We start from the raw sequence: 121,896 nt of genomic DNA on the forward strand, positions 1-121,896 counted from the left end.
CAAATTTAAAAAAAAAAAAAAAAGGAGCTGTGGCTGCTGTTACCGCTGTTTAAATTGGATTACATCCTAATTTACAGACCCCTGTCGTAACGCAAGAGGCTGGCGGAGGCGTAGAAGGACCAATCACCAAGTAATGATGATGAATGAGAGATTAATGCGCATACAAGCAAGACAATTTGAGCCTTCATCTGTTTAAATAGGCTTCCAATATCATTTGGAAAACGGAGGTCACGTTAAATCAATCGGGGGACGCGTGAAAGTCATTTTCGGAGGCGTCTTTATCAACATTATTTACGGTGCACCGGAGACAGCTATGTGCAGCAAGAAAATGTGACGGCTGTTGCGTGTTTATGTGACAAAGAAGAGCAAGCAAGACAGAGCATGACGCATCCAGGCTATCAAAAGATGCACTTAAATCTTTATCGTTAGCTGTTCAAATTAAGTGGCGGCTACACCGTTTCTCAGGGCGTCTGCGCAAACCCAAGATAGAATCTGTCCCCTGAGCAATCCAGATAAACTGGGTTGGTTTTGTAGAGTGGTTCTTTGAAGCAATACAGAGCTCAATGTCATAATTTGGAAAGAATTGTGGCTCAGAGCACAACTCAACACAAGTTTACAGCCTTAACGACTCAAGAGATAACAAAAACTCTTATTATCCCTTGTAAATGTCTACTTCCTTAAATATATGATAACTGAAAGTCTTTCGTTTGGGCCCAAAACATCGCGAGTACTAAGCAGATCTTGGAAACCGGTTCAATTAATTCAAACAACAAGGAAAATCTTTTGCAGGCTTCTTATTGTGTTGCAAGCCGGATCAACTTTGTAACTGAAAAGTACCAACCAGCAGACCCATCTACCACAGGGGAGACAAAATATAACGGCAATTATAGTTGCTAAATGTTATCAGAGGCTTCTACACAACAGGTTTAGGCTATATTCAGTGCAAAAGGAATAAAAAAATATACATAGGCTGCATCTGAAAATGACCTACTGTTACACGTCATCCAAACAGAAAAGGGATTATATTCGGATTCAGCACAGAACAAACAGTGTTTTAAATTACTGACACCAAACTTTGCAGCACATATCAAACATTATTTGTTAACCTTCCAGGGTTTCATCTATATGGCGAAATTTAAACAAAGGCATGTTGTGTTAAATACTCAAGAGTTACCAAAACTTACACTTAGGTCCATTGTGGTCGATAAAGATGCAATTTGTTTCAGCAGTGGATTTAAAATCACACAACCAAAATGTGATTGAAGCGCAAACTTCCAGTCTTAAGTCAAGACTCAAAGGTTTTGTTTTTTTAACAAAACAGAAAATCTGGCATAACCGTTTAGAAATTACAGCAATTTTTATGCACAGCCTCGCATTTTCAGAGGTTTAAAAACAATTGGACAATTGATTGACAAGCAGTTTTATGGTCACGTGACCTCTCTTCTACTTTTTCGTTCAGACATACTATATGAAGTTGAGTCAAAGCGTTTACTTTATATTTACTTATAGCTTTTCACTGTCATTTTAAATATGCTGTCCAAAGAGGTGTCAGCCTAAGTGTGTAATGTTAGTGAAACGAGGATGTTATAGTTGTATGCACTGGGAAAACCCACCGAAAAGCCCAACTCTTCAAGAAAAGCACGGATCCTGCTAGCCTGTAATCTTCTGTGTGCAATGACAAGAAACATAATGATATAACAATGCTGACCCATGCAGCATGTTAAAGATGGTGACAACAAACGTGTGTCTTCTAACCAATTCTGTACATAAAATATGCCCTCTTGCAAAACACACACACAAACAAATGCTAAATTTAAGGACTAAAACAAAATAACTGAGCCATCATCTTTTTCTCCATCTGATCTACAGCTCTGAGTGTCTAAGGGATAGTCACTGATTATGACATTACATTGCACATGATTGGATGAATAGTGTCCACGAGGTACTGAACAGGCATATGGTGAAAATAAGAAGCAAAACTACAGTAAGAAGTCTACTGTAAGTTTTGAGTGCAGCAATCTATCCCTGAGGCAGAAGTACTGGGAAGACAAGCCTGATGACAACGATTGGTGAGGTAAATTGTAAATATGTTGCTGAAAGGTTTCATTATCCACTGCATAGAGTATAAAAAAGGTTTAGAGTGGGTACAGGTTTGTCATCTTCTATTAAACAGCTGTTGTGGTGAACTCAGTCTCTTAGAGGTAACAATATTGGGATCCATGTTTCATTTTTATCATCATTAGAGCTTCTGGTTCTGGAAGGGTTTCAGACTGGGATGGAAGATACAAGGATGCCTTTGACTGTCCATTTAAAAAACGTCACTACAGCTGATTTACAACTGTATATACCCTTGAATCGTGGAAATCACTGTTCCATAAGAAGGCTCAATGAGTGCATTTTGGTCATAAAAAGTTGACTTCCTGCAGTTTCTTACAGTTAAATGAGTCCAAACCAGAGGTCATGTTGTTTGGCCTTCCACTAAAGGTTAAAGGATAACATGGACTTTTTAACTCCTTTAATTAAAACACAAGTTAAGAACAGTGGGATAATCTTTGACACAAATTTGAAATTTCATAGACAAATAGATTAAGTGGTTAACAGCAGTGACTTCCAGCTCAGAACAATCTCCAGATGAAAAACAATAAATAAATAAAAATTAAGGTTCTGGAAAGGGTTATGCATGCCTCTGATATATCTAAATACTTTTGGAACGTGCTGTATACCACAGTTGGCTAGTCATCTCCTGCCTATTTCAAATTAGTCCAAAATGCTGCAGCCAGATTACTGACCAGGACAAAAAAAGAAAGCCCACATTACTCTAGCGTTAGCAGTTTTTCACTGCCTCCCTGTGGATTTGGATTAGAGGATCTGGTTAAAGTGACACTGCTTGTGTTTAGTCTTAAAGGGGTTTTGCATCTGCATATGTGGTAGATATGCTCCATCCATACCCTCTGAAGATCATTAAGGTCTGCTTCTCAATCACTCCGCTTATTTCAAAAAAAGTTTGCGCCTTTGCTGTTGTTGCACTAAAGCTCTGGAATAACCTCCCAAATGACCTCAGACAAGGATCAAGTGTGACTGTTTCCAAACCTAAGCTGAGGACTTACCTCTCCAGTCAAACTGTTGGAAACTGTTGTTTTCGAGAACTGTGATTGGAGGGCTGGCTACAGTTGGGTTATTTCAAATTAAAACTGTGAATGTGTGTAGCGTCATTATTTCTTTAAAGAACCTGTTCCATTTTACTTTTGTGTAAAGGACTTTGGTTTTAAATGTGCTATAGGACTAGATTTTACTTACTTAAAATGCAGATTGTCAAAAGGTTTGAATTTTGGCTTGTTGCCGTTCACATAAGCTGCACCCATTCAGTAGTTTTGCATTTAATCTCAATGAAAAGAAAAATTATCTGCAGGATTCAGGCTATTACATTTTTCAAGATGTGGAGAAGCTAGAGTTGATTACATGTGGCAGAACTGTTTGGACAAAAAACATGAAGTATTGCAGTCTATATAAGAAAACTGTTTTGTATATATACAATGTACAAGGTACAGTAACAAAGAGTATGCAGGTGTTGTACGATACGCTCAGTGGTTTGGTTGTGTTAGCTAAGTGAATTGTTTTTCCACCCTTTATGTTTGTTTCTTCAGAACACAACCTGGCGATATTTATAATTCACTCCACAGGCAGTCCAGTCCGATCCAGGCACAAAAATGAATTGTGCTTTCTCTTTCTTTACTCTGCATCAATTGAGACAAAGCAGCAGAGACTGATGTTACTGCTGCAATAAATTTCACAAGGAAAACAGATTTACCCTTGATTGTAGACATGAGTGGACATGGTTAGTGTTTTGATAGAGGAACAGAAAAGTCTTTATAAGAGAAAAGTGGGAAAAAGAAGATGTCTGAATTTCAATGCTGACCAGAGCACAAACAGTAAATATGAGGACAGAGAGAGCATGCACGAGAGCAGGAAATTTAAATAAATAAAGCCCACAAAAAATACTGTTTTACATTCAGTAGCTGTAATGAAGGCAGCAGCAGCACAACATCATCCAAAATCATCCAAATATCCAATTTTATTTGGTTTTACTTTCTATCTGCGGTGATTGATTCATTTTAGAATTCAGCCCCGTAGGGAAATCTGAACTACTGACGTAACCAGTAGATCATCTGCTCTTATTCCTGTCTTGTAGTGATTTGGATACTTAATGGAAAAGACTGAATCTGCTCTCTTTACAGAATTGCTGGCAGCCATATAAACTGAGGCATTTGTGTACTTTATACTAACGTAATATGAGAGATTTTTATCAAATCAAAAGTCTTTGCCTTTGGAGGGCACAATAAATGTTTGATAGAGTTGTGCAATGATAAAAAAGGAAGGAAAAGCCAGGAAAAGCACTCTGCCTTGAAATAATTCTGTTACAAAGGTGCCGTCCCATCTTGATAAGTGTACTCAGCACGGTTTGTTTTCCCAGGCTGCACCCAGTTTACATCCTGTCATGTGTAGTCTAGTGTCCTCCTGCACTGATCCATAAGAAAATCCTTTTTTTTGCTGACAGAAATCATGACTCCTTACTTTTTTAATAACACTTCCTATGCACTGGTGGTGGAAAAAAATTGCTGTATTTGTCTACGTGTTTATGGGCCACCTGTGCAGAGAAAGGTGTATTTTCTTCAGACATAAAAATCGAATATACGACCTGTTCATAAACAGGTAATAATAATAATAAACTTGTTGTACACACACTCATGACCTGGAGTGTTTTTGTGTGTTTGTGTGTTTGTCTTTCTTTACACCACAGGCCTAGTTAGAAATGCAGAAAATACTGAAGACCTACTCCACAACTCCTCTGATGCAGATTACAATTCTCTCTTCAAGTCCAAGTAATAGCCACATAATGGCCAAGTGTCATTTTATTGATGGTGCTGGTAGAAGCACTAGGGTCTCCCAGGAGCCCCACTGTGACGATGATTATCAGCTTATTAAATTTCTTTTGATTGTTCGGCTTCTTTCCCCATGAGATCTTTGTGTTTTGTGGAGCCGCTCACAGAGTGCACCGCATTGTGCGATATTGTTTAAAATGATTTAATAAGCACTTTGTTTTACGATGGAGTGTTATTATTTTACGAGCCTCTCGGCAGCCAATAGCTTTGCACATCAGTCCAACTCTCTCCGCACCTCGCATTATTTTACTGCACGCTGGCTGCTTTACTGCTCGGCAGTGGCGGTGACTAAAGGCGACAGGAAAAGTTGTTCCCCCTCTTTCCCAGAGAAACGAACCAACTCCAGTGACAGGGATAAGGGGAAAGAGTGTTCCCACAGTCGCACTGGGCTTGGATCACTCAAAATGGTTAACTTAGTCTCTTACAGTGGGAATGTTGTGCAGCTGAGGATCATTTGATGTTTTGTGCATAATAAGAACAATATATATCAGTGTGATGTTGGCCTCCATGGATGCTGTTGCGCAGTAGGTACACAGTGTGCCTGCTTGTGAGTGCCTGTCACTTGGTGTGTGTGCCTGTGATAGAGTATCTCATTGCTGCAGTGATGTATCCTCATTATGCCCCTGTCCCATGACCGTCACACCCAGTCTACTGGGTCTCTCATGGGTGGGGGGGGGGGGGGGTGATTGGGAAATCTGGGCTTCCCCTTCTGTCCACGTCGCCATCTCCCAATCCTCTGACCTTCTGACTCAACACACGAAAACCCCAAACCTACACTGACTGTGAAGTGCTGAGTCGTGCTGTCCTCTCACTGCTGCTGCTGACCTGTGGTTTGCTGATGTCAACTCAACTTAAAAAGGTTCGCTTCTGAAAGTGCTGCAGGCTATAGACTCAAGTGTAATGACATCAAAATAATGATAAAATTACTGGGCAGACTTCACTCTTTTAACATACAGCCATCAAATGGATATTTAGGAGACATTATTATAAGATTTCTTTTTTATATTTGTTGTAAAATGAGACAGCGCAAAATCAAAACTTAATCTGAAGACAGACCAACCAACCAGCTTTTTACACTAACATTAGGTTTGCTATTTAGCTACACCGTATGGACAAAAATACTTTGTGACTCCTCTTAATCAATGAATTCAGGTGTTTTCGGTCTGTTTGCCTCATGTGTATAAAATCAAGCACCTAGCCATGCAGGATGCCACAACTGCAACAACCCAGTTTGTGAAATTTCTTCCCTTCATAATCACCTGTAAGTGACATTATTGCAAAGTGGAAGCATTTAAGAACCACAGCAACTCAGAGTGGGGTTGCTGAGTGCTGAGACTCCAACACTGCTGAGTTATAAACCTCCTCAAGCATTAACATCAGCATAAAAACTGTGAGTCTGTAGCTTCATTGGATAGGCTTCTATGGCTGAGTTTCTCCTGTAGGTGGTCCATGCTTTTTGTCCATAGAGTGTAGCTGTCCACAAAATTGCCACTGACTGTGAAAACCTATATTAGATAGATAGATAGATAGATAGATAAAACTAGTCATAGCCTACTAAAGAAGTTGGAGAAGCAGGCTGTATGCAAGTGTGTGTCCATTAGAGCAAGATCAGTTTGGGAGGTAAGGTTACACCATGGGAAAGAGAGCAGGGGAGATGGTGGTACCAGATAGTGAGGGTATCAGAAGAGGAGCTAAGAGCCTGTGCTTAGTGCCTTAATGGAGCATTTCAAAGAACACTCACACTGTTTGGCTGGGAGCAGGCCTCCCTAAAACTATTAAACTTTGGTGACTGACAATGTAGAGGTGGGGTTAGCTGTTTGAGCATTCGGTGTTTTAAATTGTTGGGCATTGGGATTAAAACAGGCCCGTGCAATGGCTTTAACACTGCATGTTTGCAAAATTGGGCAAATATCATCTTGATTGGTTCCACATATTATTATATTTAAAGTTAAAAAAAAAAAATCATGGAAAAAATGTTTCCCAAAATACTCTAACATTTATGTGTAGATTCAATGCAATTGAATCTACACATAAATCTACAATCTACAATCTATCATGCAATTACAAAAACAAAGACTTATTGTTAGAATTACTTCACTTAAACTGATGCGCTGTTGCTAGAGTGATCATCTTACAGTCATTACTCTTTCCATATATAGTGATAAAACACAGTGGATTCCTGATGAATCAGCTCCTCTCCTTTTCAGTTAAATCTTTACAATGGCTACACTGTTCAGAAAAGGAAGTCTGACCAGGGGAACCTGAGCATACAGAGGTCTATGTTTGGGTTGGTTAGAATTAAAAATGTGTTCTTTATTTAGCACTGGAAACACCAAAAAGGCAGCGCCATCTTTACAGTAATCCCTTTGGAAGATCTCAACTCATTAGCGAAGATGGCAACACAGATCACAACTTAATTTATCAAAATGTGTTCTGTGTTCAGATTTTTCTAATAACTAAACAGCGTGCACGGTTGATCTCCCGTCTGGCATATTTGGATGTGAGCGCCTCTTTGAAGCGGTCAGATCAAAATGAAAACTGTTAGTGAATGAATGGCAAAGTGGTTTAATAAGACAGACAGACTGACGCTGACAGATAGACCTGTGGCGTCCTCAGGTTGTGACTCACAGACCAGGAACCCAGATTAAGCAGGGAACGGACTTAACAAGGGAATCTTGTTTTGGTCATCTGTGTGGGAGGAAGGGAGATGGAAATAGACTGGGATTCCTCATTGTAAAGATTTCGTCTTTTTTTGTTTTTGTCTGTTATTCACTGTGAAGGCGAAAGGACAGATGGGTAAAATATTTGTAAAAAGAGGAACAAATATGTGGGAAAGGAGGGGAAGAAAGGAGGGGAATGAGACAAAGTGTGAGTACAGGCTCTGAAGATCAAGAAAAAGATGGAGGTAAGGAAGGAAGGTTTATGGTGATGCTCTGTTTGTGACGGCTGTCTGCTGAATGAAAACAGGGCCTCTTTAACTCCTCACGGGTTAATGGAACTTTTATGAGTTTGTTCTGCAATCATGTAACCCCTGGCGTCTCCATTCTTCTGTTTCTCTCTCTGCATCCTTGTCTCTCATTCTCTCTCTTTTTTTTCCCCACCCCCTATTGCAGGGCAGATCAGAGGTGAGCCGCTCCTTTGTTTCTGTAAACACTACTCTCGCTCTCTCACTGCACTTCGTTTATGAGGACACAACTGGTTTGGAGGAGGTCTCCAGTGGATGGCTCACAGCTCTGGCTTAGCTTACATTAGGTAAAGACTTGTTTAGGTAGTGGTTAGCATCGTCAGCTGGACAGTATGGACAGCAGCAGTCTAATGGCTTAACAGCTGAGAAGTATGTAAAGGTCCAGGGGTTTCTCTTGTCCAGCCATTATTTCTGTAGCGCAGGAAATAATTGGTCTCGCTTTCCAGAGGTTGGCAATGGGACTTTAATTGTACATAAAAAAGTAGACCTAGTAGCTCATTTGTTTTATTATAGCAAAACCACATTTGGAAACCCAGACACCAATCCCTGTGACATCTCTCGCAAAACCCCACAGCTAAAGCTCTCCCACTGGGACGAAAAAGAGTCGATGCCTGGCAACGCAAGGTGCATTAAATATGAAGAAAGAGGGGTTTCTGCAGAGGTGCTGCGGATTGATGGAGATTGGCGCAGAAAGGCGACGGGAACCCAACCAGGTCTCCTATCATAAAGCAAAGCTGAGGAATGGACGGCTGCAGGCCAGACGCAACTTTTAATGGCCGCCCATGACTCACGCTGACTGTCAGTAATGAGTTTTATTCACTTCCATCATTTGAGTGTCGATTGTAATCATGGGGCTATCTGAGAGGTATGATTGACGGGATGAAGCCAAAGATGTGAGGTGGGAGTGTGGGATAAAAGAGGGCAGAAAGGAGATGGACTCTTGATCCCGATGCTTGTATGTACCTGTCTTTAGTGGCAAATGTGTGGCAGCCAGCTAATGACCAGTTCAGATCTATGTGGAGAGAAAATATACATGTGATTAGAGCCTGATTTTGCATTCAAAAAGTCTAACCTTGCATCACATCCTCCACATCTTACTATCTTCCTTCTATTCTTTCATTTCCTTTCATATCCTGTATTTCCCACTTCTCCTTTAGGTCACAAATATTAAAAAAATAAAAAAATAAAAAGTCACTCTGGACATTTTCTCTTCTTGTTTGTTTCCTCAAACATTCACAAACTCTTTTGGCTAAACTGGAGCAGCTCTACATGGAAGCACATGATCAAAAACAGGCAGTTTATGGATGATAATCAATATTGATCCCAGTAACAGACTGAGTATGGAGTGATGCGAAAGGGAGAGGAGTCCTTACTCCGTCTTGACGCTGGTGGGATCAATGAGCTTTGGAGGATCCAGAATGGATGGATCTTTGTTTGCACGCTCTGTTAGCAGTGACAGGGCCAGGCAATTGTACACAGTCTCCACCTTACTGTCATCACCTTTCTATTTCTACTTTTTCTACCTCTATCAATAAATTCTAACAGCAAAATGAACCTGAATGTGCAAATGCATAGAGTGTATGTTTGTGTGTTCATGTAGAGGTGACATGAAATCAGCCTTATTTTTCGCCTTTGAGGTTATTGATTTGGAGGTAATGTGGTAATCTGCTGGGCCGTTACATTAGAGAGACATGTCACACATGCTTTTTTTTAATGAACAGAGATTGCAGTCAATCATAGAGGATGCACGGGAGACAGAATTTAAAACACCCAAACGGAATTATATAATGATAAAGTTCTTCTTTCAGGTGCAGTAAAGAAAAGGCGAAACCCAGATGTAGAAATTATTTTAGAACAGATGAGGTTGGCTGTTGATGGTGGACATTGAGGTAAAGATACGTTCCAATTGGCCGTGTTCCCCCTGACAGTAAGAGAGCCTTTTCTATTCTAATAAAGCTTGTCCTCGCTATATTTACCTGCTTAGCACAGTCCAGTGCTCTGGGGCCACTGTGACCTGCCTGCACGAGTGTGTCCGCGCCTTGGAGGGAGACATAATGGTGACTTAGCACCTGGATGTGTCAACGCTATGTAGATTCAGCGATGTTGATGCAGCATCTGAATTGGCAGTGAATGCAAATTTATTTGTGGCCCTACCTTGCGTGGAGATGGAGAACGAGGGTTCAGCGAACATTTGAGCAAGCGCACAACATGAGCAAGCGAAAGAACGAGGGAGAAGATTCAGCTGTGTGGGTGAGAGTGGTGGATTAGAGATGACAGGCAAGACTGAGGAATCCCATCATTCCACATCCAGGAAGCACTCCATTCAGTCACTGACATGGCCCTCTGGGGTGGGAATAGGAGGGTGCTAGTTACACTCTGTCAGGGGGTCTTATGACCTGATGGATGTGGTGCTACGGGACTCAGAGAACACCCTGAATATTGCCTCTCTCACACACACACTGTTATCAAGAACTCATAAGCTCACATACCGCAGCGCGGCAGAATGCACACATGCACTTGCTTTTTGCATCTAATTTCTTGTTGTCCCCTCACTTTTCTGCAGTTTTCTTTTGCTTTCTCATTTTAGAGCTGCACAAGATGAGATGATGAGCATAGATGAGCACCGATACTCCCAGGATCCCGTATGACAGCGCTGAACAGCCTACCACAACTATCATTGAACTGAAAAGCCCCTAAGTTGCATCTTCTTTTATTAGAATGACATAATAACTATCCATCAACTCAGCCAGCCAACCGTATCTCTCCCTCCTGACGGGCACAGCCAATCGGCTACCTCAATATTTGAGAGCTAATTTGTCACAGTCAGCAGCGTCCCTCCCATTTCTTCGTCTCCCTGAAGTGAGTGTTATTGTCATCCCAAATCTCTAAGGATGGTTTTATCATTCCTACTTTGCGCAGCACTGGGACTTATGAGACACGCAGAAATATTTTCAGGCATCTTTTAACCATACAAACCACACGGCAAGTTTTTTTTTTTTTCATAAGCATTTAATTTTGCTCCTCCTTTCTCTCTGTATTCCTCACACACATACAGACAGTAGATGGCTGTGCTCGTGTGTATGTGTGGACTGTTTCCCTCCACTCTGCTCTAAACGAACCAATTATGGGTGTTTATGTAGCTTTAATGCGTGTAAGTGTCAGGAGAGAAACATTGCACCGCTCACCACCTAATCAATGAGGCCTTGCATGCTACACCACTACTTGTTTTCTCTCCTCTTCCTCGTCCCTTATCACATCAGTCCTTCCTCTATCCCCCCCCCCCTTCTCTGCCTCTCTCTCTCTCTCTCATTCTTTCTCCATTCAATTAGCAAGAGATGAGAATGAGGTTTCTGGCCAATTGGCCATGAAGAGAGCTTTAAACGGAGCAAGATGAGGCCATCAGAAAGTTGCTATGCTCAGGACAATAAGTGTAAATCTTACAAGACTGGTTATGGTATATTTAGAGTATGTTCCAAACACTTTTGGCCAGCATTTCAGGTCCTGCAGCTGTTGCCAATTTATGCCTGAGTCCCAGTGCAAATGTTTTGTTGTGTTGCATTTTGTGTTTCATTGATTTGGGAGTACACTGCATAAATACAAGCTCCACACAGATTTTAACTAAAGACATTGTCATGGTGGGATCACACCAACCAGTGAGTTCCCAGTGTACATCCACCTTCAAAAATATAGCTACTTCATAAGTTAAAAACAACAACAACAAAAAGTGTTACAGTGGATATAAAGTGGGGTTCCATCATACCTAGGTTCATACTCAGCAGTCATTTTGACCTCAGCTACACACATGTAAAGTTTATTGCCTATTTTGCATCGCTGCACTGCAGTGACATTGACAAAATCAGATTAGCATACTGCTATAAACTGTGATTGTCTGTAGTGCCACACATGACCAGAACTAGAAATTATTGAGGGCCAGAATTTTTTTCTCTTATTATTATTTAAGGTGTTGCACCTGGACCCCAGTGACCAGTAAAAAAGGCTGGACCCTATCCCAGCTACCATAGGGTATGAGGCAGTGTAAACCCTGGACAGGTTGCCAATCTGTTACAGGGTGAGCACAGAGAGAAAGACAACCATTCACACTCTCACTCACATCTATTGGCAATTTGGAATCGGCATTTAACCTAACCCTGCTGGTTACCAATGTTGCTTTTCTGTGTGGCCTTTGCATGTTCTTCCCGTGTTTGGGTGGGTTCTCTCCGGGTACTCTGGCATTGTCCCGCAGTCTAACCACATGCAGTCAGTGGGGTTAGTGGGAAATAAAACAAAAGAAAAAAATTACAGATCTATTCCTTCAAATTTAAATAGCACAAAGAAAAACGTTACTTACTCATGGCTCCTAAACAGTTATTATTTTTTATGAATTATGCATCAAACTAACCCCTAAAACACAACCCAGTCAGGGGCACTTCAGGCCATAACTTCATATAATTCCTGTAGTCTTTTCAAAATAAAGGCCATCTAGGGTTACACACACTGATCCTGCCGATTTCTACAGACGGAGAAGCATGATTCATCACTCCAGAGAACACGTCTCTACTGTTCTAGAGCCCTGTGGAGCCATGCTTTACATCACTGTATCTGATGCGTTGCAGTGCGCTTGGTGATGTAAGGATTGGATGCAGCTGCTCAGCCATGGAAACCCATTCCATGAAGTTCTCTGTGCACTGCTCTTGAGCTAATCTGAAGGCCACATGAAGTCTGGAGGTCTGTAGTGATTGACTCTGCAAAAAGTTGAAAACCTCTGAGAGCTATGCACCTCAGCATCTGCTCAGGGATTTTATGTGGATTACTACTTCATTGCTGAGTTGTTGTTATTCCCAATTCCTTCCACTTTGTTATAATACGACTAACAGTTGCCTGAGGAATATTTAGTGGCTCACAGTTTTATTCCAAAGGTTGAGGCCAGGACTTTGTGCAGGCCAGTCAAGTTCTTCCACACCAAACTCACTCATCCGTGTCTTTATGAACCTTGCACTAACAGCTGACTGTGGAATACTTAGTATTGATGAAACTGAAAATGGAAATCAGAAAGTTTTTATTGCACAGCTTGATGAACTACACTGTGCATGTCTGGTGTGAATGTGCTGTCTGTTTAACGGTCCATGGTTCATTTTTTAAAGTTAATAAATTTGGTGGGATTCCATATTTTCTTAGTCTTTCAGACCCTTATTACCCTTATTTTCTCTCTCTGATTGCTAAGTCTGGATAAGAGTGCCTTTACACCACTCTCAGCAACTCTTATCCAATAACGAGTCTGAAGCAGCACTTCTGGATCAGGTGTTGTTGGTACTTTCTCCCCTAGTTGGTGGCAGAGATGAATGGAGCTCGGTGGGAGCTGCACCCCCCCTGGGTTTTGGGGGCCCACCGTGGTGGGTCCGACGGGACTGGCAGGGCCAGAGCCCTTTTACCGACACTAGTGATTATTTACCGGGCCCGGGCCTCTGTGGGAACCGGCGTGATGGATTCTGACGGGGTTGATGATCACTCTTCCAATGAGAGTAATTAATATAATGAAGAGCTACTGAGCATGTGCAGTAGGATGTGATGAATAGCGCGTGTATGTTGTCGTTATTCACAGGTGACAGAGGGTGTGTGGGAGGTAATGTGAGAAAGGAAGTATACAGTGTAAGAGGAGGAAAAGGTAGAAAAAGAAAGCCAGGTATGTTTGGCTTTATGAATCTATATGAGTATGAATCTATCATGCTAAAGAAAGCCAGGGGTGTTGTTAAAAAATTTGGGGAAACTGATTAGATTAATTAGAAGATATGAACTGCAATGGCAGAAGCAGTGGGAGGGAACAGTAGAGAACAAGTTCACAAGGTAAGCAGGGCCATATTTTAAATGGCCTGCTTGCCTTTAGGTATTTACTCACGTTGCTGCGATCCAACCTTTTAACCAGGTAGTGGGTCCATGTTTCACTCCAAGCCATTACACCCCCATAAATATTCTAATGAGGACTTCACAGTTATAATTAGTTGTTGTTATGCGCCTTGCTGTCGACAAGACATGTAATGTGCTGACCCGCTGTCTGAAATGGAATTATCTTCACTAATGAACCTAAACGGAGTCAGTGACTCAAAATGGGGGAATGATGTCTACAAAACAGGAAGAAGACGTGTGGGTGTCGAGTTGATGTGCAGACGCTGTGGGTGTGGATATGAACCAGGGCTAAATGGCCTGAATATTATTGGTGGGTTCATGTAAAAGATATCAAGACCACATTACTACGCAGCGAGACAGTGGCTGGCTTGTTACACACCACTGGGCGAGCTGTAATACCTGCTAGATTTCAGCCACTAATTTAGCCGCATGCCACTTAACGTGCGTTTGATATGAATCACGGGGTGCTTAGCCTCGCCCCTCCTTCCCTGCCCCATGACCCCACCACTCTTACTTCCTTAAAGAGCAAGTCGTTAAACAGCAGAGAGGATCCACCCGCCGTTATAATGGGGAAATAATGAACGCTGTTGCCTCAGGTATTTATCACAGCCGCAACTCTCAGTGCCGAGGCTGTTTTAATCTCCAAATGGCAGAGGGGGGGGGATTAACCAGGTGGGAAATTAACCAGAAGCAGATACTAGAGTGATAGAGCGAGGCAAAAATTAATTATCTGTGTATAATATGCACAACTTTAATTTCTAAATTAGTTTAGCTCAGGTTGATTTAGGTTTCCTTGTAGAATAACCCCTCCAAAATAAATCACTTTGGTGTTGTAAGACTGACATATTTGTACAGTCAAAACCTATGCATCAAACGCTGAACTCTTGCTGACACTTTAGTGTTGTATGCTGGTGTTGAGACAGTCTGTGTGGTGTGTCTAGTGTCCCACCACTGGCTGCCCAGCCGAGAGGGTGAGGCCCTCCGGCTCAGACCGGCTGGCTCGAGACTTGGTCGGTCCCTCAGTCGTTCGCGTCCCCTTCAGACGTCAGCACAGGCCGGTCTCACCACGGCTCCTTTACTGCCTGCTTTCATGTGTCCTTTAATGAGGAAACCGCCGGCTCAGCAGCCTGCTATAAAACACAGGCGAATTAAAACACCCAAATATGAATCAGCTAAGCTGCCTAATTCAGCAGGCCAAGCCAGAGGCGTAGCTCTGCTTAAGGGAGACCTCAGGAAGACCAGATCCTATTGTCTGCAGAGGCCAAGGTGCAAAATCCTGATGGAGAAAAGACCCTGAAAAATAGAAGAGATAACAAGGGATTCTTAACCTAAAGCTCTGAGCACCTCAACTCTATTACAATCAGATGAAGTTAATCTTCAAAGCACGCAGCCGAAGCAAGTGCATAACTTCCCAAGGAACAATAACAGAGTGAGTCACAAGCCCACAACACAACTCCTGCCACCAACGGCTCGCCACAGTCTGCTAGAGCTGCGGCTGCCACTTAGACAACAGCAGCTCCATAAAACGTCGAAGAAACATCAACCCTAAAAAAAAGAGAGGGAGAAATAAAACAAAACCACACTTGTTTTTTTCCTCCCATTTCATTGTAATGATGGAAATAAGGGCATCATTCTGAGATTAGTGCTGCTATTTCTCCCCGGCTGGCTATAAGCGTTATACGAGTGCCTGTTGAAGAGATTTTGAAGGAATAATGCAACAACAACCCACTGAGGAGAAGGATGACAGGATCATATGCTGATTTTCCAACATTAAGAGGTATAAAACTAGTGAAACAGGATCTAAGACATGAAACCAGAAGGTTGATGATACGGTTTTTTTCTGTTACATAATCTTTGTTCCTTTTTTTTTTTTTTTTTAAATGAATGCAAGTGTGCGCTAGAAGGCTTTAGGATGTATACAACATATGACCTCCAAGAAGAGACCCCATTTACAGGTTGAGAGAAAAAACAAGTCCGAGTTAACCCTTTCCTTGAAACACTGACAGGCTGTGTATGATGTCATAAGGAATACTAGCATAAATAAGAAGACCTGAGCCAACAAGTTGAGCCAACTCACACCACACCCATCTTCAAACTCTCTCATTTTCATGTCAACATCATACCTGCATACCTGTGATATAGTGTGCTGACGGACATGTAGACACTTTCTAAAGTACTCAAAACTGCCACTGTGGTAGTTCCTGCTACAGTACAGCGCCAAATCACTTGCCTCAAGGCAAGGTAGACCCTACAATAATACATAGAGAGAAAAACCCAACAATCATATGACCCCCTATGAGCAAGCACTTTGGCGACAATGGGAAGGAAAATCTCCCTTTTAACAGGAAGAAACCTCCGGCAGAACCAGGCTCAGGGCCATCTGCCACGACTGGTTGGGGTAAGAGAAGGAAAAGAGAGACAGAGATTAATAACAGGTACAATTCAATGCAGAGAGGTCTATGAACACATAGTGAGTTAGAAAGGTGACTGGAAAGGAAAAACTCATTGCATCATGGGAATCCCCCGGCAGCCTACATCTATTGCAGCATAACTAAGGGAGGATTCAGGGTCACCTGGTCCAGCCCTAACTATACTTTAGCAAAAAGGAAAATTTTAGGCCTAATCTTAAAAGTAGAGATAGTGTCTGTCTCCTGAATTCAAACTGGAAGCTGGTTCCATAGAAGAGGGGCCTGAAAACTGAAGGCTCTGCTTCCCATTCTACTTTTAAATACTCTAGGAACAACAAGTAGGCCTGCAGAGCGAGAGCGGAGCGCTCTAATAGGGTGATATGGTACTACAAGGTCATTAAGATAAGATGGGGCCTGAGAATTAGAGTCAAGAGTTAGCCCTGGCTGCTCCAGACTGGAGCAGATATTGAGTTTCAAGCTGGTCTTCAGCTTTGAGTGCTTTAGTAGAGCAGAAAACCCCAATATAAGAACTAACATGGTAAATGGACTAGAGTTAGTGGGACAGTCAAGAATTTTAAGAGTATCTCTGGTTATCAGGTAATATTACATCTGAGCTTCTTTCTTAGTGTAAAAATGCTATATTCAATAAAATAATAACAGGAATGCCTATTTTCATAGTTTGTGCATGTCAGTCATCTCAAAATGAAGCTAGCCATTTGAGCTTTGATCTAGTTTAATAAAACAAAAATAAAAATAAAAATGATGTTACAAGAAAATACAAACACTGAATACATGGAACAGCTTTTATTTTAGGCTACAGTGTGACTGGATCTGTTTCACAGTGCAAAGACAAACTGTAGACTTATAATGAATTTTACTACAAAAAAATGGCAGTCCATTCAGATTCCTCTTCAGTGCTACACAACAATATGAATTATGCACAGAGCAGGATGAATCATTCCTCTCTGACTTTACACAGATTGTCATACATGCATAGAGGGAGAGAGAGGAGAAATATGGACTGAAGAAGGTGCTTGACAGAACATTTTGCAGTGATTAGAAAACGTTTTAACAGCACTGGTCAAAAAAATAATACTTCATTGGCTCAATAAGCAGATAGAGAAAAGCAGTAACATTAAAGAGATTCTGTGACTGTATCAAAACAGCCCAGCACATCGCACTGCGATGCACATGGTGCAAAAATAACCAGATATTTATCTCACAGAATAGTAGAGCAAAACTGGTCGATAAAGTGAGGAAGATTTACTGCAACTTTAGTGAACTCATGAGGTAAAAAAAAAAATGAATTAAATGCAGTACTGAATAATGAAAGGAGAAATAAAATGTCAAAAAAACAAAAAAGTAACAAACTCAGTAAACTTTGAACAAAAAAGAGTGGCTTATTTTTGTAACCTTAAACGTAGTGCTGGTATGTGGGTATTGTAAGTATGAAGTAACCTCTTCATGCTCTTCAATTAAATTTCAATTATTATGTGAATCTATACCATTTTTTTTTACCTTTATAGTTTAATATAAACAGGCTGAGGTAACTTGGGTAATAGGGTAACAGTCAAACAGCACAAATCCCCACAAAACAAAACCAAAAAGAACATAATCATGCTTTTACATTAATTCAGTTATTACTTATTACCCTGAAAACCACATATACTTTTCACTGTTACATGTAAGCCTAATCGGAGTCAGTTTTATGATTTCCTTCATATAGACAGAGGAGGATAAAGTGAAAATATGATTTAGCTAATGTAATGAGGGGACATGGGTCGAAATGGTATGAAAACTGGGTAGCAGGTCTGTGCTCGACTGCAAGGCCTTAGCATCTCCTGAGCATACTGGGATAAGGGGCACAGGGGTGTGTGCAGCTCTGGTGTGTGTTTATGTGTGTTTGTGTATTGTAACAGCAGAGTCAGTGTGCTCCCCTTGCATTCATTGTCCGTCCTCCTCACGCAGAAACTGGAACACGGATGAGAAATCCTTATTAGCGTAGCCGCGAGAGCACATGACTCGGTAGATCTGGTGAGCGAGGGAACCCAGAGGGACAGGTGTCTTGGTGTTGGTGGCAGTGTTTTGCGCCAAACCAAGATCCTTTAAGCACAGACATGAGAAGAGAGGGACAAGCAGTCAGAAAAAGTGACAGGTGCAAACAGATCCTATGAACAGCTCAAGAAAACCGGTTTTCAGAAACATCTTTATTTTAGTGTGTAGGATATGAAGAAATGTCTGCCTCATTAGATGATGAGCACATACTGGATTTAAAAAAAATATTCTTGACAATTCTCTTCCTGTTAAAAGGGGGATTCTTCGTCCCCACTGTACCCAAAAACCCAAGAATTCTCTATACAGATTCTTGGATTTCAGAACACTTTCATTATCAGTTTATGTATTGATAAGATGAACTGATTATTAAACACATCAGACATTAAGAATCACAAATAATACAACCAGAACACAAGCTTAGTACCTTTGCCATTAGTGTGGTTCCAAAGCCGCCCTGGTAGTTGTTGGCAGAGGGAACTCCCTCCATTACTCCAGGGACAGGGTTGTACGTGTCGCTGGACCAGCAACGACCTGAGGACATATTTAGGATTTTTGCCAACAGCTTGGGATCCAAACCCAGTCTGCAAAAAGAAGAAAATAGAGTTAAATAAGTTCTGTCTTTGACACATGTGAAATAGTTTTATTTGTCTGAAGGTGTACAACACTAAATTACATTGCAACTAAATTACAGTTTTAACAATTCTAGCTGTTAATAATAATTAAAAAATTTTTTGCATATACTATTATATATTGTACATATATTTATTAGTTTCAGATTTAGCCATTCGTATATATTTTGCCTGTTTATGTTATTGTATTTTGCACAACTCTGTTGCTTGTGAAGCTCGCACACAAGAATTTCACTCGCATGTGCTGTACCAATGTACCTGCACATGTGATGTGACAATAAAAGTGATTTGATTTGATTTAATAGCCCAAATAACACCAAATATGGTGGTTTTAAAGAAACCTAAAATATCATACTACTATTACAACATGTTTCAGACAAAAAAAAAGTCAGAAAATTACTTTACTTTCAAACTTTTAGCATCTTAGAATGACATGGAGAGGAAAACTTTAAAAAATGGTAGGCACAAACAAGGAAAGAGGAGTTATGCAAAATATAGGGAGGAAATGGGACAGAGTTGGGTTGAAGAGGACCAGTGGGACATAAGAAATGTGGCAAAAGGTGGGTGTGGGGGTGCCTGGTGATTGTAGTGACCCCCAATGAACCTTATGCCTCACTGTGACCATTCCTCAGTGTTAATGGCTGAAGGCTTTGTAATGCCGGCTAATGCAGTATTGATGTTTACCACTACATCTATCCTTCATCCCTCTTTCAAGAAAGTGGAGGAGGAGAAGTGGTTAAGCAGCACAGGGGAGCCATAAACCTCGCTGTCACACACAGAGGCACATTCTTAGCTCTGCTGCCCCATTTTGCAGCAACCTACTTTCATATGCAAGAGGACAAACCTCCGGACTATGATAAGAAGTAACCAAAGGCACATGAGACAAAGAAAGAGACTGAGGGTAGACAGACAGAAGCAATGAGTGAAACAGAGCAGGGAGGGTGTAACGACGGCGTCTGTGTCGACCGTTCAACATGCCATATTAATGGTTTTAAGGCCAGTATAAAGCTGACCACATCAAGTCCTGGCTGCCTCAGTTTACTGTTACTTACAGGCCTGTAACTCTATTCTGCTCTCAATATGACTATTAAACTATCATAGGTCTTTAAGGCCAGCACCCTCCCTCCTTCCCTCTCTCCACCTGGCTCTCATTCTGCCATTACTGCTGCAGTTTTATTAGCTGTCTACTAACTAATTAAGAAAAGGAATTGCATTTACACTCTCTCCATGTCTCTCCCTCCCCCTTTCCTCTCCCCTTCATCTCTTATGTGTCCGCTCAGACTCCCTAATTTTTTAACAAACAGTTTTGGAAGTGTGGCATGAGTGGTTCTGCACGCGCTGGGTTTTTTCTTCTTCTTCTTTTTTAATGGTAGTCTAGCTCATGATAGCTTTCTTAGTCTATGTCTGTAAGCATCCCTTGCCATCCTGCTTCCCCTCTACCCTTCCTCCCTCTTCCATGCTGACACCTTCCTGTCTAAGGACTCATGGGGACATATGTTTGACATCGCACAAGCCTCCCCCCCCCCCACACACACACACACACAAGCAAGCAGCCCCTCCCTGTGTTCTGGGTCAGCAGCTGAAAAGGTTACTGGCTGAGCTACAATAAAGCGCGTCCGAGCGCGCAGATCGTTTGTTATAGCGGCCATAGACGCTGACGGGGAGCTGTTGTCCTCTGTTAACGATAAATCAATGAAGTTCCCCTCTTGCTCCCATCACAGAGACACACACGACAAACTGTTCGCACACACTCATACTCAGCTGCGGTTATTAGCTGATGCAGTGGTGTTGTTCCTCGCCTGCGGTAATTTGCGTGGAGAAGAGGACATGTCACGCTTTAACAAGATTGACATGGATAATCAGACATGAACGGTGTTGCTGTGTAATGCTGGTGCAGATAAAAATAAAAGAAAATTAAGAAAAAAAAAAACCAGTAAGAGAGATGGTGCTGAAGATTCAAACGAGAGGGGAGGGTGTTTATGTCCTGGGAGCTCTACCAGGTGGAGTTCATTTGCAGCGCTGATATTAACCGTCTTTTTCATTATGATTAGCTTCTCGATCTCATCAGACGCCACAAGAGAGGAAGCCCAGCCTCTTCCCCATTTAATATATCATTAAAGAGCTAACGAGCACATACACACACACACACACACACACAAGCACTTACTATTCCATTTATAGAGGCAACAAGCGCGTTTATCACGCGAGTTTAATCTTCATCTGAACATATGCTCACGATTCATCTCAACTATAGAGAGAGGAAGGGAACGATGTGTTTGTGCTCATGTATGTTGTGGTGAACCTATTTCTGTCTCTCTGCTAAAAGGGTCTTGTTATAAACTCTGATTTGCCTGTTGTCCTCCCCATAAAAAGAACAAAGGAGCAAATATGTATGCTCCTACTTGGGCATCGGCAACTGCGTATTTGTACGCATGAATGGGCGCAGACACACAGGTTTGCAAGGTGAACTGTAAAAGTGTCATATGAGTGTCACATGGGCCAGTCGTCTCTACTCTTATCTTCATATGTATCATTAAAATCACTGCTGCTCCTCTCCACTGCTCTATGATACTCTCTGCAGCTTTTCATCCTTCTTTTACTGACTGCTTGGCTGCTTTCAAATATTACAGCAGGCCCCCCCCCCCCAAAAAAAAGAAAGAAAAAAATGGATTAAAATAATAAAATAAAGAATGTAAAGCAAATATGGATGGGAAGCAAAAGCCAAAAGCAAGGAATTGAAAATACATAGAAAGAAACGGTCTGCATGGGAGAGTGTGTTTGAGTGTGTGAGTGTGTGCGTGTGCTGATAATTGTCATGCGTGGCCATTCCTTGCACTAAGAGAACGTCACGCTCTGCTGGAGACGGCCCAAGCTTCCATCTGAGATCAACAAATTAGCTCCATGAACAGAACTCTCTGTGTGTGTGTGTCTGCCTGCTTGTACAGGTAAGGAAACACACACACACACACACACACACACACACACACACACACACACACACACACACACACACACACACACACACACACACACACGCAAAAGAAAGGGCAGCTCTATCAGGCCCAAGTCCAACATGATAAAATGTTATTGCCGTTTTCCTGCAAATTGCCTGTGAGTGCTTAGCCTCCTTTGTCTTGAATTGTGTCGGTGTGTGTGTCTGCACACATGCACCAAAGAGAGCGTTCTTTCTGCATAAGAGGCTGGGCCGCAATGCAGCATGGGAGATTTACGGGTGTGGGCTCCCTCTAAACGATGACAGTCTTTGTCAAGCCCTCTAATAAAGCCCCAGAGATTGGCTAGCAAGAAGAGGGGGAAACTGAAACACACACAGACACACACACAGACACACACACACAAAATGGAATCAAGACTGAATATGGGTCAGTCTTGAAAAGATATGAAGATAATTCACAGTCAAAGTGAAGAGATGCGGTAGTTAGTATTCCTATTTTTGTTATAGGAATACATTATAATGATGTGAATTGTGAGAAGTTGTAGTGGTAGAAAACTGCTGCCTTCAGTATATCTGGATGTAAATTTGTGTGTCTGTGTGTGTGTGCTTCAGAGACAGTGTGGCAATGTGTAAATCTGCGTTGCTCCCTTAATGCCTCCATATTTCAGAGGCCTAGTGAGGGGATTTATGTTCGACTGCTCATGCCAATTTTCCTCCTCTGTCTCAGCACAGATAAATCAGTCGCACTAACACAGCTGCACTGTGCAAAGAGGAATTCATGGACGCTCATGAACACCCGTGCAGAAAACTCGATGCAAATACCATTTTACACTGTAAAGGCCGTAAAATCGCATTATAGCCAGAGAGTAAACAGAAGAAACAGTCCATTATTGACAAGGAAAATACATAAATAGAACAGAATATAAAATCTGAAGAGTATAAAATCTATAAAAACTGATGTATAAGCTTCCTGTATGCAAGCCGCACTTAAAAATTCTACAGACCAAAACAAAGTATGGGTGCTGTGGTGCATTTTAAGTCCTCACATGATTTCTAGTGCTATAAGATTGCAGTGCAATCCACCGGACTTCACCTCCCATCATCCTCAGCTTCCTGGCCAAAGAAGCTTTGTGTCACGAGGAGGAATCATGAATGATGGGTTTTCTAGGTGGTGTTCAGTAGCAGAGGTGTGGCAGGATTCTGGTGAGAGCTCAATCAGCAAATGTAAATCAGACAATGTGGCTCCACCCCCTCATCCATCTCTCTTTAGCAGAGGCGGCTCTGACTTGGGGCAGGGCTGACCCCTTCACACTCCCATAAACTACACACACACACACACACACACACACACACACACACACACACACATTTCTAAACCTGTATTGTAGTAGTAAATTACAGTTACAGCTACATCGCTGGCATAGTAATTGACCTTACTGTGACAACTATATCTAACAGCAATAATAGCAGAGTTAATGTGTGGCTAAAAGGTAGTAACCTCAAAATATGTCCTTGTAATTTCACTGTACTTGTTCTTTCGTTTTTGCAAATTCATCAACAACAATAAGGAAATCTGGATCTGGATGTACTAAATCCCTGTACACCTATGTACAGCTGTGTTAGTGCTACCCACAGACAGCTATCTCTACACTAATCATTCCCATGTAAATGAATCCACTGATCATACACTTCCTTATTATTTTATCTTTTAGCAGAGCATTTGCTTACAGTACCTGATACCAAGGTTCATGGTCTCCGCGGTCCCAATCATCCCAATCGCCAGCAGCATATTGTTGCAGATTTTAGCTGCCTATAAGGGTGTGAAAGAAAGATTTTTATAAAGGAATTATTATGTAAATGATGACGTCTGCAAAACAAAATATAACACACAACAGTAAATCTCAGATAATCTGACTCTGGAATAGACGAGTGAAACACTTCAATGGCCACTAATGCTTAAATGCTACATTTTTAATGGTCATCTTTGAAGTAATGGGATCATTTCAATTATTTTAAGACTTCTTTTCAAGAAAATGCAACGTATTATATCATTTTAGATGTTTTTTTGGTCAAATCCAATCTGGCATTTCTTTTGTTATGGTTGATAACTAGGATAATAATAATAATGATTTGGTCCTGAAGGATTTTTTTCCCTCTCAACCATGGAAAGGATCCTGCCACAAACCAGCACTATTGTCCTCAGCGGATGTCCAGAGCTTCCTATGCTGCCAAGGTTACTAGCATGTTGTTTTTTCCCCTCAGAATGCATCAAGCTGTTGAGTTTCTCACTTCTATTGTTCTTGCCATCTCTCTGTAGGATTTGCAGTTTAAAGACGGTCTGTTTCACTTGCAATGACAGCTCCTAGATCCAACAACAGCTTCCAAATGGATGCGCCACACTTGGAATAATCTCCATACATGTAGCTAATGAAGAAATTCTGAAGTAGCCCACCTCTATCTACAAAACAGTTTTTAAGTGAATTATCCAATTATAAATGAGGCCCAACAATCTGGACTTCTAGCCCAATTTAGCCAATATAGCAAATTACCTTTTAACATGTAAACAAAAAATGTATTTCCATAATAGACTGATTCAGTGTTAATTTGAAGTTTGAGTAGACTTTATTTTGGTGGGTTTCCCAAGCCACAGACTTCATTTCGGTAAAACATGCAAATCCCATTGATATGCATGGGGCTTTGCTTTGGTATTAGGTCAATAAACAATTACTGTCACTTCATAAAGTGTCTCATGACCTGATGATGCTCACCCAGTCATCTTCTTAAGCCCACATTGCTTTGCAGGACTTTTTCTTGACTAATTGTTTGTATAGTGGCTTATTTCGATAACTATATTCATAATCAGAGGCTGCTTAGCATCACCAGGAAGATTTAAAAAAATTGCACTGATTGTGAAAATATGTAGTATAACGAATGTAGAATGTGCAAGTAAAGAAACTTTAGTATGTAGACACTAAACATGAACAACACAGTTGTAAGGTGGCCATTTGGTGCTCAATTGAGCTGTCAAATGAACAAATATATATAATTGTGGGATTTGTATAAAATATTTGTATATGCCATATAGACACAACATCTTAGGAAATGTTTATGCAGAGTTTCATCAGGACTGGTCCACTCATCTAAGATGACATAGGGAATATACATACATTAGATCCTTTGGATAAATCATTATGAAAATAAATTACTGGAGGAATTGTAATAATATGGAAGAAGTCATGTTCTTATAAAACTATTTTATTAATGCTGCAGCATTTATGGGGTCAGATTGACTAAACAGTGGAAATTTGTGTTGAGAAAGGTTCTGGTCAAATTAGGTACAATTGTTTAAGGGCATTTTCCACCCATCAATATGTAAGAAAGAATTACAGCACGGTATTTCAAAATTGCATAGTCCAGCATGTTACAATATTATTACAAAGATTATTTGTAACAATACTGTAAGCAAGATGATGCTACATGCAGCAGAAACAACTGATACTTCTATAATTATAGGAGTTATCATGATTTCTTATGTGTGCATTCTAGCCTACATTTATTCTGTTTATAAAGTTGATAGAAGTTTTGTTGCTGGTGTTTTTGTTTGTTTGTTTGTTTGTTTTGTTTTCCTTTAAAGCAACATCAGAAATCTGGAGTAAACACTGTGTGCTGTCCATGGTCCTGAAATGTGAAACACAATTGGAAATCTGAATCTCGTTAAGTTTTTCAGGTAAGGTTTGTTTGGGATTTATGAAACATGAAATTAGAAGTTGATTTAAGTTGTGTTTGACTTCTGAAAAATGAACCAAAGCCAGTGGGTTGCAAAACTTTTTGGAAGAGCTATTATTTAAAGAGTTTTAATTGGAGGTTCTAAACAGTCTCCAATATACTCCGGCAAATATTATATGTACTGATAACTACATATTCTGGCAAAAAGCACAACATGAGTAGAAACTTACAAACCTCACTATATAGTTATCTGCTCAAATTTTGAAAGCTATTGTAAACATATATACGGAAAAAGACCAGACTTTCAAATGTCCACACTTTTCCATTGATAATTTTTTGCCTTGGTGTCCTATAATTTTGGCCATAGTGTCTTAGAGGTATTGGTTGAGGCATCAAATCTATGTCCCTGTGTGAAATGCTGTTTGTATTTATGCAGTCATTATGTTTAGACATTCCTTATTACCTGTCCAGTGCCGACCTGTCCGCAGTAAATAACATTTGCTCCCATGCAGGTGAGCAACTCCTTTGCTGCGTTGTATTCCTCGACCACTCCGCCTACCATGAAGGTGAGTTTGGCCATGCTGGCAGCTCCAACACCTAAACACACCACATGCTGATATTAACATTAACTGATGTGAGCACATCACTAATAAGACACACACATTTCACATATTGATGTCTAGTCTTTAAAAGTTCAACGCATATGTGCAGACCTGCAAAACACATGAAATAGTTAATGAAAACTGGAACACAAAGTTCAGGTGTTGATACGTGTTGAACTAAAATATGTGAATTTTCCACACGAGACATAATATATCAGCCATATGACTGGTTTAACACTACCAACTGTGTCTAAAAGGTCAGCTGTGCTCTGTTCTCTGTGTGCATGTGTATGCCAAACTCTTAGTGGGACAGACGTGTTAAGTAGTGCTGTACCAGAGGGACAGAGGTATCTTTAAAAGCCGATTGTTGCCATCATCCACTGCACAACTCTCATGGGATCCCTTGGCTTTTGTCTTGTCACCCCTTCTCTTTCATATACACACACACACACGGACACACGAGCAGCTGTGCCTGAGGCCAGCCCCCTATCTCATGGGGGTATCATTGACAGGCGAGAGGGGTAATTAACTTTACACTTTATCATGTTCAATTAGGCGTCCCTCCCCGTGCCTGATGGCTTAAGGAGCGTGCCATGTTGTAGGAGGCAACCTCACCCCACTGACTCACAGCCCACCCTCTCCACAGGGTCCTTAATGCTGAAATAACCTCTTTTCAGAGTAGGCTGAATCCAGCCGGTCTGAGTCTCTTATGCAATGGCTCCTTTCCCTGTATGCTTCAGTGATTAGCCAGTGTCAGTTAAAGCTGATTATTATTAATATTTGTCTAAATAAACACACAAATATGCTTTTGGGACAGCCGAAATCACCAGATTATGAACCTGGAGGAACCCTCTGAACTTTACATTCAATTTCATTAGCTGTGTTGTTAAATGTACACATTAAAATAACTTGGTTAGGTTCAGCAAATGCTTTGATTAAATATTTCAAATTCACAGGAGCGAGACCCACTTCATTATCACCTCTACACTGGGCCAGTGCTAAAGGACATCTTTTGTATATGTCTGCAGTAACAATGACTTTGCATAGCCCAGAATGATGAAAGCTCTACCAGGGTAGATTTTAAAAAAACAACAACTCAAACCCAAAAAAACACTACCAACAAAAACACAATGAGAATAGAGCAGCACTAAAAAATACGTTATTATTTATTTTTCCTGTAAGAAAAAAAAAAAACAAGAGGAAAGTGTAGAATGAGGATATGTAGTTTGACTGTCTTTTACGGGGGCCATCCACCCTTAATGAAAGCCTTAACAGTGAAAGCCTAATAATGTCGGTGTTAATAATTAAAAGGGAATTACTGGGGACAAAGCAGCTGAAATCTAATTGTTAGATGTCACTGCAGAGGCAAGGAAAGGAGAGGAAAGACAGGGTTTATAGTAAATTTCCATTGCTCAAATATCCCCCCCCCCACCTTCTTTAATTGGCTGTGCTGTTGTCACATATATGATCATGCCACTACACTGTATGTGTGTGTCTGTGCATGTGTATTTCAGTGATGAGCTGTCAGAAGGTCATTAGGGCCACATAATGAAGCCCAAAGCCCATGCTGCAGCAGCTGCATACGGACCACGGCTAACATGCGCTCAACATACGGCCGCCACACACACCAATCATACACACATATGGTCCACAGACATGATGGATTCTCTTCCCTTCTTGCTATTTGATGTCTTCTTATTTATTTGCTTAAATTCTTTTTAGCATAATTGATTCAAGTTTTATTTGATGTAACAAAGTTTCCATTTAATGGCAGAACAGTTTTTTTTAGTCTAAAAAAATGGAAACTGGATTTTACTCCAGTATCGAGCACATAGTGAACAGTGTGGTGTGCAGTGAAGTCACAGAATTCTCTTCACATTTTCATTAAAGTAATGGAAATAAATAAATAAATAAATAAATAAATACATGACTAATAATAATAATAATAATAATAATAATAATCATAATCATAATAATAAGTACAATTACCAGCACTTTTTTTTTTCTTCTGATATTTTTACCATCCCATTTTGCAGTTTCTATGCTGCAGGCTGAGCCTCACAAATACAGATACACACACACACAATGAGAAAGAGCAGTGTGACGACTGTGCTGGTTCATTAGTGGAGATCACTGTTTGCGGACGACTAAAGAGGAGATTATTGATAACACAGTCAACGTGCTGATCGATATATCTCACTAAGGAGAGAAAGAAAGCGAGTGAGCCAAAAGAGAGCAAGAGAGAGGGATAAAGAAAGAAGTACGAGGAGAGAGCGGTGCAGAGATGACAGCAAAGAAGGAAAATGATCTCTCTCTTTTTACCTCCCAGCATCCCTCCCTCAAATTAACTAATCACCCATAATAAGCTCTTATGATGTGTAGTGGATTTCTATAAGGAGTGACACCAGGATGATCGAAGATCCTTGTTTGTAGCAGAATAACACATCATTAGCATAACAGTGTGTGTATGCGTGTGTGTTACTGTGTGTATACACTGTGTGGGTATCAGTGGGTCCATTCTTTGTGCATGGGCTGAAGTGCATTTGTGTCTGTATGTATGTCGGTATAAAGTGTGATTTTAATATTGTGTCTATGCGCTGAATGTACTTTCATAGGGTATTTATTGTGTGTGGTGTATGTGTGAGGGGACGTCCCATTCTCGGGCCGGTCCTGTCAGAGACGGATTAAAGAAGAATCCTAATGAGGCTTCCTGAGCGCCGGGTATGCTGGCTCATCCATCCCAGCGGGAGTGACAGTCCTGGATCATTAGCACTGCACAACTACACAACGCCCCCTAGGGGGAACGAGAGAAGGTGTGTGTATATGTGTGGGTTTGGGGGGCACCTATGATAGAAGATTCAGGCTAGAGACAGTAATGGAGGGATGAGGATGCTAAGAAGATATCCACAAGGAATGACAAAGCAACTATATATTGAATAATAAATGGAGGCATACACAATTATGCCAGAGTGCTACAAACAATACACAATGTCAACTCTTTCAAGCACTCCCAAAAAATTGTACAGGGGCATGTTCATCTTTATTCCCAAACTGGTACGTAATACTTTCCTGGGAAATAACTCCCTTGAAGCAGAACCACCATCTTCCTCGGTCACGTTCGCTTACCAACATCCAGGGGACATGTTTGGGTTGACAGAGTGGTGGATGCTTACCTCCTCTCCCCAATATCAACCAAAGTAAATATTCTCAGACCGAGCTGAAGTTTGCTGGACTATTAACTTTGACTCTGACATAAAAGGTTGAATGAAAGGAGAAAAAAAGTCTCTTAACGCATTGTAGAAAGGATGGAAGGGCAAGACATTTAATGTGCTTATGTGAGTGTCTGTGAGGCCCATGCAAGCCCCTTTATCTCAAATCCTCTATTACCAAAAGACTACTTAATAAGCAAGCAATCAAGCGCCGTTAGGACAGATGCTCAACAGCAGGCTTCGATGACAGCCTTTAACCATGAACATAAGAGACTGAAACTACTTGTGTGAGGGCAAAGGAAGATCAGAGACAGAGCTCTGGTTTGGGCTGTTTGTAGTAAATGCTAAGTTCATTAGCACTTCTTTCATTTCACACGAAAGAATCAACCAAAGCAATTCATGACAGCCATATAAGCCTTTTAAAACTGAGCTCTTTTTGAAGTGGTGCGTGCAAGTACAAAGCAAGTGACAATGAGCGTGAACATGTGCACGCAGTATCTGTGCACGTATGCGAGTATCAGAGGCAGGTGCAGATCTCAGAGTTGGCCGCCAGTAAGACGTCAGTTGGAGGTTCTGAGGCTCCGTCTCAGAGTTACGAGCCGCATGTAAACCAGTAGCCACTTTTTATTGGTGGTGGGTTTAAATTAAACTACATTTGTGAATATGAGGCTACACAAACAACACAAAATGGCAGACACACATGCACACACAAGAAGGGATGTTCCCAGTGTTTGGTAATGAATGACGCATTTGACAACGTTCCAAAAGCCTGCTTTTTTTCCCCCCGCGGAGAGATTAAACGGAAAAACACTTGGAGCAAAGGCAACACCTATAATATCATTAGAGCTCCACAAAACACACAATTTCCTCAAATGATAATGTAACTGCTCTTACTGCAAGAATGCCACGAAAGCTTTAAGGATACGCAAAACTTCATATCACACCTCTGGGTTTGAATGTACTTGGTGTAAACAAACTCTGGCACTGGCAATAGACTAGACTGTTTGTCTTTAACTATATGCACATGCAAAGTTACTCTGGCGTAACCACAGTCATCTATAATTCAGAATGAAAAGTGCCTTCACACTTAATAGAGTAACAGGCTTAAATGAATAAGAGTTGACTGCTTAGAATTAAAATCAGTGGGGTAGGATGTTTACAGGCCAACAATGCAGCCTCACGTGATCCACCATCATAATTACACGCGAGAGCAGATCTTTTTCGCAAACAAATTAAAACCCTGAATGGGCCCCCGTAAAAAGTGGAAAGGATATCGAGTAAATAAGTGAAATGGGACGAGGGTGTGCGTTAGCCCACATCGGCAGGAAAAAAAAAAATCAGCAGTTTCAACAGGTTTTTGCTGCCAATTTTACTAATGCCACTCTGTTGTGTTAAAAACAGACACTTTATCAGCTCCACTTAACGAGTGCAGCCCCATGAGAACTGACTCCTGCACACATATACTCTGTGAGAACCTCGTGTGAGCAGGCGACTGCAAAAAGTTTGGGTTTGGGGGGAAAAAATTTGAGAGAACAAAATTGTTGCATGTAAAGTTACGACAGTCTTGAGAATTTGGTTTGCAGTGCCTGTCCACTTACCATCAGGTCAGGCCTCATCATGATCATCACCATTATTATCATCATCATCATCATCATCAGTAACTGATCTTTTCCAGAGGGGAGTACCTGGTCAATTGTAAGTGACAGAATAGAGCAAGCAAGAGAGAGCCACAATCAATCCTTTGCCCGGCCCAATGAGACTCATCTAGGATAGACCGAGTTAATAATGATCCTCAATTAGGCTGTTAGCAGGCAGACACACACACACACACACACACACACACACACACACACACACACACACACACACGCTTTTCTACAGACAAAATGTTAATTCACGTGTAGATGAGTGTCATGCAGTGTGACGTTTGGGCTACGTTTGATGGACAGAGACTTTTTGTATGACGTATAGACCAGCTGACTATTTGTCTGCACGCTCACGTCCACAGCAGATGACACAGGGGCAGAGTTGTGAGAACCAGTCTCCCAGCTGCTATGGGTCCACCTCCATCTGGAGCATAGGCTAGAACCCCCACATCACCACCGCTCCATCATCGTCATCATCACCCTGCCTGGTCACTTTACCACCCTACACACTCCCTCACTCCCCCTCCATGTCACCAGGGCCTGTCAGCAAGTCGCTTGTTATGCTAATCTAGTCTTTGGACGATGGCCACTCTCTAGTACTGGTTAGCCGTGACAGACTGCGACAGCACCACCCCCTGCCTGTCCAACCTGATTCCTTAACTCAGTCTTAGAGTCCCCACCAACCATCAGGCTCATCTTCTTAAATAATTCTATTCCCAGACTGGATTAGGTTTCACGAAAACATTTAGACTGGGTTTTAATGAGACACACAAGTGCTACCCTATTACTGTTCTACCTATCACACTATGTCGCATTTCTAGATTTTTGCCAGTTTTTCCAAAATACCAGAGTGAAATATCTGTAAAAATACAGCACTAAATATACATGCATAAATATATAGTGTAAAACGCTTTAAAAACTATTCAACAAAGACAGAAAATACAGATATATAGTGTAAGCTTTGAAAGCTGTGCTGTAGTAAGGCAACACAACAGTGAAATGGTGCAGAGTGATTACAAATCTATGTTAGCTTCTATGTTAGAAGAACCAAAGCACAAATACTCTGTTACTTTATGTAAGTAGAGTATTCAGGTATTTGTACTCCAGTATTTATTTTTTGGATAACGTATGTTTACTCCTTACATTTTATATATGTACTTTTTACTCCTTACATTTTCAAAAAAACCCAAACTCATTACTTAAGGTTCAGCAGAATCATCTATAGGGTTTAACTGGACTGGAAGGAGTGCAGGAGTTCGTAAGGTGTGGTAATGTCGTAAGTGTCAGGCAATTTCAAATGCAACATTTCTATCAGCTCAAAAAACATTAGCAAACACACAAACTGTTTGTGAGCAGTTGTAGGTACAGCTGTTGTATTTTCCAGGGAGAAAGCTAACTTCACTCAGAGATGGAGAAAAATGTAGGAAGACAGACAGGACAGGGCAGGACAGGATTTAAAGCTAAGGACTGCTCAGTGACACTTGATAAACTAAAAATTTAAAGCTTGCATGTAATGTCATAATTTTACTCACATATTGAATTTGTATATGATATGTAGTGTGGTGAATTCGCAGTAAAGCACTGTGTTGGACTAGTGCACAGTGGCTGTGGTGCTCATGGTCAGGTTTAGGTTGCATCAAGTGTAGCAGAGATGAATTTGCATTTAAGCTGATGATGCTTATATTTATTCACTGAATTTAGACTTTGTACGAATTGTATACCTTCTAGTATAAAGGCAGTATAAACAGCATAGCGCCAGTGTAAGGGATGGACAACAGCCAAGACAGCTGTGAAATTGCTGACATATTGTTGAATTCAGTTGCGTAAATCTACAAAGAGCAGCAGGTCAGCTGATCACAGCCTGCACAGTAAGAAAATCTACTAAAGCTCACAATGGAAGTTATTGGAAGCTGTGATTTTTTTCCCTATGCTGAGACACTACACAGATCTTAGTGTTCACCCACCTGCTGGATCCCACTGTAACCCCTGACTGTACTCATTTTACTGTTTAGCTGTGGAGGCAAAGTCCCCCACTACAAAGTAGGCTACAGAAAATAGTTAGATTTTAAAATGATCTTTCAGTGCTTATGTTCTACATAACTAATTTAAGCTGAGTATGTTTTGGAATTTGGACTTGAATAAGATTTGTATTCTCATCTACTAATATTATTTTATTATTATATTAATATAGCACAAAGTTCAATTTCCTTTGTACAAAAATGGTTAGAAAAATGAGCTCCTTTTTACTTTCTTATTTTGAGTACATTTCAGAGCCTGTACTTTTTCCACCTCTGACAATCTCAAAGAATTTCACCTTCAGCAGACTGTGAGTAACATTTGAGAGCTAGAGTGAACGAGTGAGTGGTTTCCTGCAAATCTCTAGAGGCAAAAAACAACTTGGTCCATATTTTATGATAAATGTGGCTAAAGAAACTAAGATTTGTAAGTACAATGACACATTGAAGACTATTTCAAGTATCACAGCTGAAAACTTCCAAAAATCAAGTTTTGAATAGGTAAAATGTAATCAAAGGAATTAGTGTTACATTTTGACAGTTACAATTACAACAAGGGTTTATTGGCCAGCTTTTGCCCTGAGCTATGAACTCTATCACACAGTCTTCATCAGACACTGGAGTTTGCCTGCTTCTCACTTAACTGCTGACCAGCAAGGGAAGTCACTGTTCAGATTTAATTTGTAATGCCTCTGGTCTATGTTCACTTAAGAAATGCACAAGAAAAGCTTTTTCCAACTACTATTACCAGAGAAAAGGCTTTCCTGGTTTACAATTAAAAAGTATTCAGGAAAAGGTAAACTAATAAATGCTAATAATCTTAATTATACTGCTTTTTCTGTTTTATTATTTGTGCATATCAGTTTAAACCGTAGTCAAAGTTGATTTTTTTGGAAGAAGATCTAGTGGACTGGAAGTGTTGACTGATGGACAAACTAGCGCCAGCCTTGGCTTGAACAAGCTCCTACAAGCTGAAGGATGACGTTCAAACTGTCAGCAAATGACACACTGCAAAGCTAAGGTTGAGTTGATGTGGTATGGATATGATTAGAGTGGTGTTGAGACTCAGCCTAAATAGGTAGTTAGCGGAGAATTATAAGACCTCGCAAACAAGCAACATTAGCCCAAATTCCTACAGTCCCACAGCAGCTAGGCTGCCTCTTGCTTTCATTTGCACCGACAGCTGACTTTCCCAGCAATGGGAAAAACACAATGAAAGGTTTTTAGGGCCTTTTTAAAGCCATCGTCCGTTAGCTATGTGGCAGCCCACCATGGGCACACAGACACAAACACAGGCATTCTGGGTAATTACTGCTAACGACCCACCGCTTGTCAGCCAGACCTCCTATTTTTGCCATCGCTGTGCCAACACCCTTGGCCTGTGACATCAGAGCTTGTTTTGTTGTGGGACAACTTTGCATGTGGATGCTTTTAATGACTCCAGACAGTGACAGACGTGTGTTGTGTGTGCACAAGCAAACATCAGCATGCATAAAGAACCACAATCTAAGTTAATATAATTGTGTCTGGATAAAAAAAGATGTTCAGAGTGCAGATAAGAACATTTGAACACACACTGTGTGTGTGTGTCCACGTATGTGTGTGCGTGTACCAGAACACATCTGGCTGTGGCACTGCACAGCTGGCTAGTGCAGGGCTAAAGCCAAGATGTTGGTCAATGTGCAAGAATGGAAGCCAGCAGGATGCCCATGAGAAGAAAGTGAAAGTTTTTTTGACTGCTCTTTTTAAGAAGGGTTATGACTGTGCAATTCAGATCCCACGCCTGCCTGCCAAACCTCTAGTGACGCACACAACATACAAACACACATTTCTGTGTAAAAAACACCACCTCACACAGCACAGAAAAGGGATTTATTTTATATCAAACGAAATTCTACATTAAAAATAAAAACAATGCTCAAACCACAAAAAGAGCAGGCTGTGTCTGCAAAAGTTTAACAGTACAGCAGATCACGGCAAGTCTGCTCAGTGTGCTCAGAGGGAAACTGAACCAGTTCTGACTGGATAACACTTTGCCTTGAGTCAGTGGGATCAAACATGTTCAAATGATAGCGTGATATAAATGATACTCAATGACAGAAAACTGTGAGAAGTACTTTAAATTAAATATAATGATACCATTTATCAGGTTGACACAAGACATGAATGATTTTTAAGTCAGATGCCATATTTTCACTTAACTTTTATTTCAAACTATCTTTCTTTTACTAAGCATACTCTATCAATTTAACCAATATTAAATAATTATTCTCAGAACTAAGGCGCTTCCGTCCACATTTTTCCCCTGTCTCTCTCACACACACACACACACACACACACACACACACACACACACACACACACACACACACACACACACCTCTAACTCAAAAAGTATGACAGTGCCCTGTTTGGGTAGGGTGCCATCTCCTGGTTGGAACAGAGCATGTAACTGCCCAGAGGTGTGCAAAGCAGGGGTGTGGGGTTGGGAGGGTGGGGTGAGCGGGGTTGTTAAGCTCTCTGAAATTGGTTACCAAGTTGTCACTGGGACATTCTTTCACAACCTGTCTTTACAAGTTTGGCTTGGCAACACCACCGAGATGAGATAGATGTTGTAGAGATTGAATGCACTTATTCAAAAACTACATGGCTGAGTTTTATTAAACTTTGTGGAAAGGTTAAGTATGAGTAAAGGAAGGACACTTTCATTTTTATGTGGATCTGGATAGCTTTTTTAAAATAGCAGAATAAGGCATTTGCCTTGGTGGGGACTATGCTCACCAAATGCATAAATCAATGGATCAAAATTATAATTTATTATCAAAAAATTTTCACTTAATTTTTCATCAATTTTCTACTTAGAATGTGCTGGCACTGTGCTCTAAAGTCAGTACCTGGATTTCTGGATATGACTTATGAATGTCTAATGTGACACTGGATGGGCAGGTGCATATAAGGAAAGAATGTCTAGCTGCAGAGACCTGCTAGGTAGCAAGTAAATCATTGGTCACCTCAAGCCAGTTAAAGAGGCCTAGTAAGTAACAGGAGAGGAAGAACGCTGCCAGGGGACTGCACACAAACACTGTCTATAGTGTTTAAACAGTACATGTGCTAAGGCAGAGTAACAAGCTTAAGACTCTGATCTCACTCACTGCAGCCGCTCTGTGCTGCAGACGCCAGCTGGTAAACATGCCGAAAATGGGATAAGTCTATGTTTGTATGGGAGACCGCGGGAGTTTCAGGGTTACGAATTAAAGATTGTGCAATAAAAAGGAAACAGACCGTGATCAGAGTTCGTACTCTGACATGCAGGGGTGTCAGCATGTTGAAATCCTTAACTGCATACCTGAATCAGAAGAACTTTGTGGTTGTGTATGTGAAAGAGAGAAAGAGACAAAGACAGAAAGACTGAGAAAGATGGACAGTTTTACTGCGATGTATCTCCTTCATGTCTTATCTTCCTCTCCCCCTCTTCTCCTGTCCTCCATGTGAGGGCAGTTTCTCTCTTCTTTACGACTCTTTATCTGACATGAAAGGCACTAACATGGGATACCCGCCATTACGGCTCCATCAACATGAAAAGCTCTGACATGGGATTCTCCACTGCAGCTCAGCCCATTAAGGACGACTGGCGATCCTGTGCTCTGTCAAGAAGCTGTCACAAGTAGACAGCGCCAACATAATGAGGACTTAAAACCTTAACCTTGCCTTTAAGACCCCTGGTCAAAAGCTGCAATAAAAGCCTTAAGAGGGCACCTACTGGCTGGCCCGCTCAGTAATTACAATCCGTGTCTGAGCATTAACCCAAAAGGTCCAATAGTTTAGATATACAAAAGAGTGTGAGACAGTTCAGAACTGAGGTTGAAGGGTCACAGGCCTAATACCGTGGTTGGCACAGTTGAATAAATAAACCAGCTGTCTAATTCTACTTTTCACAATGCCAACTAACGTCTCTCTTTTTTCTTTATGTATTTCAAGTCAAGAATGAGCAAATCAAAAACACATAAATCAAGGGAAAGACTTTACAGAATCGAAGACACCAATTGAGGTGTGCTTGCTTACTAGTAATTTGTTTGACACAATACCTCCTGACACTGGGGCATCCATGAACACAGCACCCTTCTTCTCTGCAGCAACTGCCATTTCTCTAGATACAGCAGGATCAATCGTGGAGGAGTCAATTAACAAGGTCCCCTTCTTTACCTTCCTGCACCGGGTAAAAGAGAATAAATGAACACATGGATTATGGTAATCAAACTAAGTCCTATCTATTTTTTAAACACGATGAAATCTCCACTTACCATTTATAGATTTTAAAAATACAAAGAGAAGATACATAAATGTCACAGAAATCACAGAGACACCAACAATAACATGTCTTACTTGAGGATGCCATTTGGGCCTGTGTATACTTCTATGACATTGGGACTAGAGGGGAGCATGGTGATGATGCGGTCTGCTTTCTCTGCAACGTCTGCTGGGGAGTCCACTACCTGAAAACCATCACCACAAAATACCCCACTTGATTTTGTGACAGCCTGTCAACTGTCGCACAGAGAAGCTGTAAATTATTGCACAAATAAGTGTTTACATGTGTAAATGCAATGTGTTACTGAGAGTTTATTACCTGGGCACCAGTGTCCTGCAGCTCCTTGCAAGACTGAGGAAAGACATCGGTAGCAATGACAGGATACCCATTTTTTAACAGGTTTTTAGCCATGGGACTGCCCATGTTTCCCAGACCAATAAATCCCACTGGTGTCTTTGAGGCCATTGATCGTGTTGATACTGTTGTAAAAACAAGATTTAGTTGAAATCAGGAGCAAAATCACGAAATCTGAATGAAGACAATACTGCTTTCTACTGCAGGTAGTGCTGTAGACATTTCCCTATGACTAATACCTGGTGTAAAATTCTAACATTATCCAGAAATAAATTAACTAATTAAAAGTGGTTAAAAATATCTCTGATCTCAGTCAGTCCAGTCAGGCTATTAACCACTTCTAGCTTAGCCAAGATCCAGACAGGTTAAAACACAATGGAAACTCTGGCAGTGGACCAACCAGACTGCAACAACAGGATTAGGAAGGGAAGAAAAAGCACAAACGAAAGGCCTAAAGCTTAAATTCAGCAAAGTCTTCACCATACTCAGGAGACCAACTTCTCCCATCTCTCTGTAATACTTAAATGACGACAGGGTATTCTCCAGTGCTGGACTAAAATGACCAAACTTCAAAACTTCAAGTACTGGATACGTAACAATGAATAAGCTTTGTGCTAATGACACACTGACATCTAATGCAGAGGCATATCCATTCTGACAAATCAGAGCTCTACAAAAGAAGAAGAAGAAGAAGAAGAAGAAGAAGCAGCTTTATGGTCCATATTGAAAAAAACATGCATTTACCACTGCACCAAAATCCCCAATTAAAATCCCTCATGTCAAAATCACCATATATTTTATAGAACCAAAAGGTACTACACAACAGAAAAAAGTGTCATCTTATTCTGCAGTATAAGATGACAGCACCTTTTTTTTTTTTTTTTTTACACACTGAATTTTATTCCAATATTGCATCGCTTTATTAGTATAATAGCACAGTGCATTACACTGAACTGCAAACGGCAACTTTTAATAAAAGATTAATACTTATAACAGGATGTTACTTTCTCAGGTATTGCTTGCTATACATGGCTTTCTAAGGTAGCACACTCAGCTGGTGTAACACAGTACAGCACATGTTTGCTTCTGAAACATTTTTAAAACGGGATTTACTTCAGAAACATAAACCAGATAATAGAAAGTGGAGTGAAGAAATCTTTTGCACAAAATTATTGAATGATTTGTTGTTGTGTTTTATTTATTTTATTAATTGTGCACCAATTATTAAATTAATTGGGTCATGACAGTACATCAATCTATCTGAATAATTGATTTATAGAAATTTAATAGGGTTACAGCCCATTTAAAGAGGTTGATGGGTTATCTTCTAAACTACACTGAAATCATTTAAATCAATAGTCACTGTAGATAATTCATAAGAAACAACCTAGCGTGTCTTGTTTGCACTGTAGGAGCGATGAACAGAGTATGTGTTTGCAACAGTGATGCAATGGAAGCTAGTGGTTTTTATGTAGCGCAGATTTGTGAGTGGCAATTAAATATTCATATGAACTACCTAAAACCAACATATCGCATATTCCTACTGAGGTCCAAAATGAGCTTTTCGTGCCATTGCTATTTCAGTGTGCTCGTCTTTGTTGCGCATAGTGATGTTCAACTTGGTGACATCGTCCACACTGCAAACACCTAAGTATTCATACTTTCTTCAGAGGGCTAACGAGCTAGCTAACAAGTACAACAGGACTATTCCGCCTGAATTTACCTGTGACCACACATTCGTAAATGAATGAAACGATGCGGAAAAAAAACCCGTCAACATAAGCGAATACATTACCGAAGGCAACGTTGACATGCTTACTCCACCTTAACCATATATATCGAGACCCTCTGAACAGCGAAGCCATACTTCTTTCCCCTTGACCTCGTACGGTGACAGCTGTCAGAGCCAGGAAAGCTACGCCGAAGGGTTATGATCGACAGCATTTTCCACCAATCGTAACGGGGGATAAGTTTGCCAAGCCAATGAAAACGAGGCAAAAGCGGGATATCCTGTGCTTTTACTTATAAATGCTCTTTCAGTCTGTACAACCATTCACTGCCATGGTTTTAAATGAAAATAAAAAACGTAAAACCATTACGTTAAAAACCGAGGTTAAATGCGCAGTCTGTTTTCTGTTTTTTAAATTAATGGCATGTTGTTAGAGTTGGCAAATGACCCTAAACAGTTATCGTATTAAGTCAGATTTTTTTTTATAAGTGAAATAAGCGAGGATAATAATTAAAGTGATTTAAGTCACCCGAGTAAATAATAAAGTTGTTACGTTGACCTCTTGTCGTCTCCTCTATTCCTAGCAGCATCACTGGTACTTCTCAGCATCCCGGAAGTCCAGCATCATTTTCTCTTTCAGGAAGAGAGAGACGCATCATCGCCAGAGCTTTGACAACAACGGGGACACTGGCAAAAACATCGGCCAGGCCGGCAGACATTCACTTTGTTTTGCGAGTGGAAATCCAATGAAAAGGGTACCCTTTTTAAATTCAGACTAAAATAACGCTCGTGAAAATCTTTGCTCTCTTTTCTCAGCCAGACAGCTAGCTGTCCGACTAGTATAATGTTTAGCTAGCTGGTGACTTGACAGGACATGGCCTGTTCACAAGCTAATATTAGCTCCTTAGCCATAACAAATAAGATTAACTCCAGGCTAACTGAGCTAGTTTTAAAGGGCTGTGCTCTACTTTAGCCGTTGTGTGCTGCCTTCGTCGTGTTTTGGTCGAAGCGGATCAGTGGTCAGACGTTGTACGTTAGCTGTTTAGCTTAACCGAGCATCAGTTTATGACTTAGACTTGCACGTTATGTTTATCAGTCCAGGGTTGGGTGTATAGGAAATGCAGGGATTTAGGGTTTGTCGTTGTAGCTTGCTTCGCAGTTACGGAGATGACTTGGTGACCGTGATGCTAAGCAGCTGCATCATTCTTCTTGACCACGAACAATAGCCCTGACTGTGCAGTTTAAAGTCAGCTGTTTCATCACAGTGGTGGGGCGGTTTCTTCATATATGGGGGTTTATACACTCGTGAACAATGTCAAGAGATTATAATTATAATGTCACTGATACCTCTGCTTTTTCCTATTTAACACCCTAGTTTTTCAGCAGTGTAGTACTGCATAAAAATGTCTTTAAAGAGATGCCCATAGCAGAGACACCATTTTTCAAATTATGGTTGTGTACATCACCACAGTGAATGAAACAACTCATATGTAGTTGAAGTGCAGATTTCAGTGGGTTGAACAAAAAGAGCATAGAAATGTGAGGAACTAAAGTGTTTTTTAACACAACTCCTTCATTTTAGGTGCTCAAAAGTAATTGGTAATTAAATTAAGAAAATAAAATGTTCATTTCTAATACTTGGTTGAAAACCTTTGCTGGCAATGACAGCCTGAAGTCTTGAACTCATGGGCATCACTGGATACTGGGTTTCCTCCTTTTTAATGCTCTGCCAGGCTTTTACTGCAGAGGTTTTCAATTCCTGTTTACTTGTGGGCCTATCTGTTCAAAGTTTAGTCTTTAACAAGTGAAATGCATCCCTGATTGGGTTAAGCTCTGGTGACTGACTTGGCCATTCAAGAATATTCCACTTCTTTGCTTTAGTAAACTCCTAGGTTGCTTCGGCTGTATATTTTGGCTCATTGTCCATCTGTATTATGAAACGGCGCCCAATCAACAAGCAGACAGTATCTCTGAACATCAGAATTCATTCATATGCTTGTGTCTTGTGTCACATCGTCAATGAACACTAGTGTCCCAGTGCCACTGACAGCCATGGATGCCCAAGCCATCACACTGCCGCTGTTGTGTTTTACAGATGATGTGGTATGAGCTTTTTGACACCCTCTCAATCCTTTATTCTTGCCATTATTCTGGTAGAGGTTGATCTTGGTTTCATTTGTCCAAAGAATGTTTTTCCAGAACAGTGCTGTCTTTTTTAGATGTTTTGTTGTTGTTGTTGTTGTTTTTTTGTTTTTTGTTTTTTTTAGCAAAGTCCAATCTAGTCTTTCTATTCTTGAGGCTTATGAGATCTTATACCTTGCAGTGGACCCAGTGTATTTACTTTCATGCAGTCTCCTTTATGGTAGACTTAGATATCAATACTCCTATCTCCTGGAGAGTATTGTTCACTTGGTTGGCAGTTGTGAAAGGGTTTCTCTTCACCATAGAAGAAATTCTGCAAGCATGCAACAATGTTAGATTCCATGTACGTCCAGGCCTTTTTGATTTGCTGAGTTCACAAGTGGTTTCTTTCTTTCTCAGGATGTACCAAACTTTTTCATTACTAATATTGTAGCAATTTCTCAGATGGTTTTTTTTTTCTGTTTTGACAGCCTGAGGAAGGCCTGTTTTTGTCTGCTTAATTGATAATGACATATATACTCATGGCAACTTTATTAGGTATACCTGTTCAATTGCTTGTTTACATAATTACCTAATCTGTCAACCACGTGGCGGCAACACATTAGCTATGTAGACATGGACAAGGTGACATGCTGAAGTTCACACCAAGCATCAGAAAGCAGAAGAAAGGTGATTTAAGTGACTTTTTGTGATTGTGGTTGCCAGATAGGCTGGTCTGAGTGTTACAGATATGGTTGAGCTAATGGTAATTACCTCCACATCCATCTCTAGGGTTTATAGAGATTCTTTAGAAAAAGATAAAATATCCAGTGAGCCGTAGTTCTCTAGGCAAAAATGCTTTGCTGATTCCAGAGGTCAGAGGACAATAGCCAGACTGATTCAAGTTGATAGGATGGCAACGCTAACTCAAATAACAACTTTTTACAACCAAGTTATGAAAAAAAGCAAAATTTGTTATAGGTTTGCTACACCAGCAGAGGACCACATCAGCTACCACTGCTGTCAGCTAAGAACAGGCAATTGAGGCGACAGTTCACACAGGGTCACCACAATTGGACAATAGAAGATTGAAAAAAAGATGCATCATGACTCTCATTTTCTGCTGCAACTTTTGGATGGAAGGGTCAGAATCTGGCTCAAACAACATAAAAGCATGGATCCGTCTTGCCTTCTGTCAGTTGTTCGGGCTGATGGAGTTGTGATGGATATATTCTTGGCACACTTTTGGCCAACTGAGCATCTTTTAAACAAAAAGCCTGTTATTACTATATTATTCCATTTTTGAGGACCGTGTCCATCTTTTCATAACCACAGTGTACCCATCTTCTGATGGCTGCTTCCAGCAGGATACTGTTCCATGTCACAAAGCTTGTTTATCTCGAACTGGTTTCTTGAATATGACAGTGAGTTTACTGTACTCAAATGGCTTCCACAGTGACCATATTCCAATCCAATAGAGCACCTTTGGGATGTGGTGAAACAGGAGATTCCCACCCAGTGCAGCCAACAACTCTTCAGCAACTGTATGATGCTATCATGTCAATATTGACCGAAACTAAAGAGGACTGTTTCCAGTAAAAGAGGGTTCAACCCAATAATAACTGGTAATTAATCAAGTGGTCTAATATGTTTAAAGCAAGGAAAAATATGGAGAGAAATACATCTCAAAAGGGGTTGCAAATGCGTGGGATATGATTCACTAGCGTAAACTAAGATTTACAAATGTGTGCAATGATTTGTTTGTAAGCACTGGTTGATTTTTCCCAGCGGAAGAATGTTCAACATGTAAAAGCAGATTATTGAAACCATATATTATATTTTATAGGCTATCGTGTAATGTCTGTAATTGGTTAATCACATTTTCTACGTTTTTTTAGAAAAAGAAATGTTCACTTTGTTTGGAAAAAATAAAAAACGCTGCCCAGATGTCCCAGTTTTGCACTGGCACTTGAAACCAGCTGGCAGCATTCAATTTGTCTTAAATGTGGGCATGCGACATGGTCTGTGCGTATTAGGCGATTCGTTCACATGCATTTAAAGTTTTGTAAGGGAGCGACAGAGCTGTTACGTGTGGTTTTACACATTTGTACGCATAGAAAGGTTTTTAGAAGTCAAAAACTTGGGATTTTTGAGCTAAACTTAATATATTGTGCATAAGTGATCAGTATCAGTTTAGATGTACATATTTGTGAAATAATTTTACTTGTGCTCAAACTCCTTTGTATTTGTGCGTTGAGTCCTCAAAAGTTACACACAAATCATTTCACACATTTGTAAAGCTCAGTTTATGCTTGTATATCATGTTGTACGCCTTTGCAACCTTTTTGAGACATATTTCTCTTCATAGAAAAACAAATGTTAATAAACTTCCTCTTATAGAGGTGTAGCACACTTGGTTCCTGAGAAGCAGTGAGCCTATAGTCTAGTTGAAGAACCGAATTTTCCAGTTTGATATGCATATTTAAACATTCAGCACGACTGCTTGCTTCTTCGCTCTGTGGGAGATACACTTGTGTACACTTTTACCTGTTTCAGGTGCAGAAAGGGTAAACATGGTGTCATCACTTTTATGAGTGGGAGAGAAAGTCAGGCCTCCGCAGATCTTTAGTGTAAGTGCAACTGCTTTATCATCTCAAAGTCTGAACACAGTGTCAACAAAAGGATTGCGTGTGACTCAGGAGTGCAAAAGCTAACTGGCATGAAGCTTTATGGCACGTCATTGCTTTGCAATGTACAAGTGTCAAGGAAAAACATGCCAGCAGAGCATAAAGGAATTGAGACACTTGGAATCATTTGATTCTAATAGATTGCATCATTTTGGAACAGCTTTTGTGTTAAATATTTGCTTTTTCACTCCATACTTATTTCTGTCTATGCTGTTTTCGCTTTTCTAGACAAATGAAGTGACCAACAGGAAACAATGTCATCGTTCCAGGTGGTGGATTCATCGCCGGGCAGCAGCGTCAGCGTGATGGAAACGTCCAACTTTGCCCACGTTATTTTTCAGAATGTGGGGAAGAGTTTCCTACCCCAGGCACCCTTGGAGTGTCGTTACACCCTGACCCCTTACATTACTCCCCACCCCAAAGACTGGGTGGGCATTTTCAAGGTACATACACACACACACACACACACTACAGCTGCTATTACTCAGACCACGCTTCAAAGACAAAAGCAGGCATAATCGGTTAAAGACCAGACGTTTATATAATAGGAATCATTTGTGTTACCGAGACATACTTAGTGAATAAAACAATTTCCCGCCCATTATACGAGTGTTTTTTGACATGGATTATGTGTTAGCGTTTTATTAATTGGCCATAGGTTTGTACTTGGCACATTAACACATACATCCGCCTTGACGCTAATGGCTGAGCTCTTCTCTACATGCCTAAAACCTCACCGCAAGCTTTGGTGTGGTTGCTCTACATGCAGAAGGAGGAAGAGTGTGCATGGTGGGCTGGTTACAGTAGGTCTCACTGGAAGGGGGACGAGGCAATCATTTGGTACTCTTTATGAACCATTCTGATTCCTATTAAGAACACACACACACTTTTGGCATGTTGGCTCACCATCTCTTTCCATCCTTTTCGCTGCTTCCTGCTAAGCAGCATCCCCCCGTGCTCCGTCCTTTTATCGGGGCCATCAAATCTCACACGTAATTAACAGGAAATGCGAATGAGGAAGCTTAATGTCTCGTAAAGTCAAAAGACAAACATTTTATCGTTGTTTAAGAACTGACTTCAAATCCACCAGCTCAATTAAAAAGGAATAAAGACGCTGCGTTTATTTGGAAAAAAAGTCGATTGGAAAATGTAATTATTGTAATCCGTGCTAATGAAACCTGTTTGATGGTTAGAGCTTCATGGCAGGGAGCAAGCAGACCACACTTCTTTAATCCTTTTGACGTATACGTCTGTCTTTTGTGTGTGTTCACAGAGATGTTATTTTACAGCAGCAAAATCTCTGCAGTATCAGTGTATACTGTCTGTTACAAGAACATTTAACCATTTCAACTAATAATTATTTTGTCAGGTAATCAAGTTTAGTATTTAAAGGGGTTTTACAAATGGTAATGACCACTGGAAATCACTTGAATGATTTTTACCTCCTTTTTCCTCAGTTGGGCGGGTTTAGTTTCTTTGTTTCTGTTGGAAGGATTACTTCCAACGGACTTAGACTAAATTAGAGGTGATTAACTTTTGGAGTCAGTCAAGATCTGGCTCCAGAAATTAGTTTGAAGGATTTTGTACCATTGTGAGCAGAATTGTACATTTAATATCAGCTCTACATACATATCAAATAGGAAGACGCCTTGATGTCCTAGATATTCTTTTTGATCTAGAAACTCAGCTTGTACATGGCACAGAGAGAGACTTCAGAGCCTCTGGCAGAGGTATGAAGTATCAGACTTCCCCTGCATGGTTTTCACTGGGTATTTGGAAACTGTAAGCTTGCTTATTTAAAAAAAAATGACTGTTTACATTTGACTTTTTCCTCAAACGTCTTGAACTCACTGTTGAATACTCTGTGTTTGAGTCCTGGAGGCAAAACTGTTCCACAGAGATGACTCAGAAAGAGAATATTTTCTTCCTCTTACCTCCGACATCCACAGGCGTTACCTGAACGCTAGAGAGACTGAGTAATGAAGCCGAGAGACCGAGTAACAAAGCTGACTTGCTAAGAGGATGACTCAGGTGGCTCAGAGAGGCAGTACTCAGTTGAGTTGTGTACAGACACCCCCTAGTGGTCGAAAATATTCATAGCCCACAATAAGGATCCTGCCATAACAAATGTGCTCCTAGATGGTGTTGCATTGAAACAGTACTCACATACACAGTGAAGATCAACAGTTCCCATTACAATCAAGCTTGCTTAGCTTTCTTTCTTTCGTCTCTTTGCGTCACTGAAAAGCATTTCAACATATTTGTTTTATTTGGCTACTGACAGCCTGATTTAGTTTGATGTTTGACTCACGTGCACACACACACGCTAATGCACACACACATTCATCTCCCTGAAAAGCCCCGTGGAGGTTTTTGGTTGTGGCATGTTCGTTGGGTCGGCAGGGAGAAACCCGTTGTGTGAGTGTATAATTAAAGTGTCATCGTGCTGTTCCCTCACACCTTGGATGAATGATTGATAGCTGCTTTGCCTGTGATTATTTTATAACAGCACTCATCTGTTGGAATGCCACACCATACCTAACCAAGTGTCAGTCAACTTCACTCTGCAATTAGCAAAATTATTTATGTCTGTTCTCTCTTAAGCAAATACACATGACCACACGAACAAACCTGGCTGGAGTCCCATCGCAGCCCCGCTTCTCACTCAGATGCTGTTGGCGGTGGAAGGAATGTTCTTGGCAGCAAGATTTCACGTTGACAATTACCATTTGTTTGGAGCAGCATTATACGCAGCGTAATGGGGTTGATGCGGCACACACTGCAATTACGTTTCGGTGCAACAACATTATCAAATCTGAAAGCCTGACAAACGTTTTGAGTAGCTCGGGTGATTTACTGTCGTCACCTGAAGCTTCCGTGTTTTGTTTTTGTTGACTGTTTTTTTGTACTTGAAAGTCATTTAATGATTTAATCAGTTAAAAGTCATTTATTTTAATATTTTCCTACAGAAACAGTTTTTTAAAAACTCAGCTCATTAAAGAGAAAATCAGCAAGCGTTGCCTGTTGATCATCTAAGTGTGATATTCTTTGGTTAACTCTTCTTTTTTTTTTCTTTTTTTCTTTTCTTTTAAGAAAACAAAACGTCCTGCACTTCCACAGATGGTTGAGTTCACTGCAGCTGAAACGTAGTTATGTAATGTCACAATAATGCATCGCGTACTTATGAGTACGAGTTGCAGGGAGGTATGCGTGTGCGCGTGCGTCCAAGACGGGGCGCGTGCGCGGCTGTATGTGACAGATTTACAATGCACGGAGCTGAATTGGGACGGGCACGACGACCTTTCATCATCTGTCTTCTAACAACACGTGAAATCCAGGGAATTACATTTCCCTTCTCATTTTCTGTAAAATTTTCACCTTATTTGTATCCACTCTCCCGCTTCCCTCGCCTCCCCCCTCCCCCCCCATTTCTTTGTTGGCTAGTCTCTGCAGCCCCCACAAGCCCACGATTGTATGCAGACGAGCCCCCCTTGCCCTTCCACCCTTTTCTCACACCTTTGCTGGTCCTCTTTTTTGTGGGTCCAAAAGGGGAAGGAACTGAGGGAAAGGAGTGAAAGGGGGAGGAGGTGTGTGGAGAAATGAGGGGTTTTAAATGTTTCCATTCTTGCTTTGAACATTGGATGTAGTCCTCCAGAATGCTTCATCAAGCATCTTTTCAAATCAGATCTAACGATTAACACATGTTTGCTGGAAAATGTGGCCTTCTTCAGCGTGATTTGAACTGCAGCACACAACTTTTACACTGTGGGATCGTTTGTTTATTTTTGTTTTTAATGTCTCCTCAGGTGGGTTGGAGCACAGCCAGAGATTACTACACTTTCGTTTGGTCTCCTATGCCTGAAAACTATGAACCAGGAAGTACTGCGCACAGGGCTGTGGTGTTTCAAGGTACAGCACACACAAGCACGCACACTTACATACTATTTAAACCACTATACAAACCCAGGGTATTCCAAAGTTACTCCTCCATTTTACAGTGCATATAAAAACCAGCACTTTTATTTAATAAGGGAACACGACCGCAAACTGAGGCCTGGGACCTGAGCACCTCTCAAACCACACACAGACACACACAGACACAGACAGTTGAGGGCCTGCAAACTGGTTTTACTGGGCCTGGAACGGTCAGACATTACACAGTGAAAATATGAGAGCACGCTGCGGTGTGTCAGGAGTCAGTAAAACCAGTTGGCTTCTGGATATTCCTCTACTGCCCTAGAGGACCAGGGCTCACACTTGAATAATGTGCTTCAGTTTCCAGTGTAACCTTGGAATGCTCGAACCCAGCATATGTAATGTATTTTCTAGCTAAATCCTCTGCATAAGTCTTCTCAATGCTGGTGATTTTTTCTTTCTCTGCTTTGAAGCAGAACAGTTGGATGGATATTTGGGGTGATATTGTAAATATAGGCAGTCTAGAACAGTTTTGAGCAGGTTTGGTCTATAAAAGAACCCATTATGTTAATTTCCAGCTGCGTGTTTTTATTCTTGGTCTATAAAGAAGGAGCTTTGGATGATTCACAGTTTAAGTTCTTCGTGCTGCACCTGACACTTAAGCTTTTATTTCAGGAGATATATGTGTATATGTGAACGATTATAAGGAAGGACACAACGTGCCCCCCTTACGTGCCAACATTACGTTCTTTTTTCTTTGCTGTGCAGCTTATTATGTTCCTAAATCTGATGGAGAGTTTTACCAGTTCTGTTACGTCACTCACGCTGGTGACATCAGAGGAGCCAGCACACCCTTCCAGTTCAGGTCAGCCACGCCCACCGAAGAGCTGCTGACTGTTACTGAGGATGACAGCAACTCCGACATACTGGTCGTCACCACCAAAACGGGCCTGCTAGAGGTAGAATGCACAAAATGTTATTATTTATTTATTTCCCCAGTTTTCTTAACCCCTCTGGTCTTGAGTCATCAAACAGCGATCTGCAGTGTAACTGACTATAGAATCAGCACTCTAAATAGGGGAAAAAATGAGAGGTAAATGTAATAAATTGCAGAAGACCAGAAGATAACCGTGACCAATCCCCTTCAAATTGAGTCGATCTGATTTTTTTTCTGCTTCTCCTTCTGCCTGTTAGCGTGTGGAGGAAGCACAGCAGGAGCGCAGGGAACTGCTGAAAGCTATGCGTCTCCTGCAAGAGGAGAAGCAACAGCTGCAGGAGGAGCAGAAGCGACTGGCCAGGGAAAGGGAGCAGGAGAGGGAGACGTGCTGCCTGCTGCGGACACATAACCAGGTTAGAGGTAGTGGGCTAAGTTTTGAATAGTACAGGCTCCCACGGAGGGGGAGGGAAACCTGTAGGGGCAGCTGTGGCTCAGGAGGTAGAGTGGGCCGTCCACTAATCAGAAGGTTGGTGGTGCAATCCCCAGCTCCTGCAGTCTTCATTTCAAGAATCCTTGAAATGTAGTTCCGCTGATACATTCATTGTGCATGAATGTCTGACAAGGAGCTTAGGCCTAGAATAAAGTCAGAATGTGTGTGTGTGTGAGTGAAAAGGGGCTCGTAGTAAAAAAGCACTTTGAGTTCTCAATTAGGAGTAGAAAACTCCTGTATAAGTGTCCATCCTAATTAATGAGTCTAAAAATAAATAACTGGTATTTCTCGTTTTTTCTTTTCGTTTTTTTTTTAAATTGCGGTTAAATTTGGAACCCTGAGCAATGTTCCCACCCTTAAAATAGCCCACAGGTTTTTATCCAGTTGTGACATGACAGGCCTACGTCAGCAATGTTGGATTAGCCCCGTAGCCTACATCTCTCATCTGCTTGTTGTCATCGCCAACAATGATGAACTTGTTTTAATGTCCGATGGTAACCTCAGCCAACCCACAAACCAAGCAATTAATATTCCTAACGTTAAGTAACAGAGCTCATTCTGTCTTCAGTTTAAAAGTCAGAAGTTTTATTTAGAATGGTATTTAAAAAATCTGAAGTCTTCACTCGCCCTAAGCCCCGTAGTAGCAAAAATATTTGGGAATACTCAATAGAGTTCAAATGTCCGTACATGGATAAAATAAATAAACGGTATATATGCAACCTTGAGACTGAAGAGAGTTAAGACAGTTTCGGTGTGTGTGTGTAGTTGTATTTAGTGTATGGGTGTGTACAGGTGAGTGTGTAGATGGACACAGGCTTGGAGCCAGTTCCTCACCAGTGATCATAGGTCTGAAAACTTCAAAGGGCTAAATTCATGTATAATCTGTTTCCATGTTTGACAGACACACAAAAAGCTGCTCAGTGTGTGTCTGTTTGTGCATGTGTTTGTGTGTGTGTGTGTCTTTTTCTCCCTCTTTAACGACCTGACTCAGTGGGCCAGAACGGAATTGGGACACAGTTTTTCTTGGGCATCTGGCGTCAGGGACGATGCCATCGCAACCACAGAGTGAACAAACATGACGTCAAACGCACACACACACCCACGTGCATGCGCCTGCACAAACCCCCGTCCCCTCCGTCCCCTTAGGCTGTCACATTCACATTCAGGTTCTACACAACAGGGCCCCTCTAATGTGCATTTACACATGCACAAGCATGCACACACACACACACACACACACACAAACGCGCTCATTATGCCACCGGCTTGCAAACCCTTTTAGTCTGTGTGTGGAATGAGAGGAGGGTAGTCCGCAAAACCGCCTGTCTGAAAAAAGAGCCCTGCCCAGCCTGAGGGACAAACACCACTCAGTCACGCGATGCAGTGGCCACTGCTTTCTCACTGTCTTATTTTCTTCCCTCTCGCTTTTTTTCTCTCTCCCTCAGAGTTTCTTAATTGGCATGACGAGGAAATAAATTTTAAATCCAAGTTAAAATGATACGTTTAGAAAAATCTGTCAAAATGAATAAAGTTAAAAAAAAAAAAAAAAAAAAACTTCTACACCCAGTTCGTCCGCTATGTCCCTCACACCTTCTTCACTCACTCACCAGGATGAGTCACATTTTAGCATTTTATGAGATCCTCATTTGATAAGCAGTAGCTTGGCACACACGCCTAAAAACAGTCACCTCAAGCTAGCTCAATAAAAGTAGGAGAGGGGAGTTGGCAGAGAGAAGTGAAACCCAGAAAGTTGCCAGGTTTTTCTGAGCTTGTAGCCAGTCTCTTATCGCCCCCTAGTGCAGCTTCCTGGTGTAGATCCACAGGCTGCTTTGAGTTAGTCTGTTGCTCCTTTTTCCCCCCCTTTTTTTCTTTCTTTTTTTTTTTATGAAGGACAAAATCGCCATAAATTACACACACACGCTCTGTTATTACCATGCTGCTTTTCATTCAACAGGCATGTCCATCTGCAGATATACGACCTGTGTGAATAGGGGTGTGTGTGTCATTTGTAAAACATTTACAGTAGGTGCGTTAGCTCGTGGCTCGCTGATGAAAATATCCTTTGAGTTTCTTAACGTGAAAACATAAGTACATATTTTGTGGCTGCTAATTTTACGACTATACTTTTTATAAGGTCTTTACGCACTGCTAAAGTGCTTCCCAAACGCCAGCCGTAAAAATCATACAGTAATCTATGCAGAGCCAAGCCCAGAGGGAGACGGGCCTGAGTATGTGTTGGAGTGTGCATGTGCACTCTGTCTGTCTCTTGTATGTCCTTGACTGTGTAACTGTGTGTCTGTCTTTCCTAGTGTGTGAAAGAGAATGGGTGTGTTAAGGGCTCATACTACAAAATAAAGGAAGGGTGTGTGCACAGGTATGTTGTCCTGTCACAACCAATATTAGCTATGCATGATTTAATGTCGTTCACTGCTAATTCGCAGCAAGTTCAAACAAGGTATTTCCTCTGCAGGCACACCACACGGAGAAAACAAAACTGATATAATGTGTTGTTTGATAGCAGTAAATTGTTTTGTACTTCCACTACAGGATGCTACTGAACATTTTTTTTGGAATCTACATAGTTATTCTGTGCTTTGTGTCCAACAAAAGACTTAATGAGTCATAACTTGTAACCAGTTATTTATGAGTGATGAGATAAGGCTTTATTGAACCCCTAGAGGGGAATTCACATGTTACAGCTGCACTAGAAATATGCCGTAGAGGTCGAGAACAGTAATAAATAATTAAATACAGTTTTGGTCAGAAGTTTACATACAGTCATCGTGGGCACAAATGCAATGTTAATTTGGGGCTTTTAATGATTTCTTTCAACTTTTTACAGGATGGCATGGTTGCATAGTTTAGATCTTTAATGACAAACAAGAATTGGATACACAAGTTGCACAGACTAAAAAAACTTTTAATATTTGGTTAAATGTCCCTTAACAAATAATACCTCCATCAGACTTTTTTTTCTGGCATAATTCAGATTAATATTTGACCACTCTTCCTGGAAAAGTTTCATTTAAATCGGCTGGCTTCCTGGCACGGATCTGGCACTTAAGCATAGTCCAAGAGTTTTCAGTGGGATTGTGATCAAGACTTGTGGAAGGCTATTCCATAAACTTAATACAATCCAAAACCAGTTTTGATGTGTGTTTGAGATCATTGTTCCATTGGAACACCCATGTGTCCAAGTTGAAGAATTTGAAGGTACTCCTCTTTCATTATACCATCCATTCCATGTAGTGTACCAGTATGACTGGCAGGAAACCAGCCACCGAGCATGATGTTACAACTACCATGCTTGACAGTTGGTACAGCATTCTTAGGTTTGAAAGCCTCATCTTTATTCCTCCAGTAATCTATCTTGTCTATCTTTGTTTTGTGTGAGCATAAAAGTCACATGAGACGATGAAGGCATTATGTGACATTAGTCCATGTGGGCAGCTATAAATTTCAGTCAAGTTTGAAGGTGTCAGTTTTGGAGCAGAGGATTCTTTCCTGGTCAGCACCCTCTAAGTCTATGCCAATGTAAAACTTGCTTCACTGTGGACAGTGGTGATTTGTGTTTCCTGGGTTGATCCTGAACATCCTAACAAAATTCCTTTCATCTGAGGGTGATAGTTCCAAACCTTGGTAAAGACACAGCGGAGTTACATACAGTTGTTTGAGCTGATGATCTTGAAATCTGTAGTTCTTTGCAAATGTCTCCCAAAGACCCTCCCAACTTGTGTAAATTTAGACTTCCCTCTCTTCACTGAGTTCCTTGGACTTTCCCATTGTTCTAACTAACGATCAGTCCAATATGTGCTGTCAAATAAATGCTTTTTATGGCGAACTGAAGCTACAATTTGTTGTCAAGATGATGTAGAACCTTCAGTACCACTTCACAAAAGATATAAGTGAATGTATGTATATGTATGAGCTTGTATGTATACTTTTGACATGTTTGAGAGAAGGATTTGGGAAAATCCAAAATAAATTCAAACTTTTACACCCAATTCTTGTTTTTAAAGTCCTTAAAGATCCTGAAAAAAGGACAGTTAAAGAAAATCACAAAAAGTCCATAATTATTATGATGTTCGTGGCCAAGAGGAGTGTTTGTGTGTGTTTAAGCTTCTGACCATAACTTTTGATTAAAAAAAAATTCTATTTATGCTGTACAAATGATAAGAAATATATAGAGACAGTAGTATTTGAAATATAGTGAATGGGTTTGGCAGGGCTATAATAGAGCTCTTCAGCTACTGAGATTGACTGTAGTGGCTGTCAGGCTGATGTACAGCTACCTCTCTGGCCCGCAGGAGCTGCTGCGTTCTTCACAGGGCCTGTCAGAAGAGAGGGAGGAGGTAAGGCGGAGGCTGACAGAGGCTACGGACCGGGTACGCCAGCTAGAGGAGGACCTGCTGGGAGTCACTCAGAGGGGCCTGCAAAAGGAGACAGAGCTGGATTGGTGAGTGAAGAATGGCAACATGTAACCATCAGTCATCCATTTGAAGACAGACTGTTTACATAAATCTAAGCAAGCTTAACATCAGCCTCACAGATGTGGAATATGTGTAGAATAGTTTTGCATGCGTGTTTACTTCCCAGGTTTAAACATGCATACAAAATTGTGCCAGATGCTGCACAGGAATATGTCAGCCTGGCTTTAACATATTTCACTGGCATCTGATGGCTCTCATTTGATATTTTCCGGCCTTATACACACACAGATTATACCCATCAGTAAAGCCATGTTTAAGGTGTCCACTTAATCACTAAATAGCTTTTTGTAAGAAAACTTTAGATTTATAATATGAGACACAAGAAAGCACTAAAGAAGTTGTTTTTCAATATGTCTTTCAGTCTGCGTGATCGCTTAAAGAAGCTGACAGCAGAGAGAGACAGTCTGGAGAGCCAGCTGAAGAATGAGAAGGATGAGCGAGATCTTTATAAGGTGAAGAAGTGTTTTACGTGAAAGGCTGACTATTTTTTTTTTTTTTTGTACCAGCCGAGGGTGTGTTTTTGTCTGCATTCTTACTTGACCAGTTCTGTTTAACTGTTTCGCCATATGTGTAGGCCCACCTGCGCAGCACAGAACTGGAGAACACTAAGCTGAGCGCAGAGCTTCAGATGCTAAAGGCGGTGGAGCTGAACCGGGAGGTGACCATCGCTCAGTTCCAAGAGGAGCTGGAGAGGCTCAGGGCCTGCGTTGCACAGAGAGACAGTCTGGAGAAAGAGCTGCTGGCACACAAAGCTGACAAAGTAAAAGTGCTTGTGCATATTATTGCTGGCAACACTAAAGTAGTACTCAAAATGTAAACAAAAATGTCCACTAATCGCAGGGTTAGCATTTTGATGGTATAGCTTTAGTAAAATCAGTTGCACTATATTTAAATTTCTTCTTTCTGTCTTTAGGCAGAGCTGGCCCGTGTACGTGAGCAGCTCCGTCAGGCTGAGGAGCAGCTCCAGGCATCCCGGCAACAGGCCTCTCTGCTAGCCTCGGAGCTGCGTGACTCAGCCAGTACTCGCGACCACACGATGACCGAGCTTTACCGCGCCCGCTTAGAAGTCGACAAGCTCCGTGCCAGTTTAGCTGATGCCCAGGCAGAGTGCCAACGCATGGAGAGCCAGCTTGACCGCATGAGGAGCACTGCACAGAAGGAAGTGGTCAGTGGTCGACTTCCTTAATATCTGTCCCTGTGTTTAGGGAAAAGAAGTTTAGGGAAATCTGTAGCTAAACATGGAAAGGAATTTTCACACTTTTCAGTTTTATTTAGATGGATGATTTTTATATGAGAACTGAGGACAACCGATTTAAGCAAGAGAAATTTTAACTGTTTACCATTTTAACAAAGAACACAGTGCAAAGAAGATTTTGGCGTTGAGCCTTTTTTTTGTTTGTTTATAATTTATTGCTGAACAGTTTGAACTGTGTTAGATTACAAAGCTCCTGCCTTAGTCGTTCTGAGTCTCAAATATTTGTTATATTAAAATGGAGATAAATGAATTCACAAATACTTTTTTTGTTTGTTTTTATTTAATCAATTTTTTTAACACTGTGTGTTCAGGGTGTTGGGACCAATGGGGACATGACCCCCAGCATGATTGTGGTGTCAGAGGCAGAGGCTGAGCTGCAGAGGGAAGTGGAGGAGCTGAAGCTGCGTCTCCACATGGCTGCAGAGCACTATAAGGAGAAGTACCGGGAGTGTCAGCGCCTCCGCAGACAGGTGGCCAAACTGAACACAGCGGAGTCCCAAGGGGTGAGTAATTTTTAGCAATGCTCATCAGGCTGAAAAGAAACATTTCGTTCAGTTCCATATGTGCCTAAACCAGCAAAATTGCATTTCATTGATGTGTATATCTTTGCAGGAGCCAAAGAGAAATGCATCTACTGAGACAACACTGGAGCCACTGACCCCTAGTCCAGAGTCACCAACAGGAGGTACATACATTCAGATAAAGGGCATATTCCATCTGTCCATTTTCTGCCATTTATCCAGGTCTAGGTTGGGGAGACAGCAAAGACGCCAAGACCTCCTTCTCCCCAGCCTCCTTCTCCAGTCAAGAGATGTAATTTCTCTAGCATTTCTGGCTGACCACTTCAACTGCCTCCTTTCAATGTGGAAGAGTAGCAGCTCAGTCATTCTGAGTGAATGACTGAGTTCCTTACCTTATCTCTGCGGACCTGTATTCACAATCTCAGTTTCTCACGACCATAGGTGAGAGTAGGAACAAGATCAGTCAGTAAATCGACAGCTTCATTTTCATACTCGGCTTTCTCTTTACCACAACAGACCAGTTTGGCATTCGTATCACTGCTTATATCGCACCAATCCACATGTCACTCTCCCCTAACTGGTGAACAAGACGCCAGGATACCTAAACTCCTCCACTTGAGACAACAAATCATTCCCAACCTGGAGTGGGCACTCTACCCTTTTTCAGCCTCACACTTGGAGGCACTAATTCTTAACCTAACCACTTCACATTCAGCTAAAAACTGCTCCATTGTAAGCTGGAGGTCATGGCTTGATGAATTCATCAGAACCACGTCATTTGCTAAAGCACTGTTGCCTTACAGTTTGACTCCACCATCTGGCCAGTGCTTTTCTGTGTGGCGTTTGCATGTTTGCCACATGTTTGTGTGGATTCTTTTTGGGTTTTTGGGAAAGTCATCCTGTATCTTTAGCAGAAAAATAGCCACAAAACATAATGTTTCCACCTCCGTACTTGACTGAAATCAAACGCCTAATTTTTATTTTGGCAGTCTCTCTCTCGTGTCCTTGTGCACCTCTGGATCACTTTTGCCAGGCTGCAATAAGTTCGCTCATAAAAACTCCACTCTGTACCCTTGTACTTGTGCTGCTGCAGATTTCTCCACAGGGTTTCAGTGAAAGACCCACTGTTTTCCACCCAGTGCCAAGGAGCTGAATTATGGTTAATGCCTTCAGCTCATATTTCTCTGTGTAAAACTCTTTACATTTAAATAGGTTTAATTGTAACTTTGTGTTTTTACAGGAAATATAGCTGCGGCAGTCCTACAAGAAGCTGTTGAGATGACAATCACTCCAGACGTCAGCAACAAGGAAGTCACAAATGCTGATACACAAGTGTGCACAGAGAAGGAGGAGCAGAAGACACTGAATACACTTGAAGAGAAAGCTGAGGTGAAGGTTGAAAGTCAAGTTAAACAAATGGATGATAATGAAAAAGACAAAGAGAATGAAAAAGAGGAGTGGAAGGAGAGCCTGCCGGAAGAGAGCCTGAGGATGGCGAGTTGGGTAGAAGTGGAGAACGAGAGGCTGGGCGCTGAGGAAAACAGTGAGGTGGAAGGGGCCCTGAATGTGGAGGAGCTGAGGGACGGTGCCGAGGAGCAGGGGCTGCTGGAGGTAGAGGAGAGGTGCATGGAAGAGGCAGAGAAGGAGCAGACTCGTTCAGTGGAGGAGGAGCTGGCAATGATGGAGGAGAAATGGAGGGAGCAGTGCGCAATCAACGAGACACTCAAACAACGGCTGGCTGACGAGGAGGAGCGATTCAGAGTAAGACACAAAGACATAACCTTAAGATTAAGTAAAGCTCTGAGAGAATGTGATTGTGAGGGTGTTGGGTCTCATTCCACAGCAAAAAGTAACAGAAATGAGATATACTGGTTAAAATAAATACTGACAAAGTACAACTTTGAGGACATAATTTGCAGTATATTCACAATATACAGATTTCACTATACAATTTTAATAAATTCATACAAATTACAGAAACTGAGTTTATTCATATTTTTAGCATCAACAAAGGAGTGGTTGCAGTTTTACCTGCTAGACTTGCCTTAATGTTCCAGCACCTTGAAGACTAGCTGTATGCCGCCACATAGTGCAGTTCCAGTGCAGCGCTCTGTATAGACTTCCCTGGCTTTGCTCCTGCTCCAGGAGTTCAGTGTTTTCATCACTGGTGGTAATAGCAGGAGTTCTGCTGCGTGATTTGTCAAGAACAGATCCTGTTTTGAGAAATTTGCCACGGATTGCATAAATTGTGTTATGTGCTGGAGCAGTGTCGTCGGGGACTGAAAAGCTTCTTGCTAAGTAGGAAATTTTGCAATGCTGCTCCAGTGTCACTTGGCGGACCATGGGCACAAAAATGATACGCTTACAAAAACTGTAAAACCAAAACTGTCATATGCTCATGGCCTCAAGTCTTTCCAAATAAAACCTGAAATGAATTAGAAAAAACGAAGTATATAGTGCATTTTGGGACACTCCTGTATGTTATATATCTATACTCAGTGTATAACAAATTGTTAAAAATTGCAATAATATCATATCATGCTATATACATGCTATCATGTACTGTGATAATATCATATTGTGGGGATTTGTACCTCTACTATTGGTAGATTTTTTTTCTTTCTTTCTTTTTTTAAATCTTCACTTAACATGCATGGCTCCCTCTGTGCTGCTTTCATTGTCAAATTCAGTTTAATGCTCTTTTATGCACAATCTACCATTAAAATAAAACACAGCTGCCTGAAAAACATTGTTGTACGACGGTCTGCTGTGCCATGCATAAACACTTTAATGTAATACCCAGTCATTCAAATGGAATTTGCTGAACCACAAAGCCTGAAGAACAACAAATGTCTAACTGCTCTACTACTTACAGTATGGACCATACCTTCCAATGGGTGAGCCAGCATGTGTGGTATGTGTGCGTGATTCAGTAGAGACCTTGCATTTTGAATGCGAACCTCCACTAAAGTACCAAATAGCATTTAATCTCCATGAGTGAGTGTGTGTTTATCGGCGCTGTAAATACGGCTCTCCCTCAACTTTGATAGAGTCTCCTGTCTGGGGCGAGCACCCCGGGTCCCAAGCTGCTCTTAATGGCCCCGGAGACTGACAAGCGAGGCAGCCGCAGAGCGGCATGCTTTACGGCTGTTTACATCAGCCACCCAGAGGAAGGAGAGAGGGAGAGGAATAGGATGAAGTGTGTGTGTGTGGGGGGGGGGGGGGGGTGCATAGTACTACATTGCTGCGGACTCCCTTCACCTGAACTTAACCTTCTAATGCCGTGCCGTAAATTTATGATAGAAGGAAAACACGAGAGAGGACAAAAGGAGATGAAAGAGAACAAGTGGGGGAAGCAAAAGAAGCTAACAGAATTTAAGAGAGAAAAAATTGGGATAGACAGATGGACATTGAGCAGAAAGAGAAACCATGGGAAGGGAGGGAATCTGGAACCTTTGAAATGGGGTGAAATTAGAGAAGACGGGCAACGGGCCATGTAAACTATCCCACAGGGTCAGTTCTGTTAGAGGCTAAGAGATTTACTACGATCCCCTGGTCCGCTTCAGCTTTATGTTATGTTATGTGTTTTATAGCAAGGCCCACACATCTGAGGCTGCACCAGGTGAAATTAAAACCAAATATTTTCACTTACCTGGCTGTATGAAGGCTGATTTTGGTCTTCTCAAGTTGGCACAAAATAAAAGCAACAAGTAAAGCGGTTATTATCAACTAAAAGCTGTATGAATCGTATGAATAAAAATACTGGTGGTCGCCAATGCTATCCCATAGCCTAATACTAGATAAGAGCACCTATGGTATCAATTTGAAAAAATCCTTGGCCACATCGGCCTCAAGTTATCACGTAGACAGAATTTTCAAAAAACTTGACCTCTGATCCTGACTTTGAGGTCAAGATCAAAATCGTTCAAACTGGTCTGAGATTTTCAGTAGATGCTCCTATGGTATGCATTTGAAAATCCTATATTGCATCGTTCTTAAGTCATCATGTTCACAAACTTGGGTGTCCATGCTACCCCGCCCGGTGGCGTGATGAAAATACTCCTGAGCTGTACAGCCCTTCAGCGGTATTGTACAACTAAGGGGGAAAAAGTTGAAGATTATTAGTTAAAACTATGGTTGGCAATTAAAATTATTGGCTAACCATACAGATTTGCAGTTAGAATAAAAATAAAAGTTTTGGAAAAACTGAAACAACTAAACAAAAACAAATCCTATCAACACATAATAGATTAAACGAGCTGTTATTAAATTGAGCCACAGCTAAACGTTGAGGATGAAATTGCTAATCTGAAAATAATTGGTAAGAGTAAAGTGTAGGCAAATCCTGGTTTTAAATGAGTTTAAGATAATACAGTTGAACATGAGTGGAGCTGTTGATAAAGGGATTCTTGAGCCCATCTTACAGGTCTGTACGTCAAATGAAAAAAAATGCTGAGATGCACTGTGCTGTGAGTTGATTGTCTTTATCTATTTCACTAGGTCCAAATGGCAGAGAGAGCCAGCGAGGTCACCGAACTGAAACGCAACCTTGCCCAGGCTCTCAGAGACAAAGAGCAATTACAGGAGGTAAAGATGCCACCACCAGTGTTCTCTAAATGAATTTCAATGCAACATTGTTGCTTTAACAGCAACTCAGCACTTTCATTCAGGTTTTCCACTTGTCTGCACATAAATTGTGGCCATATTGGCCTGAAAAGAGGAGAAAAATCAACTGTCACCATGGAAATCGGTCTAAAAACAGTGAAAATGTTAATGCACTCTCTCCACACATAGTGCCCGAGCACTCTAGAAACTTTTGCATACTCTGATTTCTAAGCAGGCACAAGTTGTGCATAAATGAATCTATTCATTGCAGGTAAAACTGTGCATATTTCAACAATGACCTCAACTTAAGGTTATAAAACTTTAGCCTCAACATAGCTCTTACTTACAATCAAATTCACATACTTAGACAATGTAGACTGAGCTGAAGCCCAGACCAGTATCATTGCTTTCAATTATAGGAGGTGTATGAACCATTTCCATAGCTTTTTCTTTCTTACTCAACACTCCCCACTCTCCTCTAATTAATACATCTATACTTGCTTCTTTCGCCCACTGGTACAGTGCCATTAGATGGTGCAAATGCCACACAACATGTCTGTTTCACCTTCCCAACCCTGGTTTAAATGTTAAACCTGATAGCAGCGCACTAATGAAGTCATAAAGAGAGGAGATCAGGGAGGAATAGGGAGAGTAAGGAAGGAGTTACAAAGAAAGGGAGAGGGTGAGTGCTTCTATCAGCAAAGCCAGAGCAGAGGGAGCCAGAGTCTGACACCCATTACAGTAATGAGTAGGGTACTAATGCGCTTGCTTCAGATATAATCACAAAGGGCAGAAACAATGTAGACGGGAAACTTAACTCTTAAGATGAACGCACTCACCAACTGTGAGAAAGGTTCTGCTGAAATGTTAACTGATGACTTATAAAACTGAGACTGACTGCGGTTCTGCGCTTATAGCATCAGGAGGATATCCAGGACTTTTTAAATGAGGTGTGGCCGTGAAGTGTAAAGTGTAAAGCTCTCTCGCATCTCTTCTGTAGCAGTTGCAGCGTTACATGTCCAGGCAGAGGGAGCAGGAGGTTGCTGTTCAGGGTGCTGAGGTCCGGCAGCCAATGGTGCTGCGCTACCCTCTGCCCTACCCCCAGCATCCCTCCCCTCCGCCGCTGGTGCCGCAGAGGCCCGCTGAGCTGCAGTACGGCAATCCTTACTCCACCGACACCACAAGAGGTCGGGTCAGAAACTGAAATGATTTACTCGCACTCTGTGTCCCTGCTGCTCCCCTGCTGCTTTAATGTGTTAATCTTTTTAGATCGGGGGGATGTTGCACTTTCCCCTGAGCACGTGTCCCGTCCCCCACCTGAGGCTCCATCCTGCACCCCTCCCTGCGCACCTCCGATCTCACCGTCTAGCCCGGGTCCGGGAGCACCAGGCTGGGATCGAGAGGTGGTCTGCATCCAACCCTCCCGTAGCACAAGTCCCCCCGAGACCCTCGAGCATCCACCAGAGGAGCCACAAAATGTGAGTAGCGGTGTATCTAGCTCAAAACTGAAAAACCTATTGTTGGCTAAAATTTTATATTTAGTGTATGTAGTGTTGTTATATATAAATAATGCATTGTATTTCTGAATAAATACAAAACCATGATTGGCAGCATTAATTGACCTCTCTACATAACTTTTGAGGGATATTTTAAATCACTGTGATGCGATCCCAGCCGTTGCTCTCCTACACTGGCTTTTTGTTGTTGCCACGATAATCCCGCGTTTACTTCACCCTTCTCCGTCTCTGGAGGATTTCTCCCTCGCTAAACGAAGGGAAATGCAGCTTGGCCTTAAAAGACGGTGCTTTGAACTCATTTGCATGAAGCTCTAATTAGTGTCACTCCTTCAGAGCTCAAGAGAGATGAAGATAACAAGAGCTGGGGGAGAGTAATTAGAGGAGGTTTTGCATAAGGACAGGCAGAAGATGAGTTAGAGACTGTCGGATAATGGGGCATCCTTGTTTACTGTCATGTAATAGAAACGTAGGTACACATAGTTTACTAACACACGCTTCATTTACTTTAGTCGCACTCCTTTTTCCTGTAATTGTCTTTGGAGGTGGTGTTCATTAAAGCATTCAGATCTGTGAGCAAATAGTGGAAATTTTCTTTTTGTGTGTGTGTGTGCCAAAGGTGGGAGATGGGGCTCAGCAGTCCTGTGATCATCAGCCCAACAGACGCAGTGAAACCAGGAGCAGCTTCTGCTTTGACTCCAGGTAGGACATTCATTTTCAACACAAGGTGTCCTAGAAGACACGACACATAAAGAATGAAACAAAGTAACGCACAAGAGCATCAGTAAAAACAGATGCACAGACAGCTGCTTTGTTGGGAGTTTTTGCCTTGGAAAAAAAAAGATTTGTATCAAAGTAGCCATTGATTCATTTTCTCTCCAGAACTTAAACTGCTCCAAGTAAGACCTCGTCATTTTGAACCCCAGTATATATGACATAACATGCTAAATGACACAGTCAGAGATTTCTTCCTTATGAACATAGAGGATCACATGAAGACAGAATTAATTTATCTGTTTCTGCTCTTACGGGAAGAGTAGCGCACAGAGCCAATAATTACCCTGCAGGGGGGGTAACACAGTTGCTTATTGCAAGTGACTCAACAGCTGCTTTTCAAGAGGCGCACGTCTCTGGCTTTCATTATTTAGTCATAATCTGGTCTGTGAGCAAAAGAGGCCTACTCCATTACAATGATCCACACGGAAACTCACATTTCTTTTTCAATTTTTTGTCTCTCTCATCTATCCATCACCCCTTCCACCAACCCCCAACCTCATCCATTTTCCCCTCATCCCCTTCCGCAGTAGTGACGTTCACAAGCGCTGCCCGCTGTGCGAGGTGATCTTCCCGCCGCACTTTGAGCAGCGCAGCTTCGAGCAGCACGTCCAGAGCCACTGGAAGGTGTGCCCCGTCTGCTCCGAGCAGTTCCCGCTCAACTGTCAGCAGCAGCTCTTCGAGCGGCACGTCCTCACGCACTTTGACGGCCACGTCCTCAACTTTGAGCAAATCGAATGAAGGGGAGGGGGTTCCGGCATACTGTATGGGTAAATATGTGTCGCTATTAGTTGATTTTGACTCGGGTTTGGTTGATTTATCTTGTTAACATACAATCATTTGCACTGTTGTTGTGATTTTTCTGGGGTTTTTTTTTTTTTTTCCTTTTTGTTTGGAACGTTTAAGAGAATGTAGTCTACTTCTGAAAGGAAGCAGAGTTTGTACTTAGGCGGCTAGTCCTCCCAAGTTATTTAGCAGCTTTCACGTTAACATACAATCATTAACATTCAGGAATAGTGCCACAATCCTTTGCTTTTCTAGCATCTTTCTCCTTCAAGGGATTAAATGCACAAATATATATATTTTGTGTTCCAAAACAATTCACAGACACAAAGCTGAACTGGGACTCCGAGGGAAAGCATCCTAAACGTCCCTGTTCTTTTAACTTCTCCAAACATGCATACACCAAGTGAGAAATCATCCAAGGCAGTGAGTCGTCCTTTATTTGTCCTCAGAGTATGATGCTTCGCAAGACGCGAGAGATAAGAGCATAAATGCAAAGTGAATATGAATATGTGACATCTTAAAAGAGTCGCCTGTGCGTGTACATAAAAAGTGAAGAACTGTGTGGTGGAGATGAAATATTGTACGTATGAGATGGTTTAAACACAAAAGAAAACAGCACTACATTTTCATGTATCTGCACTAAATAAGGCTTTATTCTGAATGTACTGTACATAAATGAAAAGAAATATAAATTGTGGCGATACCTGTGAATTACGTCGTGAACCCGCCTCCCCTTATCGTTACCTCCCTCATATTTAAAAGAAGACAGGACCAATGATGTTTTACTTCCTGGCGTGCACTTTCTTGATCTTAGGTCGGCCGTACGAAGCTGGGCTTAGGAGATAATGAACCTCGTTTTTGGCTAAACTGGCTGCCGGACACGGGGTTAGACTTGTTACGTACTTTCATGTTTTACAGTCACAGTCTGTTAGCCCTCATGACTGAATGTCGTTTATGTGCGTCTTCACGGGGCTTCCTCACCACCGCTTGTTTATTTCAGTCATTATGCGTGTTGTAACCAGGCTTTTTAAAAAAAAAAGAAAAAGGAAAGAAACGCACATGTCCAGTCATCACAAGACAAACCTGTGTATGTATGTCACGTGTCCGATGCAGGCCTTTTCATGTGAGAATGGTTTAAGTGGTGCTGCAAAGATCTTTATGAATAAAGTCAGCTTGTCTAAATGCATTTTGATGCTTTGTTCTTCATTTCTGAGCTGAATAAGTAATGAACACGAGTCTGAGATGTGGAGCTTTTTTACTTTATTTTGCTTTTTTTTTTCTCAGTCGTTTCCTGTTTACATTTAAGCAGCTTCTCTTTTATATAGAAAGACAGGTTGACATCATTTACAAGTCACTCTTCTCAGAACCTGTTGTACCCCCGTACAAAAAAAGGAAACATCAGTCTCCACGTTACATACGAAAATATAATTTAAAAGCACTTGACAACAGATGCACGTTACAATACATTCACTGTACACGGTATATTGAAGTTCCTCCCTCATCTCCCCTCCAGCACACACCCTCCGTTTCTCCTCTCCCATATGTGCGAGTGGCCCTCCCGAGTCTGAAGCTGAGGATGGGTTTTGTTTTTACGAGTGCTTGACAGCTCAACTTTCAGTCTGTCCCCGCAGAGAACCTTCTCTCCTACGCTCAAAGGCCGGACTGAAGTGTCTTCTATCATCATCTCAGGCTAGCAGCTCCACAGATGTCCTCGTAACCTGGTGCCAGGATTTTACAGATCCAGGTTCCAGGTGGTTTAAAATAGGCATGGATTTGTGCTTATGTAGTAGCACACTCGCTGAGGGTATGTGGCGTATCCTGCAGTCTGCCTTTTAACAACATTGTGTAAGTAAAAATCCCTATAGCCAAACTGGAGGACAGGACGGTGTGTGCGTGTCGGAGATCACTGTACCTATCAAATGAACGGGGGGCTCATGCTGCAAGCCTTGAGCAGAATCTAAACTTTTTTTGTACAATGAGGGAAATGATGATATAATGAACAAATGTGTCTTGGCGAGTTGAAGCACTGCGCTCTCACTCGGAATGATGAAATCCCAGTCAGGAGCAACAAGCCAGCCAACCACCCTGCTCCATAGGAGTTGAACCAGCAGCCAGGCACAGAAACATGACACATCCGAGCAATGAGACACAGATTACAGTAATACTCTCTAGGCTGATGACTTGGATACTGCTGAAAACACACACCACTCACACTCTCGCGAACACACAATGGACTGGAATGCTTTTGTCTAAAACACACACGCACAAAAACGACACGTAGATGGTAATCTCTTTCAAATACAAAATCCACCTTCTTCTTTCACACGTCTCCACACGACACAGAAACATGCGTGAAAAACATTCTTCTCGTGTACATCCATTCATTCCCGTGACTTTTTTCTTTTTCTTCTTTTTGGAGGTGCGACGTACAAGAAAATAATTGCCACAAGTCTGGGGCGACCTCCGGGGTGGAAATATTACAACACTCTTCCCATCCACCTTCCTTTCCTCCCCCCCTCCCCCTCCCTCTCTCCTCATCCCCTCATCAGGCACATGGTATGGTCAATGTTTGGCAGTGGAGAGCTGTTGGCAACGATCATGGAAAAAACAAAACAACTACAAAGATCTTGGCAACTGGAATACAGTGTGCCGCTTAACCCACTTTTGTGGCTAAGCGTGTGGAACGCAGCTCTGGCACTGTGAATGAAGAAACGCTGGAGATAACGATGGCTTAATGCGGATACGGATCGGGCCGTGTTCTAATACGTTCTCCACGTGATAAAATGGTCAAACGACACACAGATCGGTGTCAAACTGAAAGGAGCATTAGCTCTTAATCTGTAGAACATGTAAGGAAAACAAAGAAACAAAAACTCAGAACCTAAAGTCAGCCAGCTGATTGACCTTTGACCTCTGAGGTGACAGAATTGCTCAATCAGCAAATGAGGAATGAAAGGAACACTTACTGATACATAAAAATGAACACGAAATCTAAAACACTGACAAAAATATATAAAATAAAGCTTGAAAATAAAGTAACTATGTATATGCTCATGAATACTTTTATATATTTTTATGTACACATACATATCTGTCTATTGTTTATATATCGATATATCTATTAAAAGTATAACTTAACTCCAGCGCTTTCACCCCCACAAATGACCGTGAAGGCACAGATCTAAGCTCAGCTGGACTCTGCAGCTCAAAAGGGAGTGTAACTACCGCTGAGCTTACATCAGCACTGGAGGCCAACTTCATCCCACTCAGAGCTGAGCAGGAGGAAGGCAGGGCTTGGTTGCACTTCCTGTTTCACGTCTCCGTCTTTTCTCCTCTTTACTTTCGTATCATTTTGTTTTTTGTCTTTTCTTTCTGTTGTTTTTTTTACAGTTAGCACCTTATGTAAGTCGAACGATAGAAAATAAAATAATGTGATAGCATATACGAATGTGCAAATGTACATCAATAAAAATACTACAAAGATAGTTCTTTTTTGTTTCCCAAAAAAATACAAGTGATATAACATAGATAGAAAAAAATACTAACGTAACACACAAAAAGAAGATGATTTAAAAAAAACAAAAAAAAAAACTTAAAGCATGCACTTGATCCTTTAGTGTACATAGGATGGGAAAGGAAAGTCAGGACTCTTTTTTTTTTTTTTAGGGGAAGTTGATTGGTGTGAGCGCGGGCTCTTAGCCTTGAATCTTGCGGAGGATCTCGGTGGAGACGGGCGGGTGGAAGTTGATGGTGTGGTGCCTCAAGCCCTGCGAGGTCTTGTAGCTTTTGCCACAGCGACACTTGAAGGGTTTCCTCACACGAATCTGTGTGCGGTGGCCGTTCTTGGCGTGGTATTTGATACCATTCACATTCTTAAGAAAGTGGTCGCATGCAGAGATGAAGAAGAAAAATGGGGTTATAATTACCACTTTTGATTGCACACAGCATCTATAAAACACCAGAGCATTATCCCAGATTTTATGGACAGAATTCCAATGAAAATACAACGAAAATACAAATGTGAAACATTTCACTAAACGTAGGCTTCATCCAACATTTGTTTTTCCTCTCTCGTTTTTTACTACACACATCATGATAGAGTAGCGCCAGTGAGTTGACTTTATCTCATTCACAATTATAAAACATGGTAGATTTCAATCGATTAGACTTTTTTATTTTAAAACAATAGGTAGCAGATCAGTTGTCAGTTATCATGTGGTACACAAAAGAAAAATCCCATGTGCACCAGCTGTTTAATACTTTGAGTCTCCTTATATCATAAAGCCACCAGAGTTAAAATCTACTGAGAATTGCAAATATGAATTTGACCTTAAGCACAATTTGGGTGCAGACCCATTACTGGGTGCAAGTTTCACTAAAATCTGAACAGTACTGCTTATTAATAGTGCACAGACAGATGCAGGGATGGATGTCTCGCCAATCCACCCTGAGGCCACTTACTGCATGTCTTTCCCTGTTCTCTCTCTCTCCCAGCTTTGTGGTCTTCTATACATTGTCCTAAGACAATAAAGACTAAAAACGCCCAGAAATATAAGTGATTTACATGATATCAGCAAAACTGCTATTTTGTGTTTAGTGGTAGGGAGTTAAAGTTATCATCCTGAACTACTAAACTAGGAAGGTAAACCTTAAGACTGCTTCATATTAGCATGTTTGCATGCTAATTTTACCATTTTTCTGTCAATCAACAATTTCCTTTCTCCGCTTTAAAGTTGGATAACTTCAACTATGTACCCGCCCACTGCATCACTAATGGATACTTCAGTGTCGTCACCATCAGTCCCTGAATTTCGCCGAAGTCCTGCGGTGTCTGGTTGTTATATCACTGCTAGTCTCATCCTCTGTGAATGCCCCTCAACAACAAAGGTCGCTTTTCCCACGCTGCTGTTTTTGTCTTCAGGGTATTAGGGAGAAATGTTCCCACACTGTCCATTAGTTAAGCAGCTTGGATAGTGAGCAAGCTGAATGAGTTTTTTGTTGCCAGCTGTTATTAAAAAAATGAATTAAAAAAAAATTAAGTGAAGCAGAAAATATTAATCACCCTCAGATCTTATAATGTGCTTTTTCAAACACATGTGATACTCAGACAAAAGTTCTAGTGTGGATTTATTCAGAAGTAAAACCTCATGCCTTCGTGGAACTGCCTGCTCCGCCCTCAGGTTCAGCCTTACCTTGTATCTCTTCTTACACCCGGGGACGGGGCAGGCGAACGGCTTTTCATCGGCCCCGTTCATTGACATGGAGCTGAGGATGGACTCAGAGCTGATGGCGCTTTCTGTGGTCCACGACTCATCGCTATCCGACTCCTCGTAGTCTACCTCCTCCTCATCATACTCGCTGCCTAAAGGCATAATGGAGCCACGCAGAACAAAAAAACACTTGTCAACCCAGCTGAAACAGGGATAGCGACATACCCACGGGAATGCAACGCCCTGGGAATTTGAGAAGCAGAAAACGATAAGTGACTTTTTATTAACACATTTCTCTGCGTGCTGTCCCCTGCTCGGATTCATAAGCAGCCCACATATCACGGAACGCACAAGCCAGAAATGGTGTGATGTGCTTCCGTGTGTGCCTGTGAGTCAAAATGTGGGGATTGGCACTGAGAAAGAGATCATTAAGTGGGAGTGATCCCCATTGCTCAGCCTGGAAAAAGTGCTTTACTAAGTGCAGAACATTTTCCACTCACATGCATGCACACACAAACACACACACACACACATAGACATAAAGGCCCACTGACCCCCCACCATCTCACAGGAAATGCTGCACCTCAGCTTGAGGAAATGGATGGCACCCTGGCACATGTTGAAAGGGGGCGTGTGGGCGCGCGCACATATATATATGTGTGTGTGTGTGTGTGTGTGTGTGTGTGTGTGTGTGTGTGTGTGTGTGTGTGTGTGTGTGTGTGTAGCCATGCTGATGTGTAAGCCCAGACCTAACACTACGTTTGGAACCATTTGGGCTGGAATTGGACATCTGCTTCTAGGCTGTGCAACACACGGCCCCATGCGAACACACAGCGTGACAGCTGCTATGTAATTAACAAAGTGTTGACTGGTCTGCTCACTGCAGGAGCCACCATTCCCAAGACACAAACAGTGCACACACACACACACACACACACACACACACACACACACACACAGGAACATAGTGGTTGGTTACAAGCTTTCCACTGTGACAGCAGATTTTCCTGATGATTTACAAAAGAGCAAGTATTAGCAGAGAATTGGCCAGAAATATCCAAAAAAATAATGGTTAATGTTTACAGAGACACTGCTGAATATAAGATGAGCAGGCTTGTGCACTCCTAGCAGGTATTTTGTAGTTTTCACTTTGAGATGCAGAGCCATTGGACAGCTATGAAATAAGCTGCATTCCATTTGCATTACAAATATCTTCACTCGCTCTTCAGCGCGCTGTCTGACTTTGATGAATATGCTTCCCATGTTTTTTTCTCTTTGTGTCAGTAGGGTTAAATTGCCTAAGTCAGTTTCAACATATCCTTTCCCATCACACATATAAGCAATCCATCTTTTTCCCTTTCAATCATACGTTTGAACACACACACACACACACACACACACACACACACACACACACACACACACACACACACACACACACACCGGTTATACCTGTAGGTGTGCTGCTGCGGAATGAGGAGGAAGGGGTGATGGGGGGCGTGACGGGAGGCGTCAGGTTACCGCTGGTGTGGCGGGGAGGTGTGGCCGTGCTGTTCCTGGACACTCCGCCCGTGATGGACAGGGACAACTTGGGTGTGGCCTTCTTCTTTATGGTCTCCTGCTCCCGGCGTGCTGCATCCGTCATGAACCTGACGTCACACAGTTATTGTATTAGTTCGCATTATCCGATTTCTCATTATTAATCAGTGGAGAGGTCTCCTACCTGCATGTAATACTAAACTTATGTGACAGCTGTGTTCTCATCAACTTGAAAACCTTATAAATATAAGCAATGTTGTTCAAATAAATGCTAACACATTTTCATCCACTTGGGTTGGTTTTTTTGGGTTTTTTCTATAACTTTGACCTCTTAATTTGAAAGGTAATTAACTGAAAGTTTATTATAACTTCGGTAATTGTTGTAGTTTTGCCTTTTCCCTGCTAAGGCTACAGCGACAGAGGTTTAGAGACAGCAAACATGCTACAGTACGGCACCAAGAACATACTGATTGCTTTGGTCACTAGCAGATTGCAACTGTTGCCTGTGGTTTGCATGGATGACACAAACCCTACCAACTAGTGGCTGCCACTGGCCTCTGCAACTGAGGCCTAACTACTTAGATTTTGCTTGTGATTACATGAAATTATAAATTAAAACAGTAGTTCTCTTACTTTTTAAACTGATGTACAGCCACGGATCCACTATTGATCTAATGATGTAGCCTATTTTAATCCTTCATCTACAACTTTTAGCTACAACTCTGTTTATCAGCTATTAATTAAGTACACTGACCACTTTCAACAGTTTTCCCACTCCATTTAGTTGCACGTGTGAATCTATACTTTTGGGTAAGATTTTCAGCTGATAGACACATTTTCAGCCAATACTGTCCAGCTTTTTTCAACATTTCACCTCTGTATTATGTTTAGCTAATGACTGACTTTTAGCTAGTTTAGATTTCTTGAACGGTTTATCTTGCCATTAGCTAGTCATTGCAGTGGGAAATCCATGCTTTTAGCTACAAGATTCAATTTAAAGCCTCACTTTTAGCTCTTAACTCCCAACTTCAGCTTATTTTGTCGCAATTTATTTAGTAATGCTAACTGTTTAAATGTTTATACTATTATACTACTATATCCATACTATTAGCAATCAAATTAAAATCCTTATTCAAATGGTATACAGTTTCAAAAGTCTTAGCTAATAAGTTTAACTAGTTATTAGCAATTTCAAATATTGTTTCACAGTTTAGGTTTTTTGTTACAGTTTTAATAATATATGTATTCTTTTAGCTGTCTTTGCACGGTGTTTTTTAGCTGCTAACTGTTTATTTAAATGTTATTTTTTTATTTACTTATAAGTTTGGCTAATCTGTCCTCGTACCCTCTGTTGACTGCAGAAGTATCGCTGCTTTAATAAAACCCTGTTAATTTATTATTTATTATCCTTTTCATAAATTGTGATCCATATCCTAATTTGGTTTTCTAACATGTGGCGTTAAGCTGTGCTCCACTGTTGCTATGAGAAAAATGTCCATTTGTGTGAGAAGACAGGGCCTTGCTGCTGAGTGAACTCCTCCCTTAAATATTCTGTCAAAACATGTACAGTAAATACAAATGACATTTATAGCCTCGCCACTTGAACAATTATCACAGAAAACAAACCTCTCTCTTTCATTCGACCATTATCTCTCTCAGTGTTACATCTTGTAGGGATTTAACGAGGCATTTAGTGGGACGTGACACATCGGTTCACCACACACAAACACACACATGCCGTAATCCTCTGGCTGCACAGGGAGTCAAAAGTGATTGTCTTGTGTGGTTTTCTGTGCTGGTCTGTGGATGAGTCACTGCTGTGGGTATGGGAAAAGTCAGTCATTGGAGATGTTCTCCGCAAGCCACATATACACACACTCACACGCATGTTAACTTTCACTGGTGGAACAATGGTGCCCTCTGTAGACGGATGCTTTTGAGCGTGTGTGAATGTGTACGATTGTGTGTGCCTTACCTGTTGATGTAGCTTAGGGCCAGATAGGTGGGCTGCTGTTGCTCTTGCTTCTCCAAGACCCTCGGATCTGTGTCTGCGAGAGAAGGAGACGTTCAGATTAATCACCACTCCCTGTGGAGGGAAAATGTTCTGTGAATACTCTAAGTATGTAGCTGACTCACACATGTATTCTTTCTGCCAGACAGGCTGATAGATTACTAGATATGTCTCACACTGCGTTCACTGTATTAGTCTCAATGTGTGGCACCCTGCAGATACATTTCAGATACTTTCATAAACGGCACGTTATTACAGCAGAACCAAGCCCTATCTAATTTACAACCAATGCCTTCGCTGAAGTGACCCAAGACCACTTAATCGTTGCCGGGGGGAGGATGTGGTTACAAAAAGAAAAAAATTACTTTAGAGTAAAGGCGGCTGTGATGAATGTACACACTGTATGAGCTGAGGAGTACATACAGGCTTTTTCCAGATGACTTGCTAAGTCAGTAACGCTACAGTCGGCAACTTCCACTGCCTGAGGCAAGCAGTGTGTACTTCAAAGTCCCATCTCACACCCCGGGAAAACAGAAGCAAGTGTGCATGAAAACACTGCGGGTGGGTTACATATGTGAACTACCAGTGCCATCAAGTGTTCAATCTGGGAATGTTCAGAAGGAGCTTAAAAAAACAGTACATTAAGCCAAGCCATCTATGTCTGCGTGAGTGTGTGCACTAGCAGGCATAATTGCAGCAACATATGTAATAGCTAGCAGATGTATTTCAATTTAGATCCAAGGACTAGATCATCTCTGTGCAAAAATTAACAACACACCCCTGGATGCTTCCAACTGTGGTGTGTTGGCCTTCTCAGCCCTTCAGTTTTCAGGCTTTCACACCTCATAATTAAACAAAGAATGCAGACTTCCCACCGTGCGGGAGGAGGAACACTAAGGAGACCAGCAAACAAGAAAACAACCCAGAAAAAAGAAACTTGCCCACTTCAACTGGTCTGCCATGCAAAACATAGTCCTATATATGTGACTTTCAAAATAAAAAGACTAGGCAAAGGGGGAAAAGGGTAGCAAGATTATATACCCAGGTGGTCCGCAGAGGTGGTTTCTGACAGTCTTTTATAGCTGAGACTTAATAATCCTACCTGCTGCTCAGATGTAGAGACTAGAGATGGCACGATACCACTTTTTTATGTCCGATACCGATACCGATATCATAAATTTGGATATCTGCCGATACCGATATGAATCCGATATAGTGTTTTTTAATCAACAAAACTGTTTTTTAAAATATCTTGCTGCATTTTGCAAGTCTGCAAGTTCATACTCAAGTTTAAAACAACAACTACACTAAAGCTATTCTGTTATACCTGTATACAAAAAAAATATTTCATAGTTCAGCAATACTGATCAATCTAATAAACTTAGACCTACACCATCCTCCCTATTCTAGTATTTTAAAGAGTACTTAGCGTAAATATTAAGCAACCTAACTAATAGGGTTCCAACTCCCAGCAACAACAAACATAAATAAATAAAAAATAGGGAACCACCCCTCACGCGCCACCTCATGATGCTTAATCGACGTAATCAACCTTAATTTGATGCAGTGTGAAAAAAAATGCACAGAAATCAATTATTTTTCAAGAAATATTAAATAGATTCAACATCTTTCTTCAACAAAATTGCAGACTGCACAGATGGTACCTTCCCAAAGTAAAAAGTACTATAGCTTACTAGGGTATATATTAGACTTAATAGTCACTATATACAGTAATTGACTTCTATTCATTTTACATCAAATTAAAACTTTGGGTGTCAGATAATTATTTATTAAAAGCTCGACATTTTAAATGAGAATAAGAAAGAAAAGTATGTCTTTGTGCCCCCTTTTCCCTGTTCATGCCCTATCGGCCCCCCTGGCTAAACTTTGCTAGATCCGCCCCTGCACAGTTACCAGCGTCAGCTACGTAGAAAAAGATCCTCGAGTAGAAAGTAATAATAAATACATTCTAACAACAGCTTATCAAGCTTAAACGTTCTGCTGTTGTTCAGCCGCTGGTTTCCTCTTTCTGGTGCAACGTGGGCCAAAAGCAAACTAGAGACACGGACTCGCGACAGAAAAGCCGATCAGCTGATCATTTAAGCAGTTTCACGATTGAAGTAGCAGCCGGAGAGCGAGAGGCAGTCGCTTGTTAAGCTTAACGTGGGAATGCTTTACAAACATTCAGAGATGGACTTACACACTTGCTTTACTTCTCTCGGGGATAACTTTGTCGGAGATGAAATGCCAGGTTGCTAGCGAAGCTCCACATGCTATCCAGACCACCGACAGGTCCCGCATGCCACAGCTGCTCTATCACGTGATGCATACTGCTCCGACTGCTAACGTTCTGAGGTGAGTTACGGCGTGTTGCAAGTTTTGCGAGGTGCTTTCGTGATATTTAATGGATCGGATTACATTTTTTATTTTTCTCCGATATCCGATCCAGTAATTTAGGTCAGTATCGGACCGATACCGATACGTAATATCGGATCGGTCCATCTCTAGTAGAGACCAGAGCTTTCTGTGCATGCATAATTGTGCACAAACACACACACATACACACAGCTAAACCTACATCCCTGAGTCACGAGACATGTTTTAGTGAGAGCTATCTGCATCTTTTAATAACCTTTTGGAAACCACTGAGTAGACTAGACAACAACAGGGAAAATCTGCTAAAACAAAATCTATATATGCACTGAGATTAAGCAAAAAGATGACAGGAATGACAAATGAGTTTGGATTAGAATATTTATAACCTGTTTTGTTTTGGGGGGGTTTTAATCTAAAAGATTCCCACAGAGTCCACAGTGGCATCTTCACATTACTTCACAAACTTAAAACACAGAACAAAACACATCTGGGGAGGTGATAGAAAGAAACCTAATTAGTGTGATCTTTTTAAAATAGTCCATCAGAGTCAAACGTATACAGTTGCAAGAAAAAGTTTGTGAATATCCTCATATTACCAGGACTTCAATGCTACTGATTTTTCCCTCTGTCCTAATTGAAAACAAACAAAAATCTGACTGAAATCAAAACAAGAGCCAAGCCCATATGATTAGCCAGTGTTATCTGTGTGTCCGTCTATTGGTATCAGCGTTTATAATGGCCAATAAATGTGAAAAATAAAGATGGGACTGAAGAAAGGCTCTTCAACCATGTTCTGTGTGTTGAGGTTGTGTAGTAAATAAATAACTACACATAACAAATGTTAGGCAAATATGTTCAGCTAATATATTGTAATAACAGATTTCTTTTATAGATATCACTCCCAAAAATCTTACACTGGTCAGATTCTGCTAACAACAAACAAAAACTTGCACTTTCCGTGCTTTTATTGAACACACTGAGTAATTACTCACAGTCCAGGCTAGAAAAACACTACCAAATTCTCCAAAAGCTACTGGAAGTCAGGTGTTCCAATTAATGACATGGGATTGGAAGTCTGGGATGCAGCTGTAGCACTTCCTTTAAAGACATGCATGAAAAGCCTCATGTAGGCTGCTCATCTCAAGAATGACTGGCTAGTCTGAACCAGAGGTGGACAAATAATGTTCCTAAGGGCCTATATAAGAAACTAGGATTACTATAGGGGGCTGCAGCAATGACCTGAACTCAGTTCTGCTTCATTTTAATTGTATCTCTTTATGAACCTTTACAAGTAAGAGTAGATGTTACAATCAGGTCTGAACCATTCTGTGACTGCAAGAAAAAGCAGTACAGAGATGCACAAAGCTGACAGCATGTCTTGCAAATATCAAACCACAGCACACATCTGAAAGAGGTGAAAACAAGACCAAAGGGTTACAACAAAACACCTGCAGAAGTCTTGCTAAAATGTTCGTTCATCTTCACTAGAAAAAATTACTTAATACCAGGACTTCCACCTCTCCACGCCCCCTTCAAAAAACCGGCACATGAAGCAGAAGAAAAGTCAGCAATATCTTGTAGGCGAACAAACTGCAAGCAGGAGGAAGCATCGTGGTTTGCGGCTGCTTTGCCACCTCACAGCCTTGATGCCAATCATTAAAGGAACAATACATTGAACACTGTATCAAAACATTACACAGTAGAGTGTCAGGGTAGCAGTCCGTGAACTGAGGCTTAGGAGGGTGGCAACAACATAATAACCCAAAGGATACAAAGTCAGAATTAAGTGTTTTAATGACCAAGACAGTGACCTTAATCCAATTGAGATGCTGTGGCTAACCTGAAGAGTGTCCAATCAAGAGTTTTATATGGGCCCTCTTCACTGTGTCGGCAGCTACTGTTGCTCCTTCTACGAGTGACTAAATTCAAAAGCTGACTTACTTTTATTAGCCGATACTGTGAGTGATCACTCAATGTGTTCAATTAAGACAGGAAAACCACAACTGTGTGGTTTTAGTTTAGTCAGATTATTGAGGTCCATAACTGTAACTTTTTTCTAAAGATGCAGATTAGGCCACATTTTATGAGTAATCAATGCAGAAATTCTGTTAATTCCACATTTTTTCCAACTACATAGCAGGATAAGACTGACTCAAAGGATTAACTGTGAAAGAAACATCAGCTGAAGGCAATTTAATGTGAGAATGGCAAAAATGTGAGGAAAGAATGCCAGAATTAATATCTTGGGATGTTCAAGGTGCTGAGGATTGTGGATGAGGTAAGTGTGTGTAGAGAAGGGGGAGGGGTGTTGGTGGAAATGGGGTTAGCCAGGTGCGGATAGCGAGAACTGCAGTAAATGTTAGCCGGTTTTACAACTTCCACTCGCCGAGCTAGACAGAAAGTGAGCATGCTGTTGATCCTGCTGCTGTGGCCAGAAGAAGACCTGCATATGTACACCCAGTAAGCTACATACATACATACACACACACACACGTATATATATTTGCTAACTGAACCTCAAAGCTGCCAATTTCAAATTTACAGTACAGTATTTTAGCAGGCTAATGTACATGCATGTGCATATTTGTAATTCAGTACATGTTTTCCTTATCTGTTTTGTTTCAAAGTATCACCAGTGTGGAAACACTTTAGTTATTAATATCTGTGCCCAATCTGCAGCCACTCATTTCACAACCCACACATCCATCTCTCACGAGCGGCACACTGCTGCCACCTGCTGAATGTACTCTGTCTGCATGTGTCCACATGCACAAGCCCATTGTGTAGAGAGGTCTGTGTATGTGTCTCTTTACATGTGTGCATGTGCTGAAACCAGACCAAGAATGCATGGCTTGTTATGCAGCCTGCTAATTAAGCCTCGGAGAGCATTTTAACGTGTTTCTAAAGCAGCAGGCAACCGGATGGAGGGAGAAGAGAGGCGAGGAGGAGGAGTGGGAGCAAAGAGAGGGGGCATATGGGTGGAGGGAAAGGCAAACTCCTCTGTAATTATGCTTCCCAGTGCTTGGTGGGGCGCTCAGATCGTGCGACTTCCGAAAGACAGTGTGTGTGACTGTGTGTGTGTGAAGCAAAAGAGAGGGTCTGCAGTTTCCAGTTTGGGATGCCAGTCCAATAACTGCTTCGCTACACCCTGACAGGTCATACAGGAAGTATAGTGAGCACAGCCTCTCACATGCACAAACATGCACCCCTTCCGTTCTCAACCCTCTGACAGGAGCGAGATGGGAAACAACCTGACAACTAAAGCAAGAACAAACAGCTGAAATCCTTCTTTTAATGCATATATAAATCACATATACATAGAGCTGAAATGATCAGTCTAATACAAAAACATTGTCCAAAATATAATTACAATGTAAAATAAAAATGAAAAATAATTGTAAAAATAATCGACTTATTGGTTACCTTTTCAGCACGTGACTTACTGGTAAAAATGTTGTTATATCTAATAGAGCAGGGCAATATGGCCAAAAATATATATCACGATATATATTTGAAAATTTGCGATAACGTTATAACTGACGATATAATTTCTGCGAGACAAAATACAACTCCAGGACTTTACTAGCGCAAAAAAACCCCATCCATTTATTTTACTTAAACAAGCAGCTGTTTTTTTATGTGCATTAAAGCTATATAAACATTTAACAGTGTAAAAGTAAATTCCTTGCTGAAAGTTTAACCAAAAGGCATTTCCAGTAGAAATGGGCTGACATATCCTGAGCATAACTATGTATAATATCCACTGAAGTTAAAAAGAGGTGCTTTCAAATATGTATTTTTCGGACCATAAGGTGCACGGGATTATAAGGCACATTAAGCGAAACAAAGCAGTCAGATAAATCAAACTTTATTCAACTTATTCTTCTTGCTTCCTCCACTTCTGTACCATTGATTCATTAATGCTGTATTCTACCACAGCTGCTCTATTCCTATGTTGTTGCAGTATATTAATGACTAACCTTGTATTGTGGATGGATTATCTCAGTTGTTCTCCTGACTGAAGTTTGGTTTACAGCATCCTGCCATGCGATTGCATTTGTCTCTAACCATCAGGAACCTTCACGTTAACTTTTTCTTTATGTTATGCTAACATAGCTGTGTCGCTAGCGATCACGTAGCACAGCATTAAACACCAGCTAGCCCAACTTCAGTAACCCTACAAACGTCACTGCTGTGTAGCTTCCTGTCTTCATTTATGTTGGAAGTGATAGCAGAGCTGTACGTTTGATTTTTTTTTTTTTCTCAGAAATCTCTCAGTCAGAACATGCTATATCATGCTTAGAATCTAGCGAAACTAGCGAGCTAACTTCCGCTAACTTCTAACTCCGTTAAATGTAATGAATTCCGTTTTCATGGATGCCTGGATGTTAAACATCATAGTTACACCTGGTAAAGCAGCAACGCTGATCATTTTATTAAAGATGGAAGAATTTAGACAGTTTTTAACTCTCAGTGATGTTCGTTTGACTTCGGGACCTTAAAGGACGGAGTTTAGGACCCAGACTACTCCCAGACTACTCCCAGATTTACGAGCACCTTAGTCTGACAAATACGGCAATAACGATGGCCTGCTTGCATATTCTACAAAAAAAATGTGCTTTGTTGTGTATCTGACAGACAAACACCAAACCAGTTAAGTTGCACCATTTTTACAAACTAATTCTGGTTCACCCGTTTCACTCAACAATCTGCTTTCTCCATTCTCATTCTCCGTTACCGCCGTGCTTTTTCGGCACTGCGCATGCACGATATTTCATTTTCTTATCGTTGCCTAGCATTGTACCGGTATTACCGTGAACGGTATAATATGGCCCAGCCCTAATATCTAACATATTCAGCTTTAACTTACATAGTAAAACAGAATAATCTACACATCCTCAAACATGCTGTCTCCCTGTAAACAACATCACAAAGAAAGAAATGCAAAAAATAAATTCTAGTGGTTTGCCAATCGTACCCACAAAATTATCCCTGTAATCGAAAAGCAACAAGTTTAAAAAAATCACTGCAAACTAACGATCAGCATTCTTCAGCAGAGTTTACATCATGTTACAAGGCCGTAGTTTCAGCTCAACCTTTAACTCCGAATGCAGAAGAAAAACAAGGATTCAAGTAAAGTCTGTCCAAGCAAAGGTGATATCTTTTGGGATTTCCCTGTACTCAGCTCACACCCGTGTTTTGACTTTCATAACCTTCTCTTTTAAATCTCTTTCCCTGCTTTTAATCTCTACCTGCCTCCCCCCTCCCTGTCCTTTTTGCTGAGGTAAGGGGCAGGTACGTGCTTGTGCAGGTGAGAACATTGCTGCCGTCGTGCACGCAGGCAGAGAAGCCTGACATCATTGCATTCCTCAGACCTTACCTACACTCCCAGCACAACAAAACTACCACACTAAACACAGTGCACCTAACCCCACTTCCTTATTGCATTCGGCTGTAATCTAAACAGTGTGGGCATGCCATTGGTAGGCTCCTGCCCTTTAGGATGAGATCAGTGTTGTAGATCCACACGTTTCCTAGGTTTCTCACAGATGGGATCACGACACACTCATCTGGTCTGCTTGCTGCCAGCTATTATGTGTCAGACAAGGCAGAAGTCCAAATAAAAAAAACGATATAGAAGATAACGGATTAGAACAGGAGTCCAAACACAAGGCAGAAATTTGGGAGTTTTCTGGTCGTGTAGCACATTAGATGCCCTACCACAAGAGGGCAGCACAGCCTGCAGCAAAAACTAACTGTTTCCAGCAGAGACGTACACTGATTTCTCCACACCTGACTTAAGTCCCGCTGCCTCACTTTTTACAACTACTAGCATCTCATATCTCAAGCTTCAAATTAGCTGATCCTTTGATTGATTATTGATCACACGCCACTGCACTAATTCACAACCGAAAAGGAAGTCAAAACCAAATGTCACTTGCCTCCCCGCCCCCTCTCAATCCTCTCCATGTGTCACTCTAGACCCTATGGTAACTGATCTGAAAGCAGTATTGATTAGACTCTTTATGTCTGTGCCGCCCCTGATAACCAACCGTGCTATAAAGCCAGGAGAGGGGCAATTCATTAATCCAGAATATTTGACTGGTAAACCGCTATTCTGTTCATCTGACAGTTAGGGTCAAAGGTCAGGCTAAGAGCCAGATGGGGCATACATCACTCAGTGTCTGTGGTGTTTGGGTTGTTGAACTGAGGAAGCAATATTAATCCCTGCATTTCTGTGGGGACAAGGTGAAAAATCACGTTTTGATTTCTTCCACCCTTGGGTTTATTTGGAAGAGATCCATGGAGCATATGGGTAAGATGAAGAGCAGCCCACCCTGCTCCTCCGTCTCCCCACCAGCAAACACCACACCAACTACATCACTTGTGTTTATCAGTCCTGTTCTCCACGTGACGCGACATCACGTTGGGTGTCCTCAACACAGCTGGTTGCTCGACAGCACTCTTTGTCAGTGAGACAGCAGGTGTGCAATAACTCAGCCAAATACACTGCCCCTAACCCCTTTAGGGACCGCCAGTTGCCATGGAGACTGGCTCAATGAAGCATCTATGTAAACCCCTCGCTCCCCCCCTTCACATAGCCTCATGAGGATGGATACTCCCCACAAATAATGATTAGCCCACATCAGATTACTGAGTGATTCAGAGATGCGTAAATGCATCTCTAGTCTTATTTGTTATGGTGGATCATAGTTTAATCTAACACACTGTTATTGTGTGTTTAGTTGGAAGTGACAGTTTATTCTGTTCTTTAAATCTGCATGCTTTTCTCTGCTACCTTGAGGCAATAGGAGGAAAGCACTCCCTTATCAAGAATTCACATAATTTACTTAATTTTAATTATTGTGCACGCAAAGACAGGTATTTTTATTTAACAGCTCAAAAATGCACCTACACCAGCTCTATTTTCCCCCATTTTTGAGAATCCACATACAATGCTGCTATAATAGAAGTTACTAATTGCACCAATTACCACTTAATTAAATAAATACATGCCTCTTTATAATCCAGAGTGTTTACCCTGCAACTTTTTCTGTGCCTCTTATGTTAAATGGTGGGCAAACTGATTACGATTGTATTTATACGTGCCAGGGGGCAGTCATCAGAGTGTTTACTGTCAGACCAAAATCTAATAAGCGGTGCAACAAGTCGGCGCTTGTACTTGTGGAAGAAAATCTGATTATATCCTTGCATGTCTGCTACAACTTCAGCTGATGGAGTGCCGGTGTTCCAGATCAACTGGCGTTTAGATCAACTGGCGTTGGTCGAACAGATGTGTGGCAGTCTTGCGTTTCAGTAGCTCCTACCGACAAACCAGCAAAAAAAACGCCAAATGTGTCATCTGTGACACTTGTGAGGTTGTCTCAAACACACTCCGTCAGTCTTGATGCTGTTGAACAACAAAATGTTTACAAATGTGGCGAGTTTACCTGGTGATATCCTCATGCGCGACGCGATCGCAAAAACAGCAAACAAGTAACACCACGCCGTTGTTGTTCACAGGACAGCAAGAGTAAACGATCGGGAGACTCTTGTCGTCGTTATCGTTCCACTCGCACGGTTTATTTCACCGAATTCAGCGTTTTTGCTCCACAACTAAAGCGAGCAGTTTGCTCTGTGCACCAACATGGAGTCGAGTCAACCAGCGCCACCTCTGGCCAAGTGCCACAGCCTACAGCCAGATCAACCTGTGACACACATCTGCACCACGTTTGAATTCGTGTCATGCACATTTGTACCTTTCAATTGTGTCTGTTTGTGCGTCATGCAAATAAACCTTTGAAAAGAATGAAATGATATCATATATTTGTTATCAGCCTACATTTGTACAAAATGCCAAATGACATACACATAAGAATCACCATCCTGATATCAATACTTTTGCCCATACGAAAAATGTCGTGAACACACTAATATTTCACCAGTGTTGTAACATCACATGTCGGTAGCGTAGTCTGTCTGTGTCTGCCCTCTGCAAACAAACATGTTAGAGTTGGTTGTGATATACAGTCTGCATAAGTGTGGTCAATCTAATAAACATTTGTAAGGAGATGGCAGTTACTGTGAATGTACAGCAGGTGATTAGTAATAAACAGCCAGACAATGACTCTGACAATCTCATTCAATCTTGCAGATTGCACCTTCTGTGGAAAGTGGTACCACACGGTGTGTGTGGACTTCCCTTGTGCAGAAGGCGACTACAAATGTTGTGGGTGCTAAATAAACAGAAAAAAGTGATCCCTGTTGTCTTTACTTACTGATTGTTTTTAGTGTTGACAATCCACATTGCTGGCATTGCATCTTTCAACATGTTTGTGGGCAGATTTGGATGTACCAGGGGTAAGTGCAGCCACTCAGCCTCTACTCACTGTGATCATAGCAGCAGGTGCAGATGTGTCACAAGTTAATCTAGTAGTGGGCTATGGTCATGTGTTAGTGGTGGGAACAGTCATATCCACTCACTCTCACTGGCTGTTTATTACTAATCACTGTGTAACTGCTGTGAATTCACAGTAACTGCCGTCTCCTTACAAATGTTCATTAGATTAGCCACACTTATACAGACTGTATATAACTCCAGCCATGTTGATGAATTGCCTATATTGGCTGGAAATATTCATTTTCAGGGAAAAGACACAGACAGACTATGCTAGCGACATGTGATGTTACAACACTAATGAAATATTGATGTGTCATATTTGTCCAAGGCGTATTTCATTGTTATGGAAAAAGAGAATATCAAAATCATGATGACCAATTGGAGTGGTGATTTCTATGACTTTGTGTATATAATTTGGGATTTTGAACAAATGTAGGCCAATAAGGAATATATGATATCATTTCATTCATTTCAATGGTTTATTTGCATGACGCACAAACACACAATTGAAAGGTACAAATGTGCATGACACGAATTCAAACGTGCTGCAGATGTGTGTCACCAGTTGATCTGGCTGTAGGCTGTGGCACTTGGCCAGAGGTGGCGCTGGTTGACTCGACTCCATGTTAGTGCACAAAGTAAACTGCTCGCTGTAGTTGTGAAGCAAAAACGCTGAATTCGGTGAAATAAACCGTGCGAGTGGAACGATAACGACGACAAGAGTCTCCCGATCGTTTACTCTTGCTGTCCTGTGAACAACATCGGCGTGGTGTTACTTGTTTGCTGTTTTTGCGATCGCGTCGCGCATGAGGATATCACCAGGTAAACTCGCCACATTTTTAAACATTTTGTTGTTCAACAGCATCAAGACTGACGGAGTGTGTTTGAGACAACCTCACAAGTGTCACAGATGACACATTTGGCGTTTTTTTGCTGGTTTGTCGGTAGGAACTACTGAAACGCAAGACTGCCACACATCTGTTCGACCAACGCCAGTTGATCTAAACGCCAGTTGATCTGGAACACCGGTGGGAATTAGACACCAAAATAACAGAAAAGCCACGGGGGAGTGACGCTTTCAGAAATGTGACAGTCAAGAGTTTTCGGCAGCTCAAATGCACAAGCGGTATGAAGAAAAGCCACGGCTGCACTGCGTCAGGCCTGGAAATGTAAACAGTGCTCAGCAACGCTAGCTGTGAAACCGCTGTCTGGTCGGGATGCTAGTTTCACCTATGAGACCTACGCGGCCCTCCTAGTCGAGTTACCGCTGCAAAGGTAACTGCTGTAGCTGACTCCTAATCAGACGAGTCGGCCCCAACATCTCAGAAAGCATAGTTTATTTTCCAGATATAAAAGTTGATAAATAACTCCCTCTCCGGCGAGCCTCGACAGAGAGCAAGAAGCAGGAATAGCGGAATGCAGAGCTGAGCCTATCTGCGTTTAGCTAGCTAGCTAGAGGGGAGGGGAGGGGGGGGCTAGCTAATACCAGCTAGCTGTCTAGTTCCCTCTCCCCCGCTGGCTCCACTCACCGATGTGATTGTCCTCGATGTGGACGATGAGCTCGGCGAGAGACTCGAACTGGAGTCCGCAGCCCCCGAACCTGCAGGAATTGGAGAAGAACGAAGCGGCGGCGATGCCCGTCATGTTCACGGCGCTGGTGCATTCACCGGGCAGAGAGGGGGGGGGGGGGGGGGTCCAGGAGCCGGGGTGGTGAACGAGGAGGCAGAGGTTTCGGGTCCGGGGATAGGAACGGGGCAGAGCGCGGAGCAGCGGAGCAGACACCGGGCGGCCAGACAGGACAGCGGCGGACGCAGCTGGGAGGCAGGCGGGGCGGTGGGAGGAGGAGGAGGAGGGGTGGCTGGTGGCATACGTCACGACCTGCCTACCTGTTGGTATGACAGCCGCACTGACTGCGGAGTGGTATCAAAAATCAGTCTAATCTTGGCACATATACATACGTTATAAACACAATATACAAACCACACAAGTAGAACAAAAGGAAACAGATTTCTCTTTTTTAGTTTAAAAAAAAAATATATATATATATATATATATATATATATTTTTTTTTTAATGTCCTTAAAATAAGGAATCATTGGAAATTTACTGTTTGCCCCAAACGTATAAAGAAATACAAGCCCAAATCCAAAAAAGCTATGATGCTCTTTAAAAATGTAAATAAAAACAGAATGCAATGATTTGACAATCTCAAAACACCGTATAACACAGAAAAATATCAAATTGTCAAAGTAAGAAAATGTACCATATTAAGAAAAACATTAGCTCATTTTAAATCTGATGGCAGCAAAACATCTCAAAAATATTTGGAGGGGGCCATGTTTTTTCATTTTTTAACGTCTAGGAATAGGGAGACCAGGTGTCCTATTCCTGTCTGTTAGAGGATTTTATCTGCTCAACAATCCTGTATATATTGTGTCATGATGTGCCAGATGTTTTCAGTTCTACCATGAAGCCATGCGGTTATATTAGATGCAGTATGTGGTTCAACATTGTCTTGCTAAAATATGCAAGGCCTTCTCTGAAAAATACATAATCTGGATGGAAGCATATGTCCCACTAAAACCTATATATACTGCTCAGCACTAATTGTGCCTTTCCAGATGTGCTAGCTGCCAATCCATGGGCACTAATACACCCCCATATGTTCAGAGATGCAGGCTTTTGAACTGAACGCTGATAACAATACAGGTGGTCCCTCTCCTCTTTAGACCAGAAGACTAGAGAGATGTCCATGTTTTCAAAACAGAATTAAAAGTTTTGATTCGTCTGACCACAGAGCAGTTTGCCGCTTTGCCTCAGTCCATTTTAAATGATCTATGGTCAAGAGAAGATGATGGTTTTTCTGGATCATATTCACAAATTGCTTTTTCTTTGCCTGATAGGGCTTAAATTTTGTCTACAGACAGTAATTTCAGGAAGTGTTCCTGAAACCATTGCAGTGACTTGTCTAAGGCCCTGAAAATCATGGGTGTCCAGTATTTTCAGCCTTCTTTCTCACACACAGAGATTTCTCCAAATTCTCTGAATCTTATGATGGTATTTTGCACTGCAGATGACGTGACACTTAAGGTCTTCTGAAATGTTCTTTTTATACCCAATTATGTTACTGACCTGTTGCCAATTAACCTAATTATTTGCAAATTGTTCCTTCCAGCCTTTTGTTGTCTCTGTCCCAATTCTTAGGTGCTAACCTGTGCCTCCCTGCTGAAACACAAAGAAAAAAAAGATCAACATCTGAAATCACAGTTATGGTTTTAACAGATTTTTTAGCATAAAAGAGAATGCACAAGTCTACTAACGCAGTGAATTAAGATCATAAAAACAAACTTTAGTTTCTATTTCTGCTTCTAAGAGGTTGGTCAAATTGCATTACCGGTAATAAATACAGCATGTCCTTCACATGATCAGTGCCAAACTTTTAAACATCAACTTGTGTGTGCTTATTTTGTAAGTTAGATATCAAAATTTCAAACTAACTCTCAGTATAATGGGCCCACATTATCCCTTACAAACATCTTTGTTTACACGTATTTAGTTTAATGGGTTCTGGTCAAACTAAGTACTTATAGTGGGTTATATACAGTACTGTACATGTATACACTGTCTTTTTAACTGATAAAGACTATGTCTGTTACACCTGAAAAAACACAGGCACTGATCAGTTTTCTTTTCAGCTTTTGTCTTGATACATTATTACCTATTACCTTGCAGGATTCAATAAAACATAACAGATTTCATATTTGCTTCTGGTGAATACAATCTGGAATCTGAAGGAGCCTGAATAAGTCATGAAGAGAATAGATGCTGACTTCTTCTTTATATATTCATAACGGTAAATACCTGTCTCCAAGTATTTACTTTAGCAGTGTGCTTAGCGTAAATGGCTGCTGTATTTCTTTTTTAATATATTTTATGCTTTACGTAATCCCTTTAAAATGTGTATGAAATGTGCCATAAAAATACTTCCCTTGCCTTGTGATTTAGCTTTAATGGAACTGATTCACTTATTGCCGTGTCGTGAGCTAGAGCCAGCAGCTTACATGTTTCTAAACCATGTCAATGCTTTTGTCTGAAGGGGCTTCAAAAGACCAGGATGTGTGTATGTATAATGACATGGATAAGCCTTTGACAACAGAATCTATGACATCCATAAAGTTAAGTGATTAATGTTACCCTATAATGGGCTCAGTGATGAGAAGAGTACCGCGTAGCTTTGTGTGCAGTTCCCAGAGAGAGGAGAATGTCCTTAAATCACTGGGGCTGGCTAACCAGAGCCGGCTGGCCTGTGTTGGACCTGTTAATCGAGCGTTAAAATGGACTGTCATAAACCTGGCCAGTGACTTCAGCAAACAACCTTAAGACCCGGAGATACGTTTTTTTTTCTGACTGCTCTCTGTCTACTCAACCAAAACGAGACACAGTAACTAAAACACAAAATATAAAATACACTGCAACAGCCTTTGAAAGCAAACATGCCAAAACACGGTGGCGTCACCAGTGCACACGCATACACACACATGTACAGTACATGAATTCAGTGACTTCATCAGCCCAACACAGATGTTCTCTCTTACACACAAGCATACAAAAACACACTCGGGATAAACACACTCATTACGCACACGTGGTGTATCAGAACTGTGAGAGTGACGCAGTTCCCAGCACCATTACGTAAATGAGAAGTGGTAGCATGTGTTGTAAAAAGGCGAAGGGAGAAAGGGAGATACACGTCGAGAGTTTGTGGTGCATGACATCACCTGTTTTGAGGCCTGTGGGTGGCGCACAATCTTAGGTTACAGTTTGGGATTTGGAATTATCAGACACCCTTTTTATCTCCTTTCCTTTTCTTTTTTCTTTTTTGCTGGAAATGAATAGTCCAACAAGTGCACGGACTAATGGCCAACACAGTTTGCAAATACACACAGAACAAACACAGACACAAACACGCACACACACTGGGGCTCTGTTACTATGTGGGTCTGCATCTGAGGGATGGGTTGCATGTAAATTTAACTCACTACATTACATAATCAGATCTCTGCAAGTTGCATACTTTTTAAAGTATCTGTTACCAGTTAGCTATTTTTTAAGTGCACCTAATAGGAATAGTCAGAAATCAACCATGCATGACATGCATAGACTTTGCCAGCTGAGCCAGATGTGTAATGTAGCCAAAGTGAGGATTAAGCTACATAGAGATGGAGGTCAGAAAGTTTCTTTTACCTTTAACCTGAAACGCCATATTTTTTCAGACTGGGTGACATCAGGCTCTGAGTAGGCAGCTTTCTAAAGCTCCCAGACTGGCTGTTAAAAGCCAAGCCGGGGTGAAGGTGCCAGATGGTAATGGCTGGTAGAGCCCCTGAGTTATGGAGGTAGCTGTAATCTCACTGGCATTGTCTGCTTCAGGGCACCAGCCAGAGACTTCCTGGCTGCCGTCATACACTTTTTAGTCTGCCCGTGCACTGTTCACGGGCATGTACATCTGCTGTAAAACATCCCTTATCTTCGCTGAAAAACAAAACTCTGTGACTCACGTTCACATGGGGGAAGAGAAGCTCAAAACACAGAGTGACATCATCACAACTTCCTATTTCTACTTGTTGCCAGGGTGATGATAATTTGCATACTGTAAACGATTGGTGGATGATGAGTCAGTAGGGTTTGGTCCCATTTTGCAATTTAACTATAACAAGAATCGCCCTGTTCAGCTCCAGCCTGGCCGAAGCACCGGAAAAAGCTGACCAAACATGGTTTAGCTAATGGTAATGATTTGTTGTGCTTTTGTTTTGATGACATTTTGATGGGATAATTTTTTTGTATTTATTATAAACAACAGTCGACCTTTTTTAGGCAGTTTCTCTGATAAGTATGAAAAACGCATCATCCTAAAATGCCAAAAACTGTCAAATGATTCATACACTCCTTCAGAATAACTTTTGAAACTGTTCTTCCATGGATAGATAGACAGAGTATGACACTTTGCCCTGATAATCACATATGACATCATATCACCAACACAATGGCTTCCAGTGTGCAGTAGGTGATGCTAACATTAAACGTTATCTATAGCAGTGTTTTAGAGGCAATAATAAGTAACTCAACGTGCTTTAAATCTTAAATTTACATTTATATTTCTGTTGCTTTTGTTTATTGTTTTCTCAAGTTTATTATTTTACCTTTGTTTTAATTAGGTCATTGGTGTAAGGGACACACCTTTACACATGCTTTACAAACAAGTTCAATTTGATTGTTGCTTATGTTTAATTTGCGTTATACAGTTTGAACGCTCACTTTAAATCTCAGACCTAAATAAAGCCATTAGCTTTAGTGATATTTAGGTCAGCAGAATGACCTTCAAAAAGATTTCGAGGTCTCATGCTATATAAATCAATTTACAATCACTTTCTGTTTAAAGTTGGTTCTTCGTTCCCACTGTCTCCAAGTCCTCATAATGGATTATTATTACATCATTAGTTTGTTGGGGTTTTCTCTGTAATATTGTCTTTATTGTCACATTTTATTTCTTGTTTTATTATTATTATGTAATAATAATAATAATAATAATAATAATAATAATAATAATAATAATAATAATAATAATAATATCTGTAAGTCTATGTATACCGGATGTATGACCTGGACAGGTTTTTTAAACTCTCACATTTTCAAAAGAAAAGTACTCAACTACTTCTAGAAGTTTATCACCATGTCTTAAGCTGTCGTATTTTAGAAATAATGCGTATTATTGTTTTATTTATTTATTTATTTTTAAGTATAACTGTAGTGGTTTGCACATTCACCTTTCAAACGAAAGAATCCCAGGAGGGACCACAAATCCTTATGGCTTTGGGTCAGAGGGGGCATCGGGCGCAAAAGCTGTGCCAAATCAAACATGGGGAGCTACCCGCTGTGACAATCCCTTGTGAATAAAGCAGCTGGTTTATGTCTTATCTTTGCAACAGAACTTTTAGTGTTAACTTTTTAGGGTATGAGTCTTCCTCTGCCACTTTTTAGTCTGGGGTCCCACAGGGCTCAATTTTAGGGCCTCTGCTTTTTTCATTATATTTACAGCCCCTGGGAACCATCCTCAGAAGGCATGGAATATCCTTCCACTGCTACGCTGACGACTGTCAGATTTATCTGCCTCTGAAGCAGAAAGAGGCCTTCTCTATTAAGCCACTTCTAGCATGTCTAGAAGACATTAAATCTTGGATGTCCCTAAACTTTCTAAAATGTAATTCAAGAAAAACTGAGGTTATTCTGTTTGGTCCTAGTGGACCTTGTGAACCCTCTGCTATTGATTTGGGAACCCTGGCAGAGTATTTTAAATCTGTTTTTACAAACGTGGGTTTTAATATGGACAGTGATTTTAAATTAGACAGTCAAATTAGTGCTACTGTCAAGTCCAGTTTTTAATCATTTAAGGCGCTTGGCAAAGATAAGACCTATTTTATCCAGGCCGCATCTTGAAATGGTAATCCATGCTTTTATTTCATCTCGTTTAGATTACTGTAATGCACTGTATTTTGGAGTTAGTCAGCATCTTCTCTCTCGTCTGCAGCTGGTCCAAAATGCTGCTGCACGACTTTTAACCAGAACTCGTAAAAGAGAGCACATAACTCCCATCCTGGCTTCACTCCATTGGCTGCCTGTATATCTTAGAGTTCATTTTAAAATTCTCATGTTTGTTTTTAAATGTTTAAACGGTCTTGCCCCAACTTACCTCTCTGAGCTTCTGCATCTTTACCCACCCCCCAGGTCTCTCAGGTCAGCTGTTAAGCTGCTCCTGGAGGTACCCAGGTCCAAGAGAAAGCTCAGAGGGGACAGGGCCTTCTCTATTGCTGCTCCTAATCTGTGGAACAATCTTTCCCAGCACATTAGAGAGGCCCCTTCACTGTCCACTTTTAAAACATATCTTAAAACCCATTTTTACTCCTTGGCTTATGACACAGTCTGACCCTGATTTTATTGTTTTAATCTAATATGCTGATTTTATTGTTTTAAATGTCATTCTCATCATCATTTTTATACTATTTTATTATTGTTTTTGCTATTTGTGCTAATTTTATTATTTTAAATGTCATTTTAATAATCAGCTTATTTTTTATTTTTTAAATATTTTTTATTTATTTTATATTATTTTAATTTATTTTAATTTATTTCTTATTTTTTAACATGTTCAATGTATCATTTCTGGCATGTCAAGTGTACAGCACTTTGTGTTCAGCTGGGGGCTGATCTGAAAGTGCTATATAAATAAATTTCTTGCTTGAAAGTAGCTACTGTCTGGGCCGTAACACTGACTTTCTAAATGGAAGACTAGTACTTTCTAAAAAGCCCCTTCATTATTATTATTATTATTATTATTATCATGTTGCTTTGGGTGATGACAGGATGTACTTAACGTTTCGTTGAAATCACTTCAGGGTTTCAGCTTTATTTTCAAGCAAATAGTCTCATACCGTTGACTGTCTAACGTTCTGAGAAGAAGAAAAAGACCCGGAGGCTCTCGCTCATTTGGACACGTAAACTCGATACAGACGCTGGAACGTCCCGTTTCAGACACACACCAAAAGTGGGGACAGGATAAAAACAAACAAACAAACAAACACTTAACTGGGTCTCATCCGCCCACCCGGTCTGCCCCGTGTCCCGTCACGTTGCCGTTGGTGTGTCTACCCGGTGGGTCTGTCACTGACTCCGGTCCAGCACCACGCTGCTGCTATTGCTGCTGTTCCGTCCCGTCCCCCTCACCGTGTCGTAACCCCGCCCCTCTCAAGCCCTCTCTCCGTACGGGACCGCAATGATTTAGAAGTTCAGGAATCCCACGTGACGTCACCGGGAGGGTGATGTAATGCTTCTGTAAATAGAACGTATTGTAATCTCGCTCCAGTCCAACGTGGTTCCTCTCTGGAGCGCCGCTCGTCTACTCTCTACTTGTAGGTAAGTCTTTTACTTCCATTCACAAAACTTTCTAGCTCCGCGGCAACCGCTCTCCTGATACTGTGCCTTTATTATTATTTTTTTTATTTTTTTATTTTGACGGTTTAAAAAGAAAAAGGAAAGAAAAGTTGACGGCGGAACTTTTTAGCGAGGTGTCCCGGTGAAGTCTCATCACCCAGCGGAAAGGTTGAGCGCTCCTGTCTATTTGGGGTGTGTGACAGCACTCTCTGTACAGCTGTGCCGGGCTTGTTTATGAGTTGAACAGGTTCCTTTACGGTGCGGTAGGAGGAAAAGACAACTCACACACACAAACACACATAAACACACACACACAAATACCGGTCAAGTTCTTGAGACGCAGGCAGTGACCGTCCGGAGGACTTTTTGGTTAAGGACTGCGATTTAAATTGAGCAGAATGAGCTCCATGCCAGCTGCTGTCATGATTCATCCATCAGATACGGGGGACTTGAAGAAGTGTAGTGAGTAACTAAACCTGGCACCTTTTTAAAAATGATTTCTTTGATGCTTACAGGTGATATTAAAAGTTGTGCGTGTTTTTCTGTGAGTCATAGTAACCGAGTGTAAGTGTAGAACAATGACAGTTAAAAAATGAGGCGGGAAAACTTTTTTGTCAACGTAAATCCTGTCTTAAACTGACAGTATGTTGCCTGGTCTGTTGTTGAGTTCATCCGTTAAGGATGACGTCATTGCGCATTGAAGTGCCCGCTCTGACAGAAGGTTTTGCTGGAAATGTGCTGAGTCTGCTAATCTTGTACAAGAGCAGAAAGAGGGGGCAGAGGGGTTACAAACTGGATGCTGGGCTTTAAATTTTTACATTTGTCTGTAAAATGTGAGCTTGTGAAACACTTCGAGTACAGCTGACTGTGGCACGCTGTTACATACTGCTGATACATAAAACTACTAATAAACCTGCTTTCTGTATTAGCTGAGAATCAAAACCTTAAATACTTTGATCAATCTCCGATCTTGCTGGAATTCTGGTGTTGTGATCACCTAGTTACTGGTTTATTTTCAAGCACACAAGCACACGCACACCTATGAAGTCACCTCTACTTGCCTGGGGTTGGAAAATGGGGGCTGAGGCAGGTTCGAACCTGTCACGAGTAGGCCTGAAGTGCAGCCCTCCCTTCGCAGGCTTCCACCCTCATTCCTTCTCTCTTTCATTCATTGTGTCCTCCTCCTCCTGCTTTCCTCTCCCTCTCTCGATCACTGCCACTTGCCCTTTCCATTTTCCTCGCCATCAACCTAATGTCACTCTCCACCTCCCACCCGTCCTCTCACTCAACACACACACACACACACACACACACACACACACACACACACACACACACACACACACACACACACACACACACACACACACACACACTTTCTTTCCACTTCTTATGGATGCCTTTACTTTTGCCCTCTCTTTCCCAACTCGTCTCTTCGGCTCTCAGTCTTTCCCATAACATCAGCACGCGCTTTGCTGTCTTCTCATTGCTCTCGGCTCACGCTTACACAAGGGGTGGGGGAGTTTGCAACCTGTGAATATGCTTCTCATAACCACCATCTCCTCCCACAGCAACACTGGTAACATTTGTTGACCCTTGTCACCTGTTGTCACCTGGCTGAGGATTTGAAGACCTTCTTACTTTGTGCTTCAACAGCAGTCTTCAAATAATTCACAATTGCTCCACATCGACGGCTTAATATCCTCGCAGCAGAGGCAACTGGGTCGGTTCTGGGTTGGCACTGCAAGCTGGTTTATTACTGTGACTCTCATAAGCATTTGTGTTGATAATTTTATCCCAGTGACTTGATGTAAGACATGGCGAGCACTTATCCTTTCATCACACCAGTATTATTAACTGATACCCCGATGAAAGCCTAATTGTAGCCTGAAACAATTGCACTATACTTAGTCCCCACTCCAAGTGAAAAGTAAAGCTCCCAATGCTGGAAGGCTTTGATGCCCTTCTTGTGTTTACGTGTAATTACTAATGAGTAATGAAAGGCTGGAAAAAAACATGGTTTGTACGCTATAGGGCTCGTCCTAATACCTAGTGTATGCTCTCACCCCCGTCCGTTGGCACCAAAGGGATCATTTTCGTCAACTTAATATTGTGTCTCAGGAAGAAACATCCATCATCTGTGGCAACTATCTCATTACACACGGCTTCCACAATAAAGGCACGATAATAGGTGAACAGTATGTGAATTATCCGTGTAAATACAAAACATAAAACAGGGAACCTCAGGCTGCCTGCTGGGTGAGCTCATCTGAGCTGTGATCTGAGACTGCAGGTAAATAAATTCTTCTCACTTCTTCTGTTTGTGCAGGCTTGTGTATGACATGAATGACAAACAGGACAGGCCTTATATGTGCGGCGCCCCGGGCTGCTCTCAGGTCAGTAGAATGCTATATACGTGTGGCATTACAAGGACTGTAATGGTCATTTAAAAAAAACCAAAAAAAAAAACCCAGGATGTCAGACCTAATCATCAATGAAATGAGTAACGATCAAGCTGTAGAATATAGGAGGAGTTTCTGATAAATACAAATGTTTCTGAAGTGATGAATAACCTAAAATACTTAACAGACTAAGAGCATCATGATGTCTTAGTCAGCTTAAGATGTAATCAGCTGCTTTAACTGAGAAAATCATCCCGCGTGTCACAGCTGCACGCATCCCTTCACATCTCTCTTCCTGTGTTGGTGTGCTGCAGCGCTTCCAGTTAGAGGAACATCTGATCATCCACAGGCACAAGCATGAGATGACCCTCAAGTTCCCCTCCATAAAGACAGATGCAGCATTCACAGGTAAGGAAGAAAATGAGCTTCTCTGAGATTTCATCCTAGTCTCCCAGTGACCGCATCTCCTGGCTGCACATGTCTGTGGTGAAACTTCCTCCTTTTCAAGATCAGTGCTTGATATATATTTTTTTTAAAAAGATGACGATATACTATACAGTATGAAGTCAGATAACCCACCAAAGCAAGCTTCCTTCCCTCAAACAGACTACAAATGGTCTCGTGTTGCAGCATGTACAGTATACTCCATCAGATTAGAGCCAAAACACAGATAACAGCACTTTGATTTAAAAACGTGGAGAGTAGGTGCACCGGTCTCTGCACGGCCCATGTAAAACACAGTATTTCACTGCTTCTAGAGCTCATGGTTTTAATTTAGCACAATTTAGCCATCATTTAAATGTATATTAATCATTACTGTGCTCTGTATTTACAACACAAATATTCATGAGGAGTGAAAATAAAATTCCAAAATTGTTTAATTGTTTCTAATTCAGTTCTATGCAACAGACTGATAATAGCAGCAAGACTGCTGAACCTTCTCCGATTGTTTTAAAAGCACTGATATTGTAAATTCATCCTCTTCCTATTTTTTTAAGGATGTTTTTTTCTACAAGAGGAAAGATAAAGATTCTTCCTGTTTCAAGATCTGCTAAGTCAGAGAAAATTTCCTTAGCTTGTTTTGTGTGTCTGTGTGTAGATTCAGTGTCCGGTCATGTGTTTCAATGGCAAAAATAAGAATTTAGGAAAGGTTTGCTCTTAAAAAAAGTAAGCATCTAACAACAGTTGACAATTTCACTCAGACTATATCAAACACATTTGCAGTGATTTCCAGGGAAACAAATGCCCCATTAAGATTAGTCCCATTGTGAACGGCTGTAAAATGCTGATTCTGCATCTAAATTAACTTTGCAAGCCTCACATTTCTGTGTTATGCACTACCTGCTCAGGCTACAGTAGTAGTATTAGTATCTTTAACATCAAAACAACCTCCAGACGATCATATAAACACAGTTTTTAAATATTGTGCTTCCACATTAACATTTCTGTGAATACATACTGACCATGAGCAGGAAGCAGTGGCTTGGCTGCTTGTAGAAAATATGAGTAAGTACGAGTCCCAATGCCAAAACAAGAAGAATTTCCACCTCATCTTCAGCCCGGACTAAAGCAACATATGAGCATAAGCTGGCTTTTGTGGTGGTGTAGGAATCAATGCAAAGCAGTACAACCAAAGTATTACCCCATCGCCAGTGGAAGCCGTGGTGCTGAGAAAAGTGTAGCCACACAAGAAAGGTGAAATCATAAAAGTCATGGAAGCCATGCTGCGATGTTTTGGCTTCATTTTTGTGACAATTTTGGAGGCGAACGTGGCTGTTGGTGTCAATGTTTTCCCCAAAGATTTGTCTGGATGTAAACAACGGCGCAAGATCTGGCCTCTGCAGACTCTCCCTCTGCACCTCCGTCCTGCAGCCTGTCACGCCTCCTGCAGGAACTCCCCTGTCAAAACAAAAACCCTCATGTGACCTCTGACCTCTATGTGTTTAGACGGCTCAGGGAGAGACAGACTGATGTTATCAGGCAGAGACGGAGAGCTCAGCTGAGAGGAGACTCGTTCCTCTTCTTCGCATGACGACCTGCACCACTGTTAATTTAGAAAGCAAAAAAAGCTTAAACTACAGTCTGTTTTGGCAAGTGCTTCAAATTTTTTTAAAAAGCAAATCCATTTTTTTTCCCTCTCTTTTGTTTCCATTTGGATGCAATGACTCTAGACCAGACTCCGACGCCGACACGATTTCTGCAGAACTGCGAAGAGGTTGGTCTCTTCAAGGAGATCGAGGAAGAATTTCTTCAAGCACAAGAGGAGGAAAACAAGAAGCAGGTAAGTCTGACAAGTTTTTTTATTATCATATTATTTTATTTCACTTAAAATAAACCATCAGTTCTAGTCTGATGTTAGCTGGAAAGAAGCAAGTATTAAGACATGATGCAGATCCGTCCCCCGGTGCTGCTGAGAGTTTATGTTTTGAGTGACACTTGTTTGTGAGGGAGTCAGGCCCGGTCAGACAGCTGCAGATATCTGACCTGCTGCAGGAAAGACACACCGAGCGATCACATTCTACCCTGTAAATTAAACAGCTAGTCGTCACACTCAGAGACAACTAAACAAGTGCACACACTCTCATCGCTGTCACCACAGGCATTATAAAAGAGAAATGTGGCACTCAAAGCAATTAAATCAAAATATTTGGGACAATTTTGAAAGAGCATGTATAGAGAGTGGTAGTATGACTACCAGGGGGAAAAAAGCTTTTTAAAGCTTGATTTTGGAGGCAAAGACAGTTCAATTCATTGTTATTTATATGGCACCTAATCACAGCATCACTCACCTCAAGACTTTAATGTAAAGGCTCTACAATACTAGAGCAAAAAAACCCAAATTAGATGATCTCCAATGAGCAAGCACTTGGTGACAGTGGGAGGGAAAACACACACTTGGAAACCTCTAGCAGAACTAAGTTCAGAGGGGGGCAGATAGGGGGTGGCTGAGGGGAGGGGAGGGAGACAGGACAAAAGACGTGCTGTGGAAGAGAGCCAGAGATTAATAATAACCAATGATTTAATGCACAGTGGTGTATAAACACGTAGTGACTGAAGAAACACTCAGTGCATCATGAGAGGGTCACCTGATCCAGCCCTAACTATATATTTTATCAAAAAGGAAAGTTTAAGCCTAATCTTAAAGATAGGAGCTTGTTGCACGGAAGAGGGGCCTGAAAGCTGAAGGCTCTTCCTCCCATTCTACTTTCAAGTACCCTAGGAACCATAAGTAAACGAGCAGTCTGAGACCAAAGTGCTCTATTGGGATGATATGGTATTATGAGGTCTTTAAGATATGGTGGGGACTGATAGACAGAAACCTTTTAAGTGATTTGACACATTTGACAGGTGAGTGTATATAAGCAATATTAATCTCCCTGTGAACAATGAAATTAAAGTTAATATAGGTAATGCTTAAAAAAACTGCTCTGCCGCATCTCATGATGGCTGCCATGTGTCTGCGTTAGTGTCTAAAAGGACTTTGACTGGCACTGTAATCTCTGATCGTAAAAGACTTCAATCATTTACTGCCCCACAAGTTTACAATGGTCTCAGCTGTTTGTCTTTTTTTTTTTATTCTTTCCACAGTCGCTTTCTCATAATGGGCCCTCCTGTATGAGCCAGCACCAGCTCAAACCCCAACATCAGCTCCAGCACCCACCCCAGCCTCAGCACCCACATCCCCAACCACCGCTGCATCATCCCCAGACTCATGCACTGCATCATCCCCAGACACATGGCCCCATGATGGCCCCTAGCTGCAGCCTGGCCGCCCAGCAAGCCCTGTCCTCCTCCCAGTCTGGATCAGTCATCACCCAGGCTACCTCCACCCTAACACACTCCGAGTAAGTTCACACAGACGCACACACACACATTTACCTACAGGCATCGAAACACATATATGTGTATCTTACATTTTCCCTACATCGCACACGCAAACACATTTCCTTTTCTCATTCTTTCTTTTTCCTCCTGTTATGGACGCATTATAAATCATTCCGCCGCTCACAAGCTGGCGTTTCCGCTGCATAATTCATCACTTCATTAATGAAGTGAGAGGAAGAAGCAGGAAAAAAATTATACGTCAGTTTAGTGAGAGAATTAAGTAACTCCAAAAGTGATGAAGAACCACTGCATAAAAAGCCACTCAGTCCCTTAGACGCTACCCACCCCACCATGCAGCTACTGTCTCTGTTACATGTCTGCAAAGACTCAGAACCAGACCGGAGTCTCTCAGCGCCTGGGCAGCTTCCTTGGCTCCCTGGTTATCACCCAGTTCTACAGACAGATTAGAGGAGTTCCTGTCTTTCATCTGACCAGCTCCCTGCAGCTGCTCCCACTCCTCCTAAAAGGCCGGCTATGAATTTGTGAAACCTAGTAAACAGTCCGCCCTCACAAGTTCTCATAATACACACATACAGGGTTCATTATGTATTCTGCTCTTCATTATGCTGTATATTTACAGCATTCTGTTTGATAAGGAAAAAAAGGTGTTTTCAAGTACTTATTTAATTGTTTACTGACTAATATTACTTGCAACTTTAGGTAATACAAGTAATTTTCATCTCTAATTTCATAAAGAAAAACGAACTCATGCCTGCCACAGCAACATAATTAAATAATTTCACTTGTTTATAATAACGTGTATATCAGGTTACCTTAAAAATGAAACTTAAAAAAACTGAACATTAAACTGTTTATGTGTAACTTTTTATTTAAAAAAATTTCACATATGTCTTTGTCTGCCTCTTAAAATGTTTTTCAGCTAATACAAGAAATCTACCCTTTTCAGTCAGCTTTAATCACTAACAGAAACAGTGTACCTCATATTCTGGGCAATAAGCACAACATGAAGCCTACAGCTTTATTGGGACTAAAGCATTTCACAGTTAGGCCGGTGGATTATCCAGATTAACTCTATGAATGTTTCTAGACAGAGAAAATGCTGTTGTTTGTTTTTTCAGTGTAAACTTTAATTGCTTTAACCTCTAAGCTGTGGTGCTTTAAAATAGGAAAAACTGGAATGAGAAAATGTTTGAAAGGCATCAGCCTCTAGTTTCTAAACATTTGCCAGTTTAGAATGTGGAGGACCAAAACCTAACCCTAACCTTACTCCTAATCCTGTAATAATAATAATGATAATAATAATAAGCATTTTTGGGCCTGTTTGTCTTTATTCTTGTGCCATCAGCCCACCTATAAATACACCTGTACGGGCCTAGGCACACTCACATATTTCTACAAGTTGGAACCATTTTACATTTGCTTGAGAAGATTTTGACTTTTATAGTTTTTCTTTTTTTAGTGTAACATTTTCTCTACCAGTCCTAGTTATTACAGCAATGTCATTTTTGCATTTATGACTATTTTAAGGCTTTATTAATTCACGGGAGAGCAGATGTATGATATTCTGAGATCAAACTGGACACGTTGTGATTAAAAAAAGATTTTTTTGTGTGTTTTCTGGGGTTTAGTTATGCTAAATATAGTAAATAGCGATTCCCGCCCAAATGTCAATCTTACATAAAAGTGCCATAAATATTTTGAGCGACAGCTAAAATCACTTTCAACAAGTAAAACCTGCATTCAGGTGCCAGATCTTATGAATAAAAACAGACTACAAGCATCTTACATGGTCAGTTACAGAGTGGCTAAAAACAACAAACCCCACACTGTTGTGGAGGACCTCATTCTCCCTGCTGCTTTAGATATGGTAGGGACAATGTTGGGGGAAAAGGCAAAAAAGACGATACAGTCCATTCCATCATCAAACAATACTGTCTTACGGCGCATCAATGCAATGTCAGAAAATGTTTTACAGCAGCTACTTCTGCGCATACGCCACAGTGAATGTTATGCAATACAGCTAGATGAGTCCACGGATGTGGCTGGCCTGGCGCATCTTCTCGTATATGTGCGCTACATTCATGAAGGAACCATCAAGGAGGACATGCTGTTCTGTAAACCGCTGGAACAAAGGACAACTGCCGCAGATATTTTTCAAAAGCTGGACACATTCATGAACACACATGGACTCGTGTGGGACAGATGTGTTGGCATCTGTACTGATGGCGCACGGGCCATGACTGGGAGACACGGAGGTGTGGTTTCGCGTGTGCAAGCAGTCGCGCCAGATGCCTCCTGGGTACACTGCAGCATCCACCGAGAGGCTCTTGCTGCAAAGGGAATACCTGTCCGTTTGAAACATGTTTTGGACACTAGTGTAAAAATGGTTAACTTTGTGAAAGCCAGGCCGCTGAACTCCCGCTTATTTGCTGCGTTGTGCAATGAGATGGGCAGCGAGCATGAGACATTATTACTCCACACAGAGGTTCGCTGGCTATCTAGAGGGAAAGTGCTGACCCGTTTCTTTGAGTTGAGGGATGAACTTAAAGTTTTCTTCAGTAACCATCCCTTTGAGCTGTCTGAACATTTGCATGATGAAGAGTACCTTACCTGCCTGGCTTATCTGTGTGATATATTTTCTCGTCTGAACGAGCTCAATCTCGGATTACAAGGCGTTTCTGCAACTATATTCAATGTTCAAGATAAAGTTGAGGCCATGATAAAGAAGTTAAACCTTTGGAAGAACTGCTTGGATACAAACAACACTGAAGTCTTTCCTGTGCTGCATGATTTTCTGTGCTCTAATGATCTCACACTATCTAAAAGTGTAAAGCGCGAATGTAACGTGCACCTTGAGGAGCTGGCGGTGCAGTTACGCCGATACTTCCCAGAGACGGACGGCTCAAATGATTGGATACGTCACCCGTTCACCGCCGTGCCTACTTCGTTATCACCGTCTGACCAGGAGAGCCTAATTGAAATCGCCACAGATGGATCTCTAAAAGTTGAACACGCTCAAAAGAACCTGGCGGATTTCTGGATAGGGCTGCGCACTGAACAGCCCGCGCTGGCTAAGCGCGCTGTCAAGACTCTGATGCCTTTCGCCACCACATACTTATGCGAAAAGGGATTTTCTGCTTTAACAAACATGAAAACAAAATACAGAGCAAGACTTTGTGTGGAAAACGATTTAAGACTCAGCCTTTCCCAAATTGAGCCAAACATTGAAGAGCTGTGTGCCTCTGCTCAAGCACATCCATCACATTAAATAAAGTTCTGTTTAATGAAAGTTCATGGCCTTTATGCTCTCGACAAAAAAGTGAATTCTAATAAATCCTTTGATACACTGCTAGTATTAAGTAGTAAAGTTTGTTATTAAAACTCTGTCATTACTAAAAAATATTGATAAATTCATTTGGTGGTGAGAAATAATCGACTGTGCAGTATTTATCTTTATGCATGCGATATTGCAATGTATTTATAGACACTAATTAAGAGTCGTTCGTAGTAGGGGGTATGCGGCTGAGGGTGACATGTCTCAAGGGGTACGTGGCTGGAAAAAGTTTGGGAAGCACTGCTGTAGACAAACAAAAGGCTGTCAAATCTGTTGTTGATTAGATGAATCAAGGTGCCACAAGTGAGTCAGTGACATAATTAGCTCCAAACATCTGTCCAGGCTCAGACAGGACGTGACAGGACAGTGGGGAGCGAGCTGACAGTCATTTATGGCAGCATTAATCAGTGCTAGCTGAATCCAGACAGCATGTTAGTCAGTGAAACCCGCTAAGAGTTACTAAGTGAACTCTGGATCGGGCATCTGGCTGTTTCCCCAAGTGTTTACCACCGGTTTCCATAGTGACCTGGTCTGAATGTCTGGCTGCTGGCCTGGTAGAACTGTTGTGGTTATGTTAGGAAATGCTGTTTTGGTTTGTCTGCGCTTTGTTGTATTCTAAAAGGGTCGCATACCCTCAGATTCGGCGATGACATCATTGATGATGACCTCAGCGTGGCCATGCAGGCCCACGCTGTCCGACTGGCAAAGAGCCAGAGGGGTTAGGTCAGCACATGGCACCCTGGGTCTCTGGATCCCCCCCGCGCTGATCTGCAGGCTTTCCACCTCCCTCTCGGGCTGTCATTTTTCTCCACGTCTTTCTTTTCTTTCCATTTTTTTTAAACTTCATCACTCTTTCTCTTGTCAGCGCTTTACCTCAAAACTCTGTTTACAGCTCTCTCCTGGCATACAATAACACATCAGTGCTTTTTGATCACATTGGAGTGTTTAAGGGCTCTCAGAGACTCCTCAGTAACATTTGTTTCTAGTGGTTGGCGGCTTTGATTTGCCAACTTGCCAATGTTTTGACACATCTGCCTTTGAGACTTCTCCGCCATCCCAAAACAATGAGGCTCAGTGGAATTTAGGTTGTGCTACTCCCCATGTCAAAAAAGTTCAACAGCAACATCTTTGCCTAGAGAACTTAATATTCTGGACAATAAGCAGAACACCCTGTCAACAGTTTCGTAAGGGACTATTTCCTCCGTAGAAAGTAGTTCCAGTAAAATCTGTTAAATGTATGAAATAAACAGGATGACTGAAATGCTGCTTCTAGAAAGATATACTCCTGCTTTACTTTAGGAAACTGTGCCAACTCGTTGCTCAGACGAAGGTAAGCCTGCCAGCTAAAATCACTTATCTTTTCCTTTTGAAAAAATATTTGAAGTAAGTAGTAGAAATCAAACATGATGTTAGTTCAGCCAAGTTACCCTCACCTGCAGTGGTAGCAGATCAGCTGATCTCAGTGCTAGCCTACATCATCAGCTGATGGCTCAGCTGATACCCTTGTAAACAGTGGGAGGGCTATTTTAGCTGCTGTAGCACATCTGCAAGCCACTTTGCAACCCACCTCTTCCCTAGCTCAGTGGCATATCTGTTGCCACTGTTACCAGCTCTGTTTTGTGTGAAGGTCCTACACATTAAAGTGCAGGGAGGTCCCAGAACAGCGCCATTCTGCTGGCTTTGTATACATTTTTTGTTTGTAGATTTGGATACAGCTTCCCCTAAAAATAAGACGATATGACCATTCTCACATCTCACCTCCATCTGCCATTAAGACCCAGCTATAAATGTTTCAACTTGCACCTCTTACTGAACCTGGTTTTATGAAACTTTGGCTGTGGACGGCTCTCTAGCATGACCCGTCTCTATCGCTCTCTCCCTCTTCGGCTCACCACAGGCCGGTTCCCGGGCCGCTGTCGTGCCTCCTTCACATGCGGAACAGACACAGGCAGCCGCTGCCAGCCTCCTTACCTGGCACCCTGCCAGACCCCGCCATGCAAGGGGCATCTGCTCAGCACATGACTGTAAGTATGGAAGGGGATGGTGTTTGTCATGTTCAGACTCCCACACATTCAAACACGCATGCCTGATGATTTATAGATGCAGGTATAGTGGACCCATGACAGGAAAATTCACTTTTGTGGATAAATTAATCAAAATGTCAAAACTCCAGATGGATGTGACCTTTGGGGGAACTCTTCATACTTGAGGTTTATGTGGATACAAGCTGCTGCTTCCCTTTGTCACAGCTGAAAGATTCTTTTTGTGTCTACTGTTTCTTCTTCAGATGGAGAAGCAGATGTCTTGTGCAATGGGTATACCGGCTCCTGTACACAACCCCTCCTGTTCTTCACCCCAGGTAGGTGATCATCAGTCAGTCTGACTACCTTTTTCCACTATTTCCATTATTGGAGCTAATAACATTATATTAGCATTACACTAATAATGCATTACACCACAGCTGTTTATGAAGAGTGGATTTCTGCATGTTTCATCAACTCCCAGCATATTATATCTTATCCTAACGTTTTGGTTGTCTGTGGTTCAGGAGGCAGAGTGAGGTTGAGTGAGGTAAGCTAACAATTGAAAGGTTGGAGGTTCAATCCCAGTCTGCACTTTGAATCTTTCTGTGGCAGGATTCTGAACCCTGCTGCACTCGGTGTGTTTTATTGTTAGACAAAGCACTTAGGTGTAAACTAAAGTGCTATATGAATGACTGATTGGGTGACTGAGGCTTATAGTAAGCTCAGTTAGAACAGAGATGTCCATTATATATACCCTTTACCATCCTGCTCCAGCTCATAACACTGTGTATCATCATCACTCAGAACATCCGGTGCAATATTACTAAAGTCTGTAAAGTAGGAGTGTGTTTGTGTGTGTATAATAACTTATACTGATCTCATATTCTGATATCTTTATATTGATATATATGTATTTGAATATATTTTTGTCTTAACTATATGCACCACTCAGAGAGTTGCTCCAAATTTGGTTGTACACCTGTAGAATGACAAATAGTCGCGTTCTATTCTAATCTGTTCTATAATGGCTCAAAATGTGGGTGATTTTTCAATAAAGACAAATTCATAGTGTTATGTAACACTTAAAAAAAAGACACCCGGCCTCACCTTCTGCCTTTGCCATAGTCCTTTCTAATCAGCACAGACAGGAAATAGAATGTAACTCTACCCCCAAACACACACACACACACACATTGGACCACAGGAAGTCACAATCTACATGCTCCCCCGTGGCTTTCTCAGTTGTTTTATTTCCCTTGCGTCAACAAGCGTGCGATCTTTTCGCTTGTAAATTTTACATATCCTCTTTTCACCTGCATCTGGAATTAATAGTTAAAAATATTTTGCTATCAAAAGCTACTTCAAATGGGAAAACTGTGAAATAGCCCCACACACACAAACACACACACAGGCATGGACGCAGGTTGTGGCTTCTTGTGGAGGAGCTCGCATACAGAGTGGCAACTGAAAAGTGGTTTCAGATTGCGGAGCCACTCAGGTGGCAAGTTTACTTCTGACCCTCTTTTCTTACACTCTCTCACACACACGCACACATACATAAAAGGGTACCCGATGACCCAACACATTCTTACCTTACCTTAGCTTTTATTACTGAAGCAACTCCTTACTTTAAACCTTAATCCTGATGCAGAATCTTAACCCTCAAACAACACTTTGACTTTTTGTCAGGTTTGTAACACTCACCAAGATGCAACACATTTGTTCCACAAATGTCCTCAGTGGATGCAAAGAGGTGGAGTGAGTCATCTACATATTGGTTTGTCAGTGGTTCAGTCCGGGATACTTACCCCCCCCCCGGTGCACCTACTGTGAGTGTATGTGTTGTAGGTAACGTTCCTAAAGTACACAGAATAAAGTGCTGCATGAATGTGTGTGTGTGAGCAGGTGAATGAGTCTTGTAGTATAAATCTAAGGAATTATATTGGTCCTCGGAAAGGTTTTTCTTTTTCGAAACAGGCCTCCGCTTATTTAAAACATCAGAAAGTGTGTTAACGTGCCTCTGTTGTACAGTAACGCTACACTCAGCTCAAGTGGAAAAGTAAACATTTGACAAGTGGATCAGTGTTTCATGTACAGTTTTGTGTCTTCATTCACTGATCCCTTCAGACAGAAATATCAACGTGGTGTGTCATCCAAGCCAAGGAGACCCATGATGTAATCGCCGGCCTCAGTGTCAGGGTGTTTCTATCTAGTAAACACAACTGAAGGACTCGTGTCCCGCTCTATTTAGTGTGTGTGTGTGGCTGTGCGTGTGTGTATGACTGGCAGCCTGGCTGGCTGGTAAAGCTGGCACAGACAGCTCAATGACCTCATCCTTGGCACCAGTTAAATGTGCTCTCTTTTTACTTCACTGAATGGTGAAGAGAGAGAGAGAGCGAGAGAGAGAGAAATCTGCTTCTTCTCTTAAAGAAATATTGTGTAACAGGGAGCAGATAACAGTATTGCCAGGGAGGGACTGGAATGGGGGGGGTGATGTCATGCTCCAAACATGACCTCTCCCTCTCTTGCTTTTCTCTGCTGAGTGTTGGAGAAAGGTGAGATGAGGTTTAATTTAGCTCGTACAGTCTGTTTAGTCAGATGATACACGGGAATGATAAAGTGTGAAGGTATCAAGCTGCAGACGGCAGCATTTATTGGAACACGTTATCCCTCTCATCAACAGTTGTCTTCGCAGTTGCGGACGCTGAGGAGAAGTGGCGAGGATGGAAAAGAAGGAGGGTTTGACCCGCAGATATTGTTTGCATCGAGGTGCAGGACGCGGCTTGAAGTGGCCCGTTGCTTCAAAGAGAACCTGCTGTTACTAATTTAGCAGGCGTTAAGGATAAACCATAGACTGAACACTATGACTCAAGTCTTTTGACTGTAGCCACATTTTTTTTTTTAGTTTGGAGTCTAAAGTTACCATATTTGGGGAAAGAAAGTTGAGTTCTTAGAAGGCTGTATCCATACACTGTATGGGTGAACTGCACAGCCACAGATGGCCGCTAATTAGTAATTTTCTTGCTATGATATATAAAATGAAATGTAGGAATTTCAGGCCAGTAGTGGAAAGAAAAAAAGCTGTCTCACTTGACCTTTGTAAACATTTTCCATTTGAGTTTATAGACTCAGTTTATGCGCCATACAGATAATAAAAAAATGAGGTCTGCTTCATAAATCTTGATCATGCTATGGTTCAAAAGACCACATTGGCTATTGAGCTGACAATCACAAGTCAGTAGCCAATAGTCAGACCTGCCCCTCTCTTTCACGTCCATTCTTCACAAGCAAAACACCGTCGCCAGCTTGAGGCTTCAAAGCGGGACCTCAAAGCAGTGCGTGACGTCAGGGCAGCTACGTCCATCTTTTATACTGTCTGTGGTTCTTATCTACCTCAGATATTATGATGTCATCATATTGCCTAGCAGCTACACATCCAAAGGGCTAAAATTATCAACTTGTAGTGTTTATCCACTGATAACACCTGATAAAGGCATTGTATCATTTTAATTTCACAGACGCATTATTATTTTTTTCCATGCACTAGTACTAATAAAATACTAAAAGAAACCCTCACGCAACAAAGTGGAAACAGTCACTTGCTGAATTGCTCGTTTGTGCCGTAAGCCACACAACAATTGATAATTCCATTAAAAATGCTCAGTCCAGAGGTCCAGTTCAATGACTGGCCAAAACTGGCCACTGTCAAACTTTAAAAGTGTAATTAGAAGAATGACAAAGAAATGAAACTGCAATACAATTTCTATTAGGGGAGTATTCACAGAGACCAAAACCATTCTTTCAGAAGAGTTTAATCTTGCTTTTTAATGCTGTTAAGTTGGGCGTTTTAACATAGTCATCTTTCCTTTTTGACAAAGCATATAGTCAAGGCTGGATCAGGTCACGCTGAATCCTCCTTTAGTTTCACTGCAATAGCTCTAGGCTGCTGGGAACTTCCCAAGTGTTTCTTCTTCACCGTTCCTATGTGTTTTCACACACTCTGCATTGAATCGTGAGCTATTATTCATCTCTGGTTCTCCTCCAAAGTGTGGTTTTGTCCTGTCTTCCTCCCCTTGCCCCCAACTGGTCACAGTAGATGGCCGCTCCTCCCCGAGTCTGTTTCTGCTGGAGGTTTCTTCCTGTTAAAAGGGAGTTTTTCATTCTCACTGTCACCGAAGTGCTTGCTCATAGGTCATCTGATTGTTGGGGTTTTCTCTGTTTTCTTTGAATTATTCTAGGGTTTTTAACTTACATTATAAAGCACCTTGAGGCGACTGTTGTTGGGATTTGGTGCTATATAAATACAGTTGAACTGAAATGAACAGTTGTCTGTTGGGATTGTCTCACTGTGCAAGCCAGCCTCGTGTGGTCATTTGAGGAACTGCAGTTTTATGGCCTTTCTGTGTGGTTATAGGGCTTCTGAGCATTCTCTAACATATTGACCATGAAAGGGGTAAATAAATATCTTTATAATCCAACATGAAAAAGAAAAGGAAAGTCTTCCTCAGTTGAATTCACGTTAATTGTTTGTATTTTCTTAATCTGGTTACTAGTATATACTTATTATCCTCTGAACATAGTTCAGAGGCTGATATCAGAGTGGATAGTGGTTAGATCTCTTCAGATTTCTAAATCATTGCACATAGAAGTGATAATAATTTAACTTTTTAATAGCATCACATGATTAATTAACTTGTTCTTTTTTTGTTTATTATCTATTTCGGCTCAGAGATCCAAGCAGACATTGGGCCACCATTATCAACAGCACCACCCAGGAATGATCACCATCAGTAACAATGTGCCACCCATGGGCCACATGATAGAGATGATGCCACAGCGTCACCAGACACCTCCACTACAACAACAACAACCACAACAGCAGCACCACCATCATCATCATCCTCAGCCTCATCCCTCACAGCTTCCGCCTGTGCCTCTTACCTACCAACAGCGGTGCCATGCTCCCCACCCACAGCATCTTGGAAGCACCCAGAGCCACCAGCTGCACCAGGCAGGGAATTTACCACCTCACGCTCAGGCTCACCAATCACCGCCTTCACATTTACACCCAGGCTCACCGCCTGCACCTCCACTGTCTGCTCCTGCGCAGGTATAATGCTTTATATTTAACGATGGCTGGGTTTTTTGTGCATTCAAGCACAGTTACTTGAAAAAGTTGTTGTTTTTGTTCTGCAGTTATCACCAGTTGCACAGCAGATGCAGCCTTCCCAGCCATCTCACACTCATGCAGTGCAGGCAGGCGGTAGCTGCAGCGGAGGTGGTGTAGGAGGAAGCGGAAACCGTCGAAGGAGGACAGTAGAGCAGGACCCCGACGAGCGAAGGCAGAAGTTTCTGGAACGTAACCGGGCCGCAGCCACCCGCTGCCGACAGAAGAGGAAGCTGTGGGTGTCATCACTGGAGAAGAAAGCTGAAGAGCTGACGCACACAAACCTTCAGCTACAGGTGGGATGTGCTCTGAGCACAAGACACACTCACATCAACACAACCTACACTTCGAGAGTGCTTACCATTTCACTGTGTTTGCTTCCAGAACGAGGTGACGTCACTGAAGTCGGAGGTGGGTCAGCTGAAGCAGATTCTGCTCACCCACAAGGACTGTCCTGTCACTGCTCGGCAGAGGGAGGCACAGGGGTACCCCAGTGAGTAAAACCCCCCTTCCCTGTAACCCTGTGTAGAAATCTCACCAGCTTTTCCAGATGCCTGACACCAGTCATCTCCATCCACCACTGAGGGTGTAATTCACACATTAAACCTTGTGTACCCACAATTACACATGCACTCGCTATTACACAGGGGGTTCTTAAACTTCTCGAGGCCAAGAACCCCTAAGAGGGGAGAAAATGTCCTAAGAAACCCCTCATATTTTCTGATTTAAATGCAGCTTTACCTGCTGACTTAATATAGATAATAATTAAAGCTACTTGCTAGCCCGTATGTCAAAAAGACAAGAAGCCGAACAGCTGGAATGGTTAATTACACCCTGAGAAAAGTGTGTGATAGCTGATGATAGACTGACGTGATGTGTCACAATCACATCTGATGGCGAGCTTCTGTCAGCCCAAAGATAACACAGGCAGGAGTAAATGTCCCCATCTGTAAATATGCACTTTTTATTATAAAATTATTTTTTTGCAAATTATTTGCCCTTTGACTTTTGGATGCAGACACCTGGTGCTCCCACTTTGAGAACCACTGCTCTACACACCGAGGACCTTAAAGTGGACCTATTATGCTTTCTCCTATTTTCTGTCATATATACGCACTGTTATTAAAATTGGTACCAGTTTTTTATGTATGTACATGTGAGCAAAGAATTTGTTTTTTCCTCATGGACATGGATGTGTATGATGTCAAGAGAGGGGATATCCTTATGTGGTTATGTCAGGTATGCAGCCATGGCTGTGAGCACAGAAACCCCACCCAACCTGCTTTTCAAACCTTCTGTTCTGGGCACAACAGTTGTTTCAGAAAGCTGACTAAAAAGGGGAGGGAGACGAAGGGACAAACAGGAATTATCATGAAAAATGAGCATAATAGGTCCACTTTAAACTGTGTCTTAAAGTGCTAAACAAACAGCACAAAAGAGTAAAGTAACTCTTGCTTTAAACCCCGCTGTGTCCAAAAAAATTAGCAATGCACTTTTGAAGAGATCAGGGGGAAAAAAGCACTGCACTCTTGATTTAATTTAAAGGAATATCAAGTTTGTCCTTCTGTTTTAATGAACCACACCGCAATGGTATTTGAGATAACTTGTAGTACCATGCTACTAGCATTGTTTTGCCTTGCATGAAGCTAGCAGGGAACAAGTTGCCTTTCTTGCACTCCACAGGCGGCTTCAAGTTTATGTCAAACAGTGACTGAAACTGACCTGTAACGAAAGATATTTAAAAAGTGAAACGCTGTGGCCTAAGCAGACAAAGACGTATGTGTCAAGAGTTTCTTAGAACAAAGAGAGATGCAATATTGGCACATTTCATATTCATATATTTCTACTGTTCTTTATACATGTATGTACAGTATTCAATTGTTAAAATAAAGGAGCTATTTTCATTTAATCTCAAATGCCGTGGCTTTTTATTTGATGCCTACAATCTCCAACACCAAAAAGCAGAGAGTCAGAACTTTATAAGTGACTTTGACAGCTGTCTCTATGTCCAGCTGCAGGGGTGAGCCCTGGAAGAAGTCCCACCCCTGCAGGTCCTGGGTTTGATCTGCAAGCCATCCAACATAACAGCATCTCCACTTCCTCGACGTCTGGAGGCGATTCGGGCCACGACCTCCAGCCCGGACACTAGCCTGCAACGTATAGGTGAAATCCCAAACTGGATAGGATTGGGATTTTATAAATCCATGTGAACGCTTGAGGTATTTTTCAACACGATCAGCAGATTTTCTGTGAGAAGATCAGAAACACTTACTGAGAGAGAGAGAGATCTGTCGCTTCATTTCTCCAAACAGGTGCATAAAATGCACTTTCTGAAAGCCTTGTTAAAACTGTGATGGCAACTGGATCCTGTGCTTATTCAGATAATGTCTGTTTTCTTTTGACATGAGCCTAACGTTGCCTCCTACCTACTCGCTATGACACATCTTTTTAGTATCATTCTCTGGCATATCTTGCACTAATTCAGAAAAAGAGACTATAACTTTTTTTGGTTTGTTTTAATTGGGCAGCTCCAAGTGCACCTTTTTCCATTTTTGAGCAGAGGCAGCTTACCTTAAATAACACAACAAAGTTTTTGTTGTTTTGGGTGTTTTTTCTACAGGTAATTCAAATTATAAGATAAATATTTTATCCTAAAATTTCCCATTTCATTGATTTGTAAATATTAGTTAATTAAACCTGCAACTGTGTTGGAAAGCTACTGAAAACAGTATTTTCTTTAAGGCACTTTTTTGTGACTGCCTTGAGTCACTGAGTAATTATAAACTACACTTCATGTCTCAGTCCCTGCTAGTTTAATTAAATTTACACAGAAGTTACACTTTTTGTACTGTAAAGACGCTGACAATCGCTGTAAACCTAATGCAAAAATTAAAAAAAAATATTATTCTGGTATCTTTTTGTGAATCATTGAAATGTGTTTTTACAACGTCAGATCAGATTCATATTTGTTTGCCTTTAATTTTGGTCAGCTGGTGGCTGTGAGCAGTGAGACTGTGGTTCTGTACTTGTGGTGCGGTCTATCCTGCCATCTAGTGACTGTTTTTATTAGTGAGAGCAAAAATAAGAGTAGTCATCAAAGTGTGACCAGGATTGTTTCTGTCTCGTCTCATACACAGACAGAAAGACTTAAGATGAACTTTCTGCATGTTCTTCCTGTGGAGATGTGAAGGTCAGCCCTGTGATGGCCTGGCTACCTGTGCAGGGTGTACCACCTCAAAGTCTGCTGAGATCCTGGATAACTGGGCAACTACTAACAAAAGTGTCCCAGACTTCAAAGGATAGTTCTCCCAAAATGTAACCTATTGTTAACCAGTTTTTGAAAATATCAGCCACAGACATGACTGGCTTCTCTTGAAAATAGTAAAAGTAAGCAATACTTTTCTTGTGATGCTTAAAGTCCCCCCAAAATGTATTTTACTAAACTCTTTTGAGGATTTATGACCTAGTTACTCAAATATATCCACAAGCTTCGCTGTGGGGTCGTTATGCATGCATCTATCCATGACTAGAGGCGCGATGTCCACCCTCATATGCTAGCTCCAAGGTTATTATGGTTAACTAAAACGAAACTAAAAAAAATAAATATTATTAAAAAATAAACCTTGAGTTGACTAAAATAAAAATTGAAAATGGCATTTTGAAAGAAATTAAAGCTAAGTGAAATGATTTTGTGAACTTGGAAACTAACTAAAATAAGATAATAATATAAAGGAAAGAATACTAGTTTCAGTATCTTAAAAAAATGTTTTATTACAACTTGCCTGATGAGGCATTCATGGACATGTTTGAGACTCTGGATGTCTGCAACACTGTGAGTCAGCTGCTTTCAAGAAGTTATGCGTTATTATTGTAATATCTGTACTGATTTTCCCAAATCTTGTGTCTAAACATATGCCCGCCATATTCGCTTCCATTATATTCAATGGAAGGAATCTACATGGACTAAAACACAAATAAACAAACAACCAAAAATATGACAGACAGGCAAGTCGAAAAATATGCAGTTTTGATTTTGGCGTGAACTGTCCCTTTAAGGTCAGCTGTCACAAACCAAGAAGCTTTAATGTCTAACATCTTGACTGTCTGATGCTATGAAAAGTTTGTGTGCAGACAATTGTCAATGTGTGTGTGTGTGTGTGTGTGTGTGTGTGTGTGTGTGTGTGTGTGTGTGTGTGTGATTTGAACTGAATGTAGGAGGCACTCCACCCTGTAGACTCAAACAAAGGGACTGCCTAACTATTGCCAGACCTCATCTTGACACGCACACAGCTCACTCACTCACTTCTTTAATGTTTTGTTGCTGCTCTCGTCCTCAGTCTTATGTACAGTCTGGGTTTTAGGACCCGCAGATACAATAACACATGCACTCAAATGACAAATCAGTCACATTGTTGGGGATTTTTACTTTGTCATGTAATGCAAAATGATACAAAGTTCCTTATAAAAGTATAAAATACGGTAGATGTGGTACAAAACAGGAGATTTTTCTGCCACCCAGCAGCCATCGTTACACACTGTACAAATATGAGACAATATGATGTCTGCAAACTGAATATTAGCACCGTAGTTGAAATCAGTGGTACATCATTCACGTACACAAAAAACAAAAAAACAAACAAAAAGAAAAACAATGCATGTAGACTCACAGAAGCAAGAAAATTAAAGAGGAAGGGTCCAAACTGGGAAAGGGGAAGTCAGAGGGAATGGACTTCCTCTGGTGTCTCATGAGCTCAGCTGAGAGGAGTTTGTGTTAAAAAGGCTAAATCACAGATGGAAACATGAAGCAATTCCCATTTTTTTCAGTGTCAACATTTTTTTAAAGCTAATTTGGAGTTTTAATGGTTCTAGTCAGAGAATCTCTGCATTTCGCTCTCTCTGCGAACGCTGCTGCTGTCCAGAAAGCGGTCGCAAGGGAACTCGATGAGATCCCCCTCCTCTAGCGGTGCGAGCCGTGCTGGCCGGCTGCTTTGGTAGCTGGTGAAGTCGGTGGAGACGGACGCCGTGGCCATTGCGGTGCGAAACGGTCGCCTGGTGGAGTACATGTGGCGCACGTGCACAGCTGACTTCCTCCTCTGCAACTTTCTCCTCAGACTTCTCCCCAGCCACACCCCGCCGATGACCAGCAGCAGCACAGCATTCCCGGCGAGCATCGCCACCGTCACCAGCTGGAGGTCAGAGGTCAACGTAGCTCCACGGCCATTTGCCTCAGATAGGGTGACCAGCCCCGTGCAGTGGTCGCGTGGTGCGACCTGACACACGGAACCTCCGACCACTCCCTCCACGCAGACCATGTAGGTCACATCTGAGCTGAGCTCTTGGAGGGTCACGGAGCGAGCCGCGCCGTGGGCGTAAACGTAGCGGGGGAAACGATCCTGGGTGCCAAACCTGTCAAACAGAACCCGGTAGTGGACTTCATCAAGTCCTGGCCCGGGCCCTGGTGTGTAGCGGTGATGATCCCTGGTGGTCCAGTACACAGTGACGGTATTAGATGTGACGTGATGCACGGACACATTAGTGATGAAATGGCGGTTGAAAACACAAGGGTCTGTAATGACAGGTAGGGTGTCATCCTGATCCGACCTAAGGAGATCTAACTGCTCTCCTGAGTGAACAGACACAGTGGTGGTTAGCCCGATGCTTGCTTGGCTAATTGTGGCTGATGGACTGGGTTTGAAAATAACTTTTGACCTCGTTCTCCCCTTAACGCGTTTCCCAGCTGCCTCTGCAGCAGGCCGTAGCTTCTTCTTTGGTTTCCTTCTGTCCAGGAAAGAAGAAGGTTCTGCCACCTCTGGACCTCCTTGGTCTCCTTGGATCCCCACCTCTTCCTGTCCCTCTTTTTTCCTCTGCTCTCCATTTTTCCATACCATGACTCCACCCCTGTTCACCGGTCTTAAACGTCCTGTTTCTTCCACTTCCCCTCTCTTTCTCACACCTTTCTGAGCTTCTTCATCTGTCCTCTCTCCGCCCTCTGGCAACTGAGAATCTCTTTCTCCTCTCTCAGTGCTCCCCAGCTTCACTAGTACTGCCCCTGCCCTGCTCTCCTCAGGCCTAGCTTGACTTGTACACAAGTGAGTCCAGTTCCCAAGGGGCTGCAGCTGGGAGCTGTTCACATAGTCCAGATATTTCCCCCTCAGAGTTGCTGGGTAATGACACTGCACAAACACAGTCAGCAGTTTGCCCTGAGAGTGTGCAGCAGCAATCCATTCTCTCAGTTGCTCCAGGCGACAGTCACATGTCCAGTTGTTGCCTTGGAGATCCAAGTCGTAAAGTACGCTGTTGAGGGTAAACATGTCCCCAGACAGACTGGTGAGAAAGTTGTCCTTCAGCTTCAACACTCTTAGGTGTTTAAGTCTTGAAAAAGCCAGAGAGTCCACGCTGGATATCCGGTTGCGGCTGAAGTCCAGCTCCTCGACACGCTCCAGGGGGTCGAGGAGGACGGCAGGAATTCCCACCAGTTCGTTGCCGTCAATCAGAAGCTCGGTGAGGCTCGACAGGCCCCTCAAAGCACCACTGTCCATTTGGGAGATTTTGTTGTTGCTGAGGGAAAGCTTGGACAGTTTTTTCAGGTTTTGGAAGACATGGTTGCCAATATGACGAATTTCATTCTCAGACAGCAGCAACGTCGTCAAAGCTTTGAGATGAGAGAAAGTGAGGACATTGCGCATGGCTGATTGCTTGTTGTGGGCCAGGTTTAAAAAGCGTAGGCTGGTCAGTTTAGAGAAAGCGTTTCTGTGAATGTGCTGCAGTTTGTTGGATTCCAGATGAAGATAATGTAGATTGATCAAACTCTTAAAAACAGAGTCCTGCAGAACTTCTAGAGAGTTGCCATCCAGGCGCAATTTAATAAGATTATCCAGGTTGGAAAACAGTCCCGGTGTGATTTTCTTAATTGCATTGTTGTTTCCATAGAGAATAGTCAATTTCTTTAGGGGCTGCAAACTTCCCGCGGGTATAGCTGTTAAAAGATTATGTCCCAAGTACAGCTCTTCCAATTTGGGAAGGTTCTCAAATGCTTTTGGGTGAATAACTCTTATTTGATTGTACTGCAGATTTAACCGTTCGAGGTTACTGTACCGTGTGAAGTCAAAGGCGGAGATGTTAGAGATGAAGTTGCCTCCAAGGCTGAAAATCTGCACTTCCTCGGGCATCTGCGCAGTGGGTTTGGGCACAGTGCGCAATCCGCGATTGGTGCACATGAGATGCTGTGAATGCTGACAGTCGCAGAGGTTTGGGCAAAAGCCCGTCGCCAGCGAGGAGGACAGAAACCCATTAAGCGACAGCAGGAAAAAGCACATCCCCACCAGGAAACTGCTGGTATCCATTCCCACAGCGCGGCCGGCACAGCCCGGATCTGAAGCGGCATTCGCTTTGTGCGTTTCAGGTGCAGTCGCCCCTCTCCTCTGTCACGCTGGACTCTTCCATATTTCACTTGTTGCTCTGTAAAGTGTACATTTCAAGCGCGCAGCGCCATCGCTGAGCAGCATCATCTATGGAACGCGTGAACTTGCCCAATGCGCTCTGATGCTGTCCGAGGGAACAGCCACCTCCCCAAGTAAAGCCTACATCCCCCCAAGTGGTCATCTGCTGCGAATTACAGAGTTCAGACGCTGAGCATGATCGCACACTCACACACTCAAACTCACTGAAAGTCCCTCCCCCGCAACTCTGCGACCCCGCCAAAACCAGATGTGCGCAGAGATCCAGAAGAGATCTGCGCGTGCACGCAGGTAATGAGACACACACGGCGTGCAGTGACGGAGATTGAGAAACCCTTTGACCGAGTTTTTGCGCGCCCCCTCCTTCACCGGGGGTCTGAGATCTGGTATATGGACAAAGCAGACAGCAAGATTTCCTTCCCACGGAATCCCCAGGGAACCCCGAAAATTTCAGCTCTCTCTCTTGCAGAACGGTTCGGGCAGAGCAGAGCAGTCACTCATGAAACAAGATTAGTAAAAAAAAAAGTTTAATGAATGTTGAATGCATGTTTCCCCTCTCTCTCTCTGCTACAGTAGGAATACCACCAACATGCAGCTCAGCCGATTTACCATTTTCTCATTAACACGCCTTTTGTTGCTTCGTGGGAGCACAGATGGTTCGCATTTGCAGTGCAGGAATTCTAAAGCGTGTGTTAAGACAGGCGAAGAGAGGTGCCAGATCTTAGTTAGAGATCGTCTCGCAGAAAGTGAGTGAAGCGTGCGAATATTTAGCGCACGGTTTTGCAGACGGAGGAATCATTAGCTGCAGTGTGCGCGGAGGTTCGTGTTCAGGGCCGCTCTGAAATGTTGCTGCCAAGACATCTGCAAATACGAGGCAAAGAGCTTAAATCCAGGGGCGATTCTAGGATTTTTCAGTGGGGTGGCACAAGGGAAACCATGTGGGGGTTGGTGTAGTAGCTAATAAACTTATTGAACATTTAATCACATGGTTTGTTGTAATTATGTTTCTTTTTCCTAATAAAGCTTTCATTTATTCAATTTAAATAAAAAAATTACATCATGGCAGCTGTTTTACACGTAGAGAACCAAATTATCAGTGGTAAATAAAGCGTGTCATTAACATTACTGTTACTATCTAAAAATGAATGAAAATGTGTGTCAGAGTTGCATGTTTGTAACTATCATACAGACATTGTGACAAATCAAATAGATTGAACATCGCAGTCCCAATTAAAATACTTTGTATCTTTAATCAGCACCAGTCTTTTGAGTTCATATATTATTAGTCGCATAGATATATTTAAAATAAAAAAGTGAAGAAAGCAAAGAGTTTCCCAGTAAAGGATGTCTTACCACCCCAGGCTCCCCAATTTAGCATGTTTAACTCCTGTACCAGTGCTTACCAAATCTTTTGTGGTCACAAGTCCCTTCATCTCCATAACCTGTCAGGTTGCCCATGATTTTAAATTTGTCAACACTTAGCACTATTGTGTCAGTTAGATTTTTCAGATTTCTCTCAGCAACAACAAAATCTCTGTCAATCTGCTGGGATTTTCCCACACAACCATCTCAGGGGTTTACAGAGAATGGTCCGGAAAAAAGAAAATATCCAGTGAGCAGCAGAAATGTCTTGGTTGATGCCAGAGGTCACTGGAGAATGGTCAGACAGCTTCAAGCTGACAGGAAAGTAACAACAACTCAAGAGCATCGTGGAAAGCACAACATGTCGACTCTGGAAGCAGATGGGCTACAGCGGCAGAAGACCACACCGGGTGCTGCTCGTGTCAGATATTAACAGGAAACTGCTGCAACACTCACATGGTAGGGTTACAATTTGACAGCATTAAAGCATGGATCTATTCTGTCTTGTATTAATGGTTCAGGCTGCTAGTGTAATGATGTGGGGGATATTTTCCTGGCACACTTTTGGTTCCTTAATACAAATGGGATTGTTTAACTGCCGCAGGCTACCTGAGTATTGTTTCTGGCCATGTTCTCCCTTTATAATCACAGCGTACCCATTTTCTGATGGCTGCTTCCAACTGGATAACCCGCCACATCACCATCCTCAGATCATCTGAAACTGTTTTTTTAACATAACAATGAGTTCACTGTACTCAAATGGCCTCCACAGCCACCAGATCTCAGTCCGATTTAATACTTTTGGGATGTGCAGCCGACAAATCTACTGCACCTGTTTGACGACGTCACATCAACATGGACCAAAATCTCTGAGGAATGTTTCCAGCACCTTGCTGAATCTTTGCAGTTCTGAAGGCGATAGAGGGCCCGGCAAGGTGTAGCACTGGATGTTAAATGAAAATGTGGCATGGTGCTCCTTAGCAAATTGAAGAGAGCAGCACAGGATGTTTATTTACACAGCTTTGCTGCAAAGATTGCCCGCTTACCCCCAGTCTGTGACTGAATTTAAACAGAGTACTTACAATGTCAGGTCGCAGGACTTTTTACCATTAGCTGTAACTCTCATTCACTCTGAAACTTGGAAAAACTGGATTTAAAATATTTTACTGCTTATAAATAGGGTGAGTCACAAAGGAAATGTGCTGCGTTCTCTGGTTTCACTGGAACATTTCATTTGTCTATGTGCAGCTATTGTTGCACATGTTTTTTTTATTTTTTAAAAATGTCTTTTTATTATGTAGCTGTCTGTCTCTATTTTTGCACATTCTTTTTGTACATGTGTCTCTTGGAAAAGAGATATCGATCTATATGAGACTACCTGTTTAAATGAAGGATTAAATAATACTAATAATCGGGTAGTCCTACGCTTCATACTAGCTTAGCACACTCTTGTACATCATTGCTGTTTAGGCTGATGCTCTGAATCATGACCCAGGCTACATAGTGATCACTCCAGTTCTCTTTTTTATGTAAATAACATGTTTTCTTCTGAAGTTAGCAAACTGATGTGGCTAAAGATTCATCTGCCATGGTAACAATGTGCCTGCTCAAATCTTTCGAGGTTAAAGTCAAAGGCATTGAAGATATCATACTTCAATAAGGCTTGAGATACAAGTGATGGAGTGGTCTCTAAACTGAGCAGCACAGACCAAAAGCACGTCCCCTGACTGGCCTCATTCTCATGCATAACTGTTGGTAGACATCATCAGATGTTATAGGTCTCTGTGTGTGAGAGTGTCTGTGTATGTTTGTGTGTGTGAGAGAGAAATACAACCCATGGGGAAGCCCCCCTCTCTCTGGGAGGTCATTTCCTGTTTGGCTATCTTTCTATAGTGTTTCTACATCCCTGCCTACCCTGTATCCATGTCTTTCTAGTGTTTCTTTCTCTTCTCCAAGGAACACACACATTGAGAAAGCACTCAGCGATCTGGCCCCCAGACATACTGGGACCAGCCAGTTGGTTTATGGCAGTCAGCTGGGCTGTCTCAAAGTCAAAGGGAATACACAACGATTTCATCAGTCCATGTGGACTCTACTGTAGCATCAGATCATGATCGAGATTTCCCAGAGAGTTCAGACAGACAAAATGAGAGATGAACAAAGGAGGAAAAGACAAACAGTGTGATTAAAGTTAGAGCAGAGAGGGATACGAGTGTTTTAGAGCTGACCCAGATTTACAAAGACTGGCAAAACAGGTTCCATTGAGGCCCTCGAACAGAGCTGCCCACCACTGGGGCTGCAGACCAGTTTCACCAGCCAGTCCTTTCATCACCTCCTTCTCCCGCCAATGGGGCCTCTCACTGTTTAATGACATTTCAGTCTCAGAGCAGAGAAGTGAGAGAAATACCTACTTCCACTAAAACGACAAAGAGAGGGGAGAGACGAGCTCGTATCTCTGTCTGCACTTTAACATATTGTGTGTGTGTGTGTGTGTGTGTGTGTGTGTGTGTGTGTGCGCGCGCGCACAACATAAAGAATATCCAGGTCACTGCTAGTAAGTAACGTGAGCTAATACTGCAGCGTACTGTATGTAGGTCATTGAGGAGTGTTACATTACTCATTGCACAGTCTTCAGGTGTTGAATCAGCTTCTTATGAATGAGTGTGTGTGTGTGTGTGTGTGTGTGTGTGTGTGTGTGTGTGTGTGTGTTTTCAGATGTGTTGGGGAAGTCAACTTTGACATAATTTTAGATTTTAAAACTTGCATTCATACACAACAATGTGCTGTAAAAACTGGAGTGATTGTTAGTGAAAATGGGCCTCCTATGCACCAACATAGACAACAACATAAATGATTTATTGAATCTGAGCAAGTATGCTTCATTAAATCAAAACAAGATATGCTTTTTGTTTGAAACAAGGACATTTCCAAGTGATTGAAAACTTTTAGGAGCATACAAAAATGCTTCAAACACAGCAGGACTCTGAAGGTAGGGACTAATGAGCCTCACACAAAGCCACAAACTTGCAGGCGGTCACACTACTTCGAACATGTGCATCTTATTGTGTCTCCCGTCAAACTTTTATCTGCCTTGAATCACAGAGACAATGTCTCTGTAGTGTACCACAGCATGGGACTTGCTCACTTCTAGACTTCATCTCAGGAATCAGTGGGGGCTGTAGGTAAAAGTCAAGCAGTGCTCGAAATAACAAATAGCAGATTGTCTCTGCACTGAGACCAGAAAGCACGGCGGTCAATTTGTGCACTTTTGCAGGACGATAAGCACAAGTGCTGCATTTAGAAGGGGTGTTGGAAGTACGTTAATGTTTTTTTCAGGTCCTTCAAGATGCCAAAATAAAGCCAGATATAAATCCAGGAGTGGAAATCAAGTGGTGGGAAAGAAAGAGTGAGGAGGTGGGATTGCGTGTGTGTGTGTGTGAAGTTGGTTTACATGAGCAACAGCTGCTGTGATTGTTATGAGCTGGGAATCTAGTCCATGGTGTGTGTGTGTGAGTGTGTTACTGCACTTAGAGAGAGATGGAAGCACGTGTCTGCAACTGTGCTGACATGTTGCTGCAACTGAAGACTTTCAGTAAGTTAAAAGATGAAGGTAAAAACAATCGAAGAATAACCATAAGAGCACACGGCCGCCCTTGCCTGCCTGGGGCCCAGGTGCTAACCTTTTACATCCTAGTGGTCAACCCCACCCCACCCCCACCCACCCTTAGTTCAATTCTTCCAGCTGGTTCCCATCACGGGCAGAGAAGGAGCAAAAGAAACAAGGGACAAATACTGTCAGCATCACTCTGCTCAAAGAAAAACGTGGTTAATATCAAATGAAAGCAATAAAAAAAAAAAGCACACATATCACAAACAGCTGCTGTTACAAAAATACACCACTGACGAAACAGCTGATTACAACAACAACATCAGCACGTCCTGCTAAAGCATTTCTGCTCTGGGGGAGCTCCAGCTTCTCATGTCTGACTTGAGATATGTTGAAATAGCTGGGGAAGGGGTAACGCAGGAAGGGAAAGAAGGGGGAGGATGGCAGCACAGCCCTTATTTTTCAATCGACCCGTTAAGAACAGAGTAGAGAAAGGGAGGAAGGGAGGTACTCAACATCTGGAAAATATTAGAGGCCATGCTATGGCCCTTGTTGAAGGTTTGGGAGAGAGTGGATAGGGAGATAGAGAAATAAAGAGGGCAGTGTAAAGGATAGTGTGCGTATTGAGAGGGAGACCCTTTG

The 121,896-nt window shown here is 41.8% G+C and overlaps 5 protein-coding genes and 1 long non-coding RNA gene across 13 annotated transcripts; 3 read left to right on the forward strand and 3 right to left on the reverse strand.

The window, feature by feature from the left end:
• Window positions 1-17,003: 17,003 nt before the first annotated feature.
• On the reverse strand, window positions 17,004-39,663 carry hibadha (3-hydroxyisobutyrate dehydrogenase a). Its single transcript, XM_026157001.2, has 8 exons — window positions 39,508-39,663; window positions 37,677-37,837; window positions 37,433-37,542; window positions 37,135-37,256; window positions 26,041-26,174; window positions 23,585-23,661; window positions 18,694-18,850; window positions 17,004-18,317 (listed from the first exon to the last, which is right to left on the reverse strand). The coding sequence occupies exons 1-8, from the start codon at window positions 39,575-39,577 to the stop codon at window positions 18,159-18,161; spliced, it is 990 nt and encodes a 329-aa protein (XP_026012786.1). The 5' UTR covers window positions 39,578-39,663; the 3' UTR covers window positions 17,004-18,158.
• Window positions 39,664-40,040: 377 nt separating this feature from the next.
• Window positions 40,041-65,181, forward strand: tax1bp1a (Tax1 (human T-cell leukemia virus type I) binding protein 1a). Of its 2 annotated transcripts, XM_026156996.2 has the most exons (18): window positions 40,084-40,196; window positions 44,119-44,192; window positions 44,478-44,692; window positions 48,056-48,158; window positions 48,933-49,123; window positions 49,359-49,514; window positions 53,899-54,047; window positions 54,443-54,533; window positions 54,656-54,841; window positions 54,995-55,246; window positions 55,648-55,839; window positions 55,949-56,021; window positions 57,098-57,618; window positions 60,358-60,444; window positions 61,463-61,649; window positions 61,732-61,940; window positions 62,596-62,678; window positions 63,281-65,181. In XM_026156996.2, exons 3-18 carry the CDS (start codon window positions 44,504-44,506, stop codon window positions 63,489-63,491), a joined length of 2,880 nt encoding a protein of 959 aa, XP_026012781.2. In that variant the 5' UTR covers window positions 40,084-40,196; window positions 44,119-44,192; window positions 44,478-44,503; the 3' UTR covers window positions 63,492-65,181. The 2 variants fall into 2 exon arrangements, with proteins under 2 accessions (XP_026012780.2, XP_026012781.2); XM_026156995.2 differs by lacking the exon at window positions 44,119-44,192 and having other exon boundaries at window positions 40,041-40,196.
• On the reverse strand, window positions 64,780-87,403 carry jazf1a (JAZF zinc finger 1a). Of its 2 annotated transcripts, none has more exons than XM_026157002.2 (7): window positions 87,268-87,391; window positions 86,206-86,298; window positions 84,603-84,983; window positions 72,261-72,333; window positions 70,199-70,395; window positions 68,729-68,898; window positions 64,780-67,408 (listed from the first exon to the last, which is right to left on the reverse strand). In XM_026157002.2, exons 3-7 carry the CDS (start codon window positions 84,715-84,717, stop codon window positions 67,232-67,234), a joined length of 732 nt encoding a protein of 243 aa, XP_026012787.1. In that variant the 5' UTR covers window positions 84,718-84,983; window positions 86,206-86,298; window positions 87,268-87,391; the 3' UTR covers window positions 64,780-67,231. The 2 variants fall into 2 exon arrangements, with proteins under 2 accessions (XP_026012787.1, XP_080152575.1); XM_080296449.1 differs by having other exon boundaries at window positions 67,209-68,541; window positions 87,268-87,403.
• Window positions 83,757-84,102, forward strand: LOC145423700 (uncharacterized). Its single transcript, XR_013904755.1, has 2 exons — window positions 83,757-83,895; window positions 84,022-84,102. It is a non-coding gene; the product is annotated as an uncharacterized LOC145423700 (long non-coding RNA).
• Window positions 87,404-90,482: 3,079 nt separating the features above from the next.
• LOC113014499 (cyclic AMP-responsive element-binding protein 5-like) lies at window positions 90,483-111,741 on the forward strand. Of its 6 annotated transcripts, none has more exons than XM_026156075.2 (11): window positions 90,483-92,517; window positions 94,385-94,451; window positions 94,772-94,865; window positions 96,629-96,738; window positions 98,046-98,302; window positions 103,535-103,661; window positions 103,925-103,996; window positions 108,391-108,771; window positions 108,858-109,124; window positions 109,213-109,321; window positions 110,841-111,741. In XM_026156075.2, the coding sequence occupies exons 2-11, from the start codon at window positions 94,398-94,400 to the stop codon at window positions 110,975-110,977; spliced, it is 1,608 nt and encodes a 535-aa protein (XP_026011860.1). In that variant the 5' UTR covers window positions 90,483-92,517; window positions 94,385-94,397; the 3' UTR covers window positions 110,978-111,741. The 6 variants fall into 6 exon arrangements, with proteins under 6 accessions (XP_026011860.1, XP_026011859.1, XP_026011861.1 ...); XM_026156074.2 differs by having other exon boundaries at window positions 90,483-92,037; XM_026156076.2 differs by having other exon boundaries at window positions 90,483-92,033.
• A 1,491-nt stretch (window positions 111,742-113,232) lies between these two features.
• Window positions 113,233-116,468, reverse strand: tril (TLR4 interactor with leucine-rich repeats). Its single transcript, XM_026156072.2, has one exon. It carries the CDS (start codon window positions 116,169-116,171, stop codon window positions 113,694-113,696), a length of 2,478 nt encoding a protein of 825 aa, XP_026011857.2. The 5' UTR covers window positions 116,172-116,468; the 3' UTR covers window positions 113,233-113,693.
• Between the last annotated feature and the right edge of the window lie 5,428 nt (window positions 116,469-121,896).

Source organism: Astatotilapia calliptera, chromosome 22 (assembly GCF_964374335.1).
Source record: "Astatotilapia calliptera chromosome 22, fAstCal68.1, whole genome shotgun sequence".
In the NCBI taxonomy this organism is placed as follows: domain Eukaryota; kingdom Metazoa; phylum Chordata; class Actinopteri; order Cichliformes; family Cichlidae; genus Astatotilapia; species Astatotilapia calliptera.

Coding starts and splice junctions, on each gene's coding strand:
- hibadha (XM_026157001.2), bottom strand. CDS start 39,577: ATGGCTTCGCTGTTCAGAGGGTCTCGATATATATGGTTAAGGTGGAGT. Junction 23,662..26,040: donor GACAGGTCGGCACTGGACAG/GTAATAAGGAAT, acceptor ACACCCTTATAG/GCAGCTAAAATCTGCAACAA. Junction 18,851..23,584: donor ACCATGAACCTTGGTATCAG/GTACTGTAAGCA, acceptor TTCTTTTTGCAG/ACTGGGTTTGGATCCCAAGC.
- tax1bp1a (XM_026156995.2), top strand. CDS start 44,504: ATGTCATCGTTCCAGGTGGTGGATTCATCGCCGGGCAGCAGCGTCAGC. Junction 54,842..54,994: donor TGGCACACAAAGCTGACAAA/GTAAAAGTGCTT, acceptor TTCTGTCTTTAG/GCAGAGCTGGCCCGTGTACG. Junction 62,679..63,280: donor AGCTTCTGCTTTGACTCCAG/GTAGGACATTCA, acceptor CCCCTTCCGCAG/TAGTGACGTTCACAAGCGCT.
- jazf1a (XM_026157002.2), bottom strand. CDS start 84,717: ATGACGGGCATCGCCGCCGCTTCGTTCTTCTCCAATTCCTGCAGGTTC. Junction 68,899..70,198: donor CCGCAGCAGCACACCTACAG/GTATAACCGGTG, acceptor TTATGCCTTTAG/GCAGCGAGTATGATGAGGAG. Junction 67,409..68,728: donor GGTGTAAGAAGAGATACAAG/GTAAGGCTGAAC, acceptor CACTTTCTTAAG/AATGTGAATGGTATCAAATA.
- LOC113014499 (XM_026156075.2), top strand. CDS start 94,398: ATGAATGACAAACAGGACAGGCCTTATATGTGCGGCGCCCCGGGCTGC. Junction 94,452..94,771: donor GCGCCCCGGGCTGCTCTCAG/GTCAGTAGAATG, acceptor GGTGTGCTGCAG/CGCTTCCAGTTAGAGGAACA. Junction 108,772..108,857: donor CACTGTCTGCTCCTGCGCAG/GTATAATGCTTT, acceptor TTTGTTCTGCAG/TTATCACCAGTTGCACAGCA.
- tril (XM_026156072.2), bottom strand. CDS start 116,171: ATGGATACCAGCAGTTTCCTGGTGGGGATGTGCTTTTTCCTGCTGTCG.